The 101,042-nt window shown below is 36.8% G+C and overlaps 9 protein-coding genes and 1 non-coding gene across 21 annotated transcripts; 5 read left to right on the top strand and 5 right to left on the bottom strand.

Annotated features, from left to right (window-relative positions):
• Positions 1 to 572: 572 nt before the first annotated feature.
• LOC135610457 (protein ARABIDILLO 1-like) lies at positions 573 to 13,147 on the bottom strand. 4 transcript variants are annotated; one of them, XR_010486135.1, is made up of 13 exons: positions 11,533 to 13,147; positions 11,303 to 11,461; positions 11,149 to 11,229; positions 10,936 to 11,067; positions 10,134 to 10,261; positions 9,696 to 9,783; positions 8,307 to 8,401; positions 5,948 to 6,011; positions 4,792 to 4,967; positions 2,848 to 3,081; positions 2,346 to 2,418; positions 1,710 to 1,794; positions 1,012 to 1,129 (listed from the first exon to the last, which is right to left on the bottom strand). XR_010486135.1 is itself a non-coding variant. In XM_065104980.1 (12 exons), the coding sequence occupies exons 1-12, from the start codon at positions 12,898 to 12,900 to the stop codon at positions 953 to 955; spliced, it is 2,787 nt and encodes a 928-aa protein (XP_064961052.1). In that variant the 5' UTR covers positions 12,901 to 13,146; the 3' UTR covers positions 573 to 952. The 4 variants fall into 4 exon arrangements, 2 of the variants coding, with proteins under 2 accessions (XP_064961052.1, XP_064961053.1); XR_010486134.1 differs by having other exon boundaries at positions 2,354 to 2,418; XM_065104980.1 differs by lacking the exon at positions 2,346 to 2,418 and having other exon boundaries at positions 573 to 1,129; positions 11,533 to 13,146.
• Positions 13,148 to 16,232: 3,085 nt separating this feature from the next.
• On the top strand, positions 16,233 to 28,421 carry LOC103975571 (cationic amino acid transporter 9, chloroplastic). The gene is made up of 8 exons (XM_009390581.2): positions 16,233 to 16,489; positions 22,256 to 22,668; positions 23,732 to 23,908; positions 24,078 to 24,302; positions 24,384 to 24,560; positions 24,727 to 24,963; positions 26,484 to 26,573; positions 27,992 to 28,421. Exons 1-8 carry the CDS (start codon positions 16,255 to 16,257, stop codon positions 28,133 to 28,135), a joined length of 1,698 nt encoding a protein of 565 aa, XP_009388856.1. The 5' UTR covers positions 16,233 to 16,254; the 3' UTR covers positions 28,136 to 28,421.
• Positions 28,422 to 30,869: 2,448 nt separating this feature from the next.
• Positions 30,870 to 32,548, bottom strand: LOC135610456 (putative kinase-like protein TMKL1). The gene is made up of 2 exons (XM_065104979.1): positions 31,746 to 32,548; positions 30,870 to 31,605 (listed from the first exon to the last, which is right to left on the bottom strand). The coding sequence occupies exons 1-2, from the start codon at positions 32,260 to 32,262 to the stop codon at positions 31,016 to 31,018; spliced, it is 1,107 nt and encodes a 368-aa protein (XP_064961051.1). The 5' UTR covers positions 32,263 to 32,548; the 3' UTR covers positions 30,870 to 31,015.
• Positions 32,549 to 40,017: 7,469 nt separating this feature from the next.
• Positions 40,018 to 41,796, top strand: LOC135610455 (homeobox-leucine zipper protein HAT4-like). The gene is made up of 4 exons (XM_065104978.1): positions 40,018 to 40,471; positions 40,561 to 40,901; positions 41,012 to 41,091; positions 41,186 to 41,796. Exons 1-4 carry the CDS (start codon positions 40,288 to 40,290, stop codon positions 41,514 to 41,516), a joined length of 936 nt encoding a protein of 311 aa, XP_064961050.1. The 5' UTR covers positions 40,018 to 40,287; the 3' UTR covers positions 41,517 to 41,796.
• A 9,029-nt stretch (positions 41,797 to 50,825) lies between these two features.
• LOC135609146 (ethylene-responsive transcription factor ERF038-like) lies at positions 50,826 to 51,608 on the top strand. Its single transcript, XM_065102239.1, has one exon. It carries the CDS (start codon positions 50,870 to 50,872, stop codon positions 51,554 to 51,556), a length of 687 nt encoding a protein of 228 aa, XP_064958311.1. The 5' UTR covers positions 50,826 to 50,869; the 3' UTR covers positions 51,557 to 51,608.
• A 5,141-nt stretch (positions 51,609 to 56,749) lies between these two features.
• LOC135610454 (uncharacterized) lies at positions 56,750 to 63,638 on the bottom strand. Its single transcript, XM_065104977.1, has 9 exons — positions 63,540 to 63,638; positions 61,721 to 61,781; positions 60,842 to 60,968; positions 60,395 to 60,611; positions 59,598 to 59,726; positions 59,401 to 59,450; positions 59,216 to 59,313; positions 58,853 to 59,140; positions 56,750 to 57,336 (listed from the first exon to the last, which is right to left on the bottom strand). Exons 2-9 carry the CDS (start codon positions 61,766 to 61,768, stop codon positions 56,848 to 56,850), a joined length of 1,446 nt encoding a protein of 481 aa, XP_064961049.1. The 5' UTR covers positions 61,769 to 61,781; positions 63,540 to 63,638; the 3' UTR covers positions 56,750 to 56,847.
• A 2,528-nt stretch (positions 63,639 to 66,166) lies between these two features.
• Positions 66,167 to 71,143, bottom strand: LOC103975615 (cell number regulator 6). Its single transcript, XM_009390632.3, has 4 exons — positions 70,772 to 71,143; positions 70,501 to 70,615; positions 67,880 to 68,145; positions 66,167 to 66,747 (listed from the first exon to the last, which is right to left on the bottom strand). Exons 1-4 carry the CDS (start codon positions 70,883 to 70,885, stop codon positions 66,526 to 66,528), a joined length of 717 nt encoding a protein of 238 aa, XP_009388907.2. The 5' UTR covers positions 70,886 to 71,143; the 3' UTR covers positions 66,167 to 66,525.
• A 2,866-nt stretch (positions 71,144 to 74,009) lies between these two features.
• Positions 74,010 to 81,825, top strand: LOC103975626 (coatomer subunit alpha-1). Of its 3 annotated transcripts, XR_670982.3 has the most exons (6): positions 74,010 to 74,192; positions 74,289 to 74,513; positions 74,853 to 75,344; positions 75,623 to 78,583; positions 81,094 to 81,146; positions 81,266 to 81,825. XR_670982.3 is itself a non-coding variant. In XM_009390660.3 (5 exons), the coding sequence occupies exons 2-4, from the start codon at positions 74,306 to 74,308 to the stop codon at positions 78,571 to 78,573; spliced, it is 3,651 nt and encodes a 1,216-aa protein (XP_009388935.2). In that variant the 5' UTR covers positions 74,010 to 74,192; positions 74,289 to 74,305; the 3' UTR covers positions 78,574 to 78,583; positions 81,266 to 81,825. The 3 variants fall into 3 exon arrangements, 2 of the variants coding, with proteins under 2 accessions (XP_009388935.2, XP_009388919.2); XM_009390660.3 differs by lacking the exon at positions 81,094 to 81,146; XM_009390644.3 differs by having other exon boundaries at positions 74,011 to 74,192; positions 81,094 to 81,825.
• Positions 81,826 to 85,119: 3,294 nt separating this feature from the next.
• LOC103975652 (uncharacterized) lies at positions 85,120 to 90,263 on the bottom strand. 3 transcript variants are annotated; one of them, XR_010486133.1, is made up of 4 exons: positions 90,171 to 90,263; positions 89,881 to 90,051; positions 89,667 to 89,744; positions 85,120 to 85,388 (listed from the first exon to the last, which is right to left on the bottom strand). It is a non-coding gene; the product is annotated as an uncharacterized LOC103975652 (transcript). The 3 variants fall into 3 exon arrangements; XR_010486132.1 differs by lacking the exon at positions 85,120 to 85,388 and having other exon boundaries at positions 89,496 to 89,744; XR_010486131.1 differs by lacking the exon at positions 85,120 to 85,388 and having other exon boundaries at positions 89,496 to 89,744; positions 89,881 to 90,060; positions 90,171 to 90,240.
• Positions 90,264 to 90,569: 306 nt separating this feature from the next.
• Positions 90,570 to 100,695, top strand: LOC135610453 (formyltetrahydrofolate deformylase 1, mitochondrial-like). Of its 5 annotated transcripts, XR_010486129.1 has the most exons (13): positions 90,570 to 90,679; positions 90,772 to 90,884; positions 92,087 to 92,237; positions 92,463 to 92,536; positions 92,616 to 92,775; positions 93,879 to 93,977; positions 94,061 to 94,147; positions 95,548 to 95,711; positions 95,827 to 97,144; positions 97,837 to 97,884; positions 98,019 to 98,137; positions 98,279 to 98,391; positions 100,166 to 100,695. XR_010486129.1 is itself a non-coding variant. In XM_065104975.1 (8 exons), exons 1-8 carry the CDS (start codon positions 90,584 to 90,586, stop codon positions 95,692 to 95,694), a joined length of 870 nt encoding a protein of 289 aa, XP_064961047.1. In that variant the 5' UTR covers positions 90,570 to 90,583; the 3' UTR covers positions 95,695 to 95,829. The 5 variants fall into 5 exon arrangements, 3 of the variants coding, with proteins under 3 accessions (XP_064961047.1, XP_064961046.1, XP_064961048.1); XR_010486130.1 differs by lacking the exon at positions 95,827 to 97,144; XM_065104975.1 differs by lacking the exons at positions 97,837 to 97,884; positions 98,019 to 98,137; positions 98,279 to 98,391; positions 100,166 to 100,695 and having other exon boundaries at positions 92,087 to 92,180; positions 95,548 to 95,829.
• The last annotated feature ends 347 nt before the right edge of the window (positions 100,696 to 101,042 follow it).

Genomic DNA, 101,042 nt, shown 5'->3' with positions numbered 1-101,042 from the left:
CACGTTAAGGATACAAAAATTTGCCAATGTGTCCACATGAGTAATCGTTTACGAATTTATAATTATTTATTTATTTTCTAAAGTTCTTATCTTCTTTCTCTGACACAATGAGTATTTGCTGAATTGCTTATAAAACTATCCCCTTCACAAGACGTCCGAGACTTTTCTCTTTTCTCTCTTACGAGTATTTGCTGAATTGCTTATAAAACTATCTTCTTCACGAGGCGTTCGAGACTTATCCATCGCTTACTTTCAAACTTATCGATTTATTCATTTACAAATCCTTTTGGGCCTAAGCAATGTTGCAACTAAGTTGATCTTTTACGGACAAATAATACAATGAAACATCATGATTTAAATAATTTTAACTAAGTCTATGATATTATGAACCCTTAAATTTACCAAAAATATATATATAAACTACTCCAGTGAGTTATTGAACATGCACTTGTATCCGATGAACAACAATAAACACAACAATCAAACGTGGTCAAGCGAACAGTATGTATCATTAACACTAAAATGACACACCATGAAAGACTTTGTCTATATATATCTGCCTCATTTACTCCTGAAGAATAATCTAATATCATGTCATAATGAATAAACAAACAGCAAAAGTTACAAATATTGGTTCCTTTAGCCGCTACCACATTCTTGTACATGCCAAAAGAACATACAAAAAGCGCACCCAAACCATGCAAACTTATAAATATCTAATTAACACAGGTAAGCCCCAATTGGGTCTTATTGTCAAAGTATATGGACCAGCCAAAAAAAGGGAAATTTAAACCTCCTGCTCTACCGGAGAAGGGAGGCTTCATCATCAAGAACTCTGCATCTCCATGCAGCAGAACTAGCGCACATGCATCATCATTTCATGCTGATACAAGTCGAGAGGAACAGTTTGACCTCCCTACCTACACAATGAGATCTATCTGTTCGTCAGAACTTATGCTGAAGCTTCTAGCTGGTGGTGTTCAAGATTCCTGAGAACTATCCTTGCAAATATTTTGGCTTCAACAGGAGCAGTGGCAGCGGCCGCAGCAGCACGAAGCACTCGTGGTGCGCCAGCTTTCTGCATGAGGCCTGCATGGTGCATTGCATGCCGACCTCCAGGAATAGTGAACTGCATTTTGAGTAAACAGCAACAAAGAATCGTTAACATATAGTAAAACATTGTATAACTAGTTGAACTCGACCAGATTTAGAGCCAACTCCAGTGATTCTATTCATAGTTGCACTCAAGAGAACCTTGGATGATGATAAAATATATGCAATAAAATTTTCAGAATATAACTTAAGGCTATTAATTCTAGCTTTCTGGATAAAATATGAACTAGAGAAAATATTTTTATAACCTAAAAATAGTCTGACAATAGGGAAGTCAATGCAGGTTCAGAATGTGAAAGAATGTACAATGGCAGGGAGGAGGGAATTAATGCAAGTTGGCGAATGGTGCACTGAGAGAAGGATTTCAAGGTAAAGAGAGTCTCATTCCTTATTTAACCCAAAATTGTTGACTCAATCACCAGAAACTCCTTCAATTAAGCTAAGAACCAGTAACTCCAAACACAACGAATCTGGGTCATATCTCTAGGAAAACAAAAGGATGAGAATGGCAAGGGAGGCAGGGAAAGAGAAAGGGAAGGGAGCAACCCAACAACATGGGTCATTTCACAGATTGATAGACAATGCTTGTACATTACCTGAAGAAGAGCAAAAGCAGCACACGCTCGAAGAACGGATGAAGGATTTCGAAGCATGGCAATGTATCTCCCTATCTCAGCAGCACTGTAAGAAAATATAATTATAAATGCACGTAAATACAATTTTTTTTATTTGTGCTAACTTCAAAGAAAAAAGTAAAGCATACAAAGGGTCAACACACCTTAAGAAGACAGGGAAAAAAAGATGCAAAAATTTCAAGAATTTACAAGCAGATCCTACTAACACCTTTAATTTCTGAAACAAGTTAATCAAAAATTTGAGATTCCTTCCATCAATAGACTTTGCGGATCACACAAGCCATACAACGTACAAAATGTTTTAGATCTTACTATTTCTCTAGCCAGTTTAAGCATGCCAAATTGCTACAAAGACCTAGCTTGGGTTACAGTTTAGTCAAATATTTTAGGTTCAAACAAGCTAGAGCAACTGTAGTTCGTGTTGACATATAAAGTTCACCTTAAACAAAATTGGGTACAAGGGTCAGCTAACATAATGTGCTTATGCAGTTATTGCCAACACCAGCAGTGTTGGTCATTCAACAGAACATACTGCCGTGATGTTCCTGCCAACAGTAGGCATGGGGTAGGGTATTGGTGGCACTAAAAGAGGGAAACCTTTCAACCTTGAAGCCTTTCACTGGCAAAGACATCTTCATTTCCAATGATCTCTTCTCTCCTCTATCTTCTCCTACAACGTTGAGAAGCAATGCAGTACGGCCTCAGGAATCCAGATATACCACAGTAGCGACATGAAGAAAGAGAGAGATGGAAAGTTAGTGACATTAAGGCAGGCAAATTCTAACCCTCCTATAAAGTACATAGACTAAATCACCAAACTCGGTAAAAAGCAAGCTAGGGTAGAGGCTCAAATCAATAGTAGTGCACCGGTAATTATATAAATGCCTAATGCGTATTGATGATCCATTTTTCAGGTATCAGCAAACTCTCAGCACAGAACATTAAAGCTGAAGTGGCCATAGTGCTTATAGTAAAAGGAAAAGATTTATAACTTCAGAACCAGCAGATTTCACAATTGTCAAACCAGTGTCAGATTTTTGGCCATCCTATTCTGAAATTTTTTATTAGTATTTAGTAACAAGAAGAAACAAATACAAACCTGCATCTCAAATGTCCTGCTTCTTGTATGCGAGCTGCATCTGCTACCTGTGCCAAGGCTGCAGGAGCTGAGGATGCAGCAGCCATCGAGAAAACATGTGGATCTGAAAACGTCAGCACGAAGGCTTCTATATGCTTCAATGCCATCCTTCTAGCACCATCAAAATTAACGCTCTTCGAACAACCTTCTAATGAAGAGCCAACAAGTGCAACTTCATCCATTCTGTGAGCACAACTAAAGTTCAAAAAATTTAGACAAGAACATGTACATTAAGAAAAAAATCAACAGGGCAAAGATAGAAATCATTGTTGCACCACAAGATGAAATACATCAGTTGATCACCAAAGAATCCAACAGCAACAAGAAGAAAGGTTTTTCCTTTTATTCATTTTCACACCACACCACTCTACCCACCCACTTAAACACACACACACACACACACAAAAAGACCCTTGACGCGCTCATATCTGAAACTGCTTAAGGGTTATAAACCATCCTTCCATTCCAGCAATTGTGTACATACATAGGAAATAGATGATTGTGCATCACTCATGAGAATAACACAGATGCAAAATGCTTTAGCAATTTCAGATGTGATGATATATATCAAAAAGTTATGCCCTGAGAAATCATATGTTCTCCTCTGAGAAAGGTTCTGCAGATATTTTGTAACCCTCACACTTTTACATGCATAATTTTATAATTTTCTTATGCACAGGACGAAAGTGATCATCTATTCCCATCAATTTTTAGAGAAAGAATCTGAATTGTCCTCAATGTCCTCATTGGATGAGATCCTTCCAGTAGGCCTTTGTCTTGACCGAAGCAGCAAGATGCATCTAAGTGGCAAATGGCATTGCAGCTGGTTAAAAAGATGTAAAACCTCTGCACCTTTTATTTGGTGGTTTGTCCAAGTTATCCAAGCTCAACCTTGGTTTTAAAAAAAAAATTCTGGTTCTGAAATATTTTCAATTTTGGCCATGTTTTTTGAAGTCAGATTCCACATAACAACAACATTAAACAATGACCAAAATGTCAATCTTTCCATCCCATCATTTCACTGAAAGTCTCAAATTAGGATAAAAAAGGGCCAGGTACATGGAGAACAAATAATTCGTTAAGATGATTTTGCGAAACCACATGTTATACAGACACGAGAGCTATTGAAATATTAGTAGCCATTACGTTAGATTTTAGTGTCAAACTGTCAATCTCACATCAGAAAAATCTTTTAGAACAATAGTGTATCTCCAACTAAGAAAACATGTAGCATGATATGGCAACACCTTCCTAATGGCAGGTCATCACCCTAAAGTGGTGGCAGCCTCATGCATTGGGCTGCCATTTTTTGTCACCCTAAAGTGATTTGTTTCCCGAGTGAGAATACTCTTCTCCCTTTCAACCATCACTTAACTTAATAATATACTCAATGGGGTTTAAAAAGCAAATGCTTGTTCAAGATATAATCATACATGAACTCCAGCATACAGCTGGATAACATGGCCGCTTGTATGGTTTAACATATATGACTTTACCTTTACATGGTTCCACACCGTGACCTAAAAATAATCTTTTGATAATAAATTCTTCACACACACACACACACATATAATAGACAAGTCATGATGAATAGAAATTTCTCATATTTAATAACATTGTTTTCAACTCAATTTATCATATTTTCAAAGTCTAAAATAGTATATATATGCTTATCAATATGAATACATATATAGAGTAAACATATTGAAATATACTTGCATGAAAACAAATTGCGATAATCTGAACTCCAAAAAACTAAGCAACAAAACAAAATCCTTTAATGTGTGTTCCGTCGTTGTTAAATTAAAAACTTTTAACAACTATATAAATACCTAAAATCAACATGAGTGACTTAATCTCTAACATGCATCATACATTAGCAAGAGGAAATATTTAATTTAGTACCTTCCATCAAACATATAAGCAAGTGCCAATGCAGCCATAAAACGGGCCATTTTTGATCCAGATGATGAACAAAGATGTACAAGGGCTGGAACTCCCCCTTCTTCAATTATTCGGAGAGCATTACCAGTATTGAAGGCAAGATTCCAGAGAGCTCCAGCAGCAGTCTCATGGACATCCTGTAGAAGAAGAAAGTATGAAGTAATCAGACAAAACAATTATTTGATTCTTGATAATGCTAAGTGCCACAATTTTTGAAAAGTTAAATAAGTTTCAATAGTAAGTTCAATGGGATCATTTCAATGACAAGAGATACAAGACATGAAACATGATTCCTTTGCTGTCAATTCTTTTGACAAAATCTTGTAGGAACACCATTACTCAATGATGCTCTTCAATTTACATTTTAACATTGAGGAAATTCATAGAACATCTGATAAGGACCAGACTTATTTGAGATTTAGTCACCATTAACTGGAAATACACAGTCAAACACAGTAGTAGAGGTACAATTTACCTATATATCTCTGAAACTAATATGCATCATATATAAGCAGGTTCTAGTGTGTACACACGTTATGCACTTTTAAGTACACAAGCAACAACATGTGCAGCATATCATTCCAATTCAATACTGTGGCCAACTCATTTTAATTTTTTTAGTTAAAAAGAGCTTTTTTCCAAATGATAGACCAAAGTACTATATAAATTGAAATACAATCTACTATTGATAGTGTTAAGTGTTAACTTCTACAAAGATGCATTGAGATTTAGAGATGGATTTCTCAACTTAAATATCATCAATTACTTATAAAGGCATGAAGTGGTGGCTTGAGGCAACAGACTAAAGACTCAAAGTCTAGAACAGCTACAACCCCATATAAGATTCCCAATCCCAAATACAATTATTTTTAAGTAAACTTAACTTATTCCAATTAGACAACTTTGGATCAAATTTACCAAAATATTTATTTTCATGTATACTTCAAACTTTCATAAATACGAGAGTCTAATATTAAAAAATAGCTACAAGAAAAATTAATTGCATCTATTTGGAATCCCCTACTTTGCCATCACTATGAGGTAAAGAAGTTTCATGTACATCAAATAAATGTTGCAACAACAATATCCAGCAAACTTGAAGCATATCACAACTTACTTCGGCATCTGAGCGTGCCAATGCAATTAATGGTGCAACACCACCTTCTCGTCCAATTGCAATGCTAGGTACCACAAAGAATTCCATTAATAGGAAAAAAAACAAAGAAAGCATAAACTTTGAAAAACAGAGGAAACAATTGAAATTATATTGTCCTGAAGTGAATAATTTCAGAAACTATCTGAAGTGAATAATTTCAGAATAGATAAATCATAGCTTAGTCTTTTATCAAATGACTGTGCCTCAAGCCCAACCTTGGCCCACATTATACAGGTCCATGCTCTGTTTCGGATAAGGTCAGAACTTTTGAGGCATATCACAAATTAAATGCAAATTATAAAAAGAAAAGGTTAACACCTTTAGATGAGCAAAAACAAAAGAAATTCTATGAAAAAATTATTGCGACACTACAAGAAATAATAGATGTAAATATAAGTAGTTTTTCACAAGACCACAAAACCTCCCTTTCCCAAAACCACTTGCAGATTTATTCATGGTTATGGAAGTAAATCATAACCTTCTTATGCCTCAGTTGCGTCCCATAAGCAGCAGCAATTGTGCCCCTGCCATGCTGCAGATATAACGAGTGCATACGCGGTACCACAGTTTAAAACTGGCAGGACAGTGTTTACCTGTCCAATCAGGAACAGGCACTTGGCTGGTACCACAGTTCAAAAAATCACTCAGTACAATGCAGAACTGTCTTTTTGAACTTTTTAATATATCCAGCCTGCTGTAGACAGCTGTCTTGGCTGTTTACAACAGGCCTCCCCACACCTAAGCCTCCTCTCTCCTCCTCTCGACCTCTTCCTCCTTCCCTCTTTTTTATCTCATTCTCTTTGGTCTATACCAACCAGTACACCAGAAGTGTACTGGTCTGGCCAAGGATTAATATAGGTTCAGTATTGAGGCTTTAAACCATGCAAGGTACAAACATGGCAAAAGAAAATTCATGGTACATATGGCAGCACACCATATCAAAAGCAAAGGTGTCATTTATACCACAGAAAATTGAGCACCCAAAAGTGGGCTTTGACTGGAAATCGGGGTATTTTGATGTTTGGTACATGAACATCATTTAGTTTTACAGAAAGTGAGTGGCCAGAAATGGACTTCCGCTGGAACTTTTGGCATTTTGGCATTTAATACTTGTGTATCAGAACCCAAAAAGTGGATTCTCAAAATTGTACACTTCTAGAGACTCAGACTTCAACATTTAGGAATTCAACAAAAAGTTGAGAGGTGCATTGAATGCACTATCATGGCTTAATGAGTCCATCTCAAGGTCATACAAATTGTGTTGCCTCATGCAAATATAAAAACCCCAAGTATTTTTTGATCCAGTGCAACCTAAAGGAACAACAGATAGTCAAACTTAAGAAAATTAAACAAAAATCATAAACAAAAAAATTTAGTCCAGCAAAAGTAACGTCAACTTAACCTGTATACTGCTTATGCACCAACAAGAACCTGCACTCAATCTTAATGTAGTCTTGACCATGGGACAAGCACACATGCATGAACTCAGGCAACTTAACTTGTGAACCAATTTTAGATCAGGAAAGCAAAGTAAAACACAGTGACATAGGGTGCTTAAATCCTTAAGATTGGACACTATTGTACAAGAAATATTCTAAACTGAGAACATTCATTCTCCTCTAAATTGCAAACTCGATGGAAAAGCTAACAAGAAAAAGATTCATCTCATATTCAAGTTCCCTTGTATGAGACCTGGAGGAGTTCCCTTCTATCCAAGAATCAAAGATAAAAACCATCAGTAAGCACCTTGCTGATGTTGCTACACTTTAATCCTGATATTTTAGAAAATTCACACTCACTCATGACATAGTTCACATAATTACAAGATACCACAGAACATATGACCATGCTTTAAACCAATTTAGGGATTTTGCTCCCCACTCCAAAGCACAAAAAAAAGTGCTCTCATCCAGCTTAAGCATAATTCAGACCGAAAATTATAATTGATCTCTGAAAGACTGAAATTACCTCCAGCTTAACATGTTAGAAGCATGGTAGTTTTAGGCTTTTAGCAATCTCCTTCCAAATAAGTGCAAGTTGTACAAATCAAAATCTTCTCTTTAAGATTAAACCTAGCACAGCACCACTATGATATTATATAGGTATGAAAAGCTTAAATACTAATTTTAGGTATTAAACATCATCTCAAGCCATTATTAGCTATTATGAAGGAGTAACTAGTCTCATATGTTATTGACTTCATTACAGAACAGGAGCTGCAAGTACCAAATCACATATCAGCATGTCCATGAAACAGAAGTCATGTCACAAGCATCTTAACTAGAAGAATAGTAACAATAACAACAACAATGATCTTTACCTATTAGCTTCTGAGACTGACAAACCCCATAACGCCCCCGCAGCCCTTTCCTGAAGTCCTTGAGAAGCATTTGCACATGCATGTGCAAGAGCCACCTGAACAATTGAATGTAGAAAGAAAATTAACTAGCAATGTGAAATTTCATTTACTTGAACAACAAAATACAGAAAATCCAAACATGGAACATTAAAGTATAAGAGTTGCTGATAATAATTAAATCATCAAAAACACTGGGGAGAATTTAAACTCTTAAACTTAAAACCACTAAGAAAACCCATGGTTTTAGTAATCTGTACAGATAATTTGATGAGTAAATAGAAATGACCAGCATAATATACATCACACTGTGTCCATTGATTGAAGATTATCTACCAATAAATCTAGAGAACAAAGGAAGACGGATACTAGAGATGAAATTCTCTTGTAAACGATGTATGCAATTAGTAAAGTGCAACTAATCCACAAGATCAAAAAGCTTTACCAAGAATCGTAGGTCTTACTAATTACAGGAACAAGGATTATCATGCCAGTCAACACATGTAGGCCGCCAGAAAGATACCGGAACCTACCATGTCAACCCATGTCAAAGGTGTGAACATATTGATTGCTATGCAGATTTTGGCCCCATGCAGCCAACATATGGGTCTATTAACTAGCACAGTGCGATTCCATTCCATGCCAAAAAGGTATTGCCACAAATAATTTCCATGAAACAAAAATCCTCAGACGAGAAAAGAATTAAGCGCAAGCAAATATTGTCGGTGATATATTGCACAATGACTAGCATGGAAGAGTAACCAAGCTGATTTTTCTTTATCCACTGCAATCTGCCAACACTATTACCATTTTTTGTTCCAATGACACTACTTGTAACTCTGCAGAAACCAAAGGTTTAGCTTCTGAACAACTGTATCCTAAACATTTGCTTTCTGTAGCATAGTGTTGTTCTAGAAAGGCATGAGCCTTATATAACAGGCACATTATGTTGAGCACCCTGGATCATCATGACATCACATATAGGATGTTTAGCTGTAAGAAATGGGTTTGTTGCCTATATTTTTGTCGCTACAGCCTGAAAAGAACATGCAAGGACTGCAACATCCCAGCTTTTGAAAGACAAATCATCGACGAATTAAACAGTTCATCCAACCAAACTTAAAAAGGCATAGAAGCTAAAACGTAAAATTCGACTCTTCGACATGATGTAAGTGTCAATCCAGCAAATAACACCATCATCACTGACAAACATGTCAAAGAAAAAAAGGGAAAAAAGGTTTCAATCAAAAGATATAGTTGGATCTGTGAAATTCTATTAAAAAAAGAGAAACATATAGGCAGAAAGAAATATTGTATATGTAAAATGAATTGAGTAGATGATAAAAAAAATACCAATGCCTCAACTCCACCAGCTAAAGCAATTGCTTCTCGGTTTCGATCATCAAAAGATAAGTTCCATAAAGCACCAGCAGCTTCTTGCCTGGTCAATTTGTAAAAACAAAAATATCACAGGTTAACTACTTCCATAACAAGCATGACCAATACTGAAAAGAAAAGTTAGTATTACCGAAAGCCAATTAAACAAACAAAGATAATCATGTAATAATAGAAGCAACTCTACAAGTTGCTTTTCACATTAGAAAAAAAAATCTTAGCATCCAAAAGAATAGGAAGAAAAACAAATTTTATCTTGAATACATGATAGCAAATAAAGGCATCCATGCACATGCATCATGATTAAAACTCCACAAAATAAATAAATGTAATAATATTGCAAAGAATGACAATTTATGAAGATTTTCTGAGAACAAATTTCAAAAGAACAATCACCTTACACCTTCATTTTGAGAATAAGTTAGTTGCACAAGTGCTTCAAGTGCACCTGCCTCTTGACCAACAGCAGCATTATTACTATTGCTGTCACCATGAGCTGCCAAATTGGCTAATGCTCGAGCAGCCTGAGATAAGAACAGTTGAGTAAATAAACCTTGAAACATGAAAAAGAAAAAAACTTTGTGAGGAAATAATATGACCAAAAACAAAACTGATGTCCAGATGTTTAAAAGGTGTCCAAAAAGATGTCTACTTTGAAGATCATAATAAATATTGATATCCATCGGTGTATGTCATAAGATGTCTATACCAAGTATATCGATGTATATCCTAAGATGTCTACTTTCAAGATCATAAGTATATTGATGTATAAGATGACAACTTAAAGCACATAAGTATATTGATATCAATGAGAATGTATAAGAACCACCTTCAACAAACAACCACCACCATACTTTTTTTCCTTTTTCCCTCTTCTAACATAGGCAAAAAACAAAATGTACCATAAGTAATAAAAGGAAAACAATAGTCTTGAACTTGATGTTGTTGCCAATGATACCAAGTCTAATGCACAGCATAGGAGATGAAGACTAAATACAAAACAGTATGCTGACTTGCATGTTACATAGACAAGATAAACAAAATCATTTGTAGTATTGTACCAGAAAAATTAAAACCAACAAATCTTGATGCTTTAAAATATCTTAAAGCCATAGGCAATATATCATCAAATTCATGCTCCAAGTATAACAGGCAAAGTAATAAAGAATCGGAAACCAAAACTATAAGAAATTCAGACCTGTTCTTGCACGCCCTCGACCTTGCATAACCTTGCAAGTGTCACAAGTGCATGGACACCACCAGCCATTGCAATCTCCACACTGCACTTGTCATCGGCAGCCAGATTTGCAAGAGCACCAGCAGCTCGTTCCTGTTTAAGAATAAAACAAGCGCGTTAATAAATTTTCTTTTATTCTGCATGTACTGATTTTTAATCAAATAAGATGCATACAAGAACTCCATCTACTCCAGATGTCCATTTGAAAATAAGGTTCACCAGAGCTTTCACCCCACCAGCCTCAGCAATGGCAGCCTAAAACCACAACCAACAATGTCACTGAAAATTACAACCAAGTCAGGTCACATATATCCAATGGAAGGCACACCTTATGCTCTTCTCCCACAGAAAGGTTCCAAAGCCCTCCAGCAGCTTCTTCAGCAACCAACCTGTTTGAGGACCTTGCAAGGTTAGCAAGAATACCAATTCCCCCTTCATCAGCAACCGCTTTTGCAACTTTGGAATTCACTGACAAGTTTGCAATGGCCTGCACATTCAAGGTATCTTAAGATAAACCCAACCAAATCAAGCCACAAACATATCAGCTCAAAGTTCAACCTTGGCAGCTTCAGACTGTACACCCTCCCGACAAGATCTCGCGAGTTCCAAAAGCAAAGGTATTCCACCATTTCGCATTACCGCTTCTGCCCTTGCTGGTTCCACTGTTGCATTCTCATCATCAGTCACTACAAAGGTCGCCAGCCCAGTCGCTGCTCTCTCCTGTACATCCTCCTGTGGACTTCTTACTAAGCTTAGCAATAAAGCAGCCCCTTGTCTCAACCAAAACTCATCCATTCCGTGTGGATTACTCTCTGCTATACGAAGAAGCGAGTGCGAGAGTATCCACTCTAGCCAGTTCATGATATCACTCAGGATCTTATCCTCATTCTGCAAGCTTCTCCATTCCTCAAAAATCGTCTGCTCCTTTACAACAGATCCCCTGAACAAAGAAGCAATCCCTTTGAAAACGTCAGTGAATTGGGCAAAGAGCAGCTTCCCCTTAGTGTTGCTGAATGCTGTAGGACTATGGCTCCCTTCCTCCTCGAGTGCCGCACAGTTGAGAGCGCACAGTACCTTCAAAGTTTTTGCTGTCGACAGAAGCCTCGAGACAGCACTAGCAGAGATATCGGTCCTCGAAACATCCACACCAACCAAGCTTGGGAGGTTGCTCCACGAGAGGGATGCCGTAGCCCACTTCAAATTCCTTGAGCCAGCCACCGACAAGAACTTGAGAGACACCACCTTCTCGAGGGCACCCTCATCCACCATGCTGCAGTCCAAGAATGCAACCTCCGCCAACTGTGGGCAGTGCCTAGCGAGGGCGTTAATGGCGTCCCCGTTGATCTCACGTATACCAGAGAGGCGCAGCCGCCTCAGCCTGGTGCAGCACATGGCGACATGGCGGACCGCATCGCTGGTGATCCTCCCGCAGGGTTCCGGGCCGATCTGGAGACTCTCGAGGGCCTCATGGCGCGCGGCAAGAACGGAGAGGGTGGCGTCGGTGATGTCGCGGCAATAGTCCCCCGCAATCTCCCGGAGACCGCGCGCCTGGAGGTTGATGAGGGCCGAGGCGGAGGAGGACCCGTGGAAGCGGAGCCGGCGGAGGTGGGCGCACCGCCCCGCGAGGGCGGCCGCAGTGTCAAGATCGCAGCGATGGGCGCGGAGGTCCAGCGACGTCCAGAGGCTGGGGGAGGAGCCGAGGAGGCGCCAGGCCCGGCAGGTGGACGCGAGGCAGGCACGATCGCCGTAATTGAGGCGGGAAAAGATCTGGACCACCGTGTCGTCAGGGAGGGCAGTCCAGTCCACGGCCGCCGCAGCGGGCAGCGGGATCTCGCAGTGATCGTAGGCCTCGGGGTAGGGCGGCAGGACGGTGACCTTCTCCTTGTCCCTGGAGTAGGAGCACCGCCGCCGCACCCTCCGGCTCATCGCGAGCGAGGCGGAGGAAGCCCCGCTAGATCGATCAGCTCTCGCGGCACCTCCGTTGGGAATCCCTTGCGTAGGGTTCTTTTGGCCTCGTTCGATCGGAATCGGGACGAGGGTTTGCGAGCGGATCGGTCGGAGGGATTCAAGAAACCGGAGGGGATGGGCTTCCCAATCTCTAATTCATATTGTCATGTCGATTCTTCGAAGAGGTCGGAAGGGTAAGGGGATGGGGGAAGGGTGGGGGGGGGTTTTATGACGAGCAATAGAATTGGGGTGCGGGAGGGGAGGATTAAGACGCATGAGGAATACAGACATACATACGGCCGCCTGAGGCATTGCCGCTGCTGCTGTGTCAAAAGAAAAAAAAATGCACTTTTTATCTTTTTACAAACTCAAAAATATAATGAATTGCATTAACTTTTGGATAACAATATAATTTATAATAATATCTCAATAATAAAGCATGTAAGATGGAAGTGAAATATATATATATATATATATATATATATAATTATATTTAATATATTAGTTAGCTTAGTTGGTTTATACTTTATAAAGAAAAAAAATTAGTTTTCATCAATTATCCTTTGTAAAGAAAAATAATTGATTCTCTTGTAAGATGGAAGATGAAGTTCACAATCAATCATCAAATAAATTCTCATAAATTATCTTACATGAGGATCTTTGTATCATAAAAATAATAATAATTTTGAGTAAGATACAGATATAAAAAAAATGTCTTTTATAACATTCCCTTTATAGATATCAACCAAATGGATCTTATGGTCCATTTAATTTAATTTATGTTTCATTTTGTTCACATAAATGTACAATTAATTACCTCAAGAAAGGGCTAACATAAGTGTACAACAATTGTTTAATACACTACAAGATCAAATCAAATGAGAAAAAGATTAATTGACATCATAGTCAACAAATCCTATTAGCTGATTGAACTGTTATGTTTTGCCTTATCCTTTGACTATCAATCTGTCTTGTATAGGTCTTTGAACCTCTTTCAAATTCATTTTGCCCTTAGACTGGAATTGAAAGAAAGTTTTGTTAGATGATTTCAGTGTAGATTTTTTAAGAATTTATGAGATGTATTTTAGGAGATATTTTGAATAAATCATTATTTTTATAAGTATTCTCTCTAGTGAAATGTTATTAATAAATTGGAAGCTCAGGTTATTACCTATGGGATTAGGAATAAACTTAGGGGTTTGTTAGTAAGGAAATGATTAGCTTTTATTTATAGGAGAAGCATCCATGATTTCATTGCTAGCTCAAAAGGCAAGGATGCTCTTTGTCCTCCCAAAGTTATAAATTGTCCAAGCATATGATCTTGTGGCATGGAGTGCTATCAATGCTACTCTTATGAGAATGAGGCATGAGATGGCATAATTTAGTGAAGTCTCTCAACTCATTATTTGTAATGTCTAGATTGATAGGTTGTTTTACCTTCAATTGGTGGTGGATTAGGAAAGAATCCTTTGTGAGAATAATTGGGATTCAGACATTGAGTCCTATGCAAAATATATACACTAGTAATATTTTAACTATTTTTTTTGCAAGGATAGGTAGCCCACCTGCTAATGATTTACTTAAATTCTTCTTAGCCAATAAATTCTTCTTAGCCAATCAAATTCTTATTATGTCTATTATTTATATTTGGATACATGTCATCATATTTATTGAATCGTTATCAAATTTGACCCAATAGAAGATTAGATCAGTCTAGTTCGATGAATTTTAATGTAAGAAACTTAATCATTCTTTAATATAATATCTTATTTCTAAAAGAAAAACATCATTTTTGTGGTGAACATAAATAACATTCTAACTTAATTGTTGAAATAGAAATGAGCAATTTGGGCTGAAATTAAAAAGAAAATTTTACTCATATTTTCAAAATTTTTATAAATTTCAAGAGAACTCAATTAATTATAACAAAATCTTTTATCGATTTATTCTATTAAAATACAATATCTTTTCTCTATAGTTGATATTAAATAATATCATTTATACAAATATATCAATCTAAATCTCGTCTTGTTACTTACTTTATACATCGAATGAATTGCATTGGTTTAGAATTGACATTTCCTTCCAATACTCATGTTTTGATCCTACAACTAGTGCTCTGTCAACCCTAAATTCATTCAAACTCTGTACTCTCTTTATGCACCAATTCCTTGTTCCTATCATCAAGGCTTTTTTTTGTTGAAATCATACCTACTCAACCCTTTATTTGAATTCCTTAAATGATATGACCCTCTGCCTCAGGACATCATTTCATTGATCTCCCATGCTGCCTCTTCCAAAATATGTTTGCATATTTGCCATGTCCTTTTACATCATATCATCTAAGGAACTAATTTTGTACTTTTCTCTTGTGGAATATCCCATGAATGTTCATTATAAGCTTAGATGAGGAACAGTAGTCAATGTTACCAACAAAATTCCTCTAATATTTTTCACTCTCATCCATTCTAAAATGATCTCATACTTGCAATTATATTTTTCACTCTCATTCTCACAATTTTATTTTGGTTTCAAAATCATTTTGCTTTTTGAGTGAAGAGAGGAATTTAATGTCATTACCTATCAATTTTCTCAAGTGAATTGACTACTCATCCATTTTAATTTCATCTCTCTGTGGATCTTTTTTGCAAGTGAATTCCATATAAACAATATCCTTATTTAAATAAAAATATAAATCTAATATAATAAATCATAAATGATCAATTAACTCTTAAATGAGACTCTCATATAAGCTCTGAACAATGAATAACCTTTATTTGTGTCGAAACAATAATTAGGGGAGACCATATTGGGTCATACAAATATGAGATTTAGCTTATGCCTTTTGAGGTTCATATAAAAAGAAATTATAATTCATTATGATTGAAAATTTTAGTGGATTGATGATTTTGACATCACAGAATTATATATTACTATTATTGTTATTATATAAAATTAATTTATATTCATTATATTAACCAATACGATGCAGTCGTTATATGTATTGTCGTGTGACGGCTGTCGTCGGAGCCTTCGTATGATTGTGGCCTAATTCTTGTCACAAATCTTCGCCATTTCCTAATCATCTGGGAAATAGACGGCTCTCGTCGCTCGATCAACTGGGCTACCAAATCCAACGTCGCAAAAAGGTGCCACGTTCCCTTTTACCGTATCCGAACGCAAAAAAGGGATTGTCCGAGCGATACTTTATATACTCAATTGCGTACCTGTTTGCAGTACGAGCCTCGACTGCGTTAGAACTATGGGCCCACCGGGTAACGCCCCATAAAACAAGACATTTCGCTTTGTCTCTCTCTCTCTCTCTCGGGTGCCATGGGATTAAACGGCTGTTCTTCCTCTTCCGGCGGCCGGTCCTTCTTCGGCGGCTTCTGGTCCGCCGCCCTCCGGCGAAAAGCCATAGGGAATCCAACCGAATCTGTGGCCGGCCATGGCGGGGGGCTCGTTCGTCGCCTCGGCCTCTTCGAGCTCATCCTCATCGGAATCGGCGCCTCAATCGGCGCTGGGATCTTCGTTGTCACCGGTACGGTGGCTCGTGATGCCGGCCCGGGTAAGTCTCTTATTCAAAAATCTCACTTTCCTGGACCCTTCCCTATCGTCGAAAGATCTTGTTGTAATTAGCGATTGCATTGGTTCGACAATATTTAACCGTAAGTTGAATCTTTAGACGTCATGTTGCCAAGGAAATGGTATATTTACCTTAAAAATTCTGCAAATTTAATCTTACTACTATCGATCATTTCTTAATCGGTGGTCGAATCTTGTTTTTTATTAGATATGTTCCATTAGGGAACTTGTGCGATAAAAAAAGTGAAGTTGAGGCTTATTTGTGTAGAATATATGATAAAATAGTAAAACACTTATTGGTCTAGTGAGAGATGCTTTGAAAAGATTATAATGTAACACCTCTATTTTAGTCCCGCAAGGGAGAAAAGATCTGGATTAGTTTATAAGGACTTGTTATGTATTACAATTAACTTGGGCTTTAAGTATTTTGGACCTGTGGTTCAGGTTAAGCAAATATGGTTCAATTAGATGGAGTTATTTGTTTTTGTTGATTGGCTTTGTAGATCTTTGAATATGTTCTTCACATGTTAACGATAGATCTATTATTAAACCAAGTTAGACATAATTCACTTGTATGTGAAAATATTTGCATTTCATTTTGAAGAGAAAATATCCGAAATTTATTGTAAACTAATACAAGCAAAGGCGACCACGGTAGCATGCCCTATTGTCCTAACTATTTAGGACTGACTATATGGATCTAGTCTGGCCATTAGGATTTGGATAAGATAATATCTCTAGTTGAATCAAGAGCATCCATGTTTCTAGTATAGTCTTCTTGGATCTCACTCCATATTTCTTCAAACTACTAGTATTAATCAATTTACTTTGTCTAACTGTAACACCTATAGGTCTCCTTTGAATATTATCCAACATTGTAGCAAAGCAACTATCAACGTTAATGCCGGTCCCAAACCCGAATGAAAAAGGTGGAGGGTTGCGTTAAGTGATTGATAATCAATGTAAAACTATGTCTCATGAACATAGATCTTAAACCAATTTCAGTATAGAGCTAGGTCATCACCTGAAAGTGACGCGAGGCACTTTCACCACCTAGGTGTCCCGAATTGCAGACGATCGGCAAGGAGGTCTCTTGGAAGCGACCCATCACATCGGTGCCTGAATGTGGTCACAACTAGGTAAGAGTTCTCTCATTGTTTTAGACCAATAGGAGTAAATAAGTTAGCCCAAGAACAGAGGGTTAGGTTAATAACTTGGAACATAGGAACACTTTCAGGGAAGTGATTAGAATTAGTAGACACTATGATCAAAAGAATAATAAATATTATTTGTTTACAAGAGACAAATGAGTAGGGAAAAATCCTAGAGGGATTGATAGTTCTGGATTTAAAATTTAATATATTGAAAAAGTTAAACACATAAATGGTGTAAGAATTGTTGTTGATAAGGATCTTAAGAACAATGTTGTAAATGTAAAAGATTTGGAGATAGAATTATAGTTCTAAAATTTGTGAAAGGAGAAGATGTTCTGAATGTCATTAGTGCTTATGCCCCTCAAGTTGGATTGAATGATCAAACCAAACGAGAATTTTTAAAAATCTTAGATGATATCATTCAAGGAATGTCTGTACTCGAAAGACTTATAATTGGAGGAGATTTGAATGATCATATAGAAAAAACATGTGATGAATTATGAATATAAAGGGGTGCATGAGGGCTTTGGTTATGGGGAGAGAAATGAAAATGGTGGTATAATTTTGGATTTACAACTTCATTTTAAGAAGATAACTATTTAATTACTTATAAAAGTGGTCACAACTATAGTTAAATAGACTTTTGTCTCACTAGAAAGATAGATAAAGTTATTTATAAGAATTGTAAAGTTATACTTGGTGAAAGTTTGACGAATTAACACAGTTTGATGGTATTATAATTTACTGTAGAAAATGAAAGAAGAATTTTAAAGATGATAATGTAAACACTTTTAAGAATAAGATGGAAAGGAAGACGCCTTGGAACTTAGATGAGAATAATATTAATATTAATTGGACTACGATGGCTAATAAGATTAGGAGTTTAACGTAGTGGATTTTTGGTGAAACTAGAGATAGAGGTGTAACTTTAAAAGAGAGTTGGTGGTGGTGCAAGAAATTTCAAATAACAATTTTATCAAAATATCATGTTTTAAAGATTGACAAAATTATAAAAATACGAAAAATAAAAGATATAAAGAATCTAAAAAAGAGGCTAAAAAAGTAGTTAGTATGGCAAGATATAAATCTTATAATTTTTTTTAATAAATTAGATATTAAAGATGGTGAAAAAGATATATATCAAATTGCTAAAGCTAGGAAAAAAAAAGTAAGAATTTAGGTAATATTAGATACATTAAAGACGAAGATCAAAGAATATTTGTTAATGATAATAAGATTAAGGAAAGACGAAAAAAATATTTTTATAAATTATTTAATGAATATTCCATATAGGACTTAGATTTAATGATAAATAATTATGGTAGTTTTAATAATCATAGATTTATTCATAAAATTAAAGCTAATGAAGTAAAAGATACAATAAAGAAGATGAAAATAGCTTGATAAATCTATGATTATTAAAGATCACTTTGGTCCTATACTTGGAAGATTTACCATAGAAACTATTTATTTATTAAGGCAATTAATGTAAAAGTATAGAGAAAAGTAGAAAGATTTGTATATGATTTTTATTGACTTAGAAAAAGCCGATAATAGGGTTTCTAGAGATTTATCATAGTAGGTTTTAGAAAAGAAATATGTATCCATTAATTATATTAATGTTATTAAAAATATGTACGACAATATAACTATTAGTGTTAGAACTATAGGACGTGTGTCTAGTGAGTTTCCTTAATGTATAGGATTTACACCAAGGATCCACATTAAGTCTATACCTTTCCATATTGATAATGGATGAACTTACTGGTCACTTACATGATAAACCTCCCTTGTGTATGTTATTTGCTGATGATGTTGTCTTAGTTGATGAGAGCCTAAGTGGAATTAATTGTAGGCTTGATCTATGGAGGCAAACCTTAGAAACTAAATGTTTTAAATTAAATTAGACTAAAACTGAATATATAAAATGTAAATAGACTTATAATTACTTATAAAAGTGGTCACAACTATAGTTAAATAGACTTTTGTCTCACTAGAAAGATAGATAAAGTTATTTATAAGAATTGTAAAGTTATACCTGGTGAAAGTTTGACGAATTAACACAGTTTGATGGTATTATAATTTACTGTAGAAAATGAAAGAAGAATTTTAAAGATGATAATGTAAACACTTTTAAGAATAAGATGGAATGGGAGACGCCTTGGAACTTAGATGAGAATAATATTAATATTAATTGGACTACGATGGCTAATAAGATTAGGAGTTTAACGTAGTGGATTTTTGGTGAAACTAGAGATAGAGGTGTAACTTTAAAAGAGAGTTGATGGTGGTGCAAGAAATTTCAAATAACAATTTTATCAAAATATCATGTTTTAAAGATTGACAAAATTATAAAAATACGAAAAATAAAAGATATAAAGAATCTAAAAAAGAGGCTAAAAAAGTAGTTAGTATGGCAAGATATAAATCTTATAATTTTTTTTAATAAATTAGATATTAAAGATGGTGAAAAAGATATATATCAAATTGCTAAAGCTAGGAAAAAAAAAGTAAGGATTTAGGTAATATTAGATACATTAAAGACGAAGATCAAAGAATATTTGTTAATGATAATAAGATTAAGGAAAGACGAAAAAAATATTTTTATAAATTATTTAATGAATATTCCATATAGGACTTAGATTTAATGATAAATAATTATGGTAGTTTTAATAATCATAGATTTATTCATAAAATTAAAGCTAATGAAGTAAAAGATACAATAAAGAAGATGAAAATAGCTTGATAAATCTATGATTATTAAAGATCACTTTGGTCCTATACTTGGAAGATTTACCATAGAAACTATTTATTTATTAAGGAAATTAATGTAAAAGTATAGAGAAAAGTAGAAAGATTTGTATCTGATTTTTATTGACTTAGAAAAAGCCTATAATAGGGTTTCTAGAGATTTATCATAGTAGGTTTTAGAAAAGAAATATGTATCCATTAATTATATTAATGTTATTAAAAATATGTATGACAATATAACTATTAGTGTTAGAACTATAGGACGTGTGTCTAGTGAGTTTCCTTAATGTATAGGATTTACACCAAGGATCCACATTAAGTCTATACCTTTCCATATTGATAATGGATGAACTTACTGGTCACTTGCATGATAAACCTCCCTTGTGTATGTTATTTGCTGATGATGTTGTCTTAGTTGATGAGAGCCTAAGTGGAATTAATTGTAGGCTTGATCTATGGAGGCAAACCTTAGAAACTAAATGTTTTAAATTAAATTAGACTAAAACTGAATATATAAAATGTAATTTCAATGATTCTAGAAATAGATGACAAAATATAGTTAAATTGGATGGATAAGAAGTCCCTTTAAGTAAAAGTTTTAGGTATCTTAGATTAATTATTCAATAAGATGAAGAGATCGATGAAGATATTATTGATAGAGTAAGAACAAGATGATTAACATAGCGAGAGGTATTAGGAGTCTTGTGTGATCATCAGAGACCATTGAGATTATAAGAAAAATTTTATAAGATAGTTGTGAGACCAACAATGTTTTATGCAAGAATTGAAATATCGTACCGTACCAGAGTTTTGACCTTCTCTCGGTACGGTACGGTACTGTATATCGAGCGGTATACCATTTGGTGTGTGTATATATATATATATATATATATATATATATATATATAATACCGTCCGATAGCGAGCGGTCCGCGTACCGGACGGTATTATTCAAAACTGTATACCTTTTATGGATCTGAGCGTTGGGCAGTTAAAAAAAAAAAAATATAAAACATTTGTATTGTCAAGATGAAAATGTTGAGACAGATGTGCAGAGTTGCTGGGAAAAATAAGAAAAAAATACTTCTATTTGTGAACAACTAGGTATCGTTTCGATAGAGGATAAGATAAGAAAAAATTATTTAAGATACTATAGGCATGGCTAAGGAGACTTTCAGATATGGTAGTAAAAAAAAATGAAATAATTAATGTTAATGGTACGATGAGAGGTAGAGGAAGACCTAAAAAGATTTTAATAGAAATTATAAATCAAGATTTAATTACTCTGAACTTAACTAAACATAAGGATTTTTATAAATCTCAATGGCGACAAAAGATCTATATGGCCGATCATATATAGTTAGGACTTACGGTTTTGTTGTTGTTGTACCATAGCAACTAGAGTAATAAATTTAGGTATATTTTGAAAAGGAAAAAATGAAAAAAATCATGTAAGGTGATTTAAATATGTTTAAAGGAGACCAATAAATAGTCTAGTTAGACATTTGGAGTCAATTATGATTAGTGGTCTGAGTTAATATAGAATAGAAGTTAAGAACACCTTCTTAGTAATATTTCATGTCTCTTATATAAAGGATATTACCCTAGATAAAGTTTGACTGTAAGAAAAAAAAAACTATATAGTTGAACTTAAATAGTTGAAATGTTATGGTTTGTTGTATATCTAAAGGCAGATATATTGATCTTTCAGGTAACTTGGTTTACAATAGCAATATTGTTCTTCTCTTTAAACACTTTACATCCATTTTCAATTATTTCTTCTTGATGACCCACTTATGCATTATCTTTATTCTTCGTCTATTTCATCATCATCTTCATTGCAGGTGTTGCAATTAGCTTCGCTCTTGCTGGAGCTGCATGTGTACTAAATGCCCTGTGTTATGCTGAATTATCTTCACGCTTTCCTGCTGTCGTTGGCGGAGCATACTTATACACTTATGCTGCATTTAATGAACTCATGGCGTTTCTTGTTTTCATCCAGTTAATGCTGGACTATCATATAGGTGCAGCAAGCATTGCTCGCAGCTTAGCTAGCTATTTCGTATCCCTGTTGGAACTTCTGCCTTTCTTAAGGGGACATTTTCCTAGCTGGATTGGACATGGTGGAATAGAATTTTTTGGTGGAGTCGTGTCTATTAACATATTGGCTCCTATCCTTCTGATACTTTTGACCTTAATTCTTTGCTACGGTGTCAAGGAGTCATCAGCAGTGAACTCTTTTATGACTGCAACAAAGGTAGTAATCTATGAGATAGTACCATTCCTTTCTACCAGTTTGTTACATCAATATTATTTAGATATTAATATTATTTAGCCCAACTATGTGACTTTGTATTCTTCTGTGGTTGGAGACTTTTGTGAAATAGATGTTTTACTTGATATAATTCTGTAACAACTAGTTATATTTTGGGAACTAAAAGGATTTTGCATTTATCGACTTATTAGTGGTTTTTTAGCTTCACATGTAACTTCTATTAAATGTTATTATTCAAGTTGATTCCTTTGATGGGGAACTGGTCTTGCTCAATAGAAGGTGCTTGCATGCTTGGAGATTTATTTTGTAGACTTGTAGCCCATCTCTGAGTCATGATTCTTCACGGGAGTGATGACTTCATGAGATAATTATGATCATACTCACCACAATGTACAATTCTTTTGTATCATCAAATGGATATGAAAAGTATTATTTTCTAATTTGGCTTAGGTGTCCTTATTGTGGGTTTCACTCATGTTTTTCCATCTACCAATGCTAATGACATACTATATGGTGTACAAGTTCAGGAAGTGAAGTTGATAGGATTTATCTTTTTGATGTCTAAGCTATGTGGATTTCCCTTTCTTTTCGTGATCACGTTTGGATAGTTGAACATATTTTCTAGCAAAAGATGGTTTTACTTTTTCTTTGAATGGAATAAAACATTTTTCAAAGCTGTCTCTTACCGAGAACACAATCAAGCTACTGGTTTATCCCTCAACCTTGCTAGATGATTTTGATGTTCTTGTTCTGTTATTATATTTTCTTTGCATTAAGAAACTAAAATCATACACCTGCATATATCTGTTTTCTTGGAAATGATATTTTTTCTGTACATTTTGTACAAGTTTTCTGAGAAACCTCATAAAACATAGTTGTCTAGTCATTTAAGTTGCTTTTTAAAGTTTCTTTTTCTCAGTGATGATATTCCCTGCCAGTTTCAACACTATATAGTTTGTCACATGGGTTAGTTTGTGTTGCTGTTGAAAAGAAAGTTAATTCATTTGATGCCGACGGGTAAGTGATGTTATACAATGTATTGCAGGTAGTCATTGTCATTGTTATCATTTTCGCTGGTGCATTTGAAGTTGATGTATCAAATTGGTCGCCATTTGCTCCAAATGGTTTTAAAGCTGTCATCACGGGAGCAACAGTAGTATTCTTCTCTTATGTTGGATTTGATGCGGTTGCTAACTCTGCTGAAGAATCCAAAAGACCCCAGGTACTTCACCAAAAATTGTAATTTATTGACATTCAATTTGCCTGTTGCATAGTAGAGTTTAAGTTTTGTTGCATTGTGACAATCCAATTATTTATATCCAAGATACACTGGCAATATATTGCTGGATCATTCAACTAACTAAACATCCTTTTTTTTTTGTCTTTTGAAGAGGGACTTGCCTATTGGTATTCTAGCAAGCCTTTTTGTATGTGCAGTTCTCTACATTGGTGTCTGCTTAGTAATAACTGGGATGGTCCCATACAAGTTTCTTGGTGAAGATGCTCCTTTGGCTGAAGCTTTTACAGCTAAAGGGTTGAAAGTCGTTTCTGTTTTAATTAGTATTGGAGCTGTGGCAGGCCTTGCTACCACCCTTCTTGTTGGTCTATATGTTCAGGTAAGGCATTGAGCTCCAATTTCATCACCAATACTAGTTATTTAGTAATGCACTGAATACGATGTTGTTTGCAATTAACAGTCTCGATTGTATCTTGGGCTTTCAAGAGATGGTTTGCTACCTTCAGTTTTTTCCAAGGTGCATCCGTTGCGACACACGCCTATTCATTCTCAGGTCTGGGTTGGTCTTGTTGCTGGTATCATGGCAGGTCTGTTTAATGTACACCAGCTTTCTCACATTCTTTCAGTTGGTACACTGGTATGCCCTTTTTCTTTTCGTATCTCTGGCCTGATAATTCTTCATATTCATTTCACATCTCTTAATCTTAATAGTTTAATCATGTGATCGTTTCTCAAGAATTTTTGTCTCACTCATATTACTATCATTGGTTGGATCAAATATTTTCTTTTTTTTTGTGGGATAGACTGGCTATTCAGTTGTTTCGGCATGTGTGATAACCCTAAGGTGGAAGGACAAAGTTTCCAGTCAAGTTTCTGGGAAGTGCATTTCAGCCCGTTGTGAAGGCATCATATGTCTTGTATTAATTGCTTTCGGTGGTTTTCTAGCTGGACTATGTTACCGTTTCAGTGGTTCTTTTATCATTATTATATTTGCTGTAGCGATGGCAATTTTTGGAGCAGTTGCTGTCCAATTTCGGCAGGTGAGTACTATGATTTTGATCATACTTATTGTGTGTATTTCAATACAATTAGTAGAATACAGGTAGGTTAAGGGATTTTTTTAAAAAAAATATATATTTGGCTACATGTTTACATGAAAGGGCATTCATAAGAGTTGCATAGTGTTATCAAAAGCAGCAAAATAGAACTTCAATGCTACAAAGTCTGTAGCTGCTGGCATTTTCTACTATCGGAACTGAATTGAAGGGCATCCCTTATCATCAGGGTTTTGCATTTAATAAAAGTGATGAATGAAGTTGGAAACCATATTCTGAATCCCTTATTAGCAGGGTTTAATGGGTGTTCTTTTTTATCTATGATTTTCTACCAGCTTTGTGGTCTGGATTATGTATCCTCATCTTGTAATCATTTCTAGCAAGGGAAACTCACTTGATTGCTCTGAATTTTAAAAATCCTTTTTTGATTAGCATCCATAAATGTCTAGCCATTTCCTCATTTATAGCTCACTAATATGTACTCAAGCAACTTTCCAAAAAGGGGCTCTGTAGAATCTTGTCACTTAGACTAGATACTATTATCTAATTGTTTGACATGACATTGTCACTTCTCCAGTATGCATACCTCTTCAGAGTGTTACTATTTGTCCATTCCAAATCCCTTTTCTTAACAGCCTCTATCTTGTTGCTTCAATTTTTTTTTAATTATCATTCTGAGCCCGGTAAACTGCTTGGTCTTTTCTGGTTTGCAATCATCTCTAGGATATGAATATCTTGCTTCTACACTCCATGTACCTAACTTTAGTTCTACCAGATGACTTCATTTTTAAATGATATACCTGTTATACTAAGCCTGTCTTATATTGGTATCTTATTTCCTCAACATGTATTTCTGTGTCTGTTTTCATTGTATTTAAGCCACATATTATTTTCCTGAAGGCATGGGTGCTAGCTACATATTCTCAAATAATATATCACAATTTTTTTTTTTTTTTGTCGGTCAACAATGAACTGTACAAACATCTACTAGAATGGATCTTGCTGAGTCCTGGTAACTGCTAATTAGTTCATCTTTGACTTGTATGCAAAGCACAAAACCAATGCCATGGCTATTCTCATTGCTTTACCATGTATGTCATCAACAAGCTTTCAACATTATTAGACCATATGCAGCATCAAATTTCTGTTTGCATTGTACATGACAGTTTGGTTCACATCAATTTCACTTCTCTTAAGGCTTATAGAAAATTTTTGGTTTCTTTCTCCCATCTGATTCTGAATCTGGATATTTACCAATCTGTTTAACTAGGAGCTATTTTCACATTTTGGTTTTCCATGAAGAGGCACGGTTTTTTATTTTTATTTCATTATTCCTACTACTTTAGCATGAATGAAGATTTATTTGTAACCATGAAGCTCTTTGAAAGAATGATTTTCTGGTTTAAGCATTCATGACCAGTAAAACTCCAACAAACATTAATGGAAATGTCAAATCTACCCAAAATATTGTAGCATTGCCTTTCATCTCATTTTTTCATTTGCAGGGTTATGCAGATCCACCTGGTTTCTCTTGCCCTGGGGTCCCCATTGTCCCTGTTCTTTCCATATTTATAAATATCTTCTTGTTTGCACAGGTTAGCTTCGTAAGCCTTTTCATGTTTCTTTCTATGTTTCTTGTTTGCACAGCAAACATTATTCAACAAACATTATTGTGGCATGCCTATATTTACTTGAAATAAAATGTTATGAGAACTGCCAAATAGCTTCATATTATTTACCAGCATGGTTTAGAATCCTTATTATTATTATTTAGAACAAAACTAAATGGAAAGAAATCCCAATTACAAGCGATTTGTTTATTTCGCTTATGGGACTTAGCTAACTATCCTGTGTACTAGAAGGCTGGTTTCCTTTGTGTCTAGACAGCTAAATAGTCTGTCACAAATTCTATTCTATTTGTCATATGAATTTACAGGGATTTGTTGCTGGATTATCCAATTGCTAACTTCATAGGCAATACTAATTGGCAATTAAAATCCCTATTTTTTTGTGGATTGATAGAACAATATTTAGCATACCTTTTCAAGTTGATTTGCATAGATGTTTCTGGGTTAGCACAATTTATTTATATGTAGTAGCTTTTTTTGTAAGATTCGAAATTTTGTACCGTACTAGTGTATCAAGCTTTGCTCGGTACAGTACGGTATGGTACATCGTACCGAGTGGTATGCCTAATATATATATATATATATATATATATATATATATATATATATATATATATATATATATATATATATATATATATATATATATATATATATATATTAGAAAAAAGGCGTACGTAGCCTCGTTGACGTCGCCTCCTCTTCTCGGCGCCTCGTCTGCGACAATTGGCAAAGAAAGCGGCAAAGACATTGAAGGTCACAGACGTCTCCGGCCTTCGACGAAGAAGAAGACCATAGAGTCGCAGACGAGGCGATGAAGGAGACTGCCTCTTTCGTTTCTTTAGCCGCCGCCTCCCCTGATCCTCGTGCCTCTAGATCATCCTCTTTACGACTCTCCTCGCAGTTACCTCTTGGATTGGGATCGTCGAGGGAGGGCGGCGTCGGATCGGGATCGAGAAAGGGTGTGGAAACAAGTTCGCGCCGTGGTTCTACCGATTCTCTCTCTTCTTCTCCCTCTTCTTCGAATGCCCTCTCCTTCTTCTTCCTTCTTCCTTCTTCCTTCTTCCTTCTTCGATGCTTTTCCTTCAGCCTCGCCGCAGCCAGGCCACTATATTGAGCAGACCGCCCGCTACACGAGTGGTACGATTCGAAATCACAAACCTTGTTTGTGAGATTGATCATTTAAAAGGACTTGAAATGAGTTAGAGGACAACGTTAGTACACAATCACTAGTGTTTCATTCCATTGGTTTTTAGAATAATTTGCTTCTTTTTCTCCTTCGAATGGATATGCTGTTATGTCCCTGTATGTTTTGCCCAATAGTTTTTACTGTAAGATATATTTTGAGAAAATAATATTGTAATCCTTATTTGGATGTATTGCAGCTACATGAAGAAGCATGGTACAGATTTGTCATAGTGAGCTTGATCTCAGTTGGCATTTACGCCCTCTATGGACAGTATCATGCGAATCCGGTGAGTTCAGAGCACTCAGTAGTCTACCATGGTGTTCCTTCTGAGGCTGCCTAGAAGTGGTAATTTTATGGTATCATCCAAATATGTAGTCACAGACCAAGCTGTGATGGGGATAATAAATTCAAAGTAGCTCAATTCATGTTCTCAATGAACTCCATGGATGCCATTGCCATTGCCATCGAATAGGTTCAAAAGATCATTCTGTAATTTATTTCACAACACAGAAACTTCTGAGTTGTATTATCCCTGTGTCGGAAGCCATTGTCCTGGGTTCTCATCTGTAAACTTAAGAACATATGGGACACCGAAACGCCGATCCTTTATTATGTTGCTTTTGGTATCGGTATCGTATTATTCCTGATGCAACTGCTTGCTATTGACTCTTTTCTTCTTCTGTGGCAGGGACACAATGGTTCCAACCCTATGTGAGCATCAGATGTCTGATAGCACAAGTTTAGTGTTTTTTGACATTCCGGGTGCATTATTTATTGTTTTTGTTCTCCATTCAAATGGTTGAGAAAAGAGTCTCCCTCTTTTGATGTTAAATATGTTGTTTTTTTGTTCTCCATTCAATTTGTTGTTTTTGCTTGATTCACTCAACAAATCTGCCTGCAACTTCTTTGTTAGTTTCAGTTCTAGTGATCAAACTTGTCCCCCTTTCTCAACGAGCAGCAGGTGGAAATGACAAGCGGCCTGTTGATGAACAGAGGAATCAGAAGCGTGCACGGAAGGTGTTCGCTGGTTTGTCGCTGCTATGTAGGGTACGTCTGGAACCCAAATTGTACATGTTCGATCGGTGCGTTGGGCCTGGCTTCATTCATCTTGACCAATCCATTTGAGAATCCACACAATTACAAACGACGTTGCAACGATTCCTTAGCTGTTATCCGTGCTTAGCTTGATTGGTTGGTATACTCGTGATCTAGGGGGTCCTTTTGGTAGATCTTCTCTAAAGCCCCGGGTGTTCTTCTCATCCTTGAAGTCATGCTGAGGTTAGGAACTTGTCCTGGACGCATGGATCCCTTTCGACCCACACTAACGGGCCTTGTCCATGGTGTTCCAAGATAGAGATCTTTGACCTTCATTTCATCGAACACATTAACTTCGGTGTTCGACATATGTTGGGGAGATGGGGAAGGTCAAGGATCCATGGGTGATTCTAGGAGACCATGAAGAAGGGTGTGGACATGCTCAAGCATTCTCAAACATATTTTTTGTTTATATATCAATAAAAAATGGTTAGAAAGTATATTTAGTTTAGCATCAGATTCGAGAATAAATGATGTTTCAAGCTATTTGATCATGAGTTCTGCCTTGGGTTTTTTACTATCATTAATCATACTACAAGGAGGAGAAAGGCAATAATAATTGATTTCATATTGTTTAAGAATCAATAAAGAAGACAAATTATAGCTGATGCCACATCTCTACCTAAATTTTAGATATTTTACGAGTCTACAGTTACAGATGCTACAGATCTCAACCACTTTAGATACTTTCTGGTGCATCATCAGAAGAAAGCTTGGTTTCCATGACACTGTACCTCAACTCACCTAAACGCTCGTGCGTTTGTTATAGAGCTGTGGTTTCCTAATGCTGAGAATCCAAAACAATGCATATCTGCAGCTTTGTTGGCTTGAATTTGATGACAACTTTGTACCCTAATCACTTTATTGGAATTTGCAGAAGAGACAAAGTGTGATATTTATATTGTTACATAGAAATGTTCAAAGTTTTCCATCTGCAGTAGTAGGCCAAGCACATAATCTTGTCCAAGCAAAGGGCATAAGTTTTGGAATCTCTCTGTTCCAGCTTTGTCCAAGCATGATTGTGCAAGTATGTAGTGCCTCAAAGAAAGAGCACTGAGCTTATTGGGTTTGCAACTCTCCAATTGACTCAAGGAGATGGTGACCATGATGTGCCTTGCCTAGCATCATTCCCAAGTGCAGCATGATCTGCTGGTGCTTCACTTCCTCACTGTCCTGTGTTATCATCATTACAAGATGGAAACATTTATTGAAGTGATAGACATTGTTTAGAACCCAGAGCAACTGTTGAAGAAGAGTTTGGGTAATGGTTTTATGCAGGAAAACAAGATGCTAATATATATATAAACATGTAATTCTGGTACCCAAACATGAAATGTACAATATTGCCTCAGGAAGTGATGTTTTGGACCACTCAATATGGTTCCGAATCAGAATACACCAGTGCATTGAACTAATGAGGACAGCTTTTGGTGCTGGTCAAGTCAAATCTGTATCAGCAACAGGTACACCACCACCTTTTCAAGTGCATGCCAAACCATGCTACAGCATTTGAAGACCACATCAAACTGCAACTCCAAAGGCAGCAGCTTGACTATTCCATCTACAGTTTCATGATCTCTACTGCAGACCTTCTGCCTGTTTCTGTTCCCCAACTCAGTTGATTTGCTCCCCATGTCTGATGCCTTGGAGAGATGGAATCCACAAACAGATTGAAGTTAGAGAAGGGGAACCTTTTTTTATGCTTCAGGCTTCTGTTCTCTTTAACAAGTCACGAGACCACTCAGAAAGTATCACTGGTTGCAGTAGCCAGTAGGCCAAGATCCTGTACTCTAGCCAAACTCAACAAGCAAGAGAAGCTTGTATCTCCGATCACATGCATTCTCCTTCAATGCATCAACAGCAGAAATAAGCACAGTTGAGGAGCTCAGAAGAGGAGGTGAATGTAGTTGCCGTTGGCACATCTCCAACTATACTATACAGCTCATGGTAATCTCCAATCCTCGAAGCATTTAAACTACTGTCGGTTCCTGGTCCAATTCTCTGTATCATCTTCTCCATCATGCCATCAGGACAATGGATTGCTTTGCTACCACGGCAAAATGGACAATCATCATCGACAACGACAGGTTGCTTCATCACCATGGCAGAATGGAAATCATCATCATCATCGTCGGATGATATCTTCGATCTGTGAAATAACATGCTTAGTGTCTGGTCTCGAAGCAGGAGAAGGAGAGCAACAAGCGATCGCCAGTCGAAAGAGCATCAGTAGACCTTGTTCATTGGTAGAACTCTGATCTATACTCTGAATCAGGAGCTCGGAGTTGAAGACATCCGAGACTTTGTGCTCCAGAACCAAATTCCTCAACGAGGTCGGCACATGGAAATCCTTGGACTGTAAGAAGTTGGTGTTGATGGGATCCTTCTGAGTGAGCATCTCGAGTACGACCACCCCCAGGCTGTACATATCGCTCTCACTGCTGGCATCCTTCATCTTAACCAGCTCGGGGGCTTTGTACCCCTGGGCGGCAGAGACTTCGAGCATTTCTTGGGCTGCCGCTGGATTCAAGATCAGGTGCAAGCCGAAGTCCGACAGGCGAGGCTGGTAATCTGCGTCGAGCAAGATGTTGTTGGTCTTGAGATTGCCATGCACCATGGGCTTCTCCAGTCCTGTGTGGAGGTGATCCAGCCCTCTGGCGATTCCCAGAGAGAGCTTATAGATGATGTCCCATCTGTGTGCTTCAGCAACACCAGCTGTGGATCATCATGGAATCCGGTCAGTGTTTCTTTGCAGGCAAGAAGATCTTGTTTGGCGATGGACAACCAGATTTTTAGAGCTCAGCATTGCATAAGGCCATGAAGAGGATGACAAGTTCAAAGGCCACTGAACTCACCTCTTAAGAACTGCTTCAGCGACCCTGCGGCAAAGAAGGGGTGAACGAAGAGCTTCTCCCCTCGCGGCCCGACGTACATCGCCCGAAGGGGCACCAGGTTCGGGTTCCGAACCGCCCCGAGCGCCCGGACCGCCGGCAGAACCTCCTCGGTCCCGCCGACGCAAGCCGGTCGAAGGAACCGGAGCAGCACCACAGAGCCGCTCCGCTCGAGGCTGGCCCTGTACAGCGTCCCGTAGCTCGACTTCCCGACCACCTCTCCGGGCGCGTCCAGGATGTCGTGCACCGTCAAGCTCTCGCCTCCGGCGAACCTCACCAGCTCCTCCGCCTCCGAGTGCTCCTCCTCCGCGCCGCCCCCGCCGCTGTCGCCGCCGGCCTCCAAGGGTTCCTTTTTGGTCCTACCTCGGCACCTTAATCTTTTGCGAAAGAAGTAGCTCAACGCCAACAAGAGGAAGAGGAGAAGGAAAAGGAACGAGCAGAGAAGACCAAGGAGGAGCTCGATCTTGTGTCTCTTCTCCATGGTAGGCTCGCCAAACTCAATCTAGCCTCGAGAAGCCCGTAAAATTCCAATTTTTTGGCAAAATTATACGGAAATGTGAATCTTGAAAGGCGATTTGGATCAGTTTGGAGATCGAGGAGGACGGAAGCATTAGAACAGGGAGAAGAAGCTAAAAGGAGAGGAGAACAAAAAAAAAGATGGTTCCTTTCTCGGTGCAGGGGAAGCTTTGTATGGATTGAACACCAGATAACACCCGGGTGGTTTCAGTTCATTGCCGAAGACAGGTTTCCACTTCGGGAAGCTGATCTCTGAGAGAGAGAGAGAGAGAGAGAGAGAGAGAGAGAGACAGAGAGGATGGGAGGGAGTTGGGTTGGTTGGTTAATGGGCAGTCGACAACACGTGGAGAGCGCTGATTGGCGACTCGGTGGGTCGTGTTTTGTCCCGCGCTCTTTCTGGTTGGGAGTTGAGCTGCCGATGGATCCGATTTGGCCGGCGGATCCGAAATCAAGGGGGGGTCGGGGTCAAATTTGGGTCCCGCGTCAGCCTGATGAACGGTTGCGACGAGGTGGGTTTGATGTAGATCACGGTTCGTTTAGGAATGTGATCGTCGGATCGGATCGGATCACAATTCGGAGCCTAAACTCGATCGCTGACTGATTTGTTCGGATCAGACCCGAGTTGCAGAACTTCATCTATGCAGATTATAATTGACGATCTTTTTGTTCCCACAGCCTTTCGACTCCACTTCCTCTCTTAGACTCTCTTTTAATTTTCGATGTTTTCTTTAGCCCTTAGCCCTCAACTTATTCTATTATCGTCACGACCCGTCGATGCCAGTTCATCGTTACTACTATCGTCGCAAGCCCTACTTCCATCATCATCACTTGTGATTGTCTCGAGCACCTCTTCTTCTTCTCAGACTATATGTTAATTATCTCGATTACCTTCTCCACTAATCGTCTTATCGATGCTTGTACTTGAGTTAATATTGTCCTCCTACTTGATCTTGGCCTCAAATCACAATGAGAATTGTCTAAAGTTAGTTTGATTTTGATTCTATTTTACATAAAATTGAAACCATCAATTTTGAAATTCTGATTTATGTATCATATATCCTGTAATGGATAAAATTAAACAAAGAAATCATGTTTGATCTTTATTAGATAAGATCGTCCTCGATTATTGTCCAATCCAATTGTAAATAAGATAGTGAAATTAGAAACACTAATTGAGTATCAAAGAGTAAAATATATTCATATCTGGGTTTAATTAGATAAACTAACCATCCTAATTCTAATGTCTTAAATTAGATGCATTTAAGAATACTCATATGTCTTTATTCATATAATTTTCTTAAGAATATTCATTAAATATGGATGAATCGAGTTCTTCTCTCTCCATCTTAAATCTAATCTGAATCCGCATCTGACTTAAATCCAATTAAAATTGCATCTAATCTACATTTATTAATCTTACTTTTTCTTTGATATCCTCGCTGCCCTAATCAGAATTTTGATGCATGTACCATCCAATTCTGTATCACATTACTTATATCAATATTGTACATATACTCTACCTGATAGGTCTCGATCGATACATATAAAATAAGCTTAGTATCGGTCAAATCGATACATTACATTATCGAAATCCAATTCCGGATGACTCTAATCGTGTTTTATCCATATAGAGATGGCACAATGTCCTATTCAATTTTTTTTTAGTGTAAATAGTGAAGACGAATTATAATATGATCTGATAAAGGTTTTACGGACCAAATTAGCTACTATCTTATTAAAATTAAGATAAAAATATACTAAAACAAAGAGTCATATGTTTAAAGCTTACAAAGTCTATGTTTATAATTTACATTGTCTCTGAAGTGTTTTCTGAGATAACTACTTATTAATCCTAAGTCAAACATTTACTGTAATTTATATTCTTTTTTATGTGTCCTTAAAAAATGATAATAAATTTAAGAAGGATTGACTAGAATACACAATAGTACCACACGACTTAGAAATTCTTTTAAAAAATATAAAAAATATATCAAATGAAATCTAAATCCATAATCTTTGGTAAATGATCGAATGGATATATATTTTCTTTATAAATTCAAAAATACATCGGATGAAGTTTAAATTTATAATCTTTGATAAATGATGAAATGGATGCATCTTCATTAGATCAGCTATCTTAGGTGTGCTCTATTCAAGTTGACGGCAATGTGGGTGTGGGCAGTGGGGCTGGCGATTGTAGGGTTTTCAGTGATACATCCTGATGAGTTCATGGTGCCACCGTCACCCAGCCTGGTGGACAAACTTAGCTGTTCAGAGTCACTCTCATAACTGGTCTCACACCTCCCAGCCCTAACTAAGAACAGGCAACGCACTGCTGGCTCAAATTAACATTCCAGGCTCTCACATTTATGAGCTTCAACTTCATGGAATTATTGAGACAGCTTTGGGTTTTCTACATCTTTAGTTGTAATCAAATCAAGTGGTTAATCTTGTCACCTTTGATGATACATTGACATCATCTACTTTTTCAGCCTCTAGATCTGTTGATCGAGTTCCTAAAGATTGGTCAAATTTGACTAATAGGTTTTGATATATTTAGCTATGTAGACATTTATAATCTTCACATTCATGGAATTTTGAGTTGTCTACAGCTTTTTTCAGCTTCGAACTCTTGAATGAGTTGAATGGAATTGCTAGCAAAGAATTGTGAATTAAGATACCAACTCTGATGTCTCATACATGACAAGAAATTATGGTTATTAGGTTTTGATATAATAAGCTTCACTGGAATGGAATTGTTTAGCTACTCTTGGGTTGTCTGTAGCTTTAATTATATATGCATATATGTGAATGAAGTAATGAGGTTTGACACCTTTGATTGTACATTAATATTTGTTAATGGCTTGACAGATTGCTCCATTTATTTTATCAGCTTCAAAGCCTGTTGATTGTGTTGAATGGAGCACAAGAGGTGGGCAACATGTTGGTTGGCATTGAATTGCAACTTGAATTCTTGTTCTGACATTTAATACATGACTGAAAACTATTTTTCCCAAGAAAAGATTGCTTGACTTGGATCATAATCTAATGCCAAAAACTTAATTTGGAAAACATGGGCATGGCTTTGTCAATGGAACATTGATCTTTACATCCAAAACTTTATGATTTTTGAGTTGTTTGGGATGTTCTATATCTCAGTTTGAATAATGGGAAAATAAACACCATATTATTGCTTACAATTAAAATAAACATCAATCTGAATCATAAGGAGGATGAGTTTCAAGAGTTTTCATATTTGAAACTAGTAGATAGAATTCCAAAGAATAATATATATATTTTTTCAAATAAGCAGATTTATATAGGACCTTTGAGATCTATTCTTTTTTATATCCAAAGAGTAGCCAATTCATTTCATTATTTTTTAATGTTCAAAGGACCTTGCAAATCTATGTGTTTTTAAGTTATTAGGCTTTAAGATTTGATCCCAAATCATTATTAGGCTTCAAGTTTAAATTACTAACTATTAAACTATATAACATATTTATGTTTAATTCTTTTTTTTTCATATTTAATCGAGTTGAAACCGTTGATTCTTATTCTGATTTTAATTTTTAGAAATTAAAATTAAACTGTATGTATTTGTTTCTTTCTAGTTGAGTAGATATGTGAAACATATGACATTTATAAAAATATCACTAAACTCATCAATAATAATAATAATAATAATAATAATAATAATAATAATACTAATAATAATAATAATAATAATAATAATAATAATAATAATAATAATAATAATAATATGTTTAAATGGCAGAATAATGCCCTGAAAAGCAAGTGAACAGAGGCGTATGCATGTTAACTGGGCCTGTTGGGTCTGACAGGGCCTGCCATCATCCTCAACCACTATGATGATGCTTGTCATAAAAGACATCATCAATTTTCTCACCATGAATAAAGCAGTAGATGCTATACATGAAGATGTACATACATAAATAGATATGCTATTATTGCACATGTGATAGATATTAGCTTCGAGTTCACATGAGCCTCATGTACCTCTCTACTCAATTATCAAGAACATATCATTTTAAATGTGATGCATCAATCTAAATTTAGACATATCCAAATGATAAATATAATCTCCTTGTAGAATCCAACGCCACATTATTAGCAGGAAGAAGAATTGGCTGGAAATAATGGCACCACGTGTGGCTGCCCAAAATGATCGAACAACACCGGTGAGTAAACCTTAATGGCAATTGGGGTGGTGGGACAGATTGGCTTAGGGTTTGAATAATGGGTTGGGAGCATCAATGATGTTTCATTCTCCCATACTTTAACTATCCCCTACTAATCATAGGGAATCCAACACCCCAAACTATGCATCTTTGAATTCTATTATCTTATCATTTCACACAGCCGGGAGGAGACAAGCAGGCCCACTTCGCCAACCCTATTGCCCTCATGTTATGCCGATTCAATCGGATCGGGTTCGGATCAAATTGGAATTCGGATCGGTTCGGATTCGGGTTAAGTAAATCACGTTGTTGGATACGATGGATGCTATGCTACTATCACCCGAAGCCACGGGAAGCTTCGCGCGGCACATGGGAACACCGAGGCCGCCTCCGCACGTGTCGGATGGCCGGGGCAGGTGGTTTGACCACACGTGCACGTGTTGGGTCGTACGTGCGCCTTGCTGTCGTCGCGCTGGTTCGCCTGGCGGTCCACGTACCCGCCACATGCTGCCGGGCGGGAGAGTAAAATAACCGCAAGTGCGTCGACTCGACCTATACAACCCTTCCCTTTATCTCTAATTTACGAGCGTGCCATGGCGAAGCGGGGTGTGATCAGGCGGAAGAGACAGGGGCAAATGAGTAAAAGTGGTGGTCAAGCCACGTGCCCGGCACATGGGGAAGAGTTGGCCCCCTCGCACGGCCTTTCTTGCAAGCGGTAATTGTTGACGTCGCCGTGTTGCGTTGCGGTCTTGGGAAGTGTTCTCGTCCTCCTCTCCCTGTTTCCATGAGGCGGAAGCTGATGAAGAGAGAGAGAGAGAGAGAAGGGGGTGAGAGCGACACGTGGGACAGCTAGCGAGCGATCGTGGGGGGCACAATTAATCATCACCACCCCCGACATCATGCCGGGGTTTGAATCCACAGGTTTCAAAGCAAAAGGAGGAGGAGGAGAGATGATGCAAGATGTGCATCGGGTCCCACTCTTCTTCCGTCCTATCTAAAATAAAATAAAATAAAATATTAAAAAAAGAAAGAAAAAAAATTGGGCGTCTCGTCTCACAGATAACGCATATCGGTGATCCAATAATTCGATCTGAATGCCATGCCGATCAAAATCAATCCATCGCTTTCATCATGTGAGATGTTTACTATCTCGAATATATCTTTCTCGCCATACACCGATCGAATCACTGAGTCCAAACTCAAAAGCAGGACGAACCAAATCGCTCCAATAATGTTGAATGTATCATCACCTTTATTGTATATACGACCTCATGAACGGTACCATGGAATCGAATCGAAGTGTCGATAAAGGGATTCCTCGATCACTTGGACTCGTCTACCATTTATATGGGCATGGATTCCTAGAGTACTGTATCCAAACATGCCATGATCACTACAACTCAGATGCGCTCCATAATTGTTAGCATGTCAAAGAGAATATGCAGCCCTTTCTACGCCCAGCTTCTTTTTCCTCACTTTCCCACAGTGGGGAGAGAGAGAGAGAGAGAGAGAGAGAGAGAGAGTCGGAGAGGAAGAAAAGGTGGGGCCCCGGTGAGGAGGGGGGGTGGGGGGAAGGAGTGCAAATGATTGCCGGGGCGCGGGTGTCGTGGTGGGGAGAGACAAGTGGGGCCGGGGTTGTCCTGGGCGTGTCCGCACGTGCCGGGGCAGGGAAGTGTCGGTCCACGTGACTCGGTGGGGGAGGGGAGGGGTTCCCGTCCCTCCCACGTGAAGCCCCATCCCCTGCTGTCGCCTCTCTCCTCTCGTCTGAATGATTGGGTTGAGTGACAGAGGGAATGGGAGGAATAATTGGAGGAGCGCAGCTGTTGCCGCCATTAAAGAGGGCCACCTCCCCTTATCATTGAACTGTGAACTGTGACGGTCCCCAAGCAGTCCCCATCCCTTCTCTATTCCACCCCCAACTCCCCTTCTCAGTTCCTGACGTTTCTAAACCTATATGGGATTCCCTTGAACCATTTGAGACTGGGTGTCTCCATCTACGAAAAGCGATTCTTGCGAACCGCCCTCAAATCGTGCGATGGATGTGAGGATGATGATATGACAGTTCGATTTCTAAAGCAGTATGTACGGTTTTCCATTTCCTAAAAATATTATTAATATTCTCAGCCTTCAATATTAATTAAAATGGTTCTCTTTTGCTCTTGTGATTACATAAAAATAGTATTATTCTTTTTCACGAATATACAAAGCATGAATTTTCTAAAAAAAATTATTTTTAGATTTTTTTTTCTGAGAGATACATCCTTTTTATATTTTTCAGATTTGATTCCTGAAACATAACAACAAAATCGAATCGGTCTATTTTTTTCAGTTATAATATTTCTAATAGATTTATAGTATTTTAATGAAAGTATAAAACATACTATAAATCTATTAAAAAAAATACAATAATTAATATTTTTTATTTGATTAATATTTTTAATTTAATAACAAATTATTTTAAATCTTATTTGTGTAGATGAACGAGTTTTATTAAAATTTAAGTCTATTTTATTTTGGTTATAATACTTTCGAATAAGCTTAGGTGCAAAAAATATTATAATTTATTAATATAGCTTTTATACATAGATATTAAATTAATTTATCTTATGGACGGATCTATAGTGTTGATTGATGCTGTTTCAGTTATATTTCATAAATTATGATAAATAAAAAATATCTTTAAAAAATACACTAATAAAAAAATAATTATTTTTTTGAGAATTTATCTACTTTATTAATTTTATAAGCCCTCAAGATTAACTAAAATATTCGTTTTTAATTCAAATAATTACATAAAAAATATTACTTTTAATCATAAATGTATAAAATGGCACTGCTGTAGTAGAAAAGTCTCAGAATTTGGTGTCAGTTTTTTACTACTCGGCCATGACGGAGCTCATCAAGATAAGAAGACCCTCTAATTCCATTCCAAGGGTGGTGAAGCTGTTGCATGATGGCTAATGATGGAGTGATGATGGTGCGTGGGGTCGGCGGTGATAAGGCTGTGCACTGCAGAGAGGGACATAATGATGAGGGAGGGAAGTCATGCAGGGCTATGCATTGAATGCTGTGGGGACTCGCTGTTGCCGAGCATCGCCATCAACAGGTGCAATAATAGCCCATCTCGAAGGCAATGATAGACATGGGTCGGTACCATGTATGGCAATCATGGTGGCCTCTGCAGCCGCGACTGTCACCGTGCCACACCTTCTGCCACCTTGCCTTGTGAGAGTCTGCGTGACAGCGAACGGAGAAACGCGACTAGCTTCCGGGATTATTTACATGCTAAATATCACTGTAATCTTACCGGAGAATACGAGGTGTAAAACATGTCTGTACTGCATGCGATGGAGCCACTGCAAGAGGAAGAAGAAGGATACTGAAGCCTGGAAGCCAATGACAGAGAGGGTCAGCGGTCAAAGCCAGCAAAAGCCACGGGTTCCGCGTGAAGACGACAAGAGATATACACCAGCTTAACTATGGTTAGCATGTACGCAAGGAAGAAAAGGAGGTAGGGTTAGTAAAAAGCAGGCATGATTGCGATGATTAGGGAGAGACGATGAGGGAGAGGGAGAAGGAGAGGGTGCAAGACGCCAACTATTTAATGGCCTCTCCCCTTGCCCCATCCTTTACCATAGCCGTCCCATCTCTCCTTTGAGCATCCTGAGACCATTGCTAAGCTCCTCTTCTGCTACGCTGTTTTAGCTGCTGTCAACCAACGAAGAGGAAAGGAAAGGAAAGGAAAGGAGAGAAAAGTGAAAACAGGAATATAGTGAAGACATAGCAAGATGATGGGAAAGGATGATTTAGGCTTGAGCCTCAGCTTGAGCTCCTCCAGCCATCACCACCACTTGCCTCCTCAGCTACACCTCATGCCTCCTTCCTCTTCGCCCGCTGCTTCTGTTCCTTTGCCCTCACCACCTTTTCCTTGCCACCAGAGGACGCAGTGGACTGATCTCCTTGCTCGCGCGGGTAAATAGACCTGTGCTTAGTGACAGATCTGAAGTCTCTTCTTGTTCCTTCATGAAAGATGGGTTTCTTACGTTGTGTTCTGATAGCAGAGAAGAGACCGGTGGTGGACATGTCCGGGGGAGCAGCGGAGGCGAGGTCGCTGCCCCGACTTCGAGGAATCGACGTGAACCGGGCGCCGGCGGGCGCCACGGAGAGGGACAGCGAGGAGGACGCAGGAACGTCGTCCCCGAACAGCACGCTCTCGAGCGTGAGCGGCAAGCGGGGGGAGCGCGACCACCACCTCGGCGACGAGCTCGACCCTGACCGTGCGTGCTCGCGCGGGATCAGCGACGAGGAAGACGGCGATGGCTCCCGCAAGAAGCTCCGCCTCTCCAAGGACCAGTCGGCCATACTTGAGGAGAGCTTCAAGGAGCACAACACCCTCAACCCCGTAAGCTCTCTTCGCCTCCTCCTCCGACGGTAGATATATATATGTGTATATATATGGGTCGGGGTAAGAATTGTTGCTGAAATGGGTCTGCTTCTCTCCTGTAATGACAGAAGCAAAAGCTGGCGTTGGCCAAACAGCTCAACCTGAGGCCAAGGCAAGTGGAAGTGTGGTTCCAAAACCGAAGAGCAAGGTATCCAAACAAAAGCCATGCCATTCTCCTTCTCGCTATTTATTTGGCTGTGATCTCAGAATACTGATCTGTTCATTTCTTGGGGTAATCTCAGAACGAAGTTGAAGCAAACAGAGGTGGACTGTGAGTTCCTGAAAAGATGCTGCGAGACCCTCACAGACGAGAACCGGAGGCTGCAGAAGGAAGTACAGGAGCTGAGAGCTCTGAAGCTGTCGCCGCAGTTCTACATGCACATGACTCCCCCAACCACTCTCAGCATGTGCCCTTCCTGCGAGCGCGTCTCCAACTCCACCACCACCTCCTCGCCGTCTACCAACGCGCCGACGCCGGAACACCATCAGTTCCTCCACCACCAGCCGATCCCGGCCCCGTGGGCGCCGATCCCGCTTCGGCCTTTCCTCGATGCCCCTCCGCAGCGCTCTTAGCCGAGTTCCCATCGACCCGTACGCTCGAGATTACCAGGCACGAGACCCACATCAACGACACCACCATGGCCATGACCATGACCGTGGCCGTGGCTTCTGCCTGCAAGACATGGTGGGTGGGGATGATGAGTGGATAGCGTGAGATGCTGCTGTTGTCAGCGCACGATGAGTGCTGTTCTGTGACGGTGATTGAATGGAGAATCCTGTCAGCTTTTCTTTTCTTGACAGGCATTCCTGGACTCAAAACTTAAATTAAATTCAAGCCTATTACTGGATCTTAGATCAGTTCAATCCACAAAATCTTGCCTCCCAAGTCCTGTACTGCATGCAAGTGTGAGTAGGTTGAATGGTCCACGCTCGGCTGGCTCCTTTGTCACGCCTAGTGACCTTATCGGCGGACAGAAGGCGTCAGGTCGTCCTCACCATTACTGTGCGCGGTCCGCCCACCATAAGACGGGGAGCAGAAGACGGAGATCGCCTCCCTCGGAATGATTGATATGGATTATCTCTCCATCTCCCTCTGTCCGGTCTTTTGTCTTGCTTTTGCTGCGGCACGAAACATTGCATGTTTACAGAAAGAGGGAGCAGTGCTCACGTGGGCAGTGAATAGGGTGATGAATCCGAGGAATATACAAACCCTTCCTTCTCCATGGTTCCTTCCGAGTACAATTAATCTTCACCTTCTTTGGTTGATCCATCTGCTGCTGTAAAAGAAGAAAGATAAATAATAGCAAAAATAAAAAAAAGAGTAATTATTGTTAGTATAATAATGAAAAAAATAATTTCAAACAGTGTCATGGATCATTTTTCTTTTCAAATATAAAAAAATATGGGTTGTTTTAATGAGAATTGTTGAAAATGAACAATAACAAATTGTTATGGCTATTTACTTGATGAGCTCAGTCATGAGATAGAAAGTTAGTCAAGATTTTGTGATTGCCAGCTAAATAAATCTTTTACATGCTGCATTCTCTATGCAATGTTTTTTTGTCTTAATGTAATATTTTTGTCTAACTAAACAGACCGTAAAAACATCATACTTCAGATAATAGAAATCGACTGCACAAAACTAATTACTTAGCTCCATCACATGATAAAGAAAGCAACATAAATCATGATCGGAGACTTGTTGCTTTTATTGAATTATGGTTCTGTCTCATGTTGATTAATGACACTTTTGGGTCATTTTGATGCCCATCTTGTGATCCATGTCGATGTAGAAGCTAATGCATCGAATAAGTTACTAATTTGTTGAGATCCACGAGTATCTTGAGATTATTGAGTAAGAGAAAGAGTTCTTAGGTAGGATTTTTTTTTTTTTGAAAATTAAGATCTGATTCTTCTACATATATATCTAAACTTGGACGAGAAAAAGGCAAATGTAAGAAATACATTGGGTGCTCCTGAGTTTCTCTCTAAGATGTTTAGAAATGATATTTTCTAGAGTTTCTAGAGAGGATGAGAAAAACGTGTAAATTCTTATAATATATAAATGCTTTGAGTGGTGATAACTCAAAAGTCTTGTAATTGATCTCACATGATAAATAATTTAATTTTTTATGGATATAAGTAAGAGTTATCGAACCACATTAATCTTACATCGACTTTTAGATATAGATTTTATTGTTGATCTTTGTAATTTCTTTTAATTTGCGGAACTCCTCTCTCCCTCTTAACGTAATTAGATAGCTGCTTTTGCTAGATTTCATAAAGCTAATTATAATATTTTTGGGAGTGGATCATATATATCAGGTGTATTTTCTTAAACTTATTAGAAGATATTCATGTGTGGGAGGAGATTGAAAAAGAGAATCGAGAGAATAGTCTTCTTATATTGTTAAATATCAAGAGAGTCAGATGATATATATTTGAGTCTAGCTTATAATTTAATAGCTTAAATATTAGAGCTAAATTGATATAACCAATATAAACTTGGTAACTACACCACCTACCAAAAAGAGAGAGAGACAATTGAGTCACACATGAATTGGGAGATTCTGTTAGAGAAATATTCATGAAGAGAGACCGAAAAAGAAAAAGTAAATATCAAGAGAGTCAAGTGATATATATTTGAGTTTAACTCAAAATAATGATATATATTCGAGTGTAGAAAACCGATACAACACCATCCTTTCGTTCAAGGAAAAAAAAATCTCATATAATCACAAGTTTCTTCCATAATTCACAAATCTCAACAGTTGCTTTTACCAATTTATACAAAGATCTGTTTCTTTATAATTTAGTGAGCTAGAGTTACTTCCATGCTTGCCATTGGTCTAGAAAGACATCTCTCTATGTTCTTCAAAGAAGAAAAACTGCACACCATGGCTAATTGATAAGCCAACAAATTGTTGATAAGCGACTTTACTCACATTCCTCCTTGCTCAGAAATCATTAACCACATGTTCTCCGGTAGCTGCTGTCATGATTGATTTGATGTAGAGAATGGTTAATCCAATACAATTATTACAAGGACCATTGTTTCTGCAGTATTAGTTGGTTCAAGGCTTATTGGATTATACTGGTCTGATATCTCAGTATAGAATTGTGAAGACAAGGAAAAGAACCTCAAATTACCCAACTCAATTCTATGATGTTTCTGATATTGTCTTTCTACCGACAGCATGTATCAGCTTTGCTGCAAATAGTTGATCTCCATCATAATTTTCATTCTGAACCATTACACAGTCAAGTAGGAAAATTTTCACTCTATCCAGACTGAGAAAGCAATAGCTGATCAGCCAAGCTTTCTTTGAATGGCCATAATACATCCTTTTCCATGAAATGGTCAGCTACATCACTCCTGCTAATGAGTACTACACAAAAAGAAATGAGTAGCACAAGCTTGAGGAGGAGGAGGATTTCTCCTACCTTGCATACATGACATCTTGATATCTGAGCTCTTCAGATATGCCGAGGCACTGCAAACCCTACAGCATCAGAGTCATGGAGTTGAACCTCATGAGGTGGCTCCCCCATGTGGCAGCAGATGTGGATCCTAAGCTCACCATGCTCTCATGCAACCACTGAAGCTTTGCAACCAGATGGACCAGCCGCCGGCACGGCGCAAGGACGAGGGTGAAGGGGATGACACAGATGCCCAACTCCAGTCCCAACATTTCTCAGGAACTCTTTGCCGGTTGCTTGATGTCCGCAAGCTTGGTTCCATGTTCAAGGCTTTAACTCATGTTGCTTCATTTTAAATCATTTGTGATTGTATTCTTCATCCTATGTGTGAATTATTCTATATATATCAAGCACAAGAAGATTACACTTTGTTTGTATTATATCAGCTTGTTATCTGGACTTTCCTCCCAACCACCACCTTCCAATGAATCTATGATTTGAGGTCAGCTACATGATCTTTCATCAATTCATTCATTCATTCATTTTGTACAGTGTTGACTTTCTTTAAAATTGGATTCCTTAGTTTTATCTCTATGATTACCTTTTCTTTGGAGTTCTGATGATGCACAATTGTTAGCATAGTGACAATATTTGGAATCTTCAGAATATTAATGGAAGTTTCTTTCAGTAACATGAACATAAAGATAAAGGTTGGGAAAAGAATAGAAATCAGAACACGTTCTTGTATGCTTTGCTGGGTCTCTTATTTTTTAGTGTGGAAATAGTTGATAATATATTGAATGTATTGAATCAAATAGACATTATGCGATCATAGAATTAAACTTACTATGAGATCATTGACTTCTTGGCGCTTCCTTGATTTAGATGCAGATGAGATTAGCTGTCTTGGTATACTTAGATCAAAGTCTTCTTCTCTACTTTGACCAAGCAATGGATGACAAATGCCATTAGAAACAAGGTTTTAATTCATAAATACTCCTTTGCTAAGCTCAGAGGCTACATGAATCCATCTCATCTTCAACTATGAGAATTTGAAATTGGTTAAGTTCAAAAAGTTAATTATTTCATCAAAATTTTATCTATATCTATCCAATATGAGCTAGCAATTTATAAAATTCTATATAAAGTTCCAAAAACACAAAAACTCTCAAGCCCCATATAATTCCTAGAAAAGAAGACAAAAACAAAACTATCTATCTGATTATTGAATTTCTTGAGCTTATAAATTATTTAAGTCAATTTTCATATTATTGATTGTATTACTTTATTGATGGCTGATCTAATAGGTTTTCTTGTCCAATAAGAAGATTATAACATTAGCTTATAATATTTTAATTATAGATTTTGATAAATAACTTGTGATACCTCATCTTAATTATGAAATGTTTTAATATTGAACCTAATGAGTTTGAGGTTAATTGGTCAGCTAAAATACATCATAACATTAATTTAATCGTTAGATTGTGGCAAACCCAAATATAACCTACTCTTTCAATTCTTATGATTGCATGACTATTCTTTTAGTCATCTTTCGATCTTTATCTCATACACGAATATATATATATATATATAAATAAAGAATATGAAAAATTATAATAGCACTTTTTGAGACCGAGCAAATTTCCCTTGGATTTTCTAAATACAACTATCTCATTCTTGCAAAGATGCTACAATGAGATGTTTCTCATTTATAATGATACAATGATACCATTTTGGCACTCGATTACCAAATGTTGTTAGGGATACATGATATCTGTTAAAGTCCTTTGCTAACTTTAAGTTATCTAGTATTTATATCAACCTATTGACTAGTTTTGTTAGGATATCTTGAAAGTGGAGTTTTAATTTTTTTAGTATTATAAAGCAAATTATAATTGATATTTTTTGTGATTTTAGCCATGCTATTTTTTAAATAATGTTGGTCAGCATTTCTTGTGATTTATGAGAGCGCAATAACCGACAATGCCTATGTGGAGGAGGAGGTGGCGATAATCAATCGTACAAAGATATGTTTGATTATATGGTCCTATCTAATTAGGTAAAATATATTATAAATATGATTATATTTTAATTATGATTATTAACTAATAGAACAAAAGTTTGATTATGATATGATTTCTTAGAAGATGACCTCGATGGGAGGGACTTTCCTAATTACTTATCTTAGACCCTCTACTCTTGTCTATAAAGAGACAAGACATTCTAGAAACTAAATATGGATACGTAGATATGTAATGTTATTGAGAGATTAAAGATCTTCTCTTATGTCCCCATCATTCAAAGTGGTCCGGTGAAGGATAGGAAGAGAGGAAAATGTGAGTCTAGTTCTCCTTGTAGATCAACATCGTTGTATCTTTTAGCTCTAATGATAGTATATCTATATATCAGATAAAGGCTCTCTGAATAGAACCATAAGGTACGTATCATAAATATGATGTATCATTATTTGATTTTATTTTTTGATATTAATTTTTTTCGTATAATAATATAAACATAATTTTTATGCTTATAATCGGTATTAGAGCCATGTTTTAAAATAAAATACTTTAAATTATCAAAGTATTTCAAATCTATTTTATATTTAGATATACTTATTAGCACCCTTCACTTTGTGAAAAAAGTGTTATTTGGTATTGATTTATGATATTTGAACGATCCATTTGTATTATTGATTTGTTTTTCCATCTAGTTCATTCTATCACTTGCTTGTGGGTGATGTAAGGTTCTTTATGTTTAATTGATAGACTACTACTTGTTGGAAAACCTGGGAGATCATCACATGCACAGCGAAAAAATAAAACAGAAATTAGTTTCTCAAAACCATTTTTATATCAAATTACGTGCAACAATCGAGAGCAAAAAACTCATTAAATCAAAAAATATATATGACGTGAAACAATCTCACCTAAGGGAACTCGTATATCCTTGATTTGTAGATCTCAATCCATGGGTGAAGGAGATCTCGCATTCTTCTCTCTAACGGTGATCCATATGATGAATGAAGCAGCGATGTACCTTCTCTCACGATGTATTATTTTCTAGATTTCGTGCATCACCACAAACGCACCAGGGGTACTTCTTGCTGCCCTCTTGCACTAGAGAGAGAGCAAGGAAAAGCAGTGGGGAAGTTAGGGAGGTGGCGGCTAAGGGGTCTAGCCTTATAACCCTTTTAGTCTCATATCCCTTTTTATAAAGAGCTCATGCTGCTAACCCTAATGGATCCTATCATATTGGGTACTGGATCTCCATCCAATTACCTAACATATTGGATATTAGATTTCCATCCAATTATCCATAACTTAATGAAAATTGGATCTCTATCTAATTATCCACTTTAAACTCTTATTGGGTCTCACCCAACAGATCCAATAAAACAAGAACTTATTAGATGTCACATATCCAATTATTTATTCGTCATGTCATCTACCATATATGTGTAATCCTCTAGGCCCAATATTGATTTGATTATGAGTTGCACTTGTCATAACTCCTTCCGATTTAGTGAATTATCATCTCGTGATGATTCACTCAACTCATCAACTATAGATATACTAGGTCACTACTTCATAGTCCCCAAACAGTACAAGGGATCTAATTCATTGGACATATATGCCCTCAGTTACTATGTATCTATAGTCTTTTATCCATCTAATATCTCATAGATTGTATACTGGGTATGATGCTATCAGGCTCATACGAAATCTATCCGAGTCTCACTTTAATCGGATTCTCCTAGAGAACTCTTTCTCTGTCAATTCGAATCTCACCTTTTTATACTCATAATAATCTAATTGACCTTGACCAGTGATTTGTTTGAGTAAGAATACATCAGACGTTCCTCTCTATAGAGAGTAGATGATCATCTATTAATACTCAATTGTCATCATAAGATTGGCTATCATTCCCTATAATCGATTGTGCTAAATCTGGAACCTACAAACCTATAAGTCTGGTATCAAAGTTCAACATCCAATCTTCCAGTGCAATATCCGATCCTTCCAACATGATGCCCGAACTTATAGCACGACATCCAGTTTTCGACATGATAATTTCTCGACGTAATGCCCAACTCTTTTACTCGATAGTTGGCCCTTCGATGGTCCAAGTTCGTGATCAAAGTATTTTATATGTCACTTATCTAAAAAATTTATTAGTCTAATAAACTCATCAATTGAGTTGATAATCAAAGTCCTAGATTATAAAGAGCTTTCTCCTGCTAAAGAGTAATAACAAATATGAGCTTTCTCACAAAATTTATTATAAAGAGTAATAATAAATAAATCATCTTAAAATTATGGTACTTTCATATGTTAATTCCGTAAATTACCTCGATAATAGAAATTCCATTTTATGTTTTATATTTGTATTAGTCAAAAGATAATTTACATGGAAGAATATAAAATAATATATTATTACATTATCAATAATAAAAGTTAATTTTATGATATGCTTCGAGGTCACTAATCAAGCTTTATAATAATAAAATTTTATTTTAGGACTTAGTATGTTCAAACTCAATTGTCAAGTTGTTGAAGATACTTTGTGATATATCACAACAGTTTTCTTATCTGAGAATAGCAAATACTTTACGAGTTATATGTATTATGGTTTAAAGTACTTAACGGTTAGATAAATGAGTCCAAAAATAATTAATATTAATTAAGAACTTAAGTTTCACTGTATTGATTACTTATCCATTCACTAATAAAAGATATGTTAATGCATATTTGAGTAGATATTATAATTAACATTCTTGTTTATGTACTTAAAGTTATTTATTTCTGATATCTTATATGTATGTATTATGGTTGAATATGCTAATAGGATTTATATTGATAAGACAAATTATATGGGTCATTTTTTACTATATTAGGAAGTGCTAATAGTATTGTAGTATATAAAAAAAGTATGACATTGATGACATACAATTGCTATGACTCGTATTAGCAGTTATACTTAATGTGATATTATATTTATTTGACTTATTGGCTTATTTTATAAAATTCATGCATACGTGTAAAATAATTTTTTAAAATTTGATAATCCAATTAAGTAAAATCATTTTCAAATAAACTTTTATTTTATTTATTTTTTATTTTAAAATTATTTTATATCTTACCAATTAATGGGTCATGTGAGAGAATGTTAGATTATAACTCTATCTAATTAGGTAAGATATATTATTAATATGATTGAATTTTGATTATAGTTATTAGCTAATAGAAAGAAAGTCCAATTATAGTAAAATTCTTTAGGAGATGATCTTGATGGGAGGGACTCTCATAATTAATTATTTTCAATCTTTTGCCCTCACTTATAAAAATGCAGGACCTCCTAAGGATTAAATAAGGATATGTGATGTTACTGAGAGATTATATATCTTCTCTTATTTTCCCTCAGCCACGTGAATTATTTATCGAGAGATTATGTAACTTCTCTCATCTCTCATTAGTCATTAATTCATCACTTGTAGATCAAATAAAGGTTTTCTGAATAGAGCTAGCGAAAGATACATATCGTAAATATGATATATCGTTATTTGATATTAAAAATTTTCACATAATAGTATGATTATGATTTTTATATTTATAGGGTAATCTACGAGAATAAATAAAAAAATAAAAGATACTCTACGAGAATAAATAATAATAATAATGCCTTGCAGGAAAAAAAAATTAAAAACTTTGAAATTTTTTAAATTACCATTAATAAATCAGTTATCCTATCAAACAAATAAAATTTAAATTTTGAGCACAAATCACCAAGACTAGCCTTCGTATAATTTATACTCGGTCGACCAACGTGTAAGTAACAACTTATGCTGGCGTGGTATTGGGTTAGAAAAGGCATGCAAAACAATGCACAACTAATATTCTTTGCAAACAATTATACAGACAATAATCGTCTGTCTTTCCTCATTATGTTTTCTTTAATCTTAAAGTAAGAAGCAGAAAACAAATATACATAATATAGGAATCACTGTTCGTCTTGATGTGTTTCCTTATCTCTGAATAAAAAAAAGAAAGTAACCTTACACCTAAAGAATTATTCTGAGCCCACATCTCTTCCATGGAAAGAGGACTGCCAACCACTAGACCATGACAAATTTCCTCGCCTGTCTGCCTCCGATCACTGTTTTGGAGCACATTGATTTCACGGTCTCCATGACACCCGTTCCATCACAATGATGGATGGTAATTAGCAGCTTACATTGGCCACCAAAGCATTGTGGTTGCCATGGCCGCCGCCTCACTGCCCTTCTACCTGTGGATGGTAAGAGAGCAGATCGTGTGTTAAATGGCACTCATGTTAGTCTTCGTGTGGCTTATAAGGAAATCAATCGTTGAGTGATAGAACTCACGTTTTGCATGTTTCCTATTGTCGTGTATCTCTCTGATCCCATCGCAGCTTCCATGGCGCATAAAAAGCCCATCACCATTTCAGGTTGTGCTACAACACAGCATCACTTGCTACTACTGCCCATAATGAAAGAGCCGCTCACCCAAGACTGCGAAGCTAATAACTACTCTTCCTCATCCCCTTCTCACACCAAAACCTCACCCGCCTCTTGCTGCTGCTCTTCTCCCTCCACCGATGCAGCCACGGGTGTCTCCAAGAGAAAAGCTAGGAAAGCTGGTGGCGAGGAGACCGAGAAGACAGGCAATGATGGCAAGCAACATGCTTCCTACCGCGGCGTTCGAATGCGTAGTTGGGGTAGATGGGTGTCGGAGATCCGGGAACCGAAGAAGAAGTCGAGGATCTGGCTGGGGACGTTCCCGACCGCCGAGATGGCCGCCCGAGCGCACGACGTAGCGGCGCTGGCGATCAAGGGGCAATCTGCGTACCTCAACTTCCCTGAGTTGGCTTCCAGGCTGCCTCGGCCGGCCACTGCAAAACCCAAGGACATCCAGGCTGCGGCGTCGCTGGCTGCCGCCACCGCATTCGACGATCACACCCCAAGCCCATGCCCAACCCAGACGGAGCTGCCATTGTCCCACTCTCCTGCGCCTACGACGCCGCCGAGCGACGACCACGGCGCTCTCTTCGATCTACCCGATCTCCTGCTCGATCTAAGAGAAGGCTTCTGCTACTCCTCGTCATGGGCGCCTTCGACTGCGGATGACGGTGTCGAGTTCAGAGTCGAGGAGCCATTCTTGTGGGGATACTGTTAGATGATCTCCTCCTCTACGTTGGTAATGCTAATCAGCAATGCATAGAGTTGGAAGGGCGTGTACAACGATCATTCAGTATGCATCGCATAGCAAATTGTGCTCATTATATCCATGAATGTTTAGATGATCAATGAGGGTGTAATAACAGTGTGATGTATGCCAATAGGAAATGGAATTCAAGCAGGACTGTGTTGCTGCCTTGCAATGTTTGCTGAAACTTTGAGGCATTACAATCACATGGTGACAGCAGTAGGACCGATCCTTTCCTTCATCGAGAAATATCCGCAGTATGATCCCTTTATTTAATTGCAAAGCCAACCTTTAATTAACGAAAGAATAATATATGCTCTCTGGTGATAATGCTGTCTTTAAATTGGGTTCATTAAGCAAAATACATTTCTCTAGTGTTAGGTCTGTGACTTCTTCTCTATTTTTTTATTTATTAGGGTGAATTCTAAAAAAAAAAAACTATTTTCTGAAATTTTTGTTGAAAGTATAATCATTTTTTGAATTTCCTAATATCATCATTGTTTTTATTTAATATCTGAAGTACTTCCAGCAATGTTAGAAAAATACTATATTATAATATAATATTTTTTTATAAGCTATGTGAAAAATAAATAAATAAATAAAAAATATATATATATCTTAATTAGGAAATGCTATACTATTTGCTTCGAAAAGCACTCATTAAGCACGCTTTCTTGTGGCGTGACGACAAAATCTGCAGCATTACAACAAATCTGAGATGAAAGATTCATGATTCTGTTGGCATTCAGCACAGTAGCAAAAGGACAAGCTAGGGCTGCATGCAAGTGGAGGGAACTTTTGGTCCTCCTCTTGCTCCATCGAGAGAGAGAGAGAGAGAGAGAGAGAGAGAGGTCGGAAAGAACTATCAAGAAAAGGTGAATCACTGTTGCATCATGAATTAGGTCATCATGCAGACAAGTGGGTACAGCTCGGTGAATCTAACAAGAAGAAGCATTGATGTGAGCCTTTTTATGCTTGCCTCAGAGAAGGGAAACCACCACAGGAGAAGGATGCCAGTAGAGCTCTCAGTTGTGAACGGCCTGCGTCCTTCAATGGCGAGGGAAGTGTCTCGTTATGCAACAAGACCTCTCTCTCTCTCTCTCTCTCTCTCTCTGCCAGTGCAAAGTCCACGTTAATGCATGGAGGCATGCAGGCCATGCAGTGACGACAGCTCTCTTGCATTTGTGTCTTAGACTATTGCCTTAAAGTATGTATTAATCTCAGCTTAGCACATCCAATCTCCAAACTACCAATGAAGATTTATGTCTTTTGAATTTGAGGAATTGGATGATAATAATTTTGAACATTTGTGTTTTGTTTGTCATGCAAATTAACAAAAGACGAGGATTCGAAAATTAATGTCTAGATAAAATATACAAGATATTTTTTTATATTATTTGAATTTGTTTAGAAGTTAGAATATTTTTTTTTGCGATAGAAAGCTAGCTCACGCCATACCTTTAACATGTGGACATGTGATTTAAGTTCTTGGGGTGATAATCTAACATTATTTGTGTAGGAGTGTACGTTTTCTTTATTTTGCACTCATTGTTTCTACCATTATTTTATTTTGAGGTAACACTTCAACCACTAACTTTATCTCCTCGGATATTTTGTTTGGAAGTGTGGTTCTCGATGTCTCCATCACTTTCATCATAGATTGTGTGGATATGAGTTTCAAGATGATTGGAATATTCATCGAGGAATCAACTTTAAAAAGATCAGGTGAGATTTTCAATCTACTCAAATAGAAAGTAGAGTTATAGGTGAATAATAATTGATTCTGATAATACTAAATTAATAAGCTTTATAGTAGGTTGAGCTCGAAGAAATAATTTACGATATAAATAGAATATTTTTTTTTGATTCACCTTTGTTGCTATGCTTAGGTCATTGTCATATTATCTGAGTCTCGTCCCTTGTGATGATCATCGGGCAACCACATGACGAGTTATACTTAGGGGTGAACTTTCCCCCCACCACTAATATGTTTTTCCTTCACTTAGACCTCATGAAGCTCCTCGAGAAAGTTGGAGAATGGTCAGCACAAGCAAAGCTTAAAGGCTCTCTTCGATTTGTTTTTTGGTTTTTTCTTTCTTTCTTTCAAATATTTTTCTATTTTGGAAAAAAGCAGGAAGGGTAGTCGATATAGCCCGCCTTTAACTTTTCTTTTATGGTAGAAAGAAGTTCATCATATGCCTCTTTTACCACTATCATGAAGGAAAGAATAGAAGATAAGAATAATTATTGAAGAAGCTTTATTGAAGAAGCTTTATTGGAGAAGTGAAGAAGCTTAAATACATTAAAACAAAATAGAGAGAGGATTTTCCTCGAGATTTTCTCAGGAAACTTATCTTCTATCATGTCCCCGGTGCTCCTGTATCATATCCCCGGTGCTCCTGTATCATATCCCCGGTGCTCCTGACAAGGATATCAAGAATGATTTACAAGCGTGAGGCTTGCGATTGCTGTTGTTGTGAGGGCACAAGCGTTCCCTTCGTTCTCCTTAAGTCCGCCTTTCGTTCTCCTTAAGTCTGTCGACTATTGGCAGATCAGCAAAGGCTACCGCAGTGAGGAAGATGAGAATTGGCCGTGGAGCCTCTTAGGAATGTGGCTGCAGCGGTTGCTAGCCGGAGGCAAGGGCGAAGCTTCGCTTTTCTCAACGGCGTTGGTCGCTGGCCAAAGGCAAGAGCGAAGCCGCTTTTCATACCAATCTTAGATCGATGCAAAGAAAAATCTTATCTTCTATCATATTAAATGTAAGCATAGGCAATCTTATAGAATTTTAAACTTTTTTTCTATTGATCAATAACTGAAATTCAATCATATTAATAATATGTCTTATTTAATTAAATAATACTATATAATCTAACATTGAAGACCTAACAGCTGCAACATCTAAGATTGAATTCCATGGTAAATAACAGTTCCTTTTTTTCTCTATGAAAAGAAGTTCCAAGGTAAATAACAGTCCCATACAATGAAAGGATTAGATAAGACTATGTGAGAAAGTATGTCTTTCTGTCATGATGATATCTTGGGAGGTGCTGTTGGAGCTGGTGCATCCTCCATAGGTTAGATGCATTACCCAATCTCAGAACTTCCTCACTCGCTTTAGTAATGAGAAAATGATGAAGTCGGAGGTGGAGAGGTTGTTCACTGCAAAGTAGATATTACGTTTAATTGATAGATTCAGAGTCTTCACCTAAACTAAAAGACAAGGTGGTCACAAAACATAAAAGAGACGAGTGAGAGGAAGAAGATAGACAAGAAGGCAACGAAAAGAAGTGAAAGGGATCATGGAAAGAGGAAAGTACCGAAACAAAGTATGGTGATGATGGCGACGGTGATCATGATAATGATGATGGTGCATGAAGACAACTTCATGCATAATAAAATAACAAAATAGGGATTGTGATGATGGTGATTGTAAATAATAAAATAAGGATCGTGAATGGTAAGGTTCTATTATTAAAGAAAGAGATTAGAAGAAATTCCATTGGGGGTGCTGAGTTCATCAGAAAATTTTGCAGAAAAGGTGTTGCAGTCACTGATGAGTTGGATCTATTTTTGCAGCTAAAGATCCCAATTGTCTAGCTTTTAATGAGTTTAGTTAATGTATTGTATATTCTAAATCTTGATGATGACTTTTCAAGCTTAGAGATGTCAAAATGAGTTAGTTAACAAGTCACCATCCATTATTATTTTGCACCCAATGTAAGCAATTGAAGAAGATTGAAGGATTGTTCCTATCATTGTGCATGATATTGATGTTTTATCAAGTTATTTCAAGGGCACCAAACTCTCTGATGTTTTTGCCTTTTAAATTTTGATATCCTCTAAGAAGAAAGGAAACAGATGCATTCATTTAAAATTATAATCTATGTTTTCTTTTTCTTTTTGTAAAGAAACCACTGGAACAATAAGTGGTACATTTAATGAAATAGGATGAGTTCTAATTATTCGATTCCATTTTTGTTTTCCTAAAGATGAATATACTACTTATGTATGAGCTCAAGAGAATATTCTTGTCTATAAAATCTGACAAATTGAGCTAATTAATTAGTCGGTCGGTGTATTCCCTTCTCCATACACCTGATATGATATATAATTTTTCGACAAGAAAAGTATAGTGTCTTTGGACACATTCATCATTAACCGTGGTGGATGTCGATACCTCACCACACTCATAGGATGCCACAGACTGTGACAGATTCTTCAGAATTAAAACGTGGAGGGTCTCTTCTACCTGCTCATGAAGTGTATCTTCTACTTGTTCGATGCATTGCCCAAAGATTTCCGAGACATGGGCGAGCGGTAGTCCCTGTCCCGAGAGTGAGACCAGTGGAGAGAAATAAAGGAGAAAATGGTGTGTGTGGGGGCATGGCCTCTGGTTTTGTACCCTTTGTTCCCTTGAGCTGTTACATCAACTTTACATCAAGTCGAAGGGGACAGAGAGAGAGGATACAATTCATCTCATTATCCGGACCAGTAGGGCCTCTGTTTTGGCAAGGAAAACATGAGAAAATTGATCGGATTGAGGATGGCACAAAGGGAGGCCTCACCTGTATCATTCCCAGGTGTTGAGAAGAAGTGTCCCTTCAAAGAGAAGAACATCTACGACAATGCTGAGACAGGAGCAGCTATTTCACCGACTCATTCATCGTGTTGCGCTGCCTTGCAGATTCGTTTCTGAAAGAGAATAAAACAAGGAAACAAGCAAACTCGCTTGACGCTCATTAAATTAACAGTGTCTTGTAGCACTGGAGTTTGGTAAAAGATCAATGTATGGCCTCGAAGACCATCTACGAAGAATCTGTCAGCGACTGCGAACTGATTCCATCCGAGTGATATCCAAAACATTGAGCTTCCAAAAAATACGAGTTAAGTAAATATCAACCAAGCATAATGCTTGGAAAAGAACATGCATTAGGTACAACTTTATGGAAGTCCACCACATACATAAGGCTTATCAAAATGACTGCGTTACATCGGCTACAAAGTGTCTAATTAACTGCTTATGAACACATCTGACTCTTTACAGGTAAATGGAATGCTTTCGTTATGACAATACATGACGGTCGACTTCTTTCTCTTTGGCCATGTTACAAGGCCTTTTTCTTTGTATTCAATTGGAAAAGAAAGCTGAATCAGAGGCACTCATATCCTCGTGAACATTCTATGAAATTGAATATTGTATATATCAGCCTGAACGAATTAAATATACAATAGGATGGGACGCTATCACATCTTAGTTCATATTATTCATCTTTGTTGGAAATTTCATGCCTTCTCTTCTGTGCAACCTCCACGAGCAATGTGAGAAGGGCCTCGCAAACTTTGGATGCATCCGTTTCAACAGGTTCATTGTTCGGGGATGAATATACCATCCAAGCATGGTCAAGCTTCTGCTCAGGTCGTACTACAACAGAACCAGGAACCTCAGCATCTCTCCGTGTCACAAGGCCGTCACTTTTCTCTCTGTATCTGACCTGAAGTAGCTGTGCACATGCAGCCATTGCAGCCCCAAGTGGCATAACCACTGGAAGCTTGGCGGGTTGACCGTCTGCGAGGGATGTGATGATAGGAAGCTCAGCATGTGCCACTGGAGATAAGGTAGCGAGGACGCCAGGCACAATGCCTGCTTCTGTATGGAAGGAAACAACAGGAAGTTCTTGTGGTAATGGGTGTTTTCTCAAAAACTCTTTCCTTCTCTCATATGTCAGATCTTCTAGTGCCTGCAAATCACCCTGCATACACCCATTAAAGTTAAAGTAGGTCTGGATAGAACTAAACATTTAGAAAAGATACAAATGAAATAATCACTGTGATCTAACATCACAACCAACAAAATACCAAAAAAAATTTTTGATAGAAACAAAAAGAAAATCCAAGAATACCCTTTTCCTTTTGGAAGGAAAGACAACAATAATTTCATCTCCTATATCTTCCCACTGAGATACAGAAGTGATATTAACAATGCCATCTGTATCTTTTAATCAGTTCACATTTTTCATTAGCCTGTGTTTTTGATAGAATTGGCAACGCTTGAGCAATGGAAAGTTTTCAAAGATTATTAGTGGTGACTGGAGTGTTTTTGTGTGCTTGCATCTCCTGCAACAGCATCATTATCCACCTCAACAGAAATCCCTGCTTACCACAGACAATTATTGTAGGACAAAATTTGGTAACTGTTGTTGATTATAAAATACCATCAGCTTTTGCAGTATTGCTCCAGAAGAATCAACTTTTATAGGTATCAGGCTCTAGTGTTTACATACATATAATAATTAGGTTAATGTGCTAACACATGCTTAACTGAGAAAATATCACAAATATGAGGTCCATGACATTATTGTACAAAAGTTCATCAATTTTAGAGATTAGTACAGCTCTTCATGATACCCACCCAAGTATTGACATGAATAAAATGATAGGCTAATGTATTCATAATTCATAGTTGACTCTATATAAGATCAGATCATGTCTGCACTCATAACACGTGCGAACACTTCATTCTATAGTCCTGAATTTATATATGTGAAATGCTCAAATAGACAAAAAGTTCAAACTTCAATGAGTAATGGCTTAACTTTTCTTACATCTTAATTGTGTCAATGAATAGTCAAACAAATTCCCATTTAAACCAGAAATGAATTGGCATTTCTTCTGACCATCAGACTAGTGACCTAATCCAACAATACAATTAACAACTATATTTGACTCATATCACTTCATTTATAGCCCAATATGACCAAATAATAAACATGATGTTTAATTAAAAATACAATCCACTATTAGACAAGTGATTGATCTAATGGCAACGGTCTAGTATGCTAATAAAAAGATGTAGAGAAATAATCAACGTGGATCGGATTTTCAAATTTGATTTCCAACTCAACCAGATCATTTATAGATCAGTACTAAGCAGAAACATTAGAGACATCAGGTTGGATAAGATCATATCAGGCTGAACATTTGGATTGGACTCAGATCGATCCAATCTGCTGAATCAAGTCCATGTACAGCCTTAACTTGTATATAAACATCATAACCGGATTAATGAATCCTCCCTCAAAACACTAGACATTAAGATCAGAATAGCTAGTCTCTGTTTTGCATAAGCAGGCTTCCATATAGCATAAGTAGTTCTTCCTATTCTAAATGTTATCTTACTAGTTAGTGTCAAATGGCAGAAATTCATCTGATTACAATTTATAAAAGTTCAAATTTGCTTGAATGCAAAAATGATTTTAGGTAAATTACCTTAATGATTTTGCATATCAGAACTTCCATGATTTTTCGTAGACTAACATAGTCTCCAAGCTGTCCTTCACGCAAAATATCTGAGGCAATTGGGCTTCCCCCATAAGGACTTTGAGCCAATGCTAGTCCAGCAACCTTATCCTTCAAATCAGACCAGTACAAAGATAATGCAGCTGCAGCATCAACTCCTCCCTTGCTGTGCCCGAGAAGTAACACGCGCTTCCGTGAACCCCAAAAGATTTCTTCAATGTACTGTTTTATCTCTCGGGCATTTTTTTCAACCGAAGCCTGATAGCAGAAATCACATAACAATGTAAAGTGTTCTTAACCAAGTAAAATTCAAAAGCCCCTAATAAAAACTACCTCACTGTGTATTCTAGCAATGTGGCAAGCTAGACCCATCTTTGAAAAGTATGTTTTTGTATTGACAAAGTACAGGGGTCCATGATTGCTGAAAAGACCTATCAGAAATAATACTCCATGAGTGGGGAAAACTGAAAAACATGATTTGAAGTCAAAAAACTGTTTCTGCCCTTTTAAAAGGTTACCTGGAACCAACAAGTAAACCACAGAGTTTGGCAATTTATGCTCGTTATTTCTGGCAAGGAAAGACATCGGTTACATCATAAAAATGTTTAGTTCCATAATCTCCTAATTACATATATTACATCATAAAAATTCCAATTTTCATAAGTGAAAACATACTAGAATATAGGGGACTACTCAATATATAGGATTGTCCAACCTTATACTCTCAAGTATCTCCTGAAATCGTTTAGTTCCATCTTCAACAGGAGGCATGTCTGTAGCTTGCTGTAGCCATCCTATGTCATCTGCTGAACCACGAACTGTTTTTCGTGCTCTATCGACAAGGCTGTAGACACAATGCTAAGATATGTAAACATATAAATACTTTTAGAGGTCACATGTCCGAGCACCAACATAATTCTAGGACACTCATGAAGCATCTTCACTTGCTGAAGACTTTATCCTACATAAATGAATTTTAGTGTAGTTGACAATTGAAAGAATTTTGTATTCAAAACAAAAGAAATTGATATCAAGGAACATACAATTTAAAGTTAGGTAAAATATCAGGAGAGTAATACGAAGAGGCTGAAGCAACTATTGTTGTCAAGTATAAGGACCTTGAGGGAGAGAACCTTGGACTTGCACCATTGTAAATTAATGGACTGAGGTTCATGGGTTCATAACCACAAGCACAGGCCTGACATCTCTGTAGTGATAGTAAATCAACCAAGACAACCAAGACAAAAAAGGAAATCAACCAAAACAATTCTCCATTATTATCATTTTATTTCTTTTAGTAAATGCATTTTGTATGTACTTATCATGCCATTTATAATTCAACATATGTTAAACAAATGTTGAATTATAAATGATATTAAACTAGATCTGCCAGTAAGTCTTCTCTATCAGCATCATATTAAACATATGATCAGGAATTTCAAGAAAATAAATTCTGCAAGAAATCTTCATTTTCTATAGTTCTTGCGAGTGTAGTTAATTGAGCATTCGTACTCTTTGAATATTGAAGATCCATTTTGGAAAATACGAGCTGACAACCATGGAGATGAACTTCCAACAGAACTTGCACTCGTTTCCTCATTTAAAGATGAGGAAGTGTTGTCATCACCAACTTGTTCGGAAACAGTAGACTCCCTCTCGTACAGTGACCTAGTGTCTTGTTCTGAAACCAGAGTCATTAGTTCCTGTCCTTCATCGGGTTCAACATCTCCTGCAGAATGAACAACCAGATGTCATGCAGTATGAATGTCAAATAACTGCATATATACTTCAAATCAATTGGAGGAACAAGACTAAAAATAGAAACAAGAAAATACTGATCACACATTTCACTTGAACATTTTGATTAGAAAAACATGTGAATGAAGAAATTTGGACAGGGCAATTGCCAAACAGAAGAAATATTGGTATGTGAAGTTTAAATTTTTGAGAGGGACAAACCAGCAGATCCTGGAAAGCAGCGAGTAAAATATGATGTTGTATGTGCAAGATATGAAGCAGCCTCGTTGAGAGCTGGGATGGCAGTAAAAAGTTGTTGCACCTCACTTGCTGAATAATCATCATGAACCTGGAAGAATTGATAGTTTCCAATATAGTGGTAATAGTGTTAAAATGCTAATGCAAAAGGTTAAGTTCTTACATTTATCTATTCAAATACTCCAAACAGAAAATATTCTCAACTGATTGTGGTTTATTAAATAGAAAAAAGGAGTACATTAAAAATAACCATGGTTTAAGAAGGCTGGAGAACGAACCTCAGGAGCATTTTGAGAAATTATATGAAGTGCTTACCACTTTTGATAGAGGTACACCAGATATGTGATATACACAATACACACACACACACACACATACATATATCACATAGTCAAAGAACTCAAACTGCACGTCTAACATTAACATATGAACTTCACCAATTTTCTTCCAACTGAAACACTACATGGTCAACAAAAATAATTCATGGATAACTACAATTTGCTGATGATTTAGATAAAATATGGGCATACACATATGCATAAAGAGTGTGATGGGTATTTCATGAATCTAATTGCATAATGTCCAGAATGAATAATATTTGAACTGAACCAAGTCAAAATGATATTCTACCATATAATTCTCAAACATTAAAATGCTGTACATTCAAGAAATGAAGCATATATATCAACCTGACCAAAATATGAACAAAATTATCAAATGAAAGAGCTAGGCAAAAAGGATGAGAAATAACTGTCACATAATATTCATTAATATCTTACATAACTTTGTTCAAAGAGTTGGAAATGCATAGTTCACAGAACAGCACTCACTGATAGTCCTTACCGCTAAACTAAAAGTTGACTCCCTCCTTCTAGAGGAACTTTCCTCCATAGTCAACAAAATCCTACATGCATTAGAAGACTATTAATAATACTCATCACTATGATTATTATCTCCAAACATAATTATGGCTGAAGCAAAAAAATTAAGAAATTCATTTTTTTTCCAAAATATATGACACACGAGCAGCAATGATGTCATCCACAACTCAGCCTTATGATTACCTCAATTTCACTAAATAATAAATACCCTAAACAACACACTGCATGACATATGAAAAGAATGTCTATAACTAGATGACAATGTCAACCATCCAAATCTGTCATTAAGTTTTAGGAAAAGAGATATTTATAAGCCCAAAAAATACTAGTTACTGATAGTTAAAATTCATGAAAGAGAGAGCAAACATTTTCAATTGGAGAGAGCAAACATTTTCTCAATGATGCAAAAAACATAAACACAAATTGAAGAGGAAAATTTACATGTGCTGGATGAACATATTGAATGAAATAATGCAGCAATATGAAATCTTAATCTTGCAATCACAGTGTCCAAGGCCATGACCTAGCAAAGGAAAATTATTAATTAAAATATATAATTATATTGCAACTATCCACTTAGAAGTAGCATATCTTGAACTTAAAAAAAATGTTTGCCCCATCTACAAGCATATCTTGGCAATACTTTAAAAGAACAATTATTGACAAAGGTTCTCATCAAGACTCTCCCTTTATCATTAAATTTTCAGTAAGTTCAAACTCTTTATGAGACACAAACCCATAAAAAAGCTAACTGTTTCCAGTCAACCTTAGTTGCTTCATCCAACAAAAATAGAACCAAACTTATCTCTCAGTTGTTCTCCCTGATTGTTTTCATCATATGAAAGCTCCACCCATGATTTAAACTTTCAGAAGTGGGACTAGCTTTTGAGTTCATGTAGAGATGGATTCAGATACTTTTAACAGTCAATGCCTCAATAGTAATGTTTAATTGCATGTATAGATTTGAACCCATGATTCTAATTCAGGTTTTCGATGGATTTTTTTTCCTTGAAAATAATGTTATGAACCTCTTGAAATCCATGGGAAATACTAGCTTGCCAACAATTCACTAGTTCTGTACCATGAACTACAGTATGAAATATAAAAAAAAACATTTAAATAAAGAAAAAAACATATACAGATAAGTAAGCTCGATACTACAATCAACAAGGATGAAGAAATTGTTGAATAAAAGTTGGATAGCAAAAGTGGAAAGCAGTGGCCTGGGATTTTGTGTGATCACCAGCTGCTTTATGGATTCAAGGTTGAATGGTTAAGAAATGGAAATGTAAAGATGGATATATAGGCAATTGATGACCGTACTGAAGCATTTCCAAGCAGTACTTATATGTTCATCGAATGTAATAAATACAATGCTACTACATAAAGATGCCATCAATCAATCATCACTCGTCCAACTACATCCCGTGCCTACAACACCGAATCTCAAGTTTCCTATCATATTCAAAGAAAAAAAAGAGAACATCTAGAAAAAGGAAACGAAGAAACAAACGCGCCGACTTAATTCAATTCACGACTAAGTTCCACTACCATTGTGTAAGATATATATATTTAAAAAATGCCCTTAAATTACGCCCCGAAAAACCAAATTCCTTAATATGTTGAACGAAGAAAATCGCCCATGCTCCGAGATCATAAGATTTCTCGTTTTCTCGCCCAATTGGTTCCATAATTTCCTCATGCACAGATTCCTAGCATCGATCACGAGACTTCCAAAAACCCTAATTGGGACAAAGAGCACTCCAACTGAGAATATTTACCTGGCCAGCGGCGATCGCTGCGGACGAGACGGGGAGAGCGAAGCCCGTGAGACGAGGAGATTCCAAACTCCGTTCGATAGGACGTTACAAGGGATTTTCTGCGTGGGGAAGAGAGGGCCCTTTTAATATGCCCTTTTTCAAGTTACCCAATGCCAACCAGCACGTGTCACTCATTTCCTTGAATCAACGCGCAGGTAGACAGTTGGTAGTCCACGAATGTGTAGTCGAAGTATATTCTTTACTTTATGAATAAGTAACCCGACCGGGCCGCCGGTCAACTGTCGGGGTCGGCTGCTGGGCACCCGGTTCAAATAGTTGAACGGCTGATTAGGAAATTAAACCGGCCCATCAAACCGCGGCGAAGCCTTGAGCCGCGTACAATATTGCCTTTATTAAGGATCGCAGCGGAATAGTTTTTCCGATTAAAAAAATATTCATTATTAGATTTAAAAATTAATAGGACCATTTCTTAGAAAGAAACTTTTCTTGAGCTTTTCGGAAGATACCAGATTTCCCTATCAATGATCCTTTCTTTGTCTAATTCTATCTTTAATTTAACATTTAATCACCTATCTATTTTTTTTTCTTTTTCTATGGGTCGGTCCATAACATGAACTGATTAATTGAATCAGATTGATTCTTAGTTACAATATGTTTTCTTACTGTATTATACTATTTTAACTTAGTAAAAAAATCAAATTGATTCATATACTTGTTATAGAAACCATAGGTATTTTTCTAATATTTTTACATAATGACACATAAACAAAGTTCATAGATATTTTTCTAATGTTTTTTCAGTTGATTTCTTATTGATACGGTATTTTATAATAGAGATATAATGCTTTTGAAAATTTACCAAAAAACAATGGAGCTAATATAGAACACAAATTATCGGAATATTTATTATCTTAAATGAAGAACCATACCTATTTGAAACTCGAGCAAGGTTTATAAGTATATTCTTAATATATCTTGAGTCCATCAACATTCAAATAATTTGACTTGTATGCGTACAATATTTTTCAAAATAATTATAATGATGTTGCTAAAATAAATTAGTCATAATATTTTTTATTGAGTTGAAATGTTTTTAGCAATATCAAGAACATTTTATAATATAATATAAAAATACTTTAACTAAGAACCAATCAAATATCTTTTAGAAAAATCTTTAAAAAAATTTCTTATAAAATTATTAATTTTTTTCACAAAGAATAAGTCCAGGATACGTTTACTTCATCAGAATCTATAGAATGATATGAATTTATATTTTTTTTCCTCCATCTAAGAAAAGCTTTGATGCGTATACACTTTATCTTGGCGAAACAATTGATGAAGGGACTAAGACAACTCAACTTACAGAAACAAAATTACGATTAAAAAACCTTAGCACGGAATAAAAAGATATGAATGTGACTACTCTCGAAGAAAATACTATAGTGCTACCATTCAAATAGTAGATAGTTATGCATAATAAAGATTATGCTAGGGGCAAGAGCATATGATCCCAACACACCATTTTTAAATAAAGTCAATAGACTTGAAGAGCTACTAAGTGAAAAACTATCCTAGAGAGGATGAATGAAAATTGATTACAAAAGAGCGAATGTAATCATAGGTAACGAAGGACGCACATAAGGAGATTATAGTTTAAATTTATTCTACAAAAATCAAAATGTAATGACAATATTACCAAGAGACAATATGATATAGTGAACCATGACAGAAATAATTCGAGACAATACGATACACACGGGAGAAATCCCATAAGAAACTTAGCTATACGAAGGTAGAATTGAAAGCTACTAGAAGCTCCACTTTGATGAACAACATGATAATAAAAATGAATATGAATTTAAATAGTAAATATCATGATAATATAAAGGTAAATCTTCTATACATGCACCGAATTTTACATTTAATTAAAACCTTGATCATTAGTATACGAGAGTTGTATACTTCCAAGAGAGATACCAAGAATAAGTATCAATGACTCATAAGAGGGACTTCATCATACAAAAATATAATCAAAAAACGATTAAAGAGTTCGACTACTCTAAAATTTATATTCACTTAAGGAAACCCGACAAATCGAAAAGTGAAGGAAACCCGACAAATCGAAAAACAAGGTGAACAAACCAACTTTGCTATCAAAATGAAATGAGAGATCCCTCTTTATCAGTAAGAAAAAAAATTGGGGAGATTTGACACCACAATATCCGCATCAAACAAGATGAACAGAAGACAAAATAAATACCAAAAGAGCGTATACGCCATCAACAATCTCTTACATACACAACGAGAAGACACGTTTATCACTTCTATCATTTGTCTCCGCAAGAACATCCCAATGGTTAGTATATTTTTGGACAAATAAAAGATCTCAGGCAATATACTATTAAATATGATAAAATTTTCTCACTTCCATTGTCATTGAGTTAAGAAATCTGCAACAACATCCAACGGTTAGTACACTGTGACACAAAGTAATATCTCAGGTTAAATCCACATGCAATCATCTTATACACTATTTAATGTAACAAAAATTTCTCGCTTCCATTGTCATAGAGTAAAGAAATTATATAGCAAGTAAACAATAGACATGGGCAGGTAAACTCCTGACAAACCCAGAAGTATGAGGAAGTCTTAGCATCAATCTGAACCACTGTAGCAATGACATGATGAAAAATGGAGAATTTGGTTACAAAGCTAATAATCATGGATTGCAATAATGACATAGTCCGTGGACAATGGCCAAAATGATTACAAAACTAACAATCATGGTTTGCCCCTTATATAAGCTGCAAGCATCAAAATAAGTAACATAAAAAAAAAAGGTGTTCTTGGGGTGCCAAAAAGCTCGACAATAGTCATCGAGATGCCATCAAGTTTAATAAGAATATAACCATAAGAGAAGATTGATCACTTAGCTTTTTTTCTGCTGCCTCATGTACTTGAACATGTATGATGGATTTCAATTAAACTATAATGCTTGTGTCTCCAATTCAATGTGCTGGGTCTGTTGGGGAGGAGTCTCAGGGACTTCTGAATTACGGTTGCTCATTTCCTGCACAGGTGGTGGGTTGACAACAGTCATCGGCATTACAAGATTATCAGATAACCGACCCTTCATTTCCCGGTGCTCCTGGCAGATGGCACACCAGTGCATGCAGCAATGGACCATGCAAGGGTCACATGGGGAGTTCTGGAACCACAACAATACAACATTATAATAACCAAGATCAAATCTAATGACAATCTCAGAAGAGATGACAGCTACACGTGTATTCAATGTAACCAGTGTAGAAAATACATGAGCACATGTATAACACATACCATTCTGGTAATAAAAATGCCCAACAATGCAAGTTCATGATAACAAGCACTAAAATTGTTAAAAAAAATTATAACTGTTGGATACAAGCAATTTCTAATTTTTCATGGGACATGTTCAATTTTGCTGATAGAATGTGTCCAGAAGGTAAGTCATGTTCTAGGAAAATTGTGAAAAAATTATGAGGTTGCACCTGAGAGATAATTTCCTGTGCAGAAAATTACTGGGTAATGGATTAACCATTAATTAGTAAAATTATTGTAGATGTTCAAGTGAAACAAGAACAGTTTCTATTTAAGATGTTTCTATGATACTCGTACAGCACAAAAGATATATCATTTCCAACTGAAAATCGATTAATTGACTATCTTTCTCTTGAATCTGATTTTTTGAGTTTAAGAATTTGCTACAACTATATCCAAGACCAACAATCGTACAATTGTCTAACTCTGATTAATTAAAGAAGTATGAAGTAGATGCGTCAAAGGGCCTTTGCATAAAGCTGTCTGAATTAAAGATAGTCCGCATAATGCAAGAATAGTTTCTATATAAAAGCAGTAGTGTAGTATAGTCCTAAAACAACCCTGAAAATGGTACTCGTTTGTATTATGTTAATCTTGAATATTCACCTTTATTGTATTCATAAAGGTGATTTTAGCAGACTGCATGTTCTAAACAATTGTTTATAGAGGAGCCAATGTCCATATAATATAGCAAAATTAATACAGCATACTTTGCTAGTACAATAAACAAGATAGAAACCATCAAAAAGAAATCCATGTGTTCGCAAAAAATTCCTTAACAAGAAAATGTGCAAACACATGGAACAAAAATAAAAAGGTCAAACAGCATTCATATGTAAATTACTTTTTGCATTTCTGCAGTGCTTACTAAATGAGTTTCCTACTGTTCCCAGTAAGAGCAGGTGGAACTTCCGTTACAACAAAGTTCATATTGGCAAATAGCACAGTCAGCAGAGAAAAAAGAAGAAAAAGCAATTCACCTTGAGATGATATTTCTTTTGTAGTGATTGCCTAAATATACCAGTGTAGATACCACACATCCACCAAGCAAAGACTAATCCTTCTCCAATCAAAAACGATGTTCTTGGGTCAATACCATGGAATACTGCTGTAGCAACTGCAAGTGCTACACCACCTTCCACACAGAGAGCATGACAAATACAAGGAGTTGTCCATGGTGTATCTTCTCTAAGCCTCTCCACATTGCGCCCAAACAACACACAAGGACAGAACAAACCAGTCCAACCTATAATCCAAAAAGATCATTATTTAAATTGTCAAAAACATACGATTAAATTATAGGACTCGTAGAAAAATTAGTGTCATTGTAAATCTCTTGAAGATAATCATGGAATAAGATGCATATCAACATATAAGATTCCAGCAAATGCAAGTGGTCTTTGACAAAGCTGATAACAAAGTACCAAAGAAATTTTACTATACATCCATCTAAAAATACAACTAGTCTACGAATGAGTATTCTTCATGGAGTATCCGTTCAGTTTCCTTCTTGATAGATGTATTATCATTTTGTCAAGAATTATGTCGCATGTCTTCTTCTTATAAACATCCCCGTCAGAAATGGATGTATTACACTTATCATAACCAGATGAGGGAGAGAGATTTGAATACTGGTTGTGTCTGCTAGCTTCAGAATGAATGGTAAGATTCAATTTCATAGGCCACTGAGAGGGCAATAATCTGCCGACACTCGGTCCCAACACTAACGATTGTTATGATGGCATATTTTCTAATCAGATTCATGGCATTTCCAGCTTTTCCGGACACCTCTTCAATGACACAGACAAGAATTTCATGGTTGTGCCCACTGAAGCAGACAAGGTGGCAAACAATGTCTTGTTTCTTCTAGCATCTACTTATATAATCAACACTTACCCACCTTGTGCTGTTCATTGAGTGCAACTCCTGTACAGCACGTAATGTTAATCAAGTGCATATACCAGAAGGCATAATCATATAGAGACAAAATACCACATCCCAAATGCAATACTTGAGAAAATTCATTGCTTCATTTTTGGCTTAGACAAACACAAAGTGGTTTTCAAGGGAATAAACTGCAAGGAGAATATGAACCCATAAAAGAGAAAGTCTCATGAGTACTTACTTTTTACCTCAAAAACACCAAGATGTATCAATGTACCAAGAACAAGATTTGTAAAGTGTAAACATTGTTTCATCTATCAGCATGACCTGATTTCAAGGTCATAACTAAGAGATTTACCAGTATATAGTTTTGCTTTCCATAAGACAGGAAGATCAGCCATTAGGGTCACACATAACTTAATCTCTGTAGCTTAATAAATTATAGCTTTCACATTTTTAAACTTCTAACAACCATATATGTGATAGTTCAAAAGGTTTAGTCATATGCTTAATTCCATTATGCAATGCTTTAATCAAATTAATTCAAGGTCTGGATTCCTAGCCATCTAAAGATTTTTCTCAATTTTTCTGTTCATTAAAATTTAAACTTTAAAGATTGACCCCACAGTGATCAGATAGCAAAAAAAAATTAAAGAATGTAATATAAGGATGCAGCAGAAGCTTTAAGTTTTGATTTAATTAGCATGTCTCAAAGAAGAAGAGCATTTAAAGTGAAGAGATTGCCGCAAATCTCAGTTATGCCAATATAAAGCTGTCTTACCTCAAATCAACCAGCGTCTAAAATGGTTGTGTTATGTAATTCATCATGATGGAAGCCTAAACGTACAAGTTTGATGACCCAAGAGACTCAACAGTCTTCTTTCTCATATCTAACTATAACAATTGGAGGGGATTCAGAATGGAAAAGTGAAAATTTTAACAAGCATAGATTCCTTGGTCTCTGAGTATCGTCACAATTAAATCGTTTGATAGACAGCACATAATACCTTGCGATCAGGTCACTCGACAAGGCTAAGAATAGAGCATGTAGGTGACCCAGTGCATACCCTTTTCAATTGATGTGCCAGCATGGTCAAGCAACACGGTTTCATAGTATCTTGGAGGGAAAATGTGCCCAAAGCCCGTAACAATAGGTAGACAAAATTACTCCTTAAGGACTGTGATAATTTTTTCTCAAGAACAGTGAGCTTGTACACATCAGATTCCATCAATCCTCGCTGGTTCTGATTGTTATTACGATAACTTGATAAACATAAACTTGCTGAGCATGTAGTCTAGGTGTCCACATATTCCAACACAACCTAGCTAACTTATACTTTCTTGTCTCTTCGTAAAGCTGCCACTATCAATAGAATCGCTGACATTCTCATCACTATTGGCTGAGCCATCTAGCACCATCTAACATAGTATTTATTACATAGCTGAAAATGGATATTCATCCAACATGCTAGCCATCAAGCAGTTCTTATTAAGTAATTAAGTCATACAATTAGGCATGCATTGAGCAGCCAAGCCAACGAAGGTCTCTAGTCAATTTTCTTGGTCATAATGTCAAATATGACCAAGAAAATAGTAAGATGTGGAAAAGTAACAGTAAACTCAATGGTTAGCACCAGTCTAAACTTTGAAAAGCTTCTAAACGTTCTGTTACGCCAATATATCTTCTATATGGAGCACGTAGGAAGACAGATCTTACAGCTCTCAGGGTCCTCAGAACAACCACAGATTCCAGTGGTCCAAGCTTCATCACCAGGTGGTTGATAGCTTTCCGGCAGGGGTTGCCCGCACTCGGCGCATCTACGAACCTCCAACTGATGCATCAAAGGCCGGCATCAGTACACAGTGCAAATCTTTCCAAAATCAAGTTAGACTCCGTCCATGTGTGGTATCCAAAAACGACGGAGATCAGAATTTTAACAGAAGCAACCGCTCTTAAGCATATAAGAATTCTTCGTTAAAACCCTAACCTGGGGAACATGAACTGGCTGATTGAGCTCCCCAGGGCGGATCTCCTCCAACGGCGCATCCTGCTCCTTGGTGAGCTTCACGTACCTCGACGGCACCGGCTCCTCCGACATCATCTTCGACCCAGCAGCGACCAGAACACGATCCGAGGAGGAAGAAAAGAAAAGAAGTTACCAATTCCGTAGCAAAGGCGACTAGGCGAACTAGATCTCGAGTTCTAGGTGATCAGATCTCCAGGAATCGACGAGAGCGGATTAAGATCGGAAGCGAGGAGACCCTAACGGAGATGAGATCTGGAAAGGGAGGGGAAGTGGTTCATACTCCGACTGGGTGGGACGTGCAGTGCACCGAAATGAAACGAGAATAAGTTGCGACGGCGTCGCTTTGGGTCATTTATTAGTCTTCACGCCCGGTATTTAGGAGTCGGTTTATGCGGGCAGGTCATCATGTTGGTCGTTACCGATCGGGTTTCGTTTTAGATCAATAATTTTGACTTCCCCGTGCTTAGTCAACAAAAAAAGGGGATAATAAATAAGAGTAATTTATCCCCAAATACCCACAAAGTGATTGTTGCAATTTAGAATTTATTCAGGTTTTTTATAAATAGATATATATATATATAGGTGTTTTTTTAGAAAATATCAATATTCTAGGTATTTTCAATCAATATCTTTATTTTTTTTTTAAATAGTACCCTATATATATATATATACACATATTATCTTTCATAATTTTTTTTTGTTTGTTATAGTATTTTTTATCAGTTACAATGTTTTGGCCATCATAACAAATATACTATGAAATTTATTTAAAAATGTTATAAATAATCTAAATAGACTTCTAACCTCAACTAAAACTAACTATCAACTTAAAAATATAATATTGTAATAATCTATGAACAATGATAATCAAAAAGACATGAAATTATATTATTTATAGTATTTTTAATAATGTTTATTATTTTTTTAGTATATTAATAAAAAATATTATAAATACTATTAAAAAATACTACTAAATGAAAACACTGTAACATTTGAAAACTAATAAAAAGATGAGCAAAAAATTTTGGTTCAAAAACTTTTGAGAGATATTATAGGTATTTTCTAAATCAGAAGTATTGTTTGACGATAAACAAAAGAGTGATATCTTTGAAAAATATTCAAAATATGAATATTTTCTAAAAAATCATCATATATATATATATATATATATATATAATCTTTTAGATTTATTATATAATATTATATTAAATTAATTTGGGAAGAAAAAGAGTATGAAAGAAATAAGGAGGAGGAGACTCCAAAGAAAAAGTGGTTTAGGAGGGAAGGGAACAAATTGACAAATTTGAACTCACTCACTGATCCAAATCAATTTAATAAGAGGGTAAAATTAAGATTTATAAAAAAAATCGTGAATAAGCTTTTAATAGAGGAGTATTATCCGGTAAAAACTAATTGGTATGGCCTTTTGTAGCTAAATTGTCTAATGAAACAATCCACTTACGATATTGATGGCGGATGAAAATGGATGTGTTAGAATTATATTTTCCAAGTGGATCATCTCAAATTTCATATAAATATTATAAAAATGATATCTATTAATTTGTTGGTAAAGATTTTGATTGATATATGTCCAGTCATTTATCCTCTATAATAATCCATCATGCATAGATCGGGATGACATTTAAAAAAAAAATTGATCAAATGAGATGTTAATCATTTATCCTTCAAAAATTATAAATATGGCAATAAATTTTTGATGATAACACGGTGATAATAAAAAATGATCATGTTTAAATATGATTAATGTTGAGAAAAAGGCATTTGACATAGTGATTTTTTTCTTATCAAATCTATACAACCATATACTTCTTTTATAATCTTTGAATCATATGCCATCATTTATTATAATTGACATAAGCATAAGAATCCTAAAGTACATATATGAGCATAAAGAATAATTGTTTTAAATATGATGATCAATAATTGTTTTAAATATGTCATTAGTAATTCTCAAAAGCTTAAACTATTAGGAAAGTATAGCATTATCTACTTTTAACATCACCTCTCCACAAGTCAGTTAGACTTAGATGTGTGAATATATTGTGTATTTTAATGTGCCTAATTCAATATATTGTGTATTTTAAATTAGAATCGATTGGAATATGCCTAATTCAAAATCAATTAATTCGATTCGATTAATTAGTTAATTAATTTATGATTTTAAATAATTTTAAATATATATGTATAATTTAGAATGATCATAATTGATTAATTAATTTATAATTTTGAATAATTTAAAAATAAATATTATTCGAATGAACCAGTTCAATTCAATTAAGTCAAATCAAAATCTTAATCAAATTAGATGACACGATAATATTTATAAAACTAAGCATTTAGCTCGATTTGATTAATTGGTTTGAATCAATTAAAGATATACGATAGTGAAATTCAATTATGTTGATATATTTCAAATTAAAATCGATTTCAACTGACTATCCCAATCGTTTACGGTCTTCAAAATCATAATTTGATTCTGATCGAATTGATTTTGTATTTTTTTTTCGATTCAATTTAACACCTAATGGGTTATCCTCCATCAGCTAACTATTATTTAAAATTTATTAAAACTATAAATGATATTAATATTCATTCAAAATTTATATCCCTCAAATAAAAGCGACCTTTGAAATTTACAAACACATTCGAATCAAATTAAATTATTTTTTTTCAATTTGATTAAAGTAAAATAGTCGGAATCAATTCGGGATATAGATAATTAATTTGATTCAAAATTAGTTAATCTGATTCGAGTAACCAATTTATAATTTTAAGTAAATCTAAATATATATATATATATATTTTAAATGAATTGATTCAGTTCAGTGAATTAAATCGAAATATTGATCTGATTGGACGGCATGAAAATATTTATAAAATTAAACTCATATTATTTATATAATATGATTAATTAATTTGAACGCATTAAAAGCTTAGGCAGTGAATTCAATCGAAGTAATCTTTCAAATTAAAATTGATTTGATTAGATTCGAACCAATTAATTATTATTTAAAATTTATTAAAGTTATAAATGATATTAATATTCTCTAAAACTTTTTTCTTTGAAAGATAAGGGTAAATATGATATTCGATAACTTTGAAAGGAAATATATGTAAAAATACCGCAATAAAAACCCCGAGTATAAGACAGAGAGAAAACGTGGTAAAGTGAAGTGTAACGGGCGAAGAACAGATTACCTCGTGTCGTCGCGCGACCCCCCCGTCGGACATCTCTCGGTCTTCTCCGTCTCCCCCACCCCCATCTTCTCTCCCTCGGCGGCGATCTCCACTTCTCTCGATCTAGTCGCTCGAGATCCAGATCTGATATCCCCAGGTCGGAGGCCCTTTCCTCAGATCCGAGGTCAGATCCCAGCCATAGCCCTAATTTCCGCTGACTTACCCCCCGCTCCCTTCCCCTCTGATATAGGTTTGTTTTGCGTCGGTTTCGATCTCGCAGGCGCGCGCGTGGCGGCGATGCTGACCAAGTTCGAGACGAAGAGCAACCGGGTGAAGGGCCTGAGCTTCCACAGCAAGCGGCCTTGGATCCTCGCCAGCCTCCACAGCGGCGTCATCCAGCTATGGGACTACCGGATGGGCACCCTCATCGACCGCTTTGACGAGCACGATGGCCCCGTCCGTGGCGTCCACTTCCACAAGTCACAGCCCCTTTTCGTCTCCGGAGGTGATCGATTTATTGTTCTTAATGCCCAGTCTTTTGTTTGATCTTGATTTGCTCAAGTTGCATCGTGTGTCGCTCGTTAAATCTGACGTTAGATCTCGGTCGTCCTTGAAAAAATTGTAACTTGATTTTCTTGGGGACACCGGATCTGGTTGATTTGATTCAAAATTCTAATCTTGTTTTCGCTTAAGATTGGAATCTGATCTTTGTTTGCTCTTGCTTCTGGGTTGACTATTTCAAATTGTCGTGGATCTCTTGTTTGGGATATCTTTCTTATGAATATACTTCAAAGGGCCTAATTTGTTGGTGTGTTTCTTTCTGATTGCAATGTCATATTTGCAGGAGACGACTACAAGATTAAGGTTTGGAATTATAAGACTCACCGGTGCCTGTTCACCCTTCTTGGGCATCTTGACTACATCCGCACTGTTCAATTCCATGACGAGCACCCATGGATTGTCAGTGCAAGCGATGACCAAACTATTAGGATCTGGAACTGGCAATCTCGTACCTGCATTTCCGTGTTGACCGGGCACAACCACTATGTCATGTGCGCCTTATTCCATCCAAAGGAGGACCTGGTTGTATCTGCATCTCTGGATCAGACGGTCCGTGTTTGGGATATTAGTGCACTGAGGAAAAGAGTTTCTCCAGCTGAAGATATCCTGCGTCTGAGCCAGATGAACACTGATTTGTTTGGGGGTACCGATGCTGTTGTCAAATATGTCTTGGAAGGTCATGATCGTGGAGTCAATTGGGCATCTTTCCATCCAACCCTGCCTCTTATTGTATCTGGAGCAGATGATCGGCAAGTGAAATTGTGGAGAATGAATGGTAATATGAAAATATCTCTCTTTTTGGCATCCTCACGTTCTTATCTAGAATTATAAAACTACTATTTTTTAATCTCAAGAAAAATGAAAGCCTAGATATTACAATTCACAGAATCTGATCTAACTAAAATGTTCTTTTTGTGCTTTTGTATTTTACGATTTTAAATGTGATAACTATGGTAATGCTTCGATATATTTAATTCCTTGATGAGTTATCAGTTAAAGGAGGAAAATATTGATATAGAAGCAGGTCATTAAATGTATGTCATATTGGAGCAGATTCCAAAGCTTGGGAGGTCGACACATTGAGAGGCCACATGAATAACGTCTCTTGTGTAATGTTCCATGCAAAGCAGGACATCATTGTATCCAACTCAGAAGACAAAAGCATTCGCATATGGGATGCTACTAAGCGGACAGGTATTCAGACATTCCGCCGGGAACATGACCGTTTCTGGATTCTTGCTGCACATCCAGAAATGAACCTTCTTGCAGCTGGTCATGATAGTGGCATGATTGTTTTCAAATTGGAGAGGGAACGCCCTGCTTTCTCTGTTAGTGGAGATGCTCTATACTATGTGAAAGATCGATTCCTGCGATTCTATGAGTTCTCATCCCAGAAGGATAGTCAGGTGGTTCCGATAAGGAGACCTGGTTCTGTCAGCTTGAATCAGGGACCTAGAACGCTGTCTTTTAGTCCCACAGAGAATGCTGTCTTGATCTGTTCTGATGCGGATGGGGGTTCTTACGAGCTTTATATTGTTCCTAAGGACACTTCTGGAAGGGGTGACTATATGCAGGATGCAAGGAAGGGAGCTGGAGCATCAGCTGTTTTTGTAGCTCGTAATAGATTTGCTGTTCTTGACAAGAGTAACAACCAGGCCATAGTTAAGAACCTTAAAAATGAGATTGTAAAGAAGAGTCCTCTTCCAGTTGGTACGGATGCAATATTTTATGCTGGCACCGGTAACTTGTTGTGCAGGGCTGAGGACAGGGTGGCCATTTTTGATCTCCAACAGCGGATTGTTCTTGGAGAACTTCAAACCCCATCTATCAAATACATTGTCTGGTCAAGTGACATGGAATCTGTTGCTTTGCTGGCTAAACATGCTATAGTGATTGCTAATAAGAAACTTGTGCACCGTTACACATTGCACGAGACAATCCGTGTGAAAAGCGGTGCCTGGGATGACAATGGTGTCTTCATATATACTACACTAAATCATATCAAGTATTGCCTTCCTAATGGGGACAGTGGTATTATAAAAACTCTTGATGTTCTGATTTACATAACCAAGGTTTCTGGAAGCAATATCTATTGCCTGGATCGTGATGGGAAGAATCGTGTGATATCGATTGATTCAACAGAATACATCTTTAAGCTATCCCTGTTTCGGAAAAGATATGATCATGTGATGAGTATGATCAGGAACTCACAACTATGTGGACAGGCTGTCATCTCATATCTACAACAGAAAGGTTTTCCTGAAGTAGCTCTCCATTTTGTAAAAGATGAAAAGACTAGATTCAACTTGGCTCTAGAGAGCGGTAACATTCAGATAGCTGTTGCTGCAGCAAAAGAGATTGATGATAAGGATCATTGGTACAGGTTGGGTATTGAAGCCCTTCGGCAAGGAAACACTAGTATAGTGGAATATGCATATCAGAGGACAAAGAACTTTGAGAGGCTATCTTTTCTTTATCTTGTAACAGGTAACATGGAGAAGCTCTCCAAAATGCTGAAAATAGCTGAAATGAAGAATGATGTTATGGGTCAGTTTCATAATGCTATGTATCTTGGTGACGTTCAGGAACGTGTTAATATTTTGGAAAATTCTGGTCATTTGCCTCTTGCATATGTTACAGCTGTCACTCATGGACTAAAGGAAGTTGCTGACAGGCTTTCTGCTGAACTGGGAGAAAATGTTCCCTCTTTACCTGAAGGAAAAGTGCGCTCTCTTCTGATGCCACCTGCATCACTTATGTGCTGTGGGGATTGGCCATTATTAAGGGTCATGAGAGGTATATTTGACAATGGGCTGGACACTGTGAGGGCAGGGAACGAGGAAGAGGAGGAAGCAACTGGTGCTGATTGGGGTGATGAAGAATTGGACATTGTTGACATGGAGGCCGTGATGCAGAATGCTGATGATGTAGTTGCTGAACTTGAAGAGGGGGTAGCAAATGAAGATAATGAGGAGGGAGGATGGGACCTTGAGGATTTGGAATTACCACCAGATGCAGATACGCCAAAAGCTGCTGGAAATGCTCGTTCTTCACTATTTGTTGCCCCTACACCTGGCATTCCTGTTAGTCAAATCTGGATTCAGAAGTCATCTCTTGCAGGAGAGCATGTGGCAGCTGGAAATTTTGATACTGCCATGCGCTTGCTCAGCCGGCAATTGGGTATAAGGAATTTCGCACCTATGAAGCCATTGTTCATGGATGTTTTTGTGGGCAGTCATACCTATATGCATGCCTTTGCTACTACCCCAGCCATATCAACTGCTGTTGAGAAGGGTTGGAGTGAGTCTGACAGTCCTAATGTGAGGGGCCCACCAGCACTTGTATTCAAGTTTTCGCAGATGGATGAGAAGCTAAAGGCAGCTTATCGAGCCACTACAGATGGAAAGTTTCCAGAGGCTTTACGACAATTTCTCAACATCTTGCACACTATCCCACTTATTGTAGTGGAGTCAAGGAGGGAAGTTGATGAAGTGAAGGAGTTGATTGAGATTGCTAGAGAGTATGTTCTGGGCTTGAAAATGGAAGTTCAAAGAAAGGAAATCAAGGTCAATTCAGTTCAACAGCAGGAGCTGGCAGCTTATTTCACCAACTGTAAGCTTCAAAAGATTCATATGAGGCTCGTCCTCACTAATGCTATGACTATCTGCTATAAAGGAGGGAACTATGCAACAGCAGCTAACTTTGCCAGGATGCTCCTGGAGAATAGACCAACTGAAATCCAAGCAAAGAAAGCTAGGCAGGTGCTGCAACATGCTGGTGATAAAAATGATGCTAATCAACTCAATTATGATTACAGGAATCCTTTTGTGGTTTGTGGGGCAACTTTTGTTCCAATCTATCGTGGGCAGAAGGATGTTTCCTGCCCTTATTGTGGGGCTAGGTTTGTGCCTGGCATTGAGGGGCAGCTTTGTTCTGTTTGTGAGCTTGCAGTGGTGGGATCAGACGCCTCGGGTCTACTTTGTTCTCCTACCCAGGCGAGATAATTGCAAACAGGTACTTTGTTATATGCTACATGTCCTTTTTGCCGTAGTTGAGTTTATCATGTTATATCTTACTTCTGAGCATTTTGCTCAATTTTTTTGGCAACTAGGTGAACTTAAAATATAGATATTTGAATAACAATTGTGTTGGAAAAAATGATGTCAGAGGTGCTTTTGCTTCAAAGATGCAATCTCATTTGTTTATGTACTTGGTTAAGGATGTGTATGATTGCTAGGATCTTTTTTTATATGTTCTTTTAGCTAGCATTTGTTCGAACTTGGTCATTTCAATATATCTAGTGAAGTTGTTACTTTAGCTTTATTGGTTTATCTGTTTTTTTCTATTCCTATATGGTTTCTCTCAATCTTTTGTTTTTATTTTTTTTGTAGCATTTTTTTAAACTTATTTCCTCCACTTTTGAACATATTCGTAAACCTTTTTAATAAATTACTCATTAATTTTTTGTAACTTGAGCCTGTGCAAATTTTCATGTGAATTTAACTAGTTATGTTGGTGCTCTATTTTAATTGTTTTGTCCATTGTTGTCACCTTGTGGGCCACTTTTATATCTATGCTCAACCCAAGATCAAGTTGGACTGACCTGCTAATAACATGGATTGTGTCTGTGTCCCTCTTCTTGCCCGTTGCCTAGAGTTCTTGGACCTGTTCTTATCAACAGACTGCCTGACTCGACGTAACTGTATACTAGTACAATATTAACTAAGATATTGATGCGGATTTTTTTAAAAATCTTACTAAAAAATAGAATAACATGGTTACTAATATTTAAATTAAAGGATAGTGCTGATTGAGGTATTATGAATGCATGCTTAGGTAAAATTCAGTGGATGCTCAGAGAAGAACTATAGAAAAGGTTACAATGGTTTGATTTTATCTGATGAGTTGCTTCCAACAGAATCCAATCATGGAAAAATTCATACTACAGTAATTGGCAATAAGCTAGTTGATTTTAGAACTCATGGACCTATTCTAGTGAGGTCCTCAAAACTAATAAGTTTCTCTTAAGGACTTGTTTTGTGTAGCTTAACTTGAATCTTTTGGGTTGAGAAATTCCAAATGCTGTTCTCATATTTCATTCATATATTATAAGGTTAGGCAACTTCACTATCTATTATTATCATGGCAATGTGACATGCTGGGTGAGGCTGATGATTATTGGTTGGAAATTCTAGCATAGTTAAATTTGATTTCAAATTTTGAGTTAAAAGATAAGTGCTTCACTGAAGGAAGCACAACTATGTGTCACCTTTGGTCTGACATGTTTGAGATAACATACATGTTAAAAGAAAATGTATCAGTGACCAAAGCTGACGGAAGCAAGAAGTAGAACTTATAGCTGATAGCTATTTAGTAACCCAGTAAGTGGTTTAGACTAATTGTTGAAATAGAGTTGTTATGGAGTAAAGTCAAACATAATAAATTAGACTGAAGGGTAGAGAAGCTATTCATATAACAAGTGATTTATCAACAAACTCTGATGATTTCAGGCATTTATACCTGATGAAATGTAAATATATAATACAATAACCATTTGTTGAAGAAACATTAGATCAGCATATGCATACAAAGAGACATAAAAAAGAGATTATATGAAGCACCAAAAGTATCTTGTGAAGAGAAATACAGGATTTGGATCAAAGTCAAGAAACAGAAATAGAAACGTATAATAGGGGAGAAATAATCACAGAAAACCTTAAATCACCATCCTGCATTTACTTTGAATACACTGTGGAATGCTTGTAAAGGAACTTTAGGAACAATGAATCTAGATTCCTACTATAACATCAAAAATCAAAGAAAAGAAAAGAAAAAAAAAGAGGCAGCTGGAAAGGTCGAGGAACATGGTGGATAACATACAACTATCACTACTGGAACATGAAATATGCAGAATATGTTGAACATTCGTCGAATTTCATCATCATAATGAACGTATATAAAATTTTTAGTGCCATCTATCAATTAGTTGGTCACTGAAGTAGAACTTGAAATCCACAAAGAATTATGTTGTGATTTCTTTGGAAGTGGCACATTACATAAATCATCATTGTGTACTGGAGTCTTTTTGCTCATGCTGTGAACTACCAAACCAAAAATGATAATCAAATTCCTACTAGCTAGCATCTATTCAAGTTGCCAAAGAAAAACACATTGGCAGCAGAAGATGACAGTGCTAGTAAAATGATTATATTCATGTATACATGCAGCAGGCAGTCAAACATACCTCAAGAGCCCTTGGACCAATTCTGAGTAGAAACATGGAAAAACATACCTCAAGGTGCTGTGTCTCTCCCAGGAACTAAATATTGGATCATAATATGTTAACATGTTGATTCATAAGAGGAAAAGAGAATCAAAGAAATAAGATTGGTTTCTTTCAAGGCTATGTCTCAGGAATAGCTTTTCTGCTCATGCCATATGATTTCTTTCTCACAACTGATTGACACAACAAGATGTGAAGTTTGTTTAGATGATTTTTGCTTGATTCATTATTTTTCTTTCAGGTACAACTATGAACTACCTGCTGTGTCTTTATATCCCTTGTTGAATGAAACTGGTCAGAGGCGCATTTCGGCATTCATTTAATATCTCCTAGCTATAGATCCTTTCTCTTAACTAGCGTCTGTGGTGTCAGCCTTGAGCATTTGTTGCCTCAGCATTTTCCTTTGGTTACAGCACAAGCTGGATTTTTTCCCATCAAGGCACTGGAGTTAGCATCTTCCCTCGAGCGCACAATTCAATGTTAGCCGGCGGTAGCTTGGAAATGTCATCGATCATGGGTCTTCTGTCATCACATCCAACAATTCGGTCAAATATCTGGGGAAATTACAGGTTATAAAGTTATGCCCTGGCAGCACTTCGTTCTCTCCTTTTCTTTTAGAAAGGATACCCGGTCGTTGGTCTTTGTAATTTCTCCATGAGACAACAAATGGTCGATGGCGCACTATCTCAATCTTGAGATTATTTTTTTTACAAGAATATCTAGAGCATTTGATGAATGTTTTGATCAGTTGCCCTCTGAACATTGCTGCACTTGGAAACTTCCACACCTTTTAATGCCTAAAAATGCACATGTATGGCATATTTGCAGGGGCGATTGCAACCAACTCCATGGTGGATTATCTTTTGGGTTGTGGCAGAAGTTTTATCCTCTTGGCTGCTTCTTTGACGCATGGTTTGTAATCATCTCCACATTTATTTAACAGAAATAATAAAGCAAATGTGTGGTTTTTGCATGTGAATGGATTATAGTTTATTCAATTATTCATACATTATTTTTTTTGCTTTTTGCAAACGTGTCTTTCTTTCCTTACTATATTCACTCATGAATGCTTGATTAAGCAAGAAAGAATCCATATGATAATTCCTCTCCAATGGACTGTATGTTTGTGTATTCATCAAATCAACTCCAATCTTTTCGCCAAACTCTTTCAAGATGCAGTGTTTTGGTAGATTATTTCCCAAAATGAATTAACCAATTATTTGCTCGTGCTCAAGTCGTAACTTTCCAAGCTGAGAAGAAAGTCTTGAAATTTTTACAGGGCGGCTAAACGAAACGCAGCGCGACGGCGAACTTTGGAATGGGTTCGGAGCTGGAAAATGTGACAACAACTATCGGTACGTTTATCCCAACTCGTTTAGTCGCCATTGGAAATTCCTCACTCATCCAGCTTCGATCATACGTAAAACTATTTCATAGTAGAGCCTGAGGTGGGTGTCTCAATCAGAGATGCAAAATACTTAAAAAAAGTATATAGTCGTGTAAACCCCTGCTTAACCACAAGTTAGTATTTGTTCGAGTAGACTTAGGTCGTCCAACATGTGGACGAGGTTTGGATCCGACTGGTTCCACTTTCCACGTTTGTCACAGATAGAGGTGTCGGAAGCTGAGATTCGATGGATGATCCTGTAAAATTACATCACTAGCATAAGTCTCGCTGATGCTTAAGTTGATACGGGATTCAGATGAGTTTTTATAGCATGTTGAGACGATCATTGAGTCGAAATTATAATAAATCTTTAGAATAATTATGTAAGATCATGCGTCCAAGAGACTAGGCCTCAATTAAGGTTAATTAAATATTAATCCCAGTCCTTACATTTAAAAAATTAATATTAAAATTTTTATAATTATGAAAATAAAATATTTAATTATATTTACTATAATATCGTCGGTTTTATCAACGGAAGATACAACACGTTGTAACACGTGCAGAAATGATACGAAAATAATAGGCAAAAAGATAATTTTAATGTATCAATTATGTTTTCGATGGTAGTGGATGATGACATTATTGGGATCGCAGGTAGCTATTATGGTTGTGGTCGACGAGAACGACACAGTGGTTGATAAGAACGTTGGGAACTTTGCGGCTTCTTGTGAGGAGAGAGACCGCCAATGAGAGGTGAGACAAAGGGAGAGAAGAAAGAGAACGATGCATATGTCGATGCTCTACATCTGTGTTCACATTGACAATAATGTGAGAAACGACGGTGCTCATCTTTCTTCCTCCTTTTCCTGATTTATCATCCTTCTTCCCTCTTTATCGCTCGATATGTGCAAGGGTGGAAGAAGGATGAATGATATAGAACGATGTGAGGATGTCGAGCATCACCCATCGTTCTTTCCCCCTTGTGCATGTCGAGCGGCAAAAGAGGGAAGAAGGATAAGGGATCAGGGAATGGGAGAAGAAGGATGAGCATCGCCCTTCCTCGCATTATTATTAATGCCAACGTAGATGCAGAGTGATGCCGTCCTTCCCCGCATCATTATCAATGTCGATACAGATGTAGAACGACACTTTGCATTTGTGTTGACGCCGATGCAAATATTAAGTGGTCTTTTTGCCGCTCTGCATTTGCGTTGGTGTCGAAGTGGTTACCGAGCGAAGTCGATATAGATGCAGAGCGCCGGCATCTGTATCATCCTCTTTCTTCTCTCCCTTTGCTTAACCTTTGGTCACTGCTCTCCCTCCTCATTCTCCTCCATCCCTCGTTAGAAGTCACAAAGTCCCCAACGTTCTCGTCAATCATTGTGTCATTCTCATCGACCACTGCATCGTCCTCATCGACCATAACCATAACAACCACTCGTGGCCTCTAGCATCGTCGTCATTTGCTATAACCGAAAACATAATTAGGACGTTGAAATTATCATTTTGTCCATCATTTTCGTACCATTTTTGTATGTGCTATCATATATCTTGCATCGATAAGACTAACGATATTAAGATAAATAAAATTAAATATTTTACTTTCATAATTATAAGAATTTTAATATAAATTTTATAATTCTAAAACGAAATACTAAAGAGATCTAACTATCGAGGACTGCCAGCTGTCGTCTCAGTTAAATAAGCTGTCGTATCAGTGTAGAGTCAACATCGCTTTTGACATCACGATGCCAACCTCGTCCAACCGAGGCCCTATTGATGCATCGACCAAGCAAATGTGAAATGTCACCACTTTGCCTGTGTCATGCCCCGTATCAGTATTAGTAGACTCGGATATCGGATAGTCTTCCACTTGAGTTGGATTTTGCTTCGCATATTCCTCAAAGGAGCAGTTGCCATTCAACGTTTTTGTGTCGGCAGATCGACGATCATAAGTCTAAACAGAGATCAAATATAGAACACGAGGAACACAGTTCAAAGATTCATCCGTTTTCAAACTTGACCCAATTAACTCGTCGGGATGTCAAGTCAACTCAATTCCTGCCAGGTTGAGTTATTGACCCAATTAAGATAGCCGACATCACAGTTAAAAATGTCGAAGTAGAATGTTCTGTTCTTCTATTCCTTCATTTCGTTATGGCGTTCTCATATATATATAGTCACATTAAAGAAAGACAACTTCTAACCAAAGGGTGCAAATAAAACATAAAAGACTACATATACATTTTTATCATCAAATATGGAACTCGATCGAGTCGTCCGCAAGTCAACTCTGGCTGGCCTCAGATTTGCAATGGAGGACGATATCAAATGGTGGAATTCAAAGTCATCACATCTTCAGTTATTATTTGTGAAACTTATTTCTTTCGGGATCTCTTTTCCCCCCTTACAACTAATCCAAATCTACTCACTTGCTTGGCTACCACTTGCCGCAAGACCATGTTGCGTCTCAACAACAATGACGCACCAATTACAATCTATGATCTACTTCTTCATTTCTCAGTGACAGCATTAGCTCAGCAACAGCATGATGATGTAGCTCTCACCACACTACTTATCATGCAAATAAATGACCTATAAGTTTGCCAACACATAAACACAATTTTTAAGAGAATAGATAATCATACAGCAAACTACACAGCAACATATTGTTACTTCCATCTCTTCAGATGTAACAACTGCTATATGTAGAAGACGCCAAATGTTACTAGCAGTGGCGAAATCAAAGATGAGAAAATTTATCAACCTGTAACTGCTATTGCTCGACAATCCGATTGATTTCGCTGTATTTATCCTACAAGCTTTCGAGCAACCATTTTCGTGAATTATCATGATATATAATGAAAAGCTGTACCAGAAACAATCTAACTCATCGGTCAAAACTGCATATGTAAAATAATTCTCATGAAGTTCGCTGCAATTCATGATGAAAGAATGTCTAAGGGTTTGCAATTTAGAAACAAGCAGGATTAGTAGTTTGCATAGACTTGTTGAATCACAATATCCCTTCTTGGTCATAGTCGTCATGCTGCTTTGTCTTCAGAAGTATAGTGTTCCTCATCTTTTTTAGTAGTGACAGAGAGATACTGGAAAGTCATTCATTCTGTGTACAAATTTCAATCATTCTGCAAACGAAGTTCACTCTTCAGATTCTCAGAAATTCAATTCTAACCAAAAAGTCATTCATTCTGCATACAAATTTCCATACTTGATCTTAGTGAATTTAAATAACAAATGCTAGGCATTTTGCATCAGTAATTATAAAGAATAGATCAAAGTCATGCTTCTAGTTCAATGATGGCCATTAGAGCATTTTGCCATAATAGGCTAAATGGTGGGGAGCATTTCAGCATAACCTTGAACTGCTTTAGTTTGGAGGGACAATCTCCAAACTGTTAACTAAAGCAATATCATTTATAGAATTTTATGTAAGAAAAACAAAGGCATTGGCATCAACATAGCCAGTTTTGAATACCAAAAAAGTTTGGCTGTGTCATCAAAAATCAACCATCAGTACCATGAGAATGGTTAAAGACTACGAAACTGAAACAGTTTTGCAGACATCACAAATCAATGATATTTTGCTCTCAGTTCAAAAGCACATTTGACTAAAGCCTTCAAATGTATACTTAGTTAAGAAATAGAAAGTATAATGAAATTATTGCTCCAACATCTATTAATTGTAGAGCACATATTGCTTGGTTTTGGTAAAACTAATATAAAGTTCCTTCAACTACCAGAACCTTCATATTCATGTACCATCTGATCCTAATCAACCAAACAGTAGCAACATCAAAATACCAGGTTATCTCCTAACATCAAATTCCTTATATCCAGATGATCACATGATTAATTACTTATACCTTGAAGCAAATATTACTCTGAAAGACTCCAAGCTTTCTTCCTGTTAGATCTCAAATAATCAGCATGGAGATTCAGTAAGGTCTGAATTTGTACTCTCCCACATGCTCAAATCATGGATTATACATGCTTTTATTTCCTTCTGTACTAACTAACATGAGAAAAGGGCCTCTATGGCACTTACCTTAGGTCCAACTTGATTTGTTTTCGTTTGGATCTGGATGGTGTGGGTCAACACTGGTATTATACCAATCTGACCGATTACCAAAACCAATATTAGACCAAGATTCAAATCGATTTAAGATTTGAACCTTTTTGTGCCTGATGGGAATCCCATTTTCCATTCTCCTGGAACATCATTTAGAATGACAGCTTTGATGCGGCCAAGTACATCATTCATCACAAAAGGACAGACTGCAGATGAAGATTACAGAAATAAAACAACAGTAATCAAGATTCATTTTCTGGTCTCGCTTTTACATGTCAGCGAAGCAGCAAAGTATCCAATGCAACAGCACATAAAATGCCCATCAACATGCCATGAGATCTTGTCCAAGTTGCATCTTCTAAGTTCTAATTATATATATCTTTTGTATCAAGAAAATGTTTTATCCGAAGTATCTTAATGAGATAACATCCACTCATATTCAAGTAAAAGCAGATGGTCAATCATGTCAGATGCTACTCTTTTCCTTCTGGTTTTTCTTTTTTTTATTCCAGCAGGGCCAGCCCTAAATAATGACTTCAGAGATACCATGGCAGCCATATCATTGTTGAATCATACCTATCATAACTTGGAGATAATTTTGACTGAAGAGGCAACTTTGGCAAAGAATTGTAAAGGCACTGGAGACTCCTGCAGCAATTAGGAGGAAGATTTCTATTTCCAGCAAATTAGGAGGAAGATTTCTATTTCCAGGAAGATTTCTATTTCAGATGCTACAGTCTACTATTACATTAGTTGGATAGTGAATTGGATTACTAGCTTGATTAGGATTCAACTAAGGCAGTAAAACATGCTATCTCAACTAGCAGGCCAAGATGTAATAGAGCAGCAGGACAACAAATGCTAGAGAGAATAGGACTCTGATAAGAGCCAGCCAGCCCCTGATCTTGACAAGGCTTGCCAGTTCAGGAGCCCTATCTGGGTGCTACAAAGATGGTCTGGAGTTCTGCCAATCTGATTCCAGTGGCATGCAGCCCAAACAGGGCAGCCAAAACATATAAAGCTCAATAAAGTGGACGAATAGGCTGGTACAACAGAAAGACAACAGCAGAACAACAGCTTAATGGGCTTTCTACAATTAATTCTGCACTTACCATATGAAAATTTTGGGTTATAACTTATAACACCAGTGACATTATAAGTATAGATTATTCTAGACTCGCTATAGGATCCTAGGTAGATTAGGACCTTCAAGCACTAGTAACATTATACATATAGGAAGATTGCGAGCCATTAATATTCATAATTTCCTTTGTTATCTCTCATTAATACTAGTATGTGGCTGTTGGGAATCTTCTTCTAATCAGAAATCTGCTAGTTGGGAGACATTTATCCTAACAACTCCCCAAGCTAACAGGGAAAACAAGTGAAACTCAAAGTCAAAGGAAGGACAACATACAATCCTGAAGGTTTCACTTGTTAATGAAGTAATGATTTATATAGTTCACAGTAATGGTCAACTCCGATGTGATAAACCTGATTCATATCGGTATCGTCCAGGACCAATCCCATTTTGTCCTATTATTATAGTTAGAACATGCTTGAAATTGATATAAGCCAATCAAACTCAAATAAAGTGCCTTTTAATTTGTTATGAGCTCTCAATTATCAATAAGGATGTACCTGCTAAAAGAGACCTCACTTGCTAATATTATTGTAGATGAGAGTACAAGATGCTGTTTGCTTCTTAGCTGATTAATTGTAATACTTCTCTGCCTACAAAATCCTTGTTGAAAATACTGGACCAAGATACAAGAAGTTCCAGCCATGGAAGCACATAAAGAAGATGTTCAAGCCTTAAAAAGGCTAACAACATTTTCTTGAAATTACTTTTTTCCCCTATTCTTTGTTATATTATTATATTTTGTCCTCAGATGATTAGAAACTTCACATTTAGAAGCTCGAGATATTGAAAGGAAAACAGATTTAGTTAACAGAACTGTAAGTATATTTGCAGGAGTTAATAACTAGAATAACTTCAATACAAAAGTGGAGCTTTGTTAGAACAGCAAATAAATAACTTAATCATATCATGCCACTTTACCAAAAGTTGGTTATATTCTAGTGTTCTCCTATTTGCTAATTTCATTCAACCACTAAATTACGAAGTTGTACCTATTTTTTCACAGTGGCCTTTGCTTAACTTCAGTGTTGCAGATTTCACTATCAGCTAAAAAAAATAGTGAATTTGGATTCATAATGATCTAGATTATACATTGTTTCTTTCAAGTTATCATTTGCAAATTGAAAACCCAGGTTGTGACACCAGATTTTTAGTACAATCATCATACACGAGCAATTTCTTATATATTGTCGTCAGCCATTATTGTCAACTACGAAGATTTTAAGGTGAATATACCTTTTGTGCAACATTTACCAACACATAATGGGAGAATTACACAAAAGAAATAATTTTCACACTAGTGGAAGATCTCGAACTTTTCTTCACTCGTCCTCTTTTACCTATTTCTTGTCTACAACTATGAGAGAATCTTAAAATTATATATGGATGTCAAGGGTGCTAGTCAATGTATGATGGCACCTATTAGAAGATGGCCTTTATATGACAGATAAGGACACACCAAAAAAAGCGAAAGACACACAAATGAAAAGATGAAAAAAAGAGAGAAAAAGTTAGGAATCACTCAAAACAAAATTCAACTTTCAGGTGAGACCCATTAGAAAAAAGTATTATAAGTATGAATTCATAGTATTTGACTGAAAGTCAGTTAATTGATGTGTGGAAGGAAAAAGGAAAAATTCATTGAGGGAGATAAATATAAGATCAAGAAAAGGGAAAATCCTGTAGAAAGGGAAAACATCTCTATCATATAATAGAAAGAGAAAGCCTTCACAATTTAGTTTCAGATCCTTAAAATTTGTTCATCACTTTCACAGGACATATAAAAGAGGGATGATCAGAGTGTACACATTAATGTGACCAACCACCTACAAAATGAATCAAACTTGACTTTTGTTACATCACCCTCTTGTTTCGCAAATTTAGTTTGCAACTCACAAGATTGTTTCTGCCAACAACTTTTAATGAACCGGTTGCTAATCTATGTAATAATAATTATTCATAGATCTAATAAAGCCAATCAATAACAGCCTAAGTATTAATTATTGCTCGAACCAAAGCAAGTAACAAGCAAACATTTTAATAATGACAATTGTAGCCAATGGAACCAGGCACATGATGAGCAGACATTCCACAGAAGCAATTCCTATAACCAAAATCAAATACAAGCTAAACTAAAGCTTTTAAATACACGGCCCAAGAAAAAAGATATATCAAAAATCATTAACGGTGTACCCTCCAGTAATTTCTCCACCACCGTAAAGAGATGGCAGCAGAGGAGCTGTGAACGATCCCTAGATCAGCCCTTTAGACCTGCATTCAATGATGAGAACATCAGCTGCTATTTTAGGGACGCAAAAGAAAAAGATGCGCTTTCTACGCGAAATCAATCGAGAGATCAAGAACTGAGAGAGCCGAGTTGACGAAATGAAATCAAAAGCACACCTACGTCTGTTTGGAGTAGGTCGAGGCGGACGAGGGGACGCGCTTGATGCGGAACATCATGTACCCGAGCGGAAGTACCACGCCGACCATCATGATCGCCGCCCCAATCAGATACCGCAGCGGCCCCGGCGGCTCCACCTCCATCAATCTCCAGTCTCAATCTCCTCCTCGTCACCTACACCAACTAAAACGATACAAAAGAATCCCTACCTCATTAGATCAGATCCATCACGACGCAGCCGCAGAAAACCCTGAACGAAACCCTAGAGACAAGGATTCGCTCCGATGGAGTACCTTTTCGGATCGATCGTTTCACTCCGAGGAAAATGGCGACGAGATCGGGAAGCGATCGAATGGACGAAGAAAGCAATAAAGAGGCTTAACGCACACCCGCCGGTCCGGCGGCAAAATGTACCTATTCGACCGGTCCAATCGTCCGGTTCAGTGCTCGACCAAACCCTGACCTCAAATGGAAGAGCGATGGAATGCGTGCCGTGTCTTCTCCCACCGTCGTTTATGCACCCGTGTCACGTACCCTACTGTCATTTCTTTAGATAAGGTGGGGTCTACATGATGGAGCCTTCGGTTCCCCTCAGGGTAAACATACGGGTAAGCGTGCTTGGGGGGCCTGAAACAGAACTTTGGAGGGAATGGGCATCTCCTCATATAGTGTCCACGGGAACTATCACAGGTAAAAATAAGTGGGCATGGTGGTCTTGCATCGGATTGCGAAGAGAGCGGTCTCCATGATCCCCGGCGGCAACGCCGGCTCCGTTCTCGGCATCCACGTCTTCCACTGCCCGGTGAGTGGGGTTCATCCGAGTCCATTGTTTGTTAGTTGTGGCGGACTTCTTTGATCGATCCCCGGGCTGAGATTGGAGCTGTTGGTGAGCAGGACGCGGTGGGGATCGTCGCCAAACTCTCGGAGTGCATTGCGTCGAGGGGCGGAAACATACACAGCGTGGATGTCTTTGTCCCCGAGAAGAAGCAGGTCTTTTACTCGAGGAGGTGGGGATTCTGTCTTTGGTCTTTTGTACCAAATTGGTAAATTGTGCTGAAGTACCAAATTGCCTAAGCTGAATCCAAACTTTGGCCTAGCCTTATTAGTTTTGAGATGAATGACCCTCTCTGGCTTGGTCGGCTATGCCCAAAACTTGGCCAATTTCCTCGAGTCTCTTCCACTTGTGATAATGACGAGTGGTTCAAGATAGGCTTGTTTATGAATGAGTATAGGTCTGTTGTCGAGTTGATCAAGTTTCTCCTTTGATTTGGCCTGGCGTCAAATGTGAAGATCATTGTTACGTTGGTTACACTTCTTAGCAACCAAAGATGTTCAACTTAAATCACCAAATTCTTTCAAGCATGCCTTCATGCCAGAATAAGTCCAGTAAATTTTTGGGCTGATCTGGTCCATTTCTAGTAGGAAATACATCATATCAACATCTATAACAAAAACTTCAGTTGTTCTTTTGATATGATTTTGTACTGGGGGAAGGACAGATACTACACCACTTAAATTATTCAATTTTAGAAATAGAGAGACTTATTTTCAATTTGTTTGGTATCTGTGAAGGAGAGCCTGTGACTATGTCTTCCTTAATTGTTATGATTATGAGATCTTTAGATGGCCAATATAACTAAGTCAACTTTGTGTAACTTATAGCTGCTTCTCTTTCTTGTGACTTTGTGTAACTTATTCTGCAAAGAATGATGAACCTTCTGCATTTATTTTACTCTGAAGTGTGATGCCTTTCTACTTGTGAGGCCAACTGAATTTTGTGACGTCTTCTGCAAATTTTGCAATTAGTATTCCTGCCATTGATAACCAAAACATGCTTGTACAATTTGGTATATAAAATTATATCTTATCTGATTTTGTCAAATACCACTTCCTATATCTGAAATCTCGTTTGTTGTTTCTGCTAATGCTATTCCTCTTACCCAAATTCTTATATCTGTAACCTTGTTTGCTCTTTCTGCTGTCATGTTACTGTTACCTAAACACAAAGTTAAGCACTCCTAGATTTGACTAATTTGAAGCTGTTTTTTTTCCCTAGTCATCTTCAGTCCACTGCCAAGTCAAATTTTTAAAGAACAAAACATTTTGAACCCACAGTTAAATAATTGATTTTACAATGTCTCAAGTTACATGCATGTTACAGCCAAATGAAATTATTCTTACATAATGCTAACACAGTAACACTGGGCAGTGAGTTTGTATTCGATCCTGCTCGTTGGCCTCGGGATGTCGTGGACAATGACTTCAACAAAATATCAAAGTTATTCAGTGCAGAAATATCTGTTGTACGCGTCCCTGATCTAGACCCTAAATTTAAGATTGCAGTTCTTGCTTCAAAGCAGGTCTGATCCGCCATGCTAGTGACTCTTTGCTTATTAATCACTTAGCATCAAATGTTTGTGTTGGTTTAGTTATGACACATCATAAGCAAACACCTTACATTCTAGATTCAATCACTTATAGTATTGTTTATTTATATTTTGGCTTATAATTTATAGATTATCCTGAATCAATGATTATTAATTTTCATGTGTCCATTTTGTCGACACAAGGATTTGCTCTTGTAGGAACATTGTTTGGTGGACTTGTTATATAGATGGCAGGAGGGTAGACTTCCCGTGGACATCAGTTGTGTAATAAGGTGATAACTTGTACGACTTATTTATTCACAGAACCTCTCTTCAACATATAAATTGAAAGATTTAAACACATCAACACAGCAATCATCAAAGAGCTCCTAATACACATGTTGCTCTCTTTCTTGAACGACATGGGATTCCATATCATCACTTGCCAACAAGTGCTGGAAATACAAGAGAAGCAGAGATCCTGGAATTGGTTGAAGATACTGATTTTCTTGTACTTGCAAGATACATGCAGGTTTGCCCTCCACATTTTTATTCTTGATCTCATCTGTTGATCTCTATACCTATTCTTATTTTGTAAGTGTGCTGGAACATGATTTCACATTTGCTTTGGAGGTATATCACCAATTGCATTATGCAACCTCCTAGAACAGTGGGTAATGTTTGTTCAAGCTCATAAGTACTTGACTCTAGTTTCTTCATTAAAATTAAGGGGAAAGAAGAACATGGGTCTTGAACATAGAAATATTGAACTACCAAATGATTTTGATGCTGTTAACTCTCTTATGAAGAATATATCTCTAGATGAGCAGAAAAGAGAACTGCAACTAGCAGCATCTTTTAAAAGGGAGGAAGAGAGATAAAACACTTAAGATTGAAAAGATGTTGCTCATCATATTCTGATGAGTGCTATGTTGAGTCACTAAGATAAGACATTCATAACAATAAAGAGTTGCTGGTTCACATGTTAGGATTTATTGTTTAAACTTTAAAGTAAATTACAAGTAGTTTATTTGGACACCTGAACTTGAATGTTCATGATATCTCTGCTCATGGGCAAAATCCATTCTTAGATAAAATCCGATATGACAGGGGAGTCCGATATTCAAGTTTGAAGAACTTTCAGCTTGTGATGAGTTCCTATCATCTGAAGTTAGAGGAAGTCAGGATTTTTGAACTTCATGGGATCTCAGCCAATTTTGGTACTTCCAGATTAAATGAATTCCTCTAACATTAAGTTACACGGAAGGAGGATTGACATCCTTCTTAAGTTTTTAAATCTAACCATTTGCTTGTATTCTTTAAATAGCAAATGCTAGGTGCTGTGGGTGCGTTGCAGCAGGAAACTTCTCTCATGTTTGTTGTACCCACCTCTGGAACTCCTCGGGAGTTCATCCCTAGCATGCTTTCTGAGCTCCTCATTACAGTAATGTTTTTGGAAAGAATGATGGTTCCGCATACCTAGACTCAATTCCATGCCCACAAATAGATTTTTTTAATTTTATTGTAGCTATCCTCCTGCATCTGCCATCTATTTCTTAACTTTTACTAGAGCCTAAAGCAATTACAAATTTACAATATCATTTAAAGTCCCAACTATCATATACAAATATGCAGGTACTATCTAGAAGGTTTCTGGAGAGCTATGGTAAAGATATAATTAACATTCATCATGGCCTTCTTCCATCATTTAAAGGAGGGAATCCTTCGAAACAGGTATTTGTTTGAATTATTTATTCATTTGCTAGAACTATTGAGATTTCTTACCCTAGAACCTTCGATCTGGTAAATAAATCCAGGCTTTTGATGCTGGGGTAAAATTGATTGGTGCAACAAGTCATTTTGTAACTGAAGAACTGGATGCTGGTCCAATTATTGAACAAATGGTGATATTCTTGAGCTAAATTAATCAAACACATCACTTGATTCTATTGTATGCTTTCCTGAAGCTCTTGTCATATTTTTTTTGTTAAATTATTCATCGATATCAAAAAGATAAGTTTTATGACATTTACACCTGGAAAAATATAAGCATAAATAAAGATAGGACTAGTATTCCAATTCATTGTCAATCCAACCCAAGTTTATACGGAAAATGTCCAAGCATAATCAAAACCGTACCAAGTATCTAGTAAATATTGGTTAAATTAAATGAAATAGACTAATAATGGCCATACCTAGGATTGGTCAAATTAGTAGAAACTGTAACATGTTCCATGTTTTTCACTCCCTTGTTGGCTTAAGGATCAGCTGGTATTCTCATCCATTACTATGTTAGCTGGGCACTCTGCAGTGTCATTTTGTATAGTTGGAGATTGTTGCTTCAGCTAAATTTTGAAGCACTAGAAAAAAAAAAAAGCGTGAAGCAGTAACATGAATAGTGGTATCAAGTCGAAATTTGAAAAGTTAGCTTTTCACACCAAATTGGTCCATGCCATTGGGCACCTAATTCCTCTCTAGAAGATACTCAGTTATGTTGACTCTTTTCTTCGGTATATTGGGTTCACATGCTTAAAAATTGTGTCACAAGTTGAATCTTATCCTGCCTTCAAGTGGAAACATTCTATCTTCTTTTAGCTCTGTGCTATAACATATAGCAGCTTACTGGGCATCTGTATATTATAGGTCCACAGCAGTATCCAGACGAAAATAATGCTACAAGGTTGAGCACTTTTAAGTTCTTCATTTTTACTACTCTTTTACTCTCATTAGAGTTGAGGAAAATTCTGTGTCCAAGGTCACTCTGGATCATTCATTTAGGCATAGGAGTAGCTTTCATATGTTCGACAGCATTAATAGTTATTCCTGGACTTCTAGATCATTTGCAAAGCAAAAAATTCATGTCAAATATCACTTAGCTAAGTCAAACATCTGTCGGGGTTAAACACAATAGTATGATAAATAAGATTAAAGCATTACCGGAAAGAAATAGTTGATACAAGGATCATATATCAAGACTTTTTTCATGTACTGTGGAGTTATAAAGGTAGTCAAATGAACAGTTAGTGAATCCAATATGACCAAGCTTGTTGTGCATTGCTGTCTGAGTTATTGTTTCAAGTGTGCAAGCGAACAAAAATCCTACATGTTATTGGTTTTACTGAAAGTCAAAATAGCTCTGAAAGATCAGGAGACAATCATGTTCCATGTGAATCATTAACAGTACATAGCATGGGAGGAGATGTATATCACTCTTGGCTTTTGTATCTGATGTGCATTAGAGAAGTCAACTGCCTCTGTTGAATTGCTTACTCGAATGACTTTATTTACATGGTGGATGGTGCAGGTAGAGAGAGTTTCTCACAGAGACACCTTAAAAAGTTTTGTGCAGAAATCAGAGAATCTCGAAAAGCAATGTCTCACACAAGTGATAAAATCGTATTGTGAACTTCGAGTGCTACCATATCAAGTAAACAAGACTGTTGTCTTCTGACAAGCTTCCTTAAACTTGTAATCATCTCTAATACTCAAAAATCTTGAATCATGTTTGATGCCTTTGTTCTAATTTCTGAGGTCAATTCGTGATGCTTTACACTGAATGAAATAAACTTGCATTAACCATCAGCCATACTTAGATCCCGAGGCTGAGAAGTTGTTACTATGTTCAACTACAGCAATACTTCATCATGCATGGTAACACCAACTCCATCTCTCTCTTCTTTGATACACTTGAATGTCTTTTGTGAAAGAGTAAAGTAGACACCAATTTCTTTTCTCAAAGAATCATGATATGTCAAAATGCTTTCTAAATTCCTTTTTAAACCGGTGCTTGAGATCAATTTACTGACATTCATATTGCCCACTCCAGTAGTAATGATGATATTATTATTGTCCCTCTTGACTGTTTCCCTATTTAATCCTTCAACCAGTCAAGATTCAGATCAGGTATTCTTCATTACTTGAGATGCAGGTTTCATCTAATGATATTCCTCACAAGGATAAAAGAGTGCATCTAAAAATTTACAGATGTTTTATTAATCTGCAATCTGAAACTGCAGTGGAGCATACATCCTCCTGTTATTAAGGTAAAGGTAATGCATATCAATCCTCTTACCAGTGCTGTATCTTAATTAGGAGGCACGTATCTAAGCTGCTCTGCAATAACTATTGCAGAGACAAAGTAGATCCACTTATAAAGGTATTATATACCATCTTAATCTGAAATCTTAAGACTTGTAAGTAGAGATGCAGCTTCCGATAAACCTTTTCTGCGAGAAAGTGGATCGATTTTGTGGGATGCTCTGTGTCTATGTGATCTGCTTAAACTGGATTAGGCTGTGAGTATGGGTAGAATAATGAGTATTTTAAGGTAGATTGAGTTTAGATTGTATTTAGATAGCTTGTCGGGTTAAAGAACTGATACGATCAATTACGTTTCCTCGAGACGGTTTCCCACGAAGCAAAGCGGACGTCTGTTAGAGAGAGAAAGGACTGTGCTTCTAACACCTCACTCAGTCCATGGAAGAAAGAGAGAAAGATAGAGAAGAAGAAGAAGAAGACAGGAAAAGAGAACATCGACCGATGCGATCGCTTGCACTTCCTGCTGTCATTAATTCCTCCAACGACCTCTTGTCCTCTTCCTCCAGCATTCAGTCCTCACGGCAATTCAGCCGTAATTACTCTCTCTTTCTCTCCCTGGCCGAAGGAGAAGCTAAACGAGGACCAAAGGGAAGGTCTCCGTGAGGACGCGTAGAAAGAATCAGAGCGTCAGCTTCTCCTGCTTCTGTTTCTGGTCTTGAGAGTTTCTCTTCAAATGCACGAGGAAGAAGGAGAGTAGGAATGGGTGGAGAAGCTGTGCCCATGGAGGTGACGAATGCAGGGCGCGTGGATTCTGTCTCTAAGGTGTCATCTACTCGTGTTTCGCATCTTGGGCGTTCTAAAAGGTGTGTTTTCTTGGTCACGATGATAGCTTGATAACACGGGTGTGTTGGATTACATTCTTTCTTTTCTTTTTCTTTATGGTTTTCTGTGTGATTTGTCAATGGCTGCTTTGTTCTAATGTTATTTAGGCTCCATTGTAATTAGAGGTGCCTCACCCCCTTCTTTCTTGCTTTGATTTGAGGAACTGAACTGCTTCGATCAGGTTTCTTGATCATACATGAAGCTTCTATTTTATGGAATTACCAAAGATTTAGTAATTCATCTTTTACCACACACACACACACACACACACACATATAGTACAAAGAGGAAGAAGAAAGCTATACATATTGATGTACTATCTGAATACACATATTAAGAATGCATATTTGGTGCATGAGAATGAGCTACTTTATATTCTGGATTATTTTACCACATTATGTGACTGTATGAGCCTCATGAGAGACTTCACGACTTCTTTCTTATATATGGATGCCTGAATTGTATTTTTAGAACCCTGATATGGTTGTCCAAAAGACTATAAACCATGGGATCAATGTGTACAAGCAATGCCTTTTTTTTGTTGATAGGATCTTGGCCTTCAGAAATTTTAATTATTTTTTGTTTTGACTGTTAATATTCTTTTCCCTGTTTCTGTAATTAGATATTTTCTGCCTACAATTATGATTTGATGACATAATGATTTTTCTTCCAGTGCCTCTGATAGATACTTGGAGTTGACCAAATCCAGACCAAGTGTAAGGTATCTTCAATTTTGTTAATGTTGAACTATCTCTGACATATGCATGATTTTGATGTCACGTCTTTAGAAGGTAGATTGGACAATTTTGCTTATCAAACCGAAAAATTGTCTCTTCATGAGTTCAAAATTTTCAGGGTTCCATAATATTTTGAATATACTGAAGTCTCATGGAAGCCAAAGTTCTTATAATCAAGATTCAAGTGAGAGTGCCAGACAAACCACATTAAACAGTCGATATTCCTTGGAAGATGATGTACGGGCTTAACTCTTTTCGCATGCTTACATTTCATTTTGTATTGCAAGTTCATGTGCATGTCTGCAAACTTCACTGGCAGAAGAATCTAATACAAGGTTTTGTTCTCTAGACCTCCTAAAGATGCTTGTATTTTGACAGATTAAACAACTTCAGATGCATTTGCATCAAGAAAACTCGTTTTCTGCTGGAGAAGGCAATTGGTTGAGCTTCCAGTACTTTTATCTCCTGGGCATAGACATTTTTCTGCTCAGGTATGTTGCTCGCCATACAGCTTCTTTATCAAGTTATCTATAACTTTTTTATTAATGCATCAGTAATTGGATACAAGATGGGACAAAAGCAGATGCAAGTGTGTTTTCTTTTAGAACAGCAGATGAAAAACAGTCAAAATCCTGGTTCACAGTAAAATAAAAGACAGTTGATCAGATAACTTATCAATTGATTAGCTTGTTCTTATTTCGTATGTATGTTCATGCAATTACTATGTGAAAAATGTTATAAGCATCTTTTGACAACCCAGACCGGTAACTATTTTGTTGTACAATATATTCCTACCTCGGACAAAAGTTATTTTTGCATCCATCTAATGAAGTGTCTATAATATTCTTTTGCAGATATAAGCTAAATTTCTCCATTGATATAATAGTATCTCTCATGGTTCATCGTACCACGGCATACCGCTCGGTATGGGCGGTACATACCAGTCACCGATATGTATGTCGATATACTCGATATGATTCGGCATAACTCGGTACATACCATACCAACAGCTAGTCGCTACATTGGTACAGATCGATAAGGTGAACCATATTTCTCTTAACATTGTATTTATCCGAAAACAATTAGGAAACCACTGGTTCAATTACTCTTTTTTTATGTTTGTGTGAAACTTGCAAACTGGCCAATCCAGCTCATAAGGAGCGACTCCTAAATACTAGAAATTTGCTGTTCCTGACTGAGTAGGAGAATATCTGAAGTAAATAATAATAGGTTGGAGGATAAATTTGGAGATTATGTATTCACAGTCTACTAAGATAGGAGGGGCCACTCATAAAATCAATCACAGGTGTATTACAACATGGATCAATTGGGAATGGACATTGAAAGACAGATATCATAAGTCCAGCTTACTTGTCCTTGAAAGCTACATGTCATTGTTATCATAACCCCAGTTTTAAGTAGTAGAAAAAGAGGAATACAGGGTTTCAATTTGGAAAATGATAATAAAGATGTCATATAAGCATAAACACAACATTCAAATGTATATGTTAGTTATCAACGCATTACTTCTGTCCCTTGATAAATATAATTGTTATTGTTCTGTTAATTATTGAAGGAAAGTTGATTATCAAAAGAGAAGAACATAAGATTGTCACTGAAAGTTCACAGTTATTATGATTTCTCATAGAGTTTCTTCATACATTTTATATTTGTTTGGTATCTATGTTATATACTTTATATTTTATTTCATTTCTCTCTTTTGATTATTTAGCTACCACATTGGGTTCCTGCTTATGCGTCATTAGTTAAATTATTTTTCCTCATCCTTGCAACTGTAGGTTGAGTCACCCCTTTGTTTGTTGTTGCAGTCATTAGAATATGTTGCCAAATACATGAGCTTATGGTTTTGTTTTATCATAACTTTGCTTGAATTCCATATTATTTTGTTCTCCTAAACATCCATTTGATAGATTTTGAAGTATGATATATCTACAATCTAATTTTTTTCTTAGAATGGTTAACTATGGTTCAAAGTTAAAAGGAAACTAGAAGCTCCATTCTTCCCATTGTTAAACAGAAAACTCTTTTGGTAAGCACAATTGTGTTTTTGACCTGTGAAATTTCTCTTAATTCATGCTTTGTAGCTGCAGCTAACTGGATCAAATATTGGTCTTTCTAGTTGTCAGCCACTTGTTTTCTTCGGCCTTTGCACTGGAGCTTCCTCAGATCCTATGCTAAATTTATCACTTGCTCTTTCTTGTTCCAAGACATCTTATCCCTCTCACTGCTCATCAAAAATTGCAGGTGAGAACATACACTAGAAAAGAATGCCATGGAGGAGCTGCAGAAGGCAAAGAGAGGAATTCCTTCAAACCCATGTACCGGTGAAGAAATCAAGCAGAGTTTTTCTACCAAAGGTTCTTGATAGAGATGCAAGAGAAGCCTGTGTCAGGCTGGGACAATCTTCTCATATGGGTGTCTAGAAACATGGACAAGAAGCTGCCGGAGGTGATCCACAAATGTATAAATCCAAACAACAAGAGGAAGGCCTCACAGGTCATTGAATGGTTACCTTATGATACAAGATTTCGCTATGTCCTTGAAGATGAACTGGTAGAGAATCCTAGATGAATATAAACATCTTTTTTATGACCCGTATGATGATAATACTTGCAAAAGGGCATCAACTCTTAAAAACTACACACTGTTCCTTCGTATTGAAATGGAACATTTCACTGTGATGCTTATTAGCTCAGTCATTGTTTCAGCTTGTATTACATGTTTAGTTAACTTGACCTATATATCATTTAAATGTAAGTTGAGTGGTGATTTGATTATTAGCTTCTCTGTAACTTTGGTTCTCTCAGTAGAGTGATTGCTTAATGCAAAGAGTTTTACACTGGAATCTTCTTTACCTTGAGCACACAAGCATTCTATCATAGTTTCCACCCTTGACAGATCTCTCCTTAGGAGCCAGTGTTGCAGGTTCAAGTATAGCAATGGACTGAGAGAAGCGAAAAGCCGATCTGAGGCTTAATTGATGGTATTCTTGCAGTTTACAACTTGCAAATTAGTAGTGTCAGTTGTAGGGATCACTACTCGTCAGTTAGCTGGAGACTTGGATCTACCACTCTGGCTATCTGGTGGTGCTAAAACCTGGAGCATCAGTAATGACTGCAGG

Source organism: Musa acuminata, chromosome BXJ2-4 (assembly GCF_036884655.1).
Source record: "Musa acuminata AAA Group cultivar baxijiao chromosome BXJ2-4, Cavendish_Baxijiao_AAA, whole genome shotgun sequence".
Taxonomy (NCBI): domain Eukaryota; kingdom Viridiplantae; phylum Streptophyta; class Magnoliopsida; order Zingiberales; family Musaceae; genus Musa; species Musa acuminata.
The sequence above is the reverse complement of the archived record's forward strand: the minus strand, read 5'-3'. Positions and strand labels throughout refer to the sequence as shown.

Excerpts from the sequence above, each read along its gene's own strand:
- LOC103975615 (XM_009390632.3), bottom strand. The coding sequence starts at position 70,885 with ATGATGTCGGAGGAGCCGGTGCCGTCGAGGTACGTGAAGCTCACCAAG. Across the intron at positions 68,146-70,500 it reads TTCTGAGGACCCTGAGAGCT|GTTGGACTGGTTTGTTCTGT; the intron begins GTAAGATCTGTC and ends TTTGGATTATAG. Across the intron at positions 66,748-67,879 it reads AAAAGAAATATCATCTCAAG|AACTCCCCATGTGACCCTTG; the intron begins GTGAATTGCTTT and ends TTGTGGTTCCAG.
- LOC135610453 (XM_065104974.1), top strand. The coding sequence starts at position 90,584 with ATGGTGGTCTTGCATCGGATTGCGAAGAGAGCGGTCTCCATGATCCCC. Across the intron at positions 90,680-90,771 it reads TCCACGTCTTCCACTGCCCG|GACGCGGTGGGGATCGTCGC; the intron begins GTGAGTGGGGTT and ends GTTGGTGAGCAG. Across the intron at positions 92,238-92,462 it reads CAGTTCTTGCTTCAAAGCAG|GAACATTGTTTGGTGGACTT; the intron begins GTCTGATCCGCC and ends TTGCTCTTGTAG.
- LOC135610457 (XM_065104980.1), bottom strand. The coding sequence starts at position 12,900 with ATGAGCCGGAGGGTGCGGCGGCGGTGCTCCTACTCCAGGGACAAGGAG. Across the intron at positions 4,968-5,947 it reads TGGCACGCTCAGATGCCGAA|GATGTCCATGAGACTGCTGC; the intron begins GTAAGTTGTGAT and ends CTTCTTCTACAG. Across the intron at positions 1,795-2,847 it reads GCAGGACATTTGAGATGCAG|TGCTGCTGAGATAGGGAGAT; the intron begins GTTTGTATTTGT and ends ATTTTCTTACAG.
- LOC135610454 (XM_065104977.1), bottom strand. The coding sequence starts at position 61,768 with ATGGAGGAAAGTTCCTCTAGAAGGAGGGAGTCAACTTTTAGTTTAGCG. Across the intron at positions 60,969-61,720 it reads AGTCAACTTTTAGTTTAGCG|GTTCATGATGATTATTCAGC; the intron begins GTAAGGACTATC and ends CAATTCTTCCAG. Across the intron at positions 59,451-59,597 it reads GAGATACTTGAGAGTATAAG|AAATAACGAGCATAAATTGC; the intron begins GTTGGACAATCC and ends TTTCCTTGCCAG.
- LOC103975571 (XM_009390581.2), top strand. The coding sequence starts at position 16,255 with ATGGGATTAAACGGCTGTTCTTCCTCTTCCGGCGGCCGGTCCTTCTTC. Across the intron at positions 24,303-24,383 it reads TTGTTGGTCTATATGTTCAG|TCTCGATTGTATCTTGGGCT; the intron begins GTAAGGCATTGA and ends TGCAATTAACAG. Across the intron at positions 24,964-26,483 it reads TTGCTGTCCAATTTCGGCAG|GGTTATGCAGATCCACCTGG; the intron begins GTGAGTACTATG and ends TTTCATTTGCAG.
- LOC135609146 (XM_065102239.1), top strand. The coding sequence starts at position 50,870 with ATGAAAGAGCCGCTCACCCAAGACTGCGAAGCTAATAACTACTCTTCC.
- LOC135610455 (XM_065104978.1), top strand. The coding sequence starts at position 40,288 with ATGATGGGAAAGGATGATTTAGGCTTGAGCCTCAGCTTGAGCTCCTCC. Across the intron at positions 40,472-40,560 it reads TGATCTCCTTGCTCGCGCGG|AGAAGAGACCGGTGGTGGAC; the intron begins GTAAATAGACCT and ends TTCTGATAGCAG. Across the intron at positions 40,902-41,011 it reads AGCACAACACCCTCAACCCC|AAGCAAAAGCTGGCGTTGGC; the intron begins GTAAGCTCTCTT and ends CTGTAATGACAG.
- LOC135610456 (XM_065104979.1), bottom strand. The coding sequence starts at position 32,262 with ATGGAGAAGAGACACAAGATCGAGCTCCTCCTTGGTCTTCTCTGCTCG. Across the intron at positions 31,606-31,745 it reads GCTGAAGCAGTTCTTAAGAG|CTGGTGTTGCTGAAGCACAC; the intron begins GTGAGTTCAGTG and ends GATGATCCACAG.
- LOC103975626 (XM_009390660.3), top strand. The coding sequence starts at position 74,306 with ATGCTGACCAAGTTCGAGACGAAGAGCAACCGGGTGAAGGGCCTGAGC. Across the intron at positions 74,514-74,852 it reads GCCCCTTTTCGTCTCCGGAG|GAGACGACTACAAGATTAAG; the intron begins GTGATCGATTTA and ends TCATATTTGCAG. Across the intron at positions 75,345-75,622 it reads GAAATTGTGGAGAATGAATG|ATTCCAAAGCTTGGGAGGTC; the intron begins GTAATATGAAAA and ends ATATTGGAGCAG.